The sequence below is a fragment of the Pteronotus mesoamericanus genome, unplaced genomic scaffold, assembly GCF_021234165.1.
Source record: "Pteronotus mesoamericanus isolate MK-2021 breed Mesoamerican mustached bat unplaced genomic scaffold, CSHL_Meso_final scaffold_174, whole genome shotgun sequence".
Taxonomy (NCBI): Eukaryota; Metazoa; Chordata; class Mammalia; order Chiroptera; family Mormoopidae; genus Pteronotus; species Pteronotus mesoamericanus.
The window spans coordinates 3,374,938-3,519,116 of record NW_026555309.1 but is presented as its reverse complement, the minus strand read 5'-3'; the positions used below and the strand labels follow the sequence as shown (position 1 = coordinate 3,519,116).

At 37.7% G+C, this 144,179-nt stretch overlaps 1 protein-coding gene and 2 pseudogenes across 1 annotated transcript; 2 read left to right on the top strand and 1 right to left on the bottom strand.

The window, feature by feature from the left end:
• Positions 1–32,111: 32,111 nt before the first annotated feature.
• RAB2A (RAB2A, member RAS oncogene family) lies at positions 32,112–117,413 on the bottom strand. The gene is made up of 8 exons (XM_054590163.1): positions 117,105–117,413; positions 88,133–88,204; positions 76,519–76,586; positions 65,088–65,170; positions 64,584–64,676; positions 57,535–57,646; positions 34,604–34,672; positions 32,112–32,376 (listed from the first exon to the last, which is right to left on the bottom strand). The coding sequence occupies exons 1-8, from the start codon at positions 117,148–117,150 to the stop codon at positions 32,281–32,283; spliced, it is 639 nt and encodes a 212-aa protein (XP_054446138.1). The 5' UTR covers positions 117,151–117,413; the 3' UTR covers positions 32,112–32,280.
• LOC129084470 (uncharacterized) lies at positions 114,868–115,038 on the top strand (annotated as a pseudogene).
• A 7,250-nt stretch (positions 117,414–124,663) lies between the features above and the next one.
• LOC129084121 (39S ribosomal protein L17, mitochondrial-like) lies at positions 124,664–126,430 on the top strand (annotated as a pseudogene).
• The last annotated feature ends 17,749 nt before the right edge of the window (positions 126,431–144,179 follow it).

The following is a 144,179-nucleotide window of genomic DNA, read 5'->3' as shown; positions in this document are numbered from 1 at the left end:
ACTAAAGAAACAAACTTTCCCCTCCCTTCTCTTAAAAGTTTTATATTTCTTACTAAATTCTACTCTCTTCTACCAAAATGCAACAAAGTCAACAGGCTGGTTGTACAGTAATGAGAAAACCAACAAGGATCTCCTTCAGAGTGAGGCTGAAGGGAAACAATTTGTAGTAGTTAAGATTTATTCCCCTATCCTACCCTCTAAATATTACATCTCTCAACAAAGAATTCTTGTTTAACTTTATTGAAAAGTGTGTAGCAGGGTGGTGTTTAGAAATAGCACAGATCTAAAGGTCCATAGGTTAGTATTGCTAGCTGTGAGTGAACACAAGGAACATGAGAATTTCAATTTGTTACAATGATATCTCACATAGAAAAAAAGAAAGAAAAGAATATTAGGATTTTTTAAAAAGTATTAGAGCAATTTCTTAACATTGATGATTGCTATCCTTTAAGTTAATAATAAATGAGGAGCCAGAGCTCTGAGCTTCCACTCCTTCCCTCAGTCATTATTGGAGCTCTAGTTTCAGCTCAGTTTTGAAGTTTCAGAGTCTGAGTTTTAAATGAACATTTCTGCCCATTTGCATTGAACAGCCAGGCACTGTTCCAGAATTTCACTTCATAAACCACACGTGCTATTTCTGCTAAAAGGTATTTTTAGTAATCGTGACAAAAACATCATTGGTTTGAGTAAAACTAATTATATCATGCTTTCTTAAAAAATATGTTACTCATAGAGAAACTTGTAACTAGGAGAGGAGGGATTCAACACTGAAAAATAAAGCAATATAAAATGAATCTAATATTAGTAGGTACCTAAGGCTACTCATTATTTTTGCTTTCCTTTGACCATCACTGAATATTCTAAAAGGGTTGTTGGGCTTCGTCCAGTATATTGCCAGGACCATCCTGGGAACTGGAAACAGTGGCGAGCAGGATGCAGCTCCTGCTGCGGAGGCGTGGGATGTAGCTAACACTCCCAGGATGACAGGCGACCTCAGTGTAGGGCTGTGGGTGCACTGCATGGCAGGGACGCTATGGCGCCCCTAATACTCACTTTGGGTAAATAAGCGAGGGAAGAGAAGACAGCCACCTCCGATGAAAGGAGGAAGCATGGGAGTGTTGCAGAAGCTAGAGAAGATTGGGCACGTTTAGAGAAACGAAAACGCTTCAGGTAAATTGAAACTAGGGGAGGGATGGGAGGAGTGGCCGGTGCTAGATATCCAGCTGAGGACAAGATGTAAACGAAAACATTAGGGGGGCCTTATAAACCAAATTTAAGGAGATAGGATTTTATCCTGAGGGAAACAGAGATGCCCTAAGATTTAAACGGGAACATCAAGACCGGATTTATTTTAACATAATCTGGTTGAAAGGTCGAGACGGGAGAGGAGCAAAGCCCGACGTCGAGAGGCTACTGAGCAGGTAACTGCGGTAACCCAGGTGGAAGACGCTGGTGGCCTGCTCTGGAGAAGTTAGAGCGTGGCAGGGACGACAACCAGACGACAAGATGTAGGGAAATAAAACTGATCCTGGGCTTGATGATGACTGGAGGATGAACTGAGGTGCTGGTGACCGAGCTGAGTAATGCAGCTGCTAAGATGGGAAACACTGGAAATTTGGAGGGAAAAATCTCTGGAGCTCCGTTTAGTACACATCAATAATGAGATTTCTTGTGACACCCAAATTAAATATGCCCAGACCTCAGGACAGGTTGGTCTGCAAGCAGAGTGGCGCTCTGCGAGTGAATGAGATGATCCAGGAAGGCACAGAGAAGGTGGTCTGGACAGCTCCCCAGGGGACCCCACCCCCACCGGATGGCGGGACGATGCTTGTATGCCACTTTTCTTCAAATGCACACCAAATCACACAGCATGCTTCCAGATAGGCAGGGGAGTTCAATGCTCTAATCCTGCAGGTGGGGTAAATGAGACCTTGGGATAGGGGGCTTGTTCATGATCACCTGGTGGTGAATCTTGACCTCCAGTCCATCTAGTTAGAACCCCTGCTGCACTTTACTCAATAACTCAATGCATCCGATTGCTGACATATATTCTCAGATATTTGGTAGTCTAGGTCACAGAAATGGATTTTTAAAAATGTGTTGTGTCCCTTTTCCCCAACCCCTAAGAAACATTTTAAGTGATCTCAACTTTCAATTTTAATAAATCTCACCAGAAATTAAAGATACGTATCCACTGTTCTAAAAACAAACAAAAAACTCGGACAGAGGAATATTTTAGAATATATCTATACCAGTAAGTACTCAAGTTCTCTTCAAGTTCTCTGTGCTGCATAAACTAATCCTGACAGATTCTGGCTTTAGGCTTGTGAGCGCTGCACGTCCATCTCCGGTTTTCCAATCTAGAGGACTTGCCTACTGAGCCCCCCTGCGCAGTCCCTCCGGCTCTCCGCCTACCCCCAGCCGGCAGCACCACCTGCTCCCGGCGCCTCCTCCTCCTCCCGCCGGCTCGCCCGCACGGGTTCTCACGCGCGGCCCGCGCCCCTCCCCGCCGCTCCAGCCCCTTTCACTTCGTGGAGCTTCAGCGTTGGTGCCCGCCTGGTCCGCGCTGATCTCTTCAGTCCCCGGGGCACTCCCGCTTCTCCCCGCCCGCCTCCGGGCGCCGAGCCCCCCACGAAGTTCTCCCTCCCACACCGCCCCCTGTGAGGACTTAGGAGGCGGTCCTGGGCTAGTCGGCGCTGATTGGCTGCCTCCTCGGCGCCCCGCCCCTGTGCACGCGCAGGAGGTGGTGCGGACGCGTCGGGCACGCGCTGCGCGGCCCCGCGGACGGAGCGTCCGTGACCCGCGTGCGAGCCTCGGTGTCCCGGTCGGGGTGTTCGGAAGGTGGGGGCGGGCGGTGGCGGCGGGGCGCAGCGGGCTGGAAGCTCCCGTGGCGCCGGAGGTCCCCTCTGCCCGCGGTGGCGCTCCCTAGCCGCGGCCAGCCGGGCGTCCCACGGGGACTGGGAGCTACCCGAGGGGCCGTCGTCGACGCCAGCCCGGTAGCCCGGATGTCTCTGCCCTCCGCGGCGAGGCCGCCGACGCGATTGTAGGCCCCGGGAGGAGGCTTGTCTTAAAGGGACAGCGCCTTGTTGAAGCCGGAGGGGGCGGTGCGTCCTGCCCTTGTACGCGACCCCTGCCCCAAGGGGACGCCACGGCGCCCGCCGCCGCTAGCCCCCTCCTCCAGGTGGGGCGCGATTGGAGCGCTGGGCGCCCGGCTTGGGGATGCCACAGATGGCTGCCTCGAGGCCAGGTTTTTCTCTGGCCGCGCCGTGGCCGGTGGCGCCGCACGGGGCCGGGAGGCGCCGGCCTGTGATTGGCCGAGGCCACCGTGAATGCAGGACATTGTCTGGTCGCCGCAGTCTCTGTCCTTGCCCGCCGCCCTCCCTTGGATCAAAATGGGTGCGGAGCAAGGGCACTGGAAGGCCCTGGTCCCCACTGTCCCGGGAGTCCCCTCGATAGTGGGAAAACATAACTTAAAAGACTATGGATTTTAAGAATGGCATAAAGGTGCTGTTTGAAAACAAAACCCTTATCAACAAGGAAATTAAATAATTGTGTTTGACATAAAGGTTTCCTTCCTTTAAGATTAAAAATATTAAGGTAATTGAAAAAGGTTAACTGTTACAAAATAGCTTAGTTTTGTCTTCATGATTTCTTTAATTGGGGTCTACGATAATTCATCTGAATATCCTTTTAAGAATTTTTAAAAATACATGTATTTCATATATACTTCACATGTATTTCACATAAATATATGAAATAACCTTGTTCCGGACAGTACAGTCTGTTTGGGTCTGTTTCCTCATGTGTAAGAAGACGACGCTGGACTGGTAGTTTTCCAAGTTTGCTTCCTTTGTTAAAATAAATATGATTCTAGACTTAAAATCCTGACGTATCTTATGTATTGGATCATATCGCAAGACCTTGGGATAGATGAGACCTTTCAAAAGAGCCCTTGAAGACATCATAGTTCTCCTCAGACTGCCTTTGAAAATATGTGGGAGTTATTTAAGCAGAGTTGTAATCTTTTAACGTGTAATTTTGAAGTAAAGGAAAATGAGAGCAATAGAGAAATGCACGGAGATCAATCAGTTATTCGTCAATGTGAAGAGCAAGGTTTTCTTTCATCTTAAAAAGTTTTCAGGGTAATGGAATATTGTAATAAAGAATAATAACCATCTTTCCTATTTTGTTCCTAGTATCAAAGGAGTAGAAAAATGGCAAAAGAAATAAAAGATATACAGAAATACAAATGAAATAAAAGATAAATAAATAGAAAATGTTTGAAGACTTGAATAAAATTAAGTTGGTATTTGCTTTTAAAAAAATGAATGGGAAAAATTATTGTAGAATTAAGAACAGGCTCATGTTGATATAGAGAATATTTTATAGCTTCAGTTACATGCCCTCTTCAATATTAAAAAAAAAAAAATCAGTGATTTCATTTAACTGAGCAATCAACAAGAATTAGAGACTTGGAAATGACAAATAAAAGAAGGAAGGAAAGCATCCAGAAAAAAAGATAAGTTTAATGGACATGATTCATTGTGGGAGACATGACCTCATTCCTTATTAGAGGGATTTCCACTAAACCAAATTTAATGTTAAATAAATTTATTTTACAGACTTTCCTCACAATTACACTAATTTGATTTGTTTTTCTCTTGGTATTGTAAAGAGATACAAGAAAAAAAATTTAAATATTGTTTTAGCTTCCTCAGATAATTGTTCCCAGGCTCCTCACCCTTATCCATCATAATAAAGGATTAAAAAAGCAGAAATCAAGCATAAAGATTAGCACTCTCCAGAAGTGAAATGTGGGTAGTTGTGTGGATGTCTGTGAGTGAAGCAAATTTAGTTTAGTTTGATTATTTAAAATTTTAACATTTATATTGTTGGTTTGTATGATTAAATTGATTTTACTTAAAAAGTGATTGAATAAATGATTAAAACTTAAAGATTAAGCTGAAATTAAGATGTTTGCAGTAAACACAAGCAGCAGGTAATATGATGTAGTCTGTAAGGTATGAAATGTCTTGCTGAATAAGTTTGAGACTTTCAGCAAGTTTTTTCCTTAGGATTTTTGCTTTCGTAGTTGATATATAACTATAGATTAATCTATATAGAATGATAATATTTATGGAACCCTTGGTATATGTCAGACACCATTGTAAGTATCTCCTTTGATCCTCATAAGAATCCTGGGAGCAAGTAAAATTATTATCCCCATTTTAGAAATGGAAACTGTAGCTCTAGAGGTTAGCTGGCTTGCCCAAGGTCAGATGGCTGGTGGGTACAGAGCTGGGAATAGGGCCCAAAATCCTGCCTGACTCTGCTCAAAGCCATGTGGCTATGTGTTCTCAAACACTCACTAAACAGACAATGATATGGTTATGATTATTCATCCATGTTTGATCAGACCTTTTCAACAGTTATGTATTTGAATATTTTCGTATTAGCCCTTTCACTCATTTATATTTCAGGTGACCATGTGGATACAAGATCGCCATCTGAATTTTTTTTTTTTTTTGGCTACAGAAAATCAAGCATCTCCATCATTTTTTAGAAGAGAAATGCCTCTCAAGTTTGCATGTTATGTCCTCTTTTAAACAGACTTGAACATGGACAGAAGCGAAGAGCCGAGTTCTCTCACCCTCTGCTTTTCTCTTTTTACCTCTTTTTCTTTTCTTCTTTCAGATGTATTTCTTTCATAGGACCTAGTAATACCTATTGGCCATATTTACTGCATCTAATTGGTCTCAGGACCAGAAGAGGTATTAGTGTCCTCATTCAATTATTGGCTGAATGCTTACAAGTCGCCTAGTCCTTTAGAAGGTAGAGAGAGAGGAGGAGCCAAGAATGCAAGACAGGCATTTTGGGGATTCAGTGGCAGTAAAAGTGAGGCAAAGGGCTGTGCTTTTAAGGATTTTTTTGTTGCTGCTCCTCCCACTTACGCTGGTGTCTTTCTTTCAGCATTGGTCCCACAGTTAGTGGCCATGAGAGTGGTCATCTGTAGCTCTGCCAAAGATGGAGAAAAGAAGGCAGGCCGTCTCAAATCAGTCCCTGTCCTTGCTTGTTGACAGTGCCTGTACCAGGAGGGTTAAGAAATTAGAAATAAAATTATTCTGAAGGGGATCATATGTGACTCGTTAATCCATGTGATTTCTGATGCTCATTGTCACTGAAAATTGAGTTGGCTAAGTCTGTTTAACTTTTGTGATTAAGGATCAGCATTAGGATTTGATGTTTTGGAGGCCCAGAGGGTAAAAGGACTGTACTCAGCCATCCTCCTACTCCCACCCACACAGTCAGCTAACACTTAGTGCTTTGTTCCTGGCCAACAAGCAGTTCACCATCTCCTGTGAAACACTGGCAGGGAAGCCACACAGCTGTAAGGAGGATAGGACAACATCTGGCAAGCCCAACCCACCGAGTCTCACTGCCCTCAGTGACAGGCAAAGCTGTAATCAGTCTCTTAACACCCAAGGTGCCCAGAGAGCAGGCCCCACCACAGAGAACCACCTGGCTTCTCCTTAGCTAGTGGATGCCTTTTCCTTTTATTTTTACAAGTTTCCATAATTAAGCTCTTACCATCTCACATTCCTCAAATCCAAATATTAAAGGATCTTATAAATGTGTAAATATATTTTCAATCTCATAACAAGCACCTACTCATTTATCTTTGTACCAGGACTTCTTAGCACTCAGTGCTTAGCACCCTCTCTCCCTGGGCTCCCCCGCAAACCGGATTCTGGAAAGGCCATCTTCTCTCTTCAACCTCTCAGCTTCACAGTGCTGATGGCTTCCCGCGGTGGCTGGGATGCCTTACCTCGCTAATTTCCTGTCACTCTGACCACACTCTTTTTTTTAATCCTCTCCCAAGGATATTTTCCCATTGCTTTTAGAGAGAAGGGAAGGAGGAGAGAGAGATGGAGAAGAAACATCAGTGTGAGAGGGGAATATTGATGGGTTGCCTTCTGTGCACTCCCTGACCGGGGACTGAATCCACAACCTGGGTCTATGGGACATGCTCCAACCAGCTGAGCCACATGGGCCAGGGCACTCCCCACACTTAAAAAAAAAAAAAAAAGATTGTGTTTTATTTTTTTTTTGAAAGTGGGAAAGGGAGGGAGAAAGAGGGAAAGAAAAATCAGTTGGCTGCCTCTCACACGCACCTCACCCTGGGCCCCGGCCCACAACTCAGTTGTATGCTCTGACTGGGAAACAAATAGGAGTAGAACCTGCAACCTTTCGCTTTGTGGGTGGTGCCCAACCAACTGAGCTACACCAGTCAGGGCTGCTGAACTTCCTAAAAGTCTTTTCAAAAAGTTCCAGTGAATGTGCCTTGCCTTTCCTTCTCTGATTGTGCCTGCCTCATACTACATTATGATGTGGCTCCTATCCACACCTCCTGATTAAGCTGTGGCCTTTCCCTTCTGCATTCTTTTTCTCTCATATGGCGAACCCCTCTTACCCCTATACTTTAACCCTGGAGTATGCTGTTCTTTCTGTCAAGAATATTCTATGAGGACTTCCTTGGGCTCCTTCCACATTGAATTTGAAGTTCCTTCAGATCAAAGATCATGTCTTACTCATGAAAGAGCTAATGCAAAAATATTTAAATGCATAACTGTCAAAAAGATCTGGCCAAAAGTAGATTAATAGTCATATCCATATAAAAAAGTAAATAGGGTTGGTGAGCGAGAACACGTAACCGCATGGCTTCAGGCAGAGTCAGGCAGGACCTTGGTGCTTAGGACAGTGCCCAACACACGGAAGAATGTCATGAAACAATAGCTAAGTAATTTGAAAATGTTTTGTTTTTTCTATTGGTTCTTTTCCTAGATCAACTTTCTAGATTTTCAAAATGAAATCATTTCAAAATTGAAGTTTCACTTATTTCAATCTTGTCAGTATTTACAACAAGAAAATTATATCCTTTCATTGATATTTACATGATAACATGTTTTTACCACACTGCGTACAACAGACTCTCAAAAGTTGAGTAAACTAATATTTCTGACTCAAGTGGTTAAAACTTAAGGTAATTTGATTTCTTTATTAGTGATAAAGCTTTGTGTGTGTGTGTTTGATATGTGTAGCAAATAATAATTCTCTGTTATTTGTTTTTAAAAGATTACTTACCTTCCATCAGATTTGCCTGAAGAAAAGTAATTCTATGCTCTACTCTACCACATACAACTAGTTTTAACTGAGAAGTACCATTTTATGGTCTTTAGCCTGTAAATATAAAATAAAGACAATAATGTAACAGCCGTATTTTTCTTCGAGGCAACTCCTCCGTCTGTGTTTTTGGCAGTTGGAAAAGGGGGGTTGGGGGGACAAGCTTCTCTGTGCCTCCCTGGTGTTTCTCGAGCTCTAGCAGAAACGTTTTCTGTAATTGGTTTTCCACATTTGCCAAGAGTCTGTTTCCTCTTAACATTCAACATGTTTAACAGAAGTCTTGTAATAGTTCCAAAAATAATAAAACCGGTCCCAAGCATAAAAATGATACATACACGGCACATTGGTTTTTTTGTCGTGGCTTTGGTTTTGTTAAGTTCTTTCAAATAATTTTTAGTGTCAAATTATGTGGTAGAAATAAAAAGATTTTCTTCGCAGTAATAAAGCCTGCTGAAGAAATGCAGGCAATGACTTGTGCAGACGGTAAGTGAGAACAGTCTGCACAGAGGCCAGCCCAGGGCGGTGTGGCCATCTTGTAGTCCAGGACTTCCCCTGAGTGATAAGTGGGAGGTTTGGTTAACTTCAATGCTGTATCCACAGAAGGACAAAAGCTTATTCAAGGTATATACTTCTGATAGCGTATCTATGAGACTGTTCTTAATCTGATAAAACCCACTTCTGACATGTCAAACATTAACATGAAAAGGCAATGCTAGTTTATATTTTATCTGACACCTCCATCACTCCTAAAGCTCTGGTCACAGTGTCCCAACCATCAGTTTCTCTGCTTTAATAATTTTATGTTTGACAAGTGAAAGCATTCAGACTTTCTTTTAAATTATTACTTAATTTAAATGTTAAAATTTTTACTGTTACAATTATGATGTGTAAAGCATTTTTTCTTTAAATGATCTTTTTATTTTTCAATTACAGTTGACATAGAATATATTAGTTTCAGGTATACAATCCAGTGATTAAACATTGAATAACTTATCAAGTGATCGCCTCAATAAGTCTAGCACCCATCTGACACCATACATAGTGATATGGACCATATTCCCTATGCTGTATTTTATACATCTCCATGATTATTCTGTAACTAACAATTTGTACTTCTTAATCCCTTCACCTTTTTCACCCATTCCCCCAAGTCCCCACCCATCTTAAAGAAGACCCTTTAACATTTCTCGTAATACTGATTTGGTGGTAATGAACTCTTTTAGCTTGTTCTTGTCTGAGGAAATCTGTAACTGTCATTCTGTATACTAAATGATAACTTTGCTGGGTAGAGTAATCTTGGTTACAGGTCCTTGCTTTTCATCACTTTGAATATTTCTTGCCAATCCTTTCTGGCCTGCAAGGTTTCTGTTGAGAAATCAGCTGACAGTTTTATGGAAGCTCCCTTAAGGAAGCAGATAACTGCTTTCTTCTTGCTGCTTCTGAGATTCTCTCTTTGTTTTTAACCTTTGGTATTTTACTTATGATGTGTCTTGGTGTGAGTCTCTATGCATCCATCTTGTTTGGGACTCTCTGTGCTTCCTGGACTTGTATGTCTATTTCCTTCACCCTGTTAGGGAAGTTTTTTGTCATTTTTTAATACAGGTTTTCAAATTCTTGCTCTCTTTTTTCTCCTTCTGGCACCCCCATGATACAAATGTTGGTACACTTGAAGTTGTCCCAGAGGTTCCTTGTAATATCCTCATTTTTTGAATTCCTTTTACTGTTCTGATTGGTTGTTTTCTGCCTCTTTGTCTTCCAAATGTATGACCTGATTCTCTGCTTCATCTACTCCACTATCGATTCCCTGTAATATATTCTTCATTTTAGTCAGTGTAGTCTTCATTTCTTTTTACAAAATTTTTAAGAATTTATTGATTTGAGAGAGTGAGAGAGAGATTTGTTGTTCTACTTATTTATGCATTCATTGGTTGATTGTTGTAAGTACCCTGACTGGAGATCAAACCCACAACCTTATGTGTCAGGACAATGCTTTAAACAACTGAGCAACTTGGCCAGGGTGTATTCTTCATTTCTGATTGGTTCTTTTTTATGTTTCCTATCTCTTTGTTGAAGTTCCCACTAAGTTCATTGAGCATCCTTATAACCAGTGTTTTGAACTCTGCATCTCGTAGATTGCTTGTCTCCATTTTGTTTAGTTCTTTTTAAAGAGTTTTGTTCTGCTGTTTCCTTTGGGACATGTTTCTTTGTCTTCTCATCTTGGCTGCCTCCCTGTATTTGTTTCTATGTATTAGGTAGAGCTGCTATGTCTCTGGGCTTGGTAGAGGGGCCTTATATAGTAGGTGTCCTGTCATGTCTAATGACTCAGCCACACTGATCACCCAAGCAGGGCACTTCAGGTGCAACCCCGTATGGGCCATGTACACCCTCCTATTATAATTGAGCCTTTATTGCTGTTGGCATCTCCATGGGAGGGATTTACTCCCAGGCCAATTGGCTGCAAGCACTGTGGAGGATCTGCTGTGCAGAGAACAACCTCATAGAGTAGCATTTACTTAAGTGGGGCTTTGGTGCCTGCTGAGTCTGCCCTTTGATTGTGTCCCTTTTGGAGAAGGTTGGTGGTGCTTCAATGTGGTCTGAAGCTGTCCCTCAGGTGTACTGGCTCTGGGGTCCCTCAGGAGGTGTAGACCAAGGTCAGGCACCATATGTGTCCTGCCCGGGGCTACCTGGCATAAGTTACAAAGTGATCTGCAGATGGCTGCTGCTTTTGCTGGGCTCAGAGGTGCCCAGGAGAGGCCAAGCTGTGAACCAAGGCCAGTGGTCACTAATGCCAGGCCTGAGGCCACTTAGTGACATGTACTGGGCAAGTCAAGGCCAGATGCTGTTTGTTTGAGGGATTTTAAGAAAATTTGTAGCATGAGCCACAACAGGCCATTTGTATGGAAAAGCCACTGGAAACAGCCTGGGTGGGCCTGCAAATAGGTGGAGCAAGGTCTCAAGGGAATCACCAGGGCGGGGCTAACTGTGTGAGCCAGGTTGATGGAGTCTCAGATATGGCACCCACCTGTGGTCTCTGTGCACGGAGGGCTCAGCAAGCGAACAATGGCCTCTGCCAGCACTTCTGTCTGGGAGACAGCTGCCCCTCCTGCCCTTGCCCAGATGCCAGACATCTCAGTTCCTCCCCATATGTCCCCGGTGCTTTTTGAGCTGCTGCCCCAGCACTGGAGCTCAGAAGGAGTGAGTCCAAGTAAGTCCCTGTGTGGGCCCTTTCAGAGGAACTGCCTGGGACTACAGAAGCCTCCATCTCACTCAGCCTCAATCCCTGCTGGTTTTTATAGCCAGAAGTTGGAGACTTCTCTTCCTGACACTGGAACCTGGGCTTGAAGGCCTGGTGTGTGACTGGGACCCCTCGCTCCTCAGGAGGGACCTCCAAAGCCAAGATATCCCTCCCAATTTTTTTTAAAGATTTGATTTATTTATTTTTAGAGAGAGGGGAAGGGAGGTAGAAAGAGAGGGAGAGAAACATCAATGTGTGGTTGCCTCTTGTGCATCCCACACTGGGGACCCGGCGTGCAACCCAGGAATGTGCTCTGACTGGAAGTCAAACTGGCACCCTTTGGTTTGCAGGCCAGCACTCAATCCACTGAGCTACACCAGCCAGGGCTCCATCCCGATTTTTTATCAGCCACACATTAGTGCAGGACCTGCCCATTCCGCATCTCCACCCCTCTACCAGCCTCCATGTGCCTTCTCCTGCATATCCTTAGTTGTTGGACTTCTGTTCAGCTACATTTCAGGCAGTTCAGAATGATGGTTGTTCTGCAGTTCAGATGTAATTTTGATGAGGTTGTGGGAAGATTCAAGCACAGCATTTATCTACATGACCATCTTGACTGGAACCGCTAAAGGATCTTTAAGTGTTCATGGCATCTGGACTTAGGAAGTGCTTTACAATCCCAAAGAGCAATCAGAGGCACTGAGGTAACCATGGAGCTGATAACAAAGTCTCTATGATTTCATGCAAGGCATTTTAACCTTTTCTCTGTCATTAAATTGGAATCCAAAAGATAAGTCCTTGGCAATAGAAATAAGTAACTGTGACGAAGCAATGCTGTGCCTGGCATCGTTGCTGGAGTGGGCATTCTGAGCCGGCAGGACCCTCTCCCCTGATTCACTCTCCCTTTCGGGAAACCTGTTTCGTCCTACCCCAGGCCAGCACTTGCTGTCTTCTAAAAAGCTCCCTGTACAACCTGGATGGGCTCTGAACTAAAAGCCTTGCTGCTCCAGCCCTAGCCAGGTTGGTTGGAGCATTATCCTGTGCACCAAAAGGTTGCAGGTTCAATCCCCAGTCAGGGCGCATACCTAGGTCGTGGGCTCCATCCCCAGTTAGGGTGCGTATTGGAGGCAACCGATCAATGTTTCTCTCTCACAAAGATGTTTCTCTCTCTCTCTTTTCCTTCCTCTCTCTCTCAAATTCAATGAATATATCCTTGAGTGAGGATTAAAAAAATAAAAATAAGAAAATAAAAGCCTTGCTGCTCCAAAGCTATCGGAGGTCAGGCAGCATCCATAGGACCAAAGACTCGGTTGGAAATGCAGAAGCTCAGGTTGTCCCCTGAGCCTTTGGAATCTGAATCTGTACTTAACTAGGTCCACAGGGGACTGTGGGCTTCCCATGGTGTGAGAAGCCTGGCGTAGGCCACACGTCGGTAAGGATGAACCCAGAGCACCCACAGCCGCTGAAGTGGGACCCCCGCTACATTGCGTCTGTCATTTTAGCGTGTGTTTTCGGGGAGTGGAAAGACTTGGAGGGGGGGCTAAAAATGTTTATCTCACAGAGCTCCATCAATACATATAGTTCAATTTGTATTCTCCCTTAAGGTAAAAAACAAAAAACATTGGTGAATGAGATTGTCACTCAGTGGGTAAATGTTGCATTTAAAACAATCATTTCTTAGGGCTGCTGTACAAAGAACTACAGTCTGGGAAACAACAGAAATTTATTCCCTTGTTCTGGAGGCTGGAAGTCTGGACTCCAGGTGTAGACAGGGCCACGCTCCCTCTGAGACTCGGGGGAGAGCTGTTCCCTCCTCTTCCTGGCTGCTGGGGTTGCCGGCAGTCCTGGGTCTGCAGCTGCTGCACTCTAGCCTCCGTCTTGGCTGGCACATGGCTCTCTCCCTGGGTGCCTGCCTCTTCACATGCTGTTTTTTTCTTCTTGTGGGGAAACCAGTCATATTGGATTAAGTCCCCTCTCCCCCAACTCCAGTATGACCTCACCTGCAACAATGTTACTTCCAAATAAGGTCACATTCTGTTAGACCCCAGGATCCGGAGATGAGGAAGACATGGCCTCCGGAGGAAGTCTGGGTCAGGGGAAGCAGGCAGGGCAGCAGGAAGGTCTCGCAGGGGGTCTCTCCCACCAGACTATGGGCTACCCCCTACTATCGTTTTGATTCTGTGGCCCTGGAATCTGTATTTGTAACAATCCCCAGGTGCTACTGATGCAGACACAGCCTTAGTCGCAACCCACCTCCATGGGCATCAGGAGCCCTTGGAAGCCCCCATTGCTCGCAGCCTTCACCCATACCCTGCCTGGACCCCACGTGTGCTTGCAGTCAGACAATGTGGTGAGTGGGAGAACCTAGTCTTGGAGAAAGTCACTAGGAGTTTGTTGTTAGAGCACTGTAGCAGGTGGCAGGGCCCTTAACGATGTCATGATGGAGATATTTTTATTTGTGAAGTTCACACACTAAGCTCAAGCATTTGAAACTAGAGATGGTTTATTCACTCTCAAATATTTTATTGCCCAGTGTGTGCAAGACACTGTACTGAGTGCTTTGGGATCTGGGGGCTTTGCTGTTAGGAAAAAAAAAAAACACCTCAAATTAAAGAAATTTAGGAAGTTAATATAAGACTACAATTTTTAAATTTTTATTTTGCCTATTATGGACATTAAAAAATTGACATCATAAAAGCAAAGACTTAAATTATTTTATTTTAAATTTGTATTTATTTTTGAATGGGGAATACCAAAGCATTTGAAGGATGACAGTGACAAGTAAATGTCCCTCCCACAGAGGCAACCACTATTCTTGAGAATAGCCATTTAACACTGAAGAAATAGGACATAATATTAGAGAAAAAGAGAGCTTTTTCCCCAAAAAGGAACAGTTGGGAAAACAATGTGTGCACATGTTTTTCCCTCCTTTATTCATCCATTTCTATTTTACAAGTACTGTTTATACTCCTTATATGAATAAGGTATTGTTCTAAGTTCAGGAGATACATCAGAGAACAAAACAGTGAAAATACCATTCCTTGCCCTCTTGAACTTCACGTTCTTATGGGAAGTAAATCTGAAAATGGGACCTAGAAGCCCAGGTCAATGGATTGGGAAACGCCAACAGAAGCTAACGGCAGAGGACGCCTCAGCGGGCCAACTGTTTCCTGGGTGTGTTCCAGGCACGTGGCCGGCAAAGCTGGGCAGGGGGATAGAAAGAGCCGCCTGCCTTGCCCAGGACTGGCCAGAGGCTAGGCTAGTAAAACTATTTTTTTAATTCTTGATGTTTTATTGTTTGTACTAGTACAGATGTCCCATTTCGCCCCTTTAGCACCCCTCCTCCACCTGGCCTGCCCCCCACTTCCATAAGTCAATCCCCTCACCAATGTCCATGTATCCTTCATGTATGTTCTTTGACTGATCCCTTCACCTTCTTTCAGTCAATATGCCCCCCTCCTCTCTTACAGCTCTCAGTCTATTTCATGGTCCCCTGCCTCTGGTTCTATTTTGCTCATTCATTTATTTTATTCATTAGATTCCTCTTATAAGTGACATCATATGATAAATCTTTCACTGTCTGGCTTATTTCACCTAGCATAATAGTCTCCAGTTCCATCCATGCTGTTGCAAAAGGTGGTAAAACTAATTGAAGCTTTTCATTTTTGGGTCTGAATGGGACTTGAGAAGCCGAGTCTGACTGTAGAATTTGGTCCAGGTGTGAGTAAAAATGCAAGAGAGATGAGATGGGTTGGGGTGTGGGGGGACATATTAAGAAGCAGAGAGGAGAATAAATTTTCACTTTTTGATAAGGTTACTGTTCATACAAAAGCCCCAGAAAAATCTGTCTACCATTTTCCTGCCTTTCTTCTTCCTTCTTCAAGTATCTGGGCCTCTGAGCCTGAGTGGCAATGGGTTATGATAAATTCCTGGAGGTCTGCCATGGACCACCAATCAGGAGCTCTGGTGGGAAGCATGAACGTCACTTTTTTTACACTTTTTTCTTTTATTTAAACATTTTTTAAAGATTTTATTTGTTTCTAGAGAGAAGGGAAGGGAGGTAGAAAAAGAGGGAAACATCAATGTGTGGTTGTCTCTCGCACGGCGCCCCCTACTGGGGACCTGGCCGGTAACACAGGCACATGTTCTGACTGGGAATCGAATTGACGACCCTTCTGTTCACAGGCTGGCACTCAATCCACTGAGTCACACCAGCCAGGGCTCACCTTTTTATTAATAGACTTTTTAGAAAACAGCTTTATGTTTATAGAAGTTTCCATATACACCTCCAGCCACCCCTAGTTCCTCTATTATTAATATCTTGCATATGTGGTAATTTTTTTCAACTGATGAATGCATATTTGATACATTATTATTAAGTCCATAGTTTATATTAGGGTTTGCTCTTTGTGTTATACATTCTTTAAGTTTTGATAAATGTACAATTGGTACCCACCATGATAGTGTCAGAAAAATTTCACTGCCTTAAAATTCCTCTGCTCTCTGCCTATTCATCCCTTCCTACTCTGAACTCCAGATCATTTTACTGTCTCCATAATTTTTTCACTTTCTAGAGTGTCATATACTTAGAAACATTCAGCAGGTAGCTTTTCAGATTGCCTTCTTTCACTTAGCAATCTGCTCTGAAGTTTCCTCCGTGTCTTTTTGTGTTTAATAGCTCATTTTTTTTATAACACTGAATAGTATTCCATTGTATGGATGTACCACAGTTTGTGCTTGTATGTATTAAAGGACATCTTTGTTGCATCTAAGTTTTGGCAATTATGAATAAAGCTACTATAAACATTCATGGGCAGGTTTTCATGGGGACATGAGTTTTTAACTCTTCTGGATAAACAAATACCAAGAAGTGTGATTGGTGGAGCCTATGGTAACCATATGCTTAACTTGTACACTTTTCTTGAAGGAACTCCTTTTATGTAAAATGTTGAATGCAGAAAAAAATGCAACATAACGCTTTACCTTAAAATTTACTGTGTGTTCTTTCTTTCTTGATAGGAGTTTGTCAGTTTAGGAATCTGTATTTGCCATTGCAACACAACTAAAAACTGTAATGTCCAGCACAAAGTTTTGGGCATTTGGCTTCTTAAAAAATAGACTTTTTAAAAATTTAGATTCTTTTTTTAGAAGCAATTTTAGGTTCACAGCAAAACTGAGGTTGCTATATACCCTATGCCCTCACGTTGGTTTTGTAATGTTATCATGTATGAAATGATAGATAGATAGTTTCACATAGATCTATGTGTTCATTAAAATGTGCATTTAAAAAAACCCCACAACTTTAAATGCAGAAGTCATAGATGCTCACAGAAACAAGGACAAGCAACACAGATCCATCTAGAGCAAACACTCCCTTCTTCGGCCTCCTTCCCCGCCCTGGTCAACGCTCAGTTCGTGTGCAAACTACGGACATAATGTTTTCAGGCTTTGTACACTGACGCAGGTTTTTCTTTTAAAATTATTTTACAAAAATGGGATTATACCATAGATATTATTCTGCAGCATAATTTTTTTAAAAATGTATTATGAACCTTTCAGCTTAATGCTTAAAAAAAACTTATTCTTTTAAAATGGCAACATAGTATTCCATAATCTATAAATTCCCCTAGAATGGGAATTTAAGAGCTTTTTCCATTACAAATCATGTTTAAGTAAACATTCTGCATATTTATCTTTATGCATTTGTGCTAATATTTCTGTAGGATAGAATAATAAGTATGGAATTGGGATCATTGGGTCATGTTATATATACACACACGTATTCATATATAAAATTCCCCCTCTTTAAATTTTATTGCATTTTATGAACAAAGTAAATCTTTAATCCTGGATGTTATTAACCATTTTTATTTGTTGCTAATTCAACAGTCAAAAATTGGTATCTCTTTGTCCAACTTACCTTGATCTTGGACATTTTTTTTTTTAAGATTTTATTTATTTATTTTTAGAGAGAGGGGAAGGGAAGGAGAAAGAGAGGGAGAGAAACAGCGATGTGTGGTTGCCCCTCATGTGCCCCCTGCTGGGGACCTGACCCACAACCCAGCCATTTGCCCTGGCAGGGAATCGAACTGGTGATCCTTTAGTTTGCAGGCTGGCACTCAATCCACTAAGGTACACCAGCCAGGGCTGCTCTTGGACATCTTTTAATATGTTCAAAAATCACTTGTGTCTTCTTTTGTGAATTATCTGTTCATGTCCTTTGCCTGTTTTTTTCTTTTAAAATATTTTTATTTATATGAATAATATATTAATGTAATATTTTTATTAAAAATTCAAACATTAAAAAAGTGTATAGAATTAAAAGTAAAAATTCTCCATCCAGAAATTAGTTATCATAGTAAAAAATCTGGGATGTATTTCTTCATACAATTTGCTGTGTGCGAGACATACATATAATATATATATATGTATACACATGATCATAATAGATGCATTATTCTGCATCACACTTTTTTACTTAATATATCTTATATGTATAGATTTATATATTGTCTAAATTGTTTTACCAATAAAATGTCATATTTATAGAGAGAGCACCAATTTTCTTAAACCCTTGTTTAGTATTCAGTGAAATTTTTTCTCTTTCCATTTAATGAAGATATATGTACTGCTTACTGTGTATAATGTCCTCTTCTAGTGCTTCGTAAGTATTAGCCCATCTCAGCATCATGGCAACCCCATGGAACAGGTATTACTGTATTCCCATTTTATCAGGAAACTGAGCTATAAAAAGGTTAATTGCTTAAGATCATACTGCCAGTCAGTTGCAGAATAGATTTAAAGTTTATTTTAAAATACCCATATTGGTAGAGCTCAGTTCTTTCTAATTTTTTGCTGCTTTGGGTAACACTCCAATGGACAACCCAGGGACATGGCAAGGAGCCTGAGGAAGGGAGGGACTGAGAAAGTCAGAAGGAAGTATGAGAAGGAGTGGGAAGAAAGAGGGCTGAGAGCACTAGTGTGGGTGTAGAGGCATCTACAGAAAGAACGTACCTTCTAGCATCTCTAAGCTGGGAGGATTGGACCATGGAGTAAATCAAGTGCAATTTGCCTGAGAGCAATGTTAAAAAAAGTCTACAAGAGCCAGCCTGCTGGGTAGGATGGCATGTGGAAAACTTAATTATTAAGCCACAAGTGAGAATTCTGATAATGATTATTTTTCTATGACTTGGTTGCTAAATATGAAAGAATATCACACTTTATTATCAAATAAAATGATATGATTTACTATATTTACTTGGCAAACACTCAGTATTTGCTGAATGTTCATTCACATTGAATTGAATCAAATGAATACTGAATGAATAGTTGTTTATTTTGACATTTTACATTAAAAGAAGAGAAAGGCTATTTTTAAGCTGTGAACTAAGAGATGTAGAGAAGAGAGAATAAAACTTTAAAATAGATGAGAAGTGATAAAAATTAGTAGAAATTATAAAATGCCTTAGATTTGGTCAAACAAAAAGCAAAATGGGAAGAAATTTCCTCCTTAAAATTTACTAAATTTGAAAGTGTTAATGTAATATTAATTTTAGATTTTGAAAACACTGAGCTCTTTAAGGCTTGTTTTCTGGGACTTCCGGTCAAGCTGGTGGCATAGGTAAACACAGCTGACCTCTTGCACAACCACGTCAAAATTACAACTAAAATATAGAACAACCATCACCCAGAACCTTTAGAAATTGACTTAAATGGAAGACTGACAACTATACAATTAAAGAAACCATGTCCACCCAGACTGGTAGGAGGGACAGAGACATGGAATGGGCTGGTCTCACATCCACATGTGGTGGATAAAAATTTGGGAGGGATATTTCATGAGCTAGAAGTCCCAGCCCCACAACAGGTCCCCCAGCCCAGTGTTCCAGTGCTAGGAAGAGAAGTACTCATAACATCTGTCTGCAAAACCAGTGGGGATTGAGTCAATGGAAGGAACTTCTGGAGTCCCAAGCAGTTCCTCTTAAAAGAACCCCCACACAGACTTAATAAAACTCACTCTCTCTGAGCTCCAGCACTAGGGTAGCACTTTGAAAGGCACCAATGGCATACAGGGAGAAAGTAAAGTATCTGGCATCAAGGTGAGACCTCGGGGACAGACTTCTCCCAGATAGAAAGGTGGGGCATTGTCCTTTTCCTGAACCCTCCACCCACAGAGCTGCAGAGCCAACAGGCTGGTGCCAAATCTGAGGCTTCAACTTGGCTAACACTGTTTGCCCCACCCTGGAGATCGCCAGAGACTCTGCTCCATCCGATTTATTGGCCCACTCAAGCTGCTTTTCCATATGAATGGCTGGTCTTGGCTCATGCTTCACAACTTCCTAAAGCCTCTCAAACAATCAACAGCCAGCCTTAGTGAGCCCCCACCTCCCTATCTTCTTGCTAAGGGACCCCAGAACCGGCACTAGCAGCAACTAACTAGATTCACAGCTTGGCTTCTCCTGGGGATCTTCAAGACCAGCTCAAGTAGCAGCCATCTCAGAGTGCTGTATAGCTCAGGCAGGTGGCCCCAGGCAAAACCCAGGTAGGGGCTGACTTGGCCTGCACCTACTGGGAAACCCCAGGGCTTGTGCATGCAGTGGGCATCTCCAGATCATGTCAGAGCACCACAATCCTGCCCCTGCACAGGTGGTCCTCCACAGAGGGTGAAGGTAGGTGGTCAGTGGTCACAGCCAGTCTTTACAGCTGACTGGCCTGGATTAATCCTTCCCATTGACCTGGAAAGAGTAATCAAGGTTCAACTACAAGAGGAGGGTGTACTCAGACCACACAAAGGGCACACCTTGAATACCCAGCTTGGGTGATATGGGAGGCTGTGTCACTGGACCCTACAAGACACCCACTGCATTAGGCTATGCTGCAAAGACAGAGAGTCATAGCAGTTCTACCTAATACATAGAAACAAACATAGGGGGGCTGCCAAAATGAAGAGACAAAGAAACATGGTTCAGATGAAAGAACAGATCAAAAATCCAGAAAAAGAACTAAACAAAGTGAAGATAAGCAATTATCAGATGCAGGGTTCAAAACACTGGTTATGAAGATGCTCAAGAAACTAGTGAAGCACTCAACAGAATAAAATAGATAGTCAGAAACAAAAGATACACTAATTAAAATAAGGAACATTTTATAGAGAAATGACAGTAGAGTGGATGAAGCCAAGAGTCAAATTAAGGATTTGGAACATAAGGAAGCAAAAAACAACCAATCAGAGCAACAAGAAGAAAAAAAATCTAAAAAAACAAGGATAGTGTAAGCAGCCTCTGGGACAACTTCAAGTTATCCAACACTTGCATCATAGGGATGCCAGAAGGAGAAAGAGTAAGAATTTGGAAATCTCTTTGAAAAAATAATGAAGAAAAACTGCCCTAATTTGATGAAGGAAATAAATATGCAAGTCCAGCAAGCACAGAGAGTCCCAAACAAAATGGATGCAAGAAGGCCCACTCCAAGACACATCATAATTAAAAGGCTAAAGGTTAAAGATAAAGAGAGAATCTTAAAAGCAGCAAGAGAAAAGCAGTCAGTTACCTACTGGAGAGTTCCCATAAGACTGTCAGCCGATTTCTCAAAAGAAACTTTGCAAGCTAGAAGAGATTGGCAAGAAATATTCAAAGTCATGGAAATCAGGGACCTACGGCCAAGGTTGCTCTACCCAGCAAAGCTATCATTTAGAATTGAAGGGCAGATAAAGAGCTTCCCAGACAAGAAAAAACTAAAGGAGTTCATCATCACCAAATCATTATTATATGAAATGTTAAAGAGACATATATAAGAAAAAGAAGATTACAACTATGAACAATAAAATGGCTACAAATACATATCTATCAACAACTGAATCTAAAAAAACAAACTAAGCAAAGAATAACAGAGAGAAAATAATGGATACTGAGAGCGTTTTGATGGTTGCCAAATGGGAGAGGAGTATGCAGGAATGAGGGAAGAGGTCAGTGGATTAAGAAGAACAAATGGTAGTTATAGAATAGCCATGGGGGTGTAAAATACAATATAGGAAACGGAGTTGCCAAAGAACCTGTGCATGACCCACCGACATGAGAATGGTATGGGGATTGCCTGAGGGAGTAGGGGTGCTCGGTGGAGGGGGCAAAGGGGAAAAATTGGGACAACTTTAATAGCATAATCAATAAAATATAATTAAAAAATAAAACTTGGGTTCTGGAATGAATGTCACTATCTTAAAAGCCTTGTTGCACAGAACGACAAATATTGTTCCTCTATCAGTTCCTAGATGAGAACAGTTAATTAATATCCTAACAACATCAATTTTTTCCAAGTTAAACTATACTCATACATCGAACACAATTAAAAATCATATAGAATTTTGGGGGTTCTTGAGAGATGGTGCTAATGTAGAAATCTGTGACACAATAAAAATGTTACAGACTGGTCCAAACATGCTTATAAAATTTTTGTCTGAAATTAAAGCATTTAAATTTAATGAGAAAAAAAGGTAAACCACTTAATAAATGACACTGAAATAAAAGATTTTTGGGGGGATCCATGAAGTTTCTCAAATGTACTTTTAAAATAAAAATTCCCATTGTTGGTAATAGAGGACCCAAAACAGAACATTTTCAAGGTCCAATTGGAATAGAAATTGGAGATGAACTTATAGATGGGGTGGGCAAACTTAGGTTTACATTTGGAATATATGGAATATAATAAAATAATAAATAATTCAAGAATGAACTCTGTTTCTTGTACTCACAACTGTATACCTACATTTGCCCACACCATATATATAATTATTAATAATGTTGATACTTTATGAATGAGTAATTCCATTTCTAAGAATGTACCCTAAAGAAATAATTGTTGATGTGCCCAAAGATTTAGCTTATAAGGATGATAACAATGTTGATTATTGTGTCTAAATTATTTATAAACTTAGTCAACAAAGGGGTATAATTAGATAAACTACAGCTCATACACACAATGAAATACTATACAGCCATTAAGATCAAGTAGGAAACATGTACTGAGTACTCACTACGTGCCAAGCAGATTTCTAAGAACTTCCCATGTAATAGCATGTCTCACCCTCCCAGCCACTGTACGAGGTAGGGCAATTATTACTTTCATTTTCAATCCCTTGCTAGTAAGTGGTAGAGCCAGTATTTGAACTAGACAGCGGGAGCCCTTGAGCTCATATTCCTAATCCTTATGATCAAGGAGATTAGGTCACAATATTGGAAGATTTATATAACGAAGTAAAAAAAAATCCTTTTTTGTAAAAGCATGAATGTATACGTAATCATAGAAAGAAACTGGTACAAATTCACAAAGAGGACAGGTAGGAGAAGAGATAACAGCATACAAGAAATACCAGCAAGTTCTGACTGGTGTGGTTCAGTAGGTTGAGCACTGTTCTGCAAATGGAAAGGTTGCCAGTTCAATTCCTGATCAGGGCACATGCCTGGGTTGCAGGCCAGGTCCCCTGCTGGGTACATGCGAGAGGCAACCGATCAATGTTTCTCTCACACACTATGTTTCTCTCCTTTCCTCTCGCCCTCCTTTTCCCCTCCCTAAAAATAAATAAAATATTAAAAAAAAAAAGGCAAACAATGTTTTGACTTAACAGTGGAATGTCTATGAACAGTGAGCCACAGTCACCAGAGCAGGTGAACTGGAGGTATGGTACTGGCCTCCACATCACCTCTCAACACTGCACAGCTCGGGGGGGGCCAACCTCCATCCCTCCTCGCCCAGGAACTGGAGGTTGGCTGGGGAAGCCAGGCACCAGAGGGCGATGAGAAGCATGGCTGACAATTCTGAGGAGTAGATTGTGAGGTGGCGATGAGGACAAGGGATGGTTGTTTTTATTGTTAGCCTTCTAATGCTATTTAGCTCTTTCAAAACTATATACTTACATTAATACATTTTATAAGACATTGAAGGAATATTTTTTTATTTAAATGTAGAAAAATCAGAACTAGGTTGGTGACAAGTACTAATAGATAATCAGATTGATACATACACACTAGCTCATAGCAGCAGTAGTCACAATAGTCAAAAGATGGAAACAGACCAATCAATGTCCATTGTGACCAAATGTATGTGCAAATTGTGGCGTATACTTGCAATGGAATATTATTCAATCATAAAGAGGAATGAAGTACTGATACACACTACCATGAGCACACACCTCAAAAACATGATAAATGAAAAAAGCTGGACACAAAAGGACACAGGTTGTATGATTTCGCTTACCTGAAATGTCCAGACTAGGTAGATCCACAGAGACAGAACACAGATTAGTGGTCACCAGAGGCTGGGTGAAGAGAGCAATGGGTCGGGGGTCCCTGCTGAATAGGCACAGCGTCTTCTTTGGGGGTGATGAAATGTTTTGAAACTGGAGGGGGTGGTTGCATAGATTGTGAATGAACTAAATGCTACTGAATTGTTCTCTATTTTTTTAAAGATTTTATTTATTTTTATATATTTATATTTTTATGATTTAATCCTTATTGTATTTTTTCCACTACCAATTGTTCACTTTAACATGGTTAATTTTATGTTATGTAAATTTCTCCTCAGTTTAAAATAAAGAAAAAAAGATTCCAGTAGAGAAAGGAATGGCAAGAATTGGGAACCTCACTAGTACCACACGTTGTTTTCAGAATTTTGATACGCAGCGAGCAATGCTGCCCAAAGGGGCGGCACATGGCCCTCAGACCAGGCAACACCATGGAGATACACACGTGTCAGCCCCACAGAGTTGTGAAGGTTCCAGTGGCCAAGGGCTGGGTTCCAACTGATCTTCATGAAGTTGTGAGATATTCAAAACTAGGAAGGGGATTATTTCACATGCTGAGCTTCTCTCTAGATTTAGTAGACACAGATGAAGAAAATCAGGAACATTGGGGAAGCATTCTTTTTTATTTACACTTAGATTGTTTAGGTCATATGTGATGTTCCTCTAACCCCAGTTTCATAAAAACACACGGGGCCGATTGAAGAGCTGAGCTCTTCCCTTTCTTACTCTCTTAAATCCATAATCCATAACCACTTCTGTTATGGGGGGAATTGTCCCCTCCCAGATCTGTATGTTGAAGTCCTAAACCCCAGAACTGCAAACTGTGATCTTATTTGAAGATAGAAGCTTTACAAAGGTAATCCAGTTAATAGGAGACCATTAGAGTGGGCCCTAAGGCAATATGGCTGGTGTCCTTATGAATAGGGGAAATTTGGATACAAAGACACTCACAAAGGGAACATGCTGTGAAGAGACACAGGGACCAGACAGCCATCAACAAGCCAAGTCAGATCCTTCCCTAAAAGCCCTCAGAAAGGACCAACCCTTCTCGCACCTTGATTTTAGGCTTCTGGGCACCAAAACAATGAGACAATACATTTCTGTTACTTACGCCCCTGGGTTTATAACACTTTGTTATGACAGCCCAGCGGCTGGTCACATGGAATCAACGCATGGTCCTTTGAGATCGTAAGTTTCCATAGGATAGTTCCTAGGAATAAATAACTTTGTGGCCACAGCCCCTGACAGAACCATTGATCGTTTGATTACAGTCCTTAATCCACTTAAACCACTATGATTAAGTCCTTAATAAATGCTTTGATAATACTAATTGCAAAGTGGATGTTGAAATCAGTGCTTTAACACAAATCCCCACCTGCTTGAGGGAAATAAAGTGTGGAGAACTTGTACCCGGCCCGCTCTGAACCCATGCCCAGGCACTTCTGAAAAGACACAAGGGAGGGCCGACTTTGTGGCGATTTACCACGTTCCCGTCAATGTGCCTCCTGTGCCCTCCTGGGGACTAGAATGTGGCTATTTTAATGCAAAATTAATTGTCAACTAAAAGACTGCCTGGGCTTTCTCCCTAGTGATTACTTCACCCTCCAGCTAGTCGCCTTCACTCTCCGCCTTTTGCTCCGCACGTTAGCAATATTCAAATTATCATAAACGATTTCAGTATCTCAAACCCAAAACACAACCCCTTTTGGTCAGCTTGCCCCCTGCTTTTTAATTGTTTTTACTTACCGATTTCCACAACAGGAAGGACACCATTCTTAGCTTTTATTACATCATCACTTTCATTGTCATCATTGAAGATCACACTTTGTATACATTTGACACGTGCTTCAATTTTAAACTGAATTCTTGGAATGAAATTAAAAATTCCATCTTTAATGTCATGTCTAGGAAACCCTATGTGTTGTATCTATTGCTCATGGAATCTCAAGGTAGAAAGACTTCATATTCTGAATAGCATCCTGAGGTATAAATTAAATTATTCTGAGGCAGAAAGATGTAAAAATCGTATTACATCTAGAGATTAGTTTTGCTTCTCTCAGCACGCGCTAGCCTTACAGGTCCCAAGCAGTGAGGCAGATGTTACCCTCCCTTAAACCCACGGCTTCAATCTGACCTTTCACTGAAGGTACAGACAACCTATCAAAAAATGTCTTCATTCATAGGATATAAGGGATGTATTCATTTTCTAGGGTGATGGTAACAAAGTGCCACCAACTGGGTGGCTTAAAACAAGAGAAACTTAGTTCTTTCAGTTCTGGAGGCTAGAAGTTCAAACTCAAGATGTCAGTGGGGCCTGTACTCCCTCTGAAACCTGTAAGGGAATCTTTCCTTGACTCATTCTACCTTCTGGTGGTTTGCTGGCAACTTTTGGTGTTCCTTGTTTTGAGGCTGCATTGTGTCAACCTCTGACCTTGTTGTCACATGGCCTCACTGTGTCTGTCTTAACATGGCTGTCATCTTAAAAGGACACCAGTAGGACTTCATCTTAACCAATTACACCTGCAACAATCCTATTTCCAAACATAGACAAATTCTGAAGTACTGGGTGTTAGGACATCAGCATATTTTTTGGGGGGAGAGGCAAAATTCAGACCATAATAAGGGGACAAGGTAAATTTCACATATTTGTTTTGTTTTGTATTAATTTTAGAGAGAGGGAGAAAGAGAAACATCGATTTATTGTACTTGTGTGTGCATTCGTTGGTTGAGATTTGTGTGCGCCCTAGCCAGGGATCGAACCTACAACCTTGTTGTATTGAGACAACGTTCTAACCAACTATGCTATACAGCCATGGCGGCAACACATTTATGTTTTGAGGACAACTCATAAAGTAGAATTTTTGTTTAATGGAAACAAAATTGTATTAAAAGAGAATGCATAAAACATATGCATATATTGGAAAGCAAATACCCATGTAACCCCCCACTGTTCCTGTCAGAGAAGCCTTGTGTGCCTCCCCTTCATTAAAACCCCCTTCCAGGGCCCATCCAGCACTCCACGATGCATTTAGTTGTCATGCCTCCTGGTCTCCTCCAATGTGTGACAGTTCTTATTTTTTTTATAACCTTGATATTTTTGAAGAGCACTGGCCACTTTGCAGGATGTACCTCAATTTGGGTTTGTCTGAGGTTTCCTAATGATTAGTTGAGGCTATATATTTTAGCACGAATGCCACAGAATTGTGCCTTTTTCAGTACATCCCATCAGTTGATACATGATGTCCTCACATCTTGTAATGAAAGTGGTGTCATTTATTAACCTTCAAGTCAGCGCTTTTCTGTTTGTATCTTGTGGAGATACAGTGAGACTGCACATATTTTGTTTCTTGACATGTTTTGCACACTACATTTAGCATTCACTAATGACTCAACAATTCTTGTGTTTGGTAATTTTCTCATACATCATGACTTCTGTCTCTACTAATTGGTGTTCTCCTATAAGGAAAAGCTGGCTCGACTCCCCTTATTTGTATCATGGATATTTTATCCCACAGTTCATAATCCATTACTAACTTGTTATTTTTTCAAATTGTCCCAAATTTGGCCTTGAGAAGCAACAAGTTGGCTCCTATGTCCTTTGACATATGCCTCCTCCTCTCATTTTACAATACTTCACTTTTTTGGCATCATAGATGTTTCAGGCTCATTTTCTAGTTTCTCTGCCCCAGCCCTATAGTCAACCATCCCTCCAAGGAGCCCTAATTCCTTTTATAAGAGACTGGTATTTTAGAAATCAGTATCTGAGTACTAGGTAGGCTCATTGCTACTGGGGTGTCTCTGCTTTTAGACCCTATCTATATGTGTACTCACAAACTCATCTATTTGTATTTCCCCACCCATCTGTATATATAAAAACCTCAGGTTCCTAACATCTCCAATTCCAACCCAACACCACGGGGTTCATTTGTGCCTTTCCCAACTTTTATTTGTAAGTCGTTTCTCAGTGAGGATCTCAGCTTTCATTACCCGCAATATATTTATTTGCTCAATCTTAATAGGAAACGGTATTTTTAGAAGGGCTAACCCAGTCCCCCTTTACTAACTATACTATTTGTCTATAGTTCATTTTATCTTTAGCCTTATAGTCAAAATCCTGTTTTCCAAAGTTGCTGGTTGTATGCTGGTTTTCTTTGCTGCTCTGTCAGTGTGGTAATTCACTTATTGTTAACACAGGTAAGTTTATTGATTAGTTTGTAGTTCATGTCGAGTTCCCTGCACATTATAGCTGGAGTATGTGAAACATTACTATGGTTCTGAGTCAGAGCTAAACAAAAATGTACACCTGAGAGATGTATCACTCGTCCCAAATACCCACCCCATTCCTGATCACTTTCCACTCTGTACCCACTCTCTGTAGGTAACCCGTATCATTAGTTTCTGTTGTTTCTTTGCAGAGATGAGCAGTTAGATGTACATTTTCTTACACTGCCTTATTACACGAAAGATGGTAAACTGTAGACTCTCTTGTACTTTACATTTCTCACAACAGTATATCCTACAAATCCTGACAGTTCATAGAACTTCCTCATACTTTTTACAGCGGTGAAGGATTCCACTGTGTGAATTTACCAGTTTATAAGGAGAGTGCTCCTAACATTTAGTTCATTATTTTGCAATTACAACCAACACTGCAATGAGCAGTCTTGTGCATATGTGCTTTTGCAATGTTGGCGGTATCATTGGGGTATTTTCCTACAAGTGGGATTGCTGACATGACAGGTGAAAGTGCATTTTGGTTTTATTAGGTACTGCTACATTTTTATTCAGAAAGGCAATACTAATTTGTATTTCCATTAGCGAAATATGAGTGTTTCACTAACAATGTGCTGCCATACTTTTATTAAATTTCTTCTACTCTCATAGGTGAGAAATAGTATGTTTTAATTTGCATTTCTCCAAGTATGTTTGAATTTTAAAAATGTATTTCAGGGATATTTTTGTATTATTTTTTTGTGAATTGACCATCTTTTTCCATTTTTTTTCCTATTAGGTTTTTGGTCCTTTGTTCTTCAGTTTTTAAGAGTTGGGCCCTGGATGGGGTGGCTCAGTGGATTGAGTGCGGTCTTGCACACCAGTCGCAGGTTGGATTCCCAGTCAGGGCACCAGGCCTAGATTGCGGGCCAAGTTCTCAGCAGGGGGCGCTTGAGAGGCAATCACACATTGACATTGCACTCCCTCCCTCCCTCCCCTCTAAAAATAAGTAAATAAAATCTTAATTAAAAAAAGTTGGCCTCATGATTTTGTAAAGCTAGTAAACACTGAATATATACACTGGCACTTTAAAAATTTCCCATAATGACTCCAACCAAGTACAGACCATTCTCTAGTATGTGCCTATGCAATATGAGATGCTGTTGTAAGTTAGATTCTATTTTCCTTTGAACACGAAGTACATATAAACTTTGAGAAACACAGGTAGATATGTTGGTTTGTCTATTTGTATAGTCAATTCTTGTTATGAAACAGGATTATCTTTTTTCATTATTATGGTTTTCTTCTTGTATTAAATAATGCAAGCTCATATAGTCAAACCTACCCTGTCAACCTTATTATTGAGTCCAGATGGGGCTTCACTACCTATGAGAGAATCAATGTTTAATATGTTCCAAAGCCAGACATAAATTATTTTTTGAGCAGTTAGACATATTTTGGTTATTATTTACATTCCTACCCTCTTGACTATTAGAAGTTAAATAGGGACATTTTTCCTGCTGATAGGCTATTATAAAATAAAAAACAATGTACCAAGATTAAGTTCCTATATACAGGGTGAGTCAAAAGTAGGTTTAATAATTACTTATTATTGTATTATTTGGAAAATAATACAGTAACAAAACTGTACACTTATAACTGTAAACCTACTTTAGCCCCACCCTGTATTACTGAATTATTTATCTAATTATATGCTACTCTTTCAAAAACCTGCTCTCCATTTAGTTGTCTCAAATTCAGAAGACAAACACCACTATCTTTAGGAAGATTACAACTTTGGAATGTTACATGTTGAGGCATTGAAAGTTATATTTATTTTTTTTAGTGACTGAGTTTTTAGCTCTTAAAACATCCGTATGATGCTACAAAAATTAATCAAAGATTAAAGATTCAATTACAGTATTAAAGATTCAATTACAAGTGCCACTGTTATAGCAATACATTATTTGTGATAGGAATAATAAAATGAGCAAGAGTAGAAAGCAGACAACATTGCTTTGTAAACTGACATAAGTAGATGAGGTATGTACAGAAAGTGGTAATAAACTAGAGAAGTCCACGAACGACTCACCCCCTGCTCCCCAGGCTTGAGGAGAGGCAAGTGAAGGTGGTTGTGGTAGGAGCTGTATGAGGACTCCAGCTTTTCTTAGGATATTATAGTACATGTACTGGTTTGTCTCTTTTTTAAAACATTAGTTGCCTTTCTTATACTTGATTTATAAAAGAATTAGGCTAGACAGCATGGAAAAGAAACACATTAAACTTCTGGAAAAGCTAACAGCAGTTTAAAAACAATATCCAAAGAATCATCCTCTTCTTGGTGTAACAAATTGACAGAACAAATCTTAAGTTGCCTTAACTTTTTTCTATTCATCACTAAAGAGAGTGAATGGTAAGATCAATGGTTTTAGGATGATCACTTTAACGAAAAAAGTTTATAATAAAAACACTCAAGAAACTCCATTTCCTTTCACCTTTCCCTCTGCACTCCAGGCACAAGGTAAAACAAAACCAAGAGAGGTGACTTGGCACAAGAGTCATGTTAAAGCTTTAAAAGAGCAATGCTAAACATTCAGGGAGGACCTATATACAAAGTTGAAGTCATGAATAAATTGAAAGCATTTCACCCTTAGGATTTCTTCATAAAGCTTTTTTATGGTTTGAATGTGCTTTTGTGCTGGTTGAGAAGTAGAAAATATTGTTTACATCAACAATAACGAAAATACTTTGAATATTGTGAAGAGTTTCATCACATTTTAAAAAAGGGCATTGTCCTGGTTGGTGTGGCTGAGTGGATTGAGCGCTGGTCCCCAGCAGACCAAAACGTTTCTGGTTGGATTCCTAGTCAGGGCACAAGCCTGGGAGGCAGGCCAGGTCCTGGCTGAGGATTCGCGAGGGGCAACTGATTTTGATGTTTCTCTTGCTCATCAATGTTTCTCTCTCTCTTTCTCCCTCCTTTCCCCTCTCTCTAAAATTAATTAAATACAATCTTTAGAAAAATAAAAATAAAAAAGGGCATTAAACATTCTGACCCTTTTAAAAAAATGCTTAGACATATGTAAAAGGTGTAGATGGACTAAAAAAATACACTTAAAAAATGATGTGCTCATAATAAAGAACAATTTTATACATAGGATTTTATTTTGCACTGCTATAACAATTTCATTATAGACCAAGAAAGGAAAAGAAAAAAAAAGATAAAACCACCACACTGAGTAAGTTACTAAAGCTTTTCTACTTTTTAACAGGATCTTCCATTATGTAGATTTATTGTCATATCCCCTTCAAAACAGACAAGATGCTTACCATATTTTAAATATCGTAGGCTACTACTGAAAGGAAAATTTTACACAGTCACTGTACATCAAGGTTGAAAAACTGTCCTGCATGAAAAATATACTTAGAAATCATGTGAATAAAAAAAAAGTGTTTAAGGAAAAATTAAAGTCCTCATAATTTGCCATTTAAATGTGGACATTCATTCTTCTTGGAGTCGCTTAGGTGTCTGGAGTTCTTGCTTCTGCCCATTTCATTCATTATACTGTGTTGTTACCCAACAGTGTTCATTAAGGCAAACAAATACTTTTCTGAAGAGGTCTTAAAGAAATTGTGGACAAATAGCAAACTTTTGGCATCAAAACAGGTTAACACATATATAGCCTTTATAATGTACATTAAGCATATTTTTCTTGGACTAGTGACAAGAAAAGATGAACATGCTTGCTAACAATGTCAAAAAGTTTAAAATTCAGTGTCCAAGCAATTTCTAACAATGCTTCGGTAGCTTTAAGCTCTAAACAGTTTAGAGTTTATGCAAATGCATTAATGAATTCAAGCTTGGCAAAGTACACCCAAGCAGGTTATTAAACTATATATACAGAAAGTAAATGATAAATACAGAATTAAAAGAATCCTTCTGTTTTTCCCTATAGCCTTGAAAACTGACAAACCTTTTGAGGACAGTTCCAATGTTAAACATTAGGTAACCACAGATGTTGGGAAACCTAACTACACAAACCGATTTAAAATACTCAAGATGACTTTGTAGTGTTTAATATAATTCAGTTCATAGGTAAGGGCACAAGACAACATTTAACAAAAATAATCACATCAATTGACCTAGAAATCAAATGCAAATAGATATGAATACAGTCTCCAAAATCTGTCTTCTTAAGTGAACATTAACCATTTATTCAAAGTTATACAAGAATTTGAAAGATTAAAGTCTTCTGTGACATAAAGCCATTTAGAATAGTTTCATGTCTCAGCTGAGCAGGAGAGGGTGAAAGAAATAGTGAGTAGGCCCCGTTCGGGCAGCGAGACAGTAAAAACAGACTCAACAGCAGCCTCCCCCGGCCTGCTGCCCTCCCTGATTGCCCGCGTGTGTGGCGTTAGTAGCAGCGTGCTGAGGGCCGATTTTAATGCCATTTGCCTGGAACAGAAGACAAAAAGATAATAAATGTAACTGGATCCAATAAAAATCCATTTAATTCTTAATGATACAATTTTACCAACAACTCAGAAAAATATTAAGGAGAGTTCTCCAACAATTTCAAAAATCTCTTTTAGGGAATCTTTCTTCTATTTAGAAGCAATATTGTGGAAATATTTCTGAAAATAATTATCATACCAGGTCCTGGATAAACAGAAACTAGAGAGGTGCTGCTTTTCAGGGAATTTTCACAATGGAGAAAATGTTTAAAACAATTATTGCAAGTCATCTTTAAAGGATAAAAGTATGTAAAGCCTATGCTGCCCTAATACAATGTCAAACCTTTTCTCTAGACAGCATTTCTCTTCCATGTTGAATCAGCTGTACAGGCTAAGGGCATACGAGTGTTCTGTGTCATCAATAATTTCTATGATCCCCAAAGACATGGCAGCTTGCCAAGAACCCACACACAGAGCAGTTCTTTCATTCATCAAACTCACACTTATGTCTTAACCCTCACTCCCTCAAGTGGATTTTACCTAAAAATACAACACTTTGAGAAAAGTAATACAGTAGCTTCAGAAATTAAGCTCTTAAGGAAACTTTACGTCACAGTAAATCTCAGATTTATAGTGCTTGGCAGTTGTTCTGCAACAGTAGTAGCCTTGGGGTTTCTGGCACTAGCTCAGTATTGACAGCAGCTGATGTGGTTTCTTTTCGCTCTTTTGACTCCTCTTTAATAAAAAGCATGCCCTATGGCTCATTGGTTTTGCCCCCTCTGGGCTGGTAGCAACTTCTTGAGGAATCAAGGAGTCAGACTTGGCATTAGGCCAAATAAATCGCACGGCCTGTTGGCTCCTGACAGCACATTACAATCAAAGCTGCACCAGGCACAGTACAGCAGTCAGCTACTATATGAAACCAGACAGAAACAATGAATGTGCGCTTTTACATAGCGGCTCAATTACTGTTCAATTTATATGGCATTAGTCTCTGAATGGTGTCGCCTTTAAATTAACTCAAGATCTACTGCCATATAAGCCTAGAAGATAGGATTTAGAAACCATAATACTCCAAATTAAAACAAATGAGAAAACAAGTACTTCCTGGAAAACTTAGGCAAACTGTTGTTTAGTTTTAGCAAAGACTATTGAGGCAAATAATAAAGAGCCTCATTTATGTACTGGCCAAGAGACACATATGCCATGGCTTCCCTAACACAATGCTTTCCTAACAGCGATGGCAGGGGGTTGTGGGGGGGGAATAAGAGTTTTTCTTTTGGAAGCCACGAGTCTTAATATAGAACAGAAAAAATGTTTATGTAACAGTAAATAATATGCTATACCCATCCACACAGTAAAAATGATGACCACTGGTAAACACTCTGACTTACATGCTTCAAAGCTTTACATTTTATCTTAATCATGTTGATCAAAACAGGCTCAAAATAATTTTACAAAAACAAAAAACCGTAAGAAAACCAAACCAGTGCCAACTGTCAATTACATATATTAATTGAGTTTCCTGAAAATATGCTATGCTATACTGGGAGTAATTTCCAAATTGGGTATTTCCCACTTTCATACCAGACAACAGGGAGCATCTTGCATTAGTGACATAGTACATGCATTTACACAACTAGAAAATTATTCCCCAAAGCAGATGATACCATATGGACATGTGGATGAAAATGGATTTCCTTCTCTTTGGAGGGTTTATATTATTTTGCTTTGCTTACAATAAATGGATAGGGTCACTTACTTTAATTTTTTTGCACAGAGAAAGTGATGCTCTACTAGGACATAAACATTTAACTATTACAGAACATCCAACAAATTTTCAGATAGACGATTAGAAACTAATGTGTTAACTGAAACCACATATCCATTTTAGGAATTAAAAAATATAAAATCATGAATCCATGTAGTAATTAAAATTCATGTATATGACTATCTAACACTATGCTGTACACCTGAAACTAATACAAAATAATACTATATGAAAATTGTACTTGAAAAAAAAAAAAAAAAAAAAAAAAAGCTTAAGTCCTAGATGAGCAACTCAGCTGGTTGGAGCATCATCCCAATATGCCAAGGTTGCAAGTTCAATTCCCCATCAGGGCACATACAAGAATTAACCAATGAATGCATAAATGAGTGGAACAACAAACTGATAATGAAAAAAGTAGAAAAAATAAATATTAGTCAATATTTTTATATGTCTATACCTCATTATTAATGTCAAAGACTCCTTCTTGGATTTTTTCATAAATTTCTTTTGCTGTATTAATAAATGCCTGAAATATAAGGTAGAGAAATCGATGCAAGTTATTTAAAACCACAATAGTAAAACATTATATAAAAGCTCTATAGAATATCATAAAGTTAAACATAAGAAAAATCAACTGGTATAATATACCACAGTAACAGAATAAAGGACAAAAACCACATAATCATTTCAATACATGCAGAAGATGCATTTGACAACATCCAACCACCTTTCATGATAAAAACACTCAGCAAAGTAGAAAGGGACCTTCCTCAACCTGATAAATAGCATCTACGAAAAACCCACAATTAACACCATACCCAGTGGTGAAGACTGAAAGCTTTCCCCCTAAGATCAAGAACAGAGTAAGAACGTATGTGAATGTTCATTGGTATTATTAGCATAAATAGCCAAAAAGTAAAAACACCACAAATGTTCATCAACTGATGAATGAAAACTGAAATGTGGTATAGCCATAAATGGATTTTATTCAGCCATTAAAAAAAAAAAAAGGTACTGATTCATGCTAAATATGGATAAACCTTAAAAACATTATGTCATGTAAAAGAAGCCAGGCATGGAGTACCACATATAGTATGATTCCATTTATATGAAATGTTTGCAGAGGTCAATTCATAGAGAGAAAAAGTAGATTACTTGTTGTCAGGGGTTAAGAGAAGGAGGTGGGGGTTGTACAATAACTGCTTACAGGTATGGGGTTTCTGCTTGGCATGATAAAAATACTCTGGAACTAGTGGTAATGGTTGCATAACTTTGTGAATATACTAAAACCCACTGACTTGTACTCTTTAAAAGGGTAAATTTTATGGTATGTGAATTACATTTCAAAAGAAAAATGTATGACAGGGTGGGGGATACCATAATGTAAGAACAGAACACATGAGAAAAACATGTCAACTAGATATATAACTGCATTAACTTTCATGTTGAAACTAGCTTACTTTTGGTGGTTACTGTTCCACAAAAAATCCTTCTTGCCAGGACAATGCATTCTTTAATATACAGTTTCAGAGGGAAAAAAATCAAAAGGATGCTTATGATAAGGAGATAAAATGGCAGCTCAACGTCTACGCCATGTTGAATAAAGTTTCACCCTTTTCCCCATACAGCACACTACTAAACTGACAAAAAAAATTAGTGGTAGGGTAGGCTTTCCAAGTCAAGATGGAGGCATAGGTAGATACACTTTGCCTCCTCGGCCAACCAAATGAAGGACAACAAATTTAAAAACAAAAAACAACCAGAACTGCCAGAAAATCAAACTGTATGGCAGTCTGACAGCCAAGGAATTAAAGAAGAAACATTCATCCAGACTGGTAAGAGAGGCAGAGACAGGCAGCTGGGGTGGAGAGGACGCAAGGCAAGGTGGCAGCTGGAGGACTGGGCAGGTTAGGTGGCGGCTTGCGGTCCCACACTTGCATGTGGATAAACTGGGAAAAACAACTGATGAGAGAGACAGTCAGGGAAACCCAGGGCTCTAGCATGAAAGCCTCAAAACCTCTGGCTGTAAGAAACTGTGGGGATTGCAGCAGTATCACAGGAATGTTTGTTAGAGAGACCTCCGGGGTCCTAAAACCCACCCACCCTCAGCACCAGAAAGGCCCAGTTTGCTTGTGGGTAGGGAGGAAAGTGACCGAAAGCTGAGCGAGAACTGAGCAAGTGGCATTGTTCCCTTTCTGACCCCTCCCCCACGTACAGCACCACAATGCAGTTGATGTAGGTGCCCTGCCCTGCTGAATACCTAAGGCTCCACCCCTTACAATGTCACAGGTGTGCTGAGATAAAGAAACATTGCCCAAATGAAAGAACAGATCAAAACTCCAAAAAAAAAAAACAACCCAAAACTGAACTAAGTGATGAAGAGACAGCCAACCTATCAGATGCACAGTTCAAAACACTGGTAATCAGGATGCTCAAAGAAAATGTTTAGTATGGTCGCAAAATAAAGGAAAAAGTGAAGGCTACAAAAAGTGAAATTAAGAAAAATATACAGGGAACCCACAGTGAAGAGAAGGAAACCAGGACTCAAATCAGCTATTTGAATGAGAAAGAAGAAATAAATATTCAAACAGAACAGAATGAAGAAACAAGAATCCAGAAAAATGAGGAGAGGCTTAGGAACCGCTGGGACAAGTTTAAATGCTCCAACATCCAAATCATAGGGGTGTCAGAAGAAGAGGAAGAGCAAGAAATCGAACACTTATTTGAAAAAATAAAGAAAGAGAACTTCCACAATCTGGCAAAGGAAATAGACTTCCAGGAAGCCCAAGAAGCTCAGAGAGTCCCAAAGAAGTTGGACCCAAGGAAGCACACACCAAGGCACATCATAATTACATTACCCAAGATTAAGGATTAGGAGAGGAGCTTAAAAGCAGCAAGAGAAAAGGAGATAGTTACCTACAAAGGAGTTCCCATAAGACTATCAGCTGATTTCTCAAAAGAAACCTTACAGGCCAGAGGGGGGCTGGCAAGAAGTATTCAAAGTCATGAAAGGCAAGGGACCTACATCCAAGATTACTCTACCCAGCAAAGCTGTCATTTAGAATGGAAGGGCAGATAAAGTGCTTCCCAGATAAGGTCAAGTTAAAGGAGTTCATCATTACCAAGCTCTTATTATATGAAATATTAAAGGGACTTATTTAAGAAAAAGAAGAAAATCAAAACTATGAACAGTAAAATAACAACAAACTCACAACTATCAACAACTGAACCTAAAACAGAAACAAAAACAAACTAAGCAAACAACTAGAACAGGAACCGAGTAACAGCAATGGAGATCACATGGAGGGTTATCAGCAGGGAAGAGGAGGAGGGAGAACGGGGGAAAAGGTACCGGGAATAAGAAGCATAAATGGTAGGTACAAAATAGACAGGGGGATGTTATAAATAGTATAGGAAATGGAGAAGCCGAAGAACTTTTATGTACGACTCATGGACATGAACTAAGCTGGGAGAAGGGGGCGCGGAATGCTGGTGGGATGGGGGGGTGCAGGGCAGAAGGGAATAAAGGGGAGGAAAAAATGTGACAACTGTAATAGAATAATTAATAAAATATACTGAAAAAATTAAAGAAAATTAGTTAGAATATTGTAACCAAATTAAGTCTCTAAATAACAAAATTAATCCACATTCTATAGTTATACAAAATATTAAAATATTTTACATAAACATTGCCAATTCTATGGAAGGTGTTTTTAAATTAACAGATATGAGATCACAATAGTATTAATAAGTCAGGTCCTCTAATTAACAGTCTATGAAAATTCAAAAAGAAATCTACTTGTAACTACCACTGATACAGACTTAATTCAAAATTTGAAAAGTAAACAGGATTCATGGAGAGGAACAAATCATACCATTCGTCTTTTCTACACTGGAAATATTTGACTGCTGAACTTGCCACCAGAGCTTTTGTTTCCTAATTAACAGGACTGATATGTTTTCACCTTTAAAGGCCTTACAGCTCCCCAGAGTAATCAATCTACTGCAGCTCAATTACTGCACCAAGAACACACCAGTCAGTGAAGGAGACGTGAATGACTGCAGCAGGAGCACAGAGACATGAATATGCATAAACTCTAAGTGGCTGATCGAATCATCAGAGAGGGTCATGAGAATCTGCAGCAAAATAATGAGAAGAATTAATCACTGCAGATTCACAAGGCACTTTGGAAGTGAGTGCACTTTTCATGTGTGCACTGGAGTTAAAGCAAAGGAAAAACTGGTTTTTAGCCAGCTATGAATTGATTTACATTCCTCAAAACTGAAGTTATCCTGATAAATAAGAAAAAATTTAACTTCATTTTCAATAACATGTAAATTATGGTGACGGCCTTAGAATCTAGGCTAACGAAATATTGAAGTCAACATGTTCTAAGTTCAGAAGGTTGGAATTTTTTATAGGGGCACCCACATGTGTATATTTCACTATACTATTAGAACTACAAGTCATGAGTTATAACTTCATATAAAAAATTTATGTTTTAAAAGCCATAACTAAATATGCTAATTTATGTAAATAAATTGACTTTTTGCTAATTCATTGCTAATCACATTAAAAACTGGTTTAGGAAAGCTATGGTACATAAAATTTTCCATGTCACAACTAATTTTATTACCTAAATTAATAATTATAGAAGATACTATATAAATGGATTGTTTTATCTATATCATAGCAAAAAAATTTATTATGAAGTAATTAATTAATGATCAATTTTAATGAATCCTCAGAGTTTAAAATCCAATGGGACAAATGTAGACATTAGTATACCTGTTAAAAAAGTGTGTGGCTATGAATTGAAATTATCTAGTTCCCAAATATGATAAACATTAAGGCTTATTAGAGGTCAAATGAAATTTCTAAGAGCCTTTGGTGTCACAATTATCTATCCACTAAAGCTGCAAAGCATCTCAAGAGCTCAGAAAGACAAGAGATACCTATCTGTTGCAGTAATTGGCCAAAATTTCTTTAATTTCTTATATCACTTTAGTCACTAAAAATCAAACCCCACATGTATTTTTCAAGGAAGAGATAAAACATTCTAAAATACCTCTAGAACACAGGGGAAAAAATGAGGAAATTAGTAACAGTATGTTAACTAAATAGACAACTACAAAGGCTTTACATTAAAAGCACATGCTTTAATAACAGTCTTCAAATTCCTCCCAATTTTAGACAATTTTAAACAGTTTTACTTTTTTTTATTTCCCAGGATACAGAAGCAAATTGGGGGGGGGGGGCGGTTGTTAAAGAAAGGGAGCAGGCAGGAGGGGTGTGTCTGTCATGGTAAGTGGGGACGAGCATGTGCAGCACTCGGAGAAGAGGCCCTGTGGGAACTTGCACAGGGCAGTAGCAGACTTGCACAGAGAGCTCCCGATGGCTGAGTGCAAGTGTTACAGACAATGATCCAAGTCATACAGGAGAGAAGCTCAGTATTTGCCATTCAACATAATAAATATAAAATATGTTTTTAGAAATGTTTATCATTATTCTTATAAGGGTTAATGTTCATGAGGGTAAGATTAAAAATCTATCTGGAACACTTCTTTAAAATAAAAAACCGAGCACGCTGATAGCATACCAACAGAAAAATTTTAACATTAGTTAATGCAATACTTTTAAAACATGACATCCTATAGATCATCACAGGTTTTGTGACACATAAATCAGAACTCTAAAAACATTATATTCATATTATACTTCACACTTCACATATAATCAATCCAAATATTAATAAGCTATAAAAGAAAGTATTTGCTGAGAAAATAATGTCAAAGGACTGCACTATCAGCACTGTGAAACAAACAATATTTAGGCAGATCCAAAGTGTAAATAGATTTCCTTGCAGCCAACTTAATTTGGTGAGCCTCTTGCTTTCCCATGCCGTTCCCCACTCCAGTATTAAGAGCCTGATTCTTTCTCTTCATTTTACCACTATCTCTCCCTCTTTGCCTTACTTTGATTAATTGCCATGTTCAGTCCTTTACCTTCATTAGCTATTAATTAATTGCCTTCCACCTTAGACACTAATCTTTCAACCTTTGGCAGTAGTTATCCAAATGGTCCTGGTAATATCTAAACTTAAGTAAAATTTTGGGGACTTTTATAGCACAAATTAAACAACAAAAACTATAAATGCATTATGATTCAAATACATAGTCAGCAAACACACAAGCTTATCTATGTCCTACCTATATCATTATCACTTACCCAAGGGCACCTATTAAATTGTACCTAGGTACTATGGAAGATCCAGGAAGAGGATATAGTTCCCACTAAATTGTTGAAATAAACAATTTATTTGGGAGCATCTAAGCACAAGGGCTTAAATCGCTGTTGAAAATGCAGAAAAAATAAACATTTCGCACTGACTGGCAGGGAGACCACGTGCAGGGCACAACTAAGGCAGCTCTGGCTGTAGGCCATGGACAATGTGCTAAGAGGGTCTTCACAACTGATGAGACAGACTAGGGGCAAACATTTTTATTTTTATTATGGTTTAGCAGTTTTTAAGGCAAAATACTGAAAACAAATTCTCTCTACAACAGAGTAACATTTAAATTATTTCCTTATGAAACCTGCTGCCACCTGGTGGAAAGATAAAAATTACAGTGTCTATAAGGCAAGAATTAAAAATAAAGCTTTCTTAGTTTTATTTAAACATCTCGAACAGATGCTAGGGACAAATTACCCTGTAAAGTAAGTGACTTTTTAGTTTTCTCCTAGAACTGGGGAACATGAAATAACTAGAATGCTGTTTAAGTTTCTTGTCAATTACTAAAAATGCTAAGAATATTACAGCTGTCCATTTGCTGAAGCAATAATAATCAATATTTACTAAGTACTTACTATGGGTCAGTCACTATTCTAAATGATTTACATAGGTATTCATTATTTCTGAGAAAAAATTAAAAATCAATATAAAAATAAGTAAATTTTAACTTTATTTCATGTGCTTTCAAGAAAATGTTTTTGGAATGAAGCTATACCTCTAAGATTAGCAGAATAGATAAGGATAGGGCTCTAGAACCAGACTGTCTAAGTTCAAACTTCAGTGCCACACTTACTGTATGTGTTGCTTTGGACATACTGCTTGACTTCCTTGTATACTGAGGATAATAATGATGCCTACTTCACAGAATTTTGGGAAGATGAACATAACACATTCATGAATGTAACACAATGAAAACAGTGCCTGCCATGTAGTATTGGATACATGTTAAGTTTCATCATCATGAATATTTGAGTGCAGTGACATGTGAGGAACAAAAGAAGAGGGTACAGGTGCTAAATGTGAATGTGAGAAACAGTGATCAATGCTCTTCAGTGAATCAAAATTAAGTTTTTTGAGAATATTCCTTTTATCCTCACCTGAGGACATGCTTATTGATTTTAGAGAGAGGGGAAGGGAGGAAGGGAGAGAGAAACATCAATGGGAGAGACAAACATCGATCAGCTGCCTCTCATATGAACTGACTGGGGGACAGAACCCGCAAGCTACCCATGTGCCCTGACGGGGAATCAAACCCATGACCTTTTGGTTTGCAGGATGTTGCTTCACCAAGTTGAGCCACACAGGCCAGGGCTAAAATTAGTTCTTGATTAAATAAAACTAAACATTAAAAAAGTAAATTAGCAACACATACTGTGTTCAGCAAGCCCTAAAGAATAAAACATATTGAGATCAGACTTAAACATGCAAAAACATAGGAAAGTCTTGGGAAAAAACATTAGACTAGAATTCAAGACTGGGTAGTTTAAATACAAAACTCCTTCAAATTCTGTGACTTTAAAATGTTCTGATTTTATCTGATTTAGCTTCAGTAAGAGGACTCATACGTATATCACCCAATACAGTAGCTTTCAAATTGCATTTCATGGAAATTCTATAAGGGCCACCTCTTGCGGGGTGAGGTAGAAAGCAGAGAGCGCCTAGCGAAAGGCAAACCATCTTCTCTTCCCCCCCACCCCAATTTCCTAAAGCACCTCCCAATTCCAAAGCAGAGCTGGCTCTGCTCTTCTTTGTCTCATACCAAGTTCCCTGTGTTCCATTAAAAGAAAGGGCCATTGATAAATCTACACATTTGAAAAGCACACTTTCTCCCTGGCTGGGTGTAGCTTATTTGGTTAGAATGTTGTCCTGATATGTCAAGGTTGTAGGTTCGATCCCCGGTCAGGGCACATACAAGACTCAATCAATGAATAGATTAGTAAGTGGAACAACAAATTGATGTTTCTTTCTTTCACTGTCTCTTAAAGAATTAAAAAATTTAAAAAAAAGAAAAGGAAATATAAAAATCATCTCACATTCTTCAAAAAACTTCTAGTTAGAAATTATTTTGGACTTTTAGGGTTATTTTGAGAAGTACTTATTATTTGTGATTATTTTCATCCTGTGTGTTCATTTTTCTCTTTACAAAAATTAACATCACCAGTGAATGCTTATTAAGAAGGAAAGGAGGTGGCCTAAACAAATCTTGATCAATTTTACCAGGGGAATAAATGGAGGAAGCAGCCAGAACAATTAGATTAGGAAGGTCTGACAGATAATAGTACTTAAGAATTTCCTGCTCCTATTTTTGGTCAGTGATAACACACTGATATGTTTAATTCCTTAGTAATTTAGTTCTTTCATTCAATGAGCATTTACTGAGTATGTGATTTGTACTAGGCACCAAGTACACTCAGGTAAATATAAGTATTTTTAACCTCAAAAATATGGTACAGGATAGATATAAATCCAAAACTGAAACACAGCACAGAAACGTCCACAATAGCTGTTTAGAGGGATAATGTGGTATGACTACTTGAGGGTAATATATTATCGAGAAAGCCCCATGAGTGAAGGTCTGAAAAATAATAAAGCTCCCACTCATTTATTAGGAAAACTAAGGGGCTAAAGGGCATCCTGGGCAAAGAGGTACATTTCATGTTCAGTTACTCTGAAAGAGGGACACAGACAGCCAGATGGGATGAAGTCAGAGAGGTGGCTCACTAGGCAGACATCAAGGAATCCTGAAAAGGTAGGAAGCAGGTGGGGGACAAAATCAGAGGATAGTTTTAGACAAGGAAACAAAGTTGGCAAGAGACCAGCAAGGGGTCTAGAATAATAATCCAGGTAAGAAATAAAGGCCTGACAGATCAAAGCAGTGGCAACAAGTATGGAAAACAAAGATCAAACTTGGTATCTACTTTGGAGAAATTAGCAGGATTTATTAAATAGGGTAAGAATGGTAAGGTGTTTAAGGATTCCACTTTCGGCTTCAGTGACTGAGATGGAAGACTATGCTGTGAACTGAAATAAATAAAAAAGGAAGAAAATCTAGTTTCAAGGATGGAATGAAGAGTTTATTTTAATTCTGATGCTAATGACATATACACGTGGGAAAGTCTTGGTAGTTGGTGATCTATGTAATTGTGCACCTATGAATATAGACTACAGATAAATGTGCGAATATGTGTGTGATGTGCAACATTATCAGCATGATTTTCCTCAGTAAAGTTTAGCTATTCTGGTTTAAAAGAGGAGGAGGTGCAAGTAACTTTCTACGTTTGCTCTGGATGATCCTTATAAGTCCCTGGGGTGATGGCTAAATAAGGATGGAGAAGCTGACACTGGTCAGCAAAATCTTCCAACTGTCCTCAAGTCTGATTAAGGTCAGATCAGATTTCCAGTGAAAAGTCCTGTGGTACTCTTAACCCTGACAACACAGCCCAAGGCAAGTAAGATGTGTTCTCAATGCAAATTAAGCCTGCAGATTTTCAAGTAGTGAAACAGGACTCTAGTCTTAGCAAGGGGCCTTGAAATTGGTCTTTTTAGTAAAGTCTTATCAAGTCACCTTGTTTTCCTTAGACATAGAAACCCCCCTATCTGATGTCAGTTCAGATGACTTGGCAGGTTCCTGCAATCTGTCTTAGGGTGAGCTGGCAGGATTTTCATTTTGGCTCTATCTTTAGTACTTTAAACAGGTAGGCTAGGAATTTCCAGCCCTGATTTTTTTAATAGTTTTAAGATATTTTCAACTACTAGACTTTTGCCTCAACTTCTGATGTTTATATATTTTTCTGGTTTCACAAAAATTTTCAATCTTAAGTAAAATTGATGAGTGTAGGGAAAAAACCCCACCAAATGGCTAAGAGATTGTGAAGAATATTTGACCAAGTGACAAAATGTTTGGGAAATGGCAAATTTAACTATCAATCACGTTGCACTTACCTTTAGAGTCCTAGAGGAAATATATTTTAAATTTTGGCAATGTACAAATCCAAGGGAATAAAATGTTCACTTACAGGAAAAATACACAGAGAAAAAACAGGTAAAGAATTACCTCTCTAAAAAGAATTACCTGAAGTAAATTACCTATTTACTTAAAAAATGAAGTAAATAAATCATTTTTGGGGTATAATTTTTTGCTGCAGTTATCTATTCCTGGGTCTAAAAAAACCTTTCCAACCACAAAGACCCCACACAAGTACTTGAGGAAGCTCCTGATCAAAGGAGAAGCCAATCATTGGGGTTTCCAAAAATTTCACAGGTTTTTATAAAGCTTAGGGCAAAATTCCACCTACACGTTAACAAGGAGGAGCAAAGCATAACCTGATTGAAGACTGAGGAAAGAGGAGCAAAACTAAACTAAATAAATGAACCATCCAAACATTTGTTATCTACTATGTGGGGGAAAAACTCTGCTAGGTGTTGGGGATACAGAGATGAAAAGATGATCTGTTTTCAAGGAATTCTGTCCTTACGGTGAGCCAACCAGAAAAACAAATGTCATCACAGAGTGCTGAGATAAATTCATGCCCAGGGCGATACAGGAATACAGAGAAAAGAGCATATAAATTCTGGTTATGTGTGTTTGTGTGTGTGGTGGAGGGTGGCAGAGGTAGGCAGGGAGGTGGTGCCATATGTCATTCCAAGAGGAGGCATCAGACTTGACTATCCTTGAAGGATTGAGTAGGAAGGAAGAGAATTTCAAGTACCCAGAACACTTTCTGTGGAGGGTACAGCTGATGGCCCTTAGTTTAATACAGAGAGCACATTGTGGGGAATTGGCAGATAAAGAGACTTGTATTCTAAGCAAAGGAGTTTGATTCTGAAGCTGTGGAGAAACATATGATTTAATGAAATTGGAGCATGACATTCAATGTTCATTTTTAGAGAGAACTCACAGGCAACAGTATAGAGGGTTGAAAAATAAAGAGAGGGAATCCCAATTAGGAGGCAATTGTGGAAGAGGACAATTTGGAGAGATATAGGTAGAAACAATAAAAGTAGAAAGTGATATGTGTTGACTGAATAAATGGCTGTAAAGGGGTCGAAGAAAGGGAATGCTCAATAATGCAGGGCGCATCGAAGATATGCAGACCAGAAAAAGGCTATCAGTTCAGTCTGCATGTGGTAAACCAGGGGAATCTAAAGATCGCTCATACAGAGATGTCCAGGCAGCAGTGGTCAATGTGGAGCTGAATACACAACCTACGAAGGGTATCTGAAGTCATGGATTTAGGTGACATTTCAACATGCAAGAGAGAGCTGAAAAGGGGTCTGGGGAGGCTAGAGAGGCACAAAGAGAAGAAAATGGTATCATGGAGCTAAGGAAAAAGGAAGTTTATAAAACAGTAGTCAAAAGTGTCAAATATCCCCAAGAGACTGCTTCAGTAAGAACAGAAAAGCATTCGTTAAGTGAGGCAATCAGGAGGTTCCGGGTGACCAGGGCCATGGTAGAGGAAGTCACCAAGGTGAGATAAAGAATGATGACATGGATATAGAGCTTACTACAAGCTACAAGAGAACATATCCAGAACTGGGAACAATAGATTTTTATTTTTAAGATAGTTGAATGTGATTATGTAATTATATGCTGAGAGTCAAGAACCGGTAGAAAAGGAGAGGATGAAGATGATTAGAAGGTTTGAAGAAATAATGTCTCTAAGAAGATAGAAAGGACCGGCCAGATTCTTCACAGTGCTATATACTCCTTAGAGAGAACCAATGAGCAGCAGCATCAACATCGCTTGAGGGCTGGTTCCAAACCACAGACTCAGGCCACACCTCAGGCCTACTGAATCATAATCTGCATTTTAACAGGATTCCTAGGTGATCTGAATACACATTCATGTTTGAGAACTGCTCTAAAAACAACCTTTTGGAAAAAAATTTTCATGATCTATTCTGAGCCTAAAAACAAAGTAGTCTCCACATCTTCCACAGCAACCTATATCTTACCATGAAGAGAATAAGCAAAACAGAAGAAACACCAATCCCTCAAATGTTATGTGTTCCCCACCCCTAATTCCATTTTGGGGGGAAATGTCTAAATCATATTTGGAAATCTCTGGGTTACACAAACATCAACAAGTTTCTTAACAGTGGGTTCTCAAAAACTAATATACTATTATAAATTGTTTTTAAAAAAAGGGGGGGAATATTGTACGACTCCTCCTAAACTTGTTTGCCTATGCAGAAGTGATTATTTTAATTAATGCTCCTCAAAGCAGAGACTAGCCTTCTGTACTGCTATTCTCCACTACATAAAAAGGAACGGATGGGGAACTGAAACCCCTGGGTTTGAATCCTCTAGGGAAAATGGGAATAACTTATATAAAAGAACTTCCACAATGCACCATACAAATATACAATAGTATTATCATTTCATCTACTTGACATGTTTTAATCATTAGAAAATACTTTTTTAAAAAATATTTTATTTACTTATTTTTAGAGAGGGGGAGAGAGGGAGAGAAACATCGTGTGGTTGCCTCTCGCATGTCCCCTACTGGGGACCTGGCCTGCAACCCAGGCTGGGAATTGAACTGGTGACCCTTTGGTCCGCAGGCTGGCACTCAATCCATCAAGCCACACAAGGTAGAGCAATACTTCTGAAAGAAATTTTCCACTTATGAGACACTCTTCTAAATGCTGATACCACACGTGTATAATACAGATCACTGGGTTCCAGTGACAGGAGCTCCTCATACCAACTCCTCAGTCTGTCACAGGACAGATCATAGGACAGATCTTCCTGAATCCTGCAGAGTAGGACTAAACAAAGTTGTGGTTCTGGAATGAACTGCCAGTGGTTAGCAGCTGAGGAACTGTGAACCTGATGGGGAGCCAGGACAGTTACCAGGCAGTTGTGATATCTTGGTGTCTTTAATGACCTTCAACTTGTACATGAAAATGGAAGTCAGAATTAATAAAAAAAAATAAGCTCTGGCTGGGTAGCTCAGTTGGTTAGTGTGTCACCCCAATATGCCAAGGTTTTGGGTTCAATCCCCAGTCAGGGCACATATAAGAATTAATCAATGAATACATAAATAAGTGGAATAACCGATGTCTCCCCCCTCTCTCCCTTCATCTGTCTCTCTAAATATCAATAAATAAAACTTGAAAATAAAATTACTGGTGGTCACACAGTTGATTCTTATTAGCTTTTCAGCAAAATATTTAGTAAAACTGAGGTCAAAATAATTTTTTGTCAACTAGAGCCTAAACCTCGTTTTTCCACTTGTAAATGCTCTGTACATTCAGCATAAATATAACTTTGAATAAATGACAGGCAACTAAACATAGGATTTTCCCCCCTACATACTATGTACTATGTGCATAGCATCCAAATATTATGTTTAAAAAATTAGTAACGGGAACTGAAATTGTAAAGAATGAGTTCTGATCTTCTATTACTATGAAAATACCATGTAGACAAGAATATTTTGGTTGAAATTGGCTTTTTAATTTCATTGACATTTAGAAGATGAACTCTAGGGTGTACTTCTACTATCACATTATGGATATATTTCCTCAGTGAGTTACAAAAATGGATAAATGATAATAGCACACTTGGAGCCATCCCAAGTTGTATAAAAATGATTAAAATGCACTTCATAGAAAAAATTGAATTCCCTTATTGTAACTTGTAATTTGGAAATTACAACTTACAGTTTGAAAACAAATAAACTTAAACATAACACTTATGTACCATATCAGTTTGCTAATATAGAGATTTTATATGCATAGAGTTCTATTGGTGTATATAATAAATGTAGTGTGCGTGCGTGTAGTATTAATGTTATATAATTTTATAAACATAAAAGTTTGTCTATCTACTAAATAGATCTAGTCTCAGAAATTCTTACCACTGTAAGTAATATCTAGTTTAAGCAGACTAGGGTTATCATTTTGTCTTTTTTATACTCCAGAATTTTTTTTAAAAAAGTATTTGGAAGTAGAGTTTTGGGTGCCATTTTTATTTTAAGACCCCTGTTAAAAATCAGCAGCATAGCCCTGGCCAGGTGGCTCTGTTTGGGTGGAGAGTCATCCCATATACAAAAAAGGTTGTGTGTTCAGTCCCAGGTGAGGGCGCATACTGGAGGCAACTGATCAATGCTTCTCTTTCCCCTCCCCTCTCTCTAAAAATCAATTAAAAAATATCCTCAGGTGAGAATTAAAAAAAAAAAAAAAAATCAGCATCATAAATTCAGAGGCTACAGTTAAAGGAAAATATAAAGTTCAATACATTCTAACCAGAGCAGTGCTGAATGATGGTATGATGGGTACCTGAAGTGAAATGGAGAAGCTTACTAGGAATTTAATAAATTTGGATCCAGGTGGCAACATCACCAGGAAGACACTGAAACAGTTGAGGATACTCACTGCAGAATTCACAAGTCAGAGAAAGCCCATAAAATATAAGTGGTATCAAATCATAACAGTACTCTGCAGTCTTCACTCTCTCCCCCAGGTTGTCATTGAAATGAAGCACTTTAAAGATCAAAATCATATACCATCCCATCTACAACTAAATGAATAAAGAGGATTCATGTACTATGCTGGGTTGTTAGAGCTTCACTTCAATGATTTTAATGTATCTTATATATATAGCTCGATGTTTCTCAATCTTGATACTAGTGACATTCTGGGTCAGATCACTCTTTGTTGTGGAAAGCTATCCTGTATATTTTTCTCTAACACCATTCTGACCCTTCTCCCCATCAACAGATCCTTCCTGGATTAAGTCATTAAGATGACTAAATCAGGAGATCCACAGAATAAAAGTAAACCTATTTTTAGCAACAACTGAATTAATGCTGGGAAAAACGGTGTTACTGCATGCTGCAAATTATCCAGTCTCTTACAGGGAAATACAAGAGTTAAACTTCATGGTCTCTATTTGCATTTTGGCAACCGGATCTTGGTTAAAATATAAAAACAGACTACAGCACAACAGCAAAAGGAAATGGGTCTAGTTATAAACAGAAAGGGATCATCAATGTATCAGTTTAACCTTAATGAATAATCATGTAGTTTTAAATTTCTAAAAAGAACCCTTAGTCAGATGGTCCATAATCAGTATTTGTATACTGATTTTTTTACAAATACTGATATTTGTATACTGATTTTATACAAATACTGGTATTTGTATACTGATTTTATACAAATACTGGTATTTGTATAAATCATTCTATCTTTTAACATAATTATTTTTAAATCATTTACATTTAAACATGGCATTTAAGAGGTTTTTTTTTTTTTTTTTTAAAATACAGGGGTTGGCCAACTTCTTTTCTGCACACAAGAGCCAAGGATTGGCTACAGATTGATAATTCTCAATAGATTATACAAAATGAGGACAACGACTCTGTGAGCTGTCCAAACACCAACCACCACTCTCACTAGATGAGTAAGATAAGTCATTAGGATTCCTTCCTTACTCTTTAAACTCCTCCCATGACTAGCAATCCTACAGGAGGGATGTCCTCTAAGTTCAAGCAGTAAGCTGAGGATAAATTCCTGTCTGGCACAATTCCTGTTTGAGTTTCTACCCACTGTGCAAATTGCTTCTCCCACGGAGGATGGCATAATTACGCAAATACAAGTCCTTAGAAAGCAAACGCATGAGGTATAGCACTTAGAACAAATTTCCATAAAATTAATTCCTATTTTCTGCAACACCAAATCTAAATCACTAACTAATCAAGAATCTATGAATCCTGTAAAACTAACATTTATCTCTTGTATTTCATTATGATTCCTCTTTTGATTTAATTCTAGCAGGCTAACTCTTGCTTAAATCCCAGAGGTAGTATGTTGTAAATTTATGAGCTATATAGTTTCCCATTGAGGCCTTGGTTTTCCTGCCACAAGAAACTGGTGTTGTGTGCCTGTCACAATGCCGATGCCTGATAAAGGTGGGCTTAGTTGTCCTTTTCCCTTCCTGAAGGAGACAGAGTATTTTTTATTAGTCTTCCCTGTTCTCCCCTCCCCTGCCAAAAGAAGCTAAGTACTTGTGTTCCATCATTAATTGCTGAATAAAATAAAAATGGTGCTATTTAGATGATGTCAGTAGTATTAAGGAAGTAGTATTGCTAAGTTTGTTAGGTATAATAATGGTATCGTGGTTATATTTTTTAAAAACTACTGCTACTGAAATATTTATAGGTAATATATTTCTGGAATTTGCGTAAAATAACAGGGAATATAGTAAAACAAAATTGTAAAAATGGTGGTAACTTTAAAGCTAGATGATACATATATACCTTTACTTTTTAAAATGGTAACACTATTTAAATTGATTTAAAATAGCAGTTCCTTCAATCTCATTGTGAGCTCACCAAAACGTTTTTATACATGTGACATACAAAAATAAACCAATGAATAAACATGTACTGTACAAATGCTCTTTACGTAGTCATGTACTTAATTGTTTTAAAGTCTCATAATGCATAGGAGTCATGAATTAACTCAGTCTTGTTTTTTTAAAAAAACACTGGTTTATTAAAGTGCAAAACATCTAATGTTTAGCCTATTTTTAAAGTTCTTCTCTTAGTTATTCTGCTAAATGTGAAACTCATCTTCCAACCAGGTCTTTCTAATTCCATACAGATTAGTTGTCTTTTTGAGTTTTGAGAAGTCTTTATTCTAGATACTAGTTGTTAGTTGGGTATTTGGTTTGCAAGTACTTGTTCCAATCTGTAGGCTGTCTTTCTATCCTCTTACTAGGACAATTCAAAAGTTTTTAACAGCTAATTTTCAATTTTTCATTTTTATGGATCATGCTTTCAGTTACAAGCAAGCTTAGTGCCAGATTCTAATTTTTCTCATTTGTTTCCTATAAGGTAAATAGTAGTTTTTGTATAAGGTGTGATAGGCTCTCTCTTTATCTATCTACCTATCTACCTATCTACCTACCTATCTACCTACCTATCTATCTATCTATCTATCCATCTATCTATCTATGCCTGTGGATATTCAATTGCTAGAGCACCATTTGTAGAAGCAGATATCCTCCATGAATTAACTGTTTTTGTACCTTTCATTAAAAATCAGTTGGGCATATTTGTATGGGTCTATTTATGGACTCCTTATTCTGTTCTACTGAAGTATTTATCCCTTCACTAGCTATCACATGCTCAATGACTACAGCTACATAAGACCTGAAATCAAAGAGAGTGATTCTTCTACTTAATTCTTCTTTTTCAAAGTTGTTTTAGCTATTCTAGTTCCTCAGTCTTCCCATATGTATTTTATATTACTATTGTGGGATATCTATAAAAACTTACTGGATTTTGTTTGCTAGGAGTTGGGTTAAATCTATATATCAATTCACAGCGAAGTGACATCTTTACTAGGTTTAGTATTCCAAGCAATGAATATAGTAGGTCTATCTGTTTATTTAGATCTTAATTTTTCATCAGCGTTTTGCAGTTATCAGCATACATGTCCTGTGCATGTTATTTTGAGATTTATACCTATGTATTTCATTTTCTTTCTCTGTGACTATAGATGGTGGTATATTTTAAATTTTGATATTCATTGCTAGTATACAGAAATAGATTTTTATGTGTAGGGTGGGGCAAAAGTAGGTTTACAGTTGTTCATATGGAAATACAAAAATTACTGTAAACCTACATTTGCCCCACCCTATATTCGTCTTGTATCCTGTAACCTTGCTGAACTCACGTTTCACCTTGTGCAAGCGTGTGTGGGAATTCCTAGGGATTTCCTACAGAGACAATCATATGATACACAAACAGAAACAGTTTTGTTTCTTTATTTCTAAATTGTGTACCTTTGTTTCCTTTACTTACTTTATTGCACTGGCTATGACCTCCACCAATATGTTAGGTAATGGTGAGAGCAGACATTCTTGCTTTGCTTCTGATCTAAAGGATAAAGCATTCAGCCTTTCACCATGAAGTATAATGTCAGCTATAGGTTTTTGCACATGCTCTTTAACAAACCGAGGAAGTCATCCTCAATTCCTTTTTTTTAAAAAATTTTTTGAGAGTTTTAAAATGTGTGGGTGTTGAATTTTGTCAAATGCTTTTTCTGCATTGACTGCTATTATGTGTTTTTTTTCCTATTTACCCTATTAAAACGGTGGATTATACTGTCTGGCTTTTGAAAACTGAACCAGCCTTGCATGCCTGGAACAAATTCCATTTGGCCATGATGCGTATGTTTTATGTACATGTATATTATTACATACATTGTTGAAATCCCATTTGCTGATATTTTGTTGAGAATTTCTGTTTGTTTATTAATAAGGACTATAGTCTGTACTTTTTGGGGTTTTTTTGTATTTTTTTTTTAGTTTTGGTATCAGAGTAAATTATTAGCTTCATAAAATAAATAAGGAAATGTTCCATCCTTCTACTTTCTGGAAAAGACAGTGTAAACTGGTGTTCATTCTTTCTTTAAATGTTTGGTAAAATTCTCCAATGAAATGATCTGGTCGTAAAGATTTCTTTTTGGGAAAATTTAAAATTATGAATTCAATTTCCTTGATAGTTTTAGGGCTACTCAAATAATCTATTTCACACTAGGTGGGTTGTGGTAGTTTGTGGTTTTTGTCTATTTCATCTAATGCATCATACTTATATATTACTCCTTTGATGTCTGCAGGATCTGCAGTTGTATCTTGTTTTGTTCCTAATACTGGTAATTTGTGCCTTCTCTGTCAGTTTTGACAAAAATTTGTCAATTTCACTGACCTTTAAAAGAACTAGCTTCCTTTCTTATTTTCTTTATTGTTTTCCTGTTTTCAATTCCACCAATATCTTCTCTTTATTATTTTCTTCCTTGTATTTGATTTGGGTCCTTTTTAATTCTTTTTAATCCTCACCTGAGGATATCCTTATTGACTTTAGATAGAGAGGAAGGAAGGGGGGGGGTGGCGGCGGGAGAAGGAAAGAAACACTGATGTGAGAGAGAAACATTAATCGGCTGCCTTCCATAAGCACCTCAACTGGAAATTGAACCTACAACCTTTTGGTGCAACCAACTGGGCCACGTAGTCGTGGCTTTTTTTTTTTTTAATTTTTATTTTATTTATTTGTGAGAGAGAAACATTAATTTGTTGTTCTACCCACGTATACATCCATTGGTTACTTCTTGTATGTGCCCTGACCAGGGACTGAACCCACAACTTGAGCTACAGGTTAAGGCCTTGCTTTGGGTTTTGATGTAGGAGCTAAAATTACTAATCTGAGACTTTTCCTCTTTCTAATGTATGTATTTAATGCTATAAATTTCCCTCTGCATTACCTGCTTCCCACAAATTTTGATATGTTTTATTTTCATTTACATATGGTTCGATGTATTTTGAGATTTCCCCTTTAACACATATTATTTAGTACTGTACTGTCTAGTCTAAGTTGCTGGATTTTTCCAATTATCTGTTACTGATAACTGGAACCAACTGAACTGAAGAAGAAACAGACAAGTCCATAGTCATAGAGACTGTCTAATTCCTAGTTTAATTCCACTGGTTCAATCTTTTTTTTTTTTGCCTCATATACCTTTCTGCTCTGTTTGGTTTATGGTATTTCCTAAATGTATACTGAGAACCACATCAGATATTATAGTTTTGCTTAGATTGTCAAACATAATTTATAAGACTCAAAAGTTTTACAAGTTTATCATAATTATCCATCCTTTTGGTTGCTAGTGTTCTTTCATTCAGAATTCTTTATTTTATTGTCTGATTGTTGTTATAACTTCCTTTAGCTATAGATCTGCTATTGGTGAATTCTTAGGGTTTTTTTTTTACCTGGTAATAATGTCTTGCTTTCCATTCATTCCTGAAAGGCATTTTTGCTGGTTCTAGGAACTCTGGGCTTAAAATTCTTTTGAGTTCTTAAAAAATGTGCTACTTCCTTCTGTCCTATGTGGCTTCTGATGACAAATCTGCCATCATTCGATGCACTAAGGTTTTGTTTCAAGATATTTACTTTGTTTTTAGCTTTCAGAGATTTGATTCTGAACAACAGTGCATCTTCGTATGGATTTGTTTGGGTTTACCCTGTTTGGATTTGGCTTAGCTTCTTCAATCTGTAGGTTTGTATCTTCTGCCACATTTTGGAAGTTTTCAGTCATCATTACTTCGAGTTCTCTCTCAGTGTCATCTTTCTTTTTCTAAAATTCTGATAACACAATGTGAGAGCTTTAGTTATTGTCCCACAGGTCTCTGAGGTACTGTTAATTTTTTTCCATCTATTTTCTCCCTATAACTTAGACTGAGTAGTTTCCACTGTTCCATCATCCAGTTCACTATTTTTTTCCTCTGTCCCCTTCATTTTGCTGATCTCATCCCTATCCACTGGTTCTTCTATTTACCTTGAATTTCTTTTGCTGAGATCATTTTTCATGTGTTTCAAGCATGTTCCTAATTGTTGAGGCATTTTTATAATGGTTGTCTATAAAAAAAAATCTTTGTCAGATAATTCTAACATCTGTCATCTTGCTGTTAGCATCCACTGAATGTTTTCTTTCATTCAGTTTGAGATCTTCCTGGTTCTAGGAATGAAGAGTGACTTTTTATAAAACCTTGACATTTTGCATACTGTTTTTCTAAGACTCGATCTTATTTAAACCTATGCTTTATCTGGCATCCTTTGACACTGTTCCCACTGGGAAATGATGAGCATAGAAAAACCTCATTATAGCCAACCTATTGTGAAAGCAGTGCTCTTTTTTTTTTTTTTTTTCCCTGTGATGTTTGTCTGCAATAGAAGTTATTTTTTAAATGTTTCTCTCTTGCTAGGCTGTAACTTGCTTAGTCCTCTGGCTACAGAGTAAGCTTTTCTACTCCTGCACCTGTTAGCCCTTCTAGATTGTCAGTTTCTCTAGCACCCAATCTGAGGTATATAAGGCAAAATAAAACCAAGGGAAGTCACTGCTGTGTCATTTCTCAGGCCCCGAGGTCTCTACCTGGTCACCATTCTTCCCTCCACCATTTGGAGTCTTCCTGCAATTGTTTTATATATTATGTTTGGAGTTTTGTACTTAGCAGGAATAGGTGGAAGTAAGTTTACTCCATCTTCCCAGAAGCAGAGGTCTTTGGTTATTTTCATGTTCGATAAGTTCCTAAATTATGTAAAGAAATTCAGGTCTGCCTTCACCTTTTTTGGATTGTAGAATGGTCTTCTACCTTCTTGAAATACTTCATCATGAAATATTTTTAGCTTTTAGGGAAAATCTCATGAACGACTATATTATGTAATAGCCTGTTCATGAATCCTTTAAAAAATTTAAAAATTATTTCTTAAATCCTTGGTTTCTAAAGCAAATTAATTTACATGATTAAATAAAATGCTATTCTTTCATGAGTATGGGGAATTCCTGCCTAGATCGGATTTAAACAATTATTTTTATTATCAATCATAGATACAGAAGGTTTGGAGTATGTGAGTATGTGCTGCTAAAACATTAATGGAATAACCAGGTTTCCACCATTATCTAAAAGTAGAATATTTCTATGAAATTTTTTCTTAGCTGAAATGGCATGGAATGAAGGGTACCCTGCTATACTTTCTGAAAATTCACCTTATGCCACTTGCTTTTACCAAAAACCTACATTAGTATGGTAAAAGCAAAGTGGTATACCACAAACTTTTGAAGGTAAGGGATACCTGTATTTCATTTAAGTGACAACAGTAGTTTGTTACTTGCATATAAACATCTACAGTTACTGGTTAAGTGTAAGAGAAAATGAACAAAAAGTCATGAGAGACAGAACCAGAGGTCGAGGATTACTTTCCAATAGTTGACGCCTTGTTATCTGACTTCATAGTATGGTACTTTATTAAAATGCAGACAATTTTGTCTGTATGGTTTACAAAATCAACAAGAAAAATCCACTGTTAACCAATAAGAGTATGTTTCAGATGTCTTGAAACCCAGCAACATGTTGGCCCTTATGGTTTCAAATACAACATTTGTAATAAAGGAGTCCCTCTCTGAAGCAGGCAGGTTTACATGTCTATTGCAAGTTGAGCAAAGAGACGGAAAAGTTTTCCCTCTGGGTTTTCTGTGTGAAGTGAAACATTACTCTTATATGTTATCACATTGAAATTATTGGCAATAACAGTAAAGCATTAGTTGGTGCCTATAGGAAACACAGTAAGGATAATCCCAGAGCATCTCATTGAGTATAGATAAGTAAATGTCTTACCTAAGAAAGAATTCTTCAGTGAATACCAAGGCTGTTCAACTACAATAGTCAATTTCTGGGTTTGAGGGTTGATTAGAAAGGCTCCAAGTATCATTCTTAACAAATAATTACTCACTGTTTACTATGTCAAAGGCATTGTGCTACGTGTTGCCTATGACCTCATCCCCTGCTATCCTTAGAATAATGAGATTCTTCCATCATTTGTTTTCTAGAATCCCTGTCTGCAGTTGCTCTTAAGATTCTTTACCCAGAAGGTGGAACTACAGCATTATTCTGGGAAAGCCACTTATTTTTCAGCCTCATTTCTGTTTGTTTGTCTTTAAAAAAAAATAGAGTGTAGTGGATTAGCTGTCTACTCATCTATGCACAATATATTAATACCATTTTCAAACATGTACAGTACAAAGAAGACAATGTTTACACAGAATTTCCAACAGTTCAAGTTGATTAATGGAAATAATTGAGACTGCAAATTTTATCTATTAAAGATGGCAGAATTCAAATGTTTTGTGTAATATTACATGACAATAATATAATACTGTACCTATTTAATCAGAAGTGGCTATAAATAAGCTACAAATGTTCAGTGTCTTGAAAGATTTCCAAACTTCATTAGTGTCCTTTTTCTCCCTCTCATGCAACATAAAAAAGATTTTAGGGAAAATGTATATAAAGATGTGTTAGAGCATTTTGGGTTCAAGAGAAGGTTCTGAATATAATGCAAGAGTCTGAAATAAGATGAACGTTAACAAGGCATTTCAAAGGAAAGAAATTTTCCTACTTTATGATATTCAAAGACCATCAGTAATTAAAAAGCTTACGGAAGATATACCACTAAATGAATATTAAAGCATATAAAACAATTCAACTAAGTAAAAAGATGATAGACATTTGAAAGGGTCTCTTATTTACCTCTTCTACATTTGAAGCAGTCTTAGCAGAAGTTTCCATGAAGATAAGTCCATGTTCTCGTGCAAAAGCTTCACCTTCTTCCTTTTTTACTTCTCTTCTAGATTCTAAATCACTAAGCATAGAACACAAGACCCATGTTATTAACCAACACAGGACAAACAGAGGTATCTGCAGATAATATACATAATATACCAAGAGATTCACAGTGGTACTGACCATTCTTTCAATTAATTTTTAACACATAATAGTCAATTGCACTACGCTGGGTATTATGAGGGTCAAAGTGTTTAGAATACACTGCTTAGTTTCAAAGAACTAACAGTCTAAAAGAAGATTTTGAATTATAGTCCTACAATGCCAACACTAGGAGAAACCTAAATGGAACAACTAGCCCAATACCCTGCCTTTGAGTATTGTGGATTCCCAAAGAAGGAACCATTTTTATTCAAAGTAATAATTTGAGAGAGCAGAACTACACTAGTTCCTTCATCCTTCAGCCAGACCGACTTTCTATGAACGTAATTAAAAAATAAGTCATACAATTCTCAAAAGCTAAAGGCGATTACTTAATAAAATCTCAAGTATTTAAAAAAAATAATCAGATTATTAATCCCAGTTGGTTTAATTCCCAGTTTAAAAAAACCCAAAAACTGTTAATAAAAAAAAGAAACAAAAATCTAAGAAATCTGGAACAAAAGCATGATATATTCATTTTTATATTGGAATTGTATTAGTAAGGTAGTGGGGGAGAGCAACAGACTCCTTTAAGTGTGTTTTATTGTAAAAATTTAAAAACTTTATTATTATAAAGTATTGTATGCACATAGGATGGAGAATAACAGCCATGTTTTTCATCTTGCCTTGACACATACTATTTTTTACAACTTTATCAATTTTTCTGCTGAGAAACAAGTTACACAGCTGAAATGCCGCCTGTATGCATGTCTCTTCCTAATCTCATTCATTCTCATGATGCTATTATATTTATTTATATTCATGTTTATTACCATAAAGAGTTTTTTTGCATGTCAAAAAAAATCAGATATAGCTGTCCTATAACTTGCTAATTTTAGTCAGTATTATGTTTTTCAGATTTACCTACATAAGGTATGTAAGGTCTAGTTTCTTCATTTTTTTTCTGCTGTATTATATTCTATTGAACAAATTCAGTAATTTTTCATTCTTCATCAAGTTATTTGCAATTTCATTTAATTCACTTGACAGATCTGGAGACTGAGGCACAAAAGGGTTAAGTAAAGCACCTAACTCACATTCTAGGATGAGCTGGTAGAGTGATTCCATCGAGACCACTGTGCTATACTGTATCATTAAAACATTTTAAATGATTACCTTTTCTGACAATTAACTATATTGAAGAACTTTTGTCAAATTAGGAAAAATGCAAAGGAATAATCTACCCATATTTCACTTTCCATAAGTAATTAACATTTTGGTGAATATAATTCTGTATCACTCATTTTGTTTTTCCCTACCTGAATCCATTGTAATGTGCTTTTTTTCATTTACTAAATCGTAGACCATTTTCCCATGTCATTTCTGCAGTCTTTTACAATATTATTTTTACTGAGTGCACAGTAAAGATTGGTAGTATTTTATGCAAATCTAAATATACAAATTAGGACTAACACAAACAAAACAAAGATGTTAAAGTCTCATCCACCTAATGTTAAGTAATATCAATGTTTCAACTTTATAAAATTCAGCAGGAATTTCTTAACTTCAAAGCTTGCTGATTGGATAAGCTATCAATTATTTTTACCAAGTTGCCATATTAGTAATTATCAGTCACTGTTGTTTCTGTGATTGAAGCTTCTGTGATTCTGGTGACTGTTTTGTAACCTTCACAGCAGTTATTCTTTAGAAATATTTTATGATTTATTAAATGTCATCTAAGCATTCATTCAATGGAACAAGTGCTGAAAACAGACTCTTAAAAATATGAAATGTTGGAAAGAAAGTTTGATATAAGATACTATAAAGGGAACAGTAAGTATATGCCATGCTGTTGATTTAGGTAGCTGTACTATAAAACATCAGTGGTAAGATCAGGACATAAAAAGCAGACAAACTAAGTTTGCAAATATTAAAGCATAAGTAGGCAAGGATAATTTATCCAACTATAATCTGAAGGCCTCCTGTGAGTAAAATTCCTTCTTGGATCTGGGGACAGACCACTCAACAAAATAGACAAAAATCCACCCCCTCCTCCCATCCAGACTCATGGTGCTTACATTCTAGTTGGAATTAAGAAGGCAGGGTGGAGGGGTGAATGACCCTGGCCAGTGTGGCTCAGTTGGTTGGAGTGTGGTCCCATAACCCAAAGGTTGCAGGTTTGATTCCTGGTCAGGGCACGTGCCTGGGTTGTGGGTTCCATCCCCAGTCTGGGCACCCTATCAATATTTCTCTCTCTTCCTTCCTCTCTCCAAAGGCAATAAAAGAATACCCTTGGGTGAGGATAAAAATATAGATAAAAAATAAAAAGTGTGTGTGTAGGGGGATGGGGAGACATGTTCCTGGAATTCAGACCCTTTATCCGACAATCATTCTTAAGGGAAAATTAGCTTTGAATTACATGAAGTCCTTAAGAAAATACCTTTCCCCTAACTCCCATTTTACACATATGGCATATTTTATTTAAATAATCTCTTATTTGGGGGATATTTAACATTATTCCCAGTTTTCCACTACCAGAACCTGATTATGTTTGCAACTTGAAATATTATCTTGGCAAAGAGGGTTAAGAACTTGGACATCTGAGAGATTGTTCAAGGAAAAGGATGTGACACTTTACTATTAATGATGTTTCTGTTATCATTCTCCTTTGGTCATTTCCTCAGTTTTCCAGGCATAAAATCATATTGTTGTCTTTGACTTTTCATCTCCATTAACCCTATTTAAATTGCTTTCATTACTTCAATCTTTCTTAAATAATTCTCTTACTATGCTCTACTTTTTGTTTAAGGTTTGTATGATAATCCTTTAAAATATTAAAAACTTTCATCATTGTAGATTTTGCTTCCTATTTCTTATATAACCAATTTAAAATGCCATAGTAAAAAAAATCTGTGTTATCTGTCACTCTGACTAGGTCAGCACCCTTCTCAAATCTCTTCACTGGCTCCCTAGTGCTTAATGCATCTAATTCAAAAATTGCTTATTCCCGGTTTCCATGTCTACCCCAATTCGCCTCATCTAATAATAATCACCTCATTTATCTCTGTTCATTCCTATTCACTCTTTGCATGTCATATATTCTTTTTTCCTTTTTTCTAGCTTCTTCCTCAAAATGATTTTCCATAGCTACTATACCCTTAATTATAAGGGCTACCCATCCACAGTCATTAAAAACACATCTTGCATATACTATACTTTGCTTTCCTTGTCACATTTGGACTATAAGCTCTACATAGGCAACAACCAAACTTAAGCCACCAGTAAGTTGCCACCCACTGTGTTTCAGACACAAGGAAAGCACTGGAGATAAAGATATGAAAATTCTCTTCCTTCTCCAAATATTCTATTATTTCACACATCACCATTGAATGATAGTATGAATACTTCCATATTATAAAGATTAAAACTTCCTTCCAATAGCCTTAATCTTAAATGGTTTAGTGAGGTAATTTAAATGAGGAAAAGGATAAGCAAGAAAGCCCATGAGTGAAAGCCAAGATAATACATACATACAAAGTAATCAAAAGTTAGCTTGTTATATCCAAGTATTGCTTAAGTATTTTCTCTTAACAGCAAACCTAGATTAGATTACTATTAAAACAATATTTTCTAAAATCAAATCTATACAGTACTGTTATTTACTATCTTACTTTTTAAAAACAGTTTAAGTGACATAAAAGAAACTATACATATGATATAAAGTTTGTTGAATTTGATAGACGTATACTTGGGAAACCACCAGCCTCTCTAATGTTTCCTCATACTTCACTGTAACACATCATTTCCTCCCTCTGTACCCCAAGCAATTAATGATCTGCTATTGGCCTCTATGGACTACTTTTAGTCTGCATTTTTTTAGTATCTTATATAAATGGGAACACATACTGTCTTTTCTGTTTTTCACTCAGCATAATCATTTTGAGATTCATCCACTTTGTTGTACATACCAATAGCTCACTCCTCTTTATTCCTGAGCGGTATTCATTGTATGGCTGTATCACAATTTAATTCATTTACTAGTAAATTAAAATGTGGGTTGTTTCCAGTTTGGGATCATTACAAATAGGTCTGCTATGAAAACTTGTGTATAATTTTTTATGTGGACAAAAGAACCACTTTTACCTTGGGTAAATACCTTGGAGTGAAATGGCTAGGTGGTATAGCAGATGCATGTTTACCTTCTAAAGGAATCACCCAATTGTTTTACAAAGTTTTATCATTTTATATTTCTACCATCTGTATGAGTGTCAGTTCCTCTACATTCTTGTTAATTTTTTTCAGTTCAGCCATTTCAGAAAGTGTGCAATGATATATCACTAAGGTTTTAATCTGTGTTTCATTTATGATTAATAGTGTTAAATGTTTTTCATGTGCTTACTTGCCATCTGTAAATATTTTTTAGTGAAGTGCTGGCTGAGATCTTTTGCTCATTTTTAAAAACTGGGATATTTTTAATTAATGAATTGCAAGAATTTTACATTTACTCTAGATTCCAATCTTTTCTTAGATATATATTCTGCACATATTTTCTCCTAGTCTGTAGCTTGTCTTTTCATTTTGGAATTGTTTGAAGAGCAGGACTTTTAAATTTTGTTGAAGTATAGTTAATTGATCACCCTCCCCACCCTTATGTTTTTTTCTGGGCTATTTAAGAAATGCTTGACAATACTGGAGACACTAAAATTTTGTTTTCTTCTAGAATTTTAAAAATACTTTTAGCTCTTACACATAGGTCTATGATGCACTTCCAGTTAATTTTCATTTATGGTGTGAGGTAAGGGTCAAGGTTCATTTTTTTTGCACAGGGGCTATTCAATTGTTCTAACACCATTTGATGAAAAGATTACCCTTTACTCTACTGAACTGCCTTGGCACCTTTGTCAAAAAATAAATTGACCATATATATATAGATGGATCTATTCCTGGACTTCTCACTCCATCCCACTGATTTATGTCTACGTATACCATTACCAGACTAAACTGATTATAGTGTATCTTGAAATCAGTGTTAGTGAAACCAACGAATCTTCCAATTTTGTATTTTTATATAAATTTTAAAATCAGCTTGTTGACTTCTACCCCCTAAAAAAAGTCTGATGAATTTTCATTGGGATTACAATGAATCTTTAGATCAGTTTGGGAGAACTGACATCATAAAAATATTTAGTTTTTCTATCCATGAACACAATCTCCTCTCCATTTATTTAGGGGTTTTTTTTGTGGTTTTTTTGGACTTAAGGACTCTAAAGATGAGAAAGTAGTCATCTTAGGAAGACCAAGGTATCTATAGCTTAGATTTGAGGAATCAAATAGTTGTGAAAATAAGTTTTAAAAAGTTGTTTAGTGATCACTTACTCTTATTGAGATATGACTGACCCATAATACTGTGTACAATTAAGGTGTACCACCTGTTGATTTGATACATTGATATAACACAGTACAATTACCAACACAGCATTAGCTAACACTTCCATCATGTCACACAGTTATTTCATTCTGTGCTAAGAACATTTAAGATCTAGTCTCTTGGCAAGTTTGAAGTATGTAATACAGTACTGGTAACCACAATCACAATGCTGTGCATTAGGTTTCCAGAACCCATTTACCTTCCTAATTGCAAGTTTGTATCCTTTGAGCAATGTCTCCCCAATCCATTTACTTTATTTACAATATTCTCTTATTATCCCTATAATATATGAAGGATCTATAATGATATCACTCCTTTATTCCTGACATTAGTCATGTATCTTATTTTTTCATGATCTGTACCTATTTTATTTATCTTCTCAAGATCTAACTTTTGGTTTCACTGGTTTTCTTATTACCTCTTTTTTTGCTAACCTTGGGTTTAATGTGCTCTTATCTTTCTAGTTTTAATCTTAAAGTGAAAGTTTAGGTTGTGATTTGAAACTTTTTCTTAATGAAAGTGTTCAGTGCTATAATCTCCCTCTAAGCACTGCTTTAACAGCATCCCACAAATTTTCAAAGATTGTAGAGATAAAAATTAACTTCCAGAAAACAGGTAATAATGCAAATAACTGTGGCCCATAGAAATATAGGCTGCATCCCACAAAATACAATTATCTATGGATATTGTTCAGTTTTGATATCCATTTGTAAATTCATTTCAGCATTCCTTATTTGACTTTAAATGTTGTATTCTGAGTTCTCCTTTAAAGCAGCTGTAATATCTTACTGGTTCCCTTGTTAATTAATGAGATAAAGAAAAGCTCTGACACATGTCCATTATCATATGAGAGTCATGATTTTACCTTTCTAAAAACATTACCTTTTAGCACTATTTTATAAACCTAAATAACGAATGGTGTCTAGCATTTTAGAAATACTAATTTCATTTATTACCACTGTCATTTTCTACTAAAATTAGTGGTAACTTTCCCACACTCTTGCAAATTTATTGAAACTATGGGGAAGAACACGTTTTCTCATGTACTATCTTTTTAAGCATAGAGCAAGAGGACATTCACTGCAGATAATGCTCTGTAGAAATATAAAGTAAGATTAGAAAACAACATTAATATGACACTAATATAAAGCCTTAGAATAAATCAGTGGGCTTTATTTTAAATTACTAATCAGATAAAACTTTCAGGAATGAAAGTATACATTCCAACAAAAACTATTTAAAATAAGAATAGTAATTTCCAACAAAGTTTATTATCTATTTTAAAAACCAAATGAAACATCTTAGGATTTTCAAAATTTTATAATTTAAGAAACTAATTAACTTATACTTGGACAAATGTATAAGATAAACACTTTAATAGTTATCATATAAACAGCTATCCAGTCTTCATAATTAATGCAAAAAAGTTTTAAATTATTCTTTTTACCTTTTATTTCCAATAAGCATAATGACCATGTTGGAATTAGAATGCTGGCGGGCATCTTCTAACCAGGTTGTCAAGTGGTTGAATGTATCTCTCCTAAACATAAACGATAATCTCATTACTATTGTCAAAAGGATTTCCCATAGCAGTGTACAATAAACGGCATATAGTCTATTAAAGGTAACTATTTTCAGCCATATCCACTTATGTAATGAAAACAGATGTCAAGTACAGTATCTGGATTTAGAACCCACTGATTGCAATTCAACTTAGAAATTAACCATAATAACACTTTATTAAATCCCAATGTATAAATAATAATACCAAACTGATCAACTTGGGGGTACTTATTCATGAGAGAAAATAATTTTAATTCAAGATACACAAGTTTTAAAGGGAAATAGCCATGGCATAAAGGCAAAGCTGTATTTTTATTATTAGTAACCATATTTATTTAGAAAAATTCTCTGCATTGACCACTGAATTGAAAAATTTCTAAGTTCTCACCTTGTAATGTCATATACTAGTAAAGCCCCTGCTGCACCTCTGTAGTATGACCTTGTGATGGAACGAAAGGACTCTTGCCCTGCCTGTGAGGAAAGAAAAGGTTGAGAGTTTCCTTTAATAAACTATCCTCTTCTTTTCCTTATTATTCATATGTAGAATATGAGCAGGTAGGGAATTAGTGCATAAAGGAAAAGAAGTAAACCTAACTTCACCAATCTTAGGAAAAAGTCACATAATAACCACTATTCCTCAAGTCAACCAGACAACCAGATGCACATACAATCCCTCCCCCCACCTCCCTCCAACAACCCCCAAGACCTCTAAACCTTTTTTGGCAATCCCTGACAACCCAATTTACTGAATGGCTTCACAATACATGAATCATTATTAGAGCACAGAATGGACTCCTAGCAACTAAGCTCTGAAGACAAATTTGAAAGGAAGCAAATAACCCAGAGCCTCACATTTGAATTCAATAACCCACTCCCTGGGGCAGCTGTTGACACTAGAATAAATAAAGTCCATTGTAAATAAATGATGAATGACATCTTTACGCCCACCATCTGCTGGTGTAAAGGTTGTTGGAAGGCCAAGGATGCAGATTTTATCAGTTATATCATAAACTGCAGTGAGCTTTCAACAGTCATCAGATGGAATTCTTTGAGCAATCATTTTATTATGAAAAACAGAAAATGGTTCTGAATTTAATCTGTATAATTTTTCTCCACACTTAATCAATTTTCTCTGTATTTGATATATAATGCTGTCAAAAGGCAACAGGATGTAAAAGTCATCTTTATATCCACTTGTGAAAACAGACTTCAGAGATTATGCAAAATTAGTTAATTTCTCTTTTACTGATGGCACTAATGTTCTGTTTTTTTAAAGAAAGGCTTGTGAGGGATATGCCTATTGCCTTTAAGTTTGAAACTGAGATAGTTCGAAACAGTTCTTGTCAAAATACCTTTTTTAATTTTTAATCACTTCTTTTCTACCTTTGAGAAAACCGTGTAAATTAAGTAAACATAAAGCCAGTTTCATAATTTTTGGATTCAAAATCTACTAACTTTTTGAAACATATTTATGTTTGCATGTTCTGAATTCTGATCTCCCAATCCAAATATTAAGCCTTTCTTACTCTCGGAACGCACACAGACAGCTCGGGTTCTGTCCTGTTCTAACACCCAACACTATAATTCCTTGTTCTTCTTGGCCCTCCCATTGCACTCCCGCTTTCCCATGCTCCCATCCTCAGTGCCTAGCACTGGGTCTGGCAAAAAATAGGCAGAGAAAGCATGTTGAGTGAAAGAATAAATCCTGATATCTTAGTCATATGCACAAAATGGTAAGTACTGCATTCCACCTAAGTAAGTGGACATCAGTAAATCCTAGCATGCTAAGATTTAGTAAAAATAACTTCTATGTCAAAACTAAAGATTAGATCATCCCTTAGTTAACTGGTGAGCAATTCTGGCACTTAGAATAATGTCATGCTAAATTAGATACTAAGAAAGCCACATATAAAAAGGGTTGGAAAAATAGCCAACTCATTTCACATAGACTGAGGCTAGAACACTAGATGTTACTAGTTGGAAGCATGAAATTAATTAAAATTAGTTAATATAATTTATTGAGATGTATCTTTCAAATAAAGTATTTTCAAATTCAAGTTCAAAATGCAAGCATTATGGGAATTTCTCCCTTAACTGCTTAGCACGGGAAAACTAAGGATTCCATTTTTAAGAGATTTATTTCACTGTGAATTACATATACAAAGAAAAAAGTCTGTGGTAAATAACACACAAAAATAAATATTTTATTAGTTTATTAATTGAAGATACACAAGTTTTAAAGGGAAATAGCCACGGCATAAAGGCAAAGCTATATTTTTATTATTAGTAACCATATTTATTTAGTAAAATATTTTATTTTACTAAATATTTTAAAATATTTAAATAATAAAAATATTTTATTAGTAAAAGTCAGGTTTAGAGCTCTTGTATCTGCGACGCCTAAACATCAAACAAGGTAAAAGTCCTTTAAAACAATCTTGCTGGGACATTATGTGCACCACTAAAGGTCTAACACTTCAGTGTTTACAGCCTAAATAAGAAATAATAAAACGGAAAATTTAGGAAAAGGAGAAAAGCACCCATCTACGAGCATATACCATTCACATTCTTCCCAAATTATTTTACCAAGAACAAACATGTTGCAACGTGGAAATAATATATATAATGCATCACTTTATGCTGAATCCACTGAATCTGGATTTTGCTACCATTAATCAAACAGAACCCCAACCAAAAAAACACACACACACAAAACATATTCCAAGTGAGGACTATGAATGTAGCTATACATTTTAAAATCTCTAATTACATAATAAGCAAAGATCAGTGCTCAGAATAGTTACTAAATTCTTGAAACCTGATTTTCAGGAAAACATCCCATACTCTGGCCTCATGTTTGTGTGAATGGCATTGCAACCTTGAAATAATCTTGCTTAAAAAAGTGTTTTATTATGATTTATCCAATGATAAACAAACAACAGCAATAAAGCTAGCCCAATGGTTAATTATCTTGATCACATTAAAACAAAGTAATCTAGTTTTGAAAAAGCACTTTATAACTTGTCCAAACTCCGATGGACCTATATAGTTTTAAATAAAAAAGCAATGTCATCTTAGGAAATAGAGACATTATTTTTGATCCTGTGCACTATAGTCTCAGGCTAAAGAAATTTTAGAAGGCTAAATGGAAAAGGATATAGAATTCTTTGTAGTAAGGGATACCTAATAAAAGCTAAAAGTGTAAAGAAAAATGCATTTAATGAAATGAAGATGACTGGCTAAGCAAACAGCACCAGAAAAACCTGATAGCCAGAGTGGACAATGTAGCTGTTGATTTCTAAAAAACATCAGCAAATATACCCAAACATCAACCAAGTAAAATAGAGCAACTTGGTCTCAAGAGATAATGGGCAAGCTCCATTTTTAGTGATGCTTGAGATTAAAATCAGAGTCACAGAACATTCAAAAAAAGAAAAGCCCTATAGACCTTCATTTTTCATGTGAGGTTTGCTAAACCAAATAAACTTGACTCTTTGCCCCCTATCTTTAATATTTACTTCTAATTGCCAGATAAAGATTTCCCCAAATTGGCTTCCTCATGTGCCTGAGTCATTCTGTTGATAACAACTTTTGTAGTACCCAGGCTGGCAACTTAACTCTTTTTCTTCTCCTGTTACCTCCATAACATCTAACTTTACACACATTAAGCTACTGCCTAAAAAACCTCTAAATACCCTGAAGTTCTTAGGAATTAGTTCTCTATTTGTTTCTTCAGAATTTTATTTTCTTAGTAAGTCTTATTCATAGAGCTATTTTTTTGATCAGGTATCCTGCCTATAATCTGATTATTTCTGTTTTTATATCTGTTTACCTTTTTGACTAAAAAACCGTTTTCTCCTCTCTTCCACCTATCCATTTTCTATTCCCTTTGATAAACAGTTCAAGCTTCCTAAATCTCTCACAAAGCTAGTAAGCTTGTCCACCACAATCCACAGTTATCCTTTTTCCCTTTCAAATCCCAAGGCACTTTAATTGCCATGTGCAATACGCTCTTGTGTATAACGTGCACCCATGATTTTGGTCCAAACTTTCAGGGGAAAAAAAATCTTTCTTTTAAATTTTTTAATTCAATTATATATGTTTATATTTAGAAACAAAACCAATTATCATATTCCAGGGCATTATTTTGCATATGGATATCATTATTGCTCTCTAGAGCTACACTTTTAACACATAAGCATAATTAAAAATACCTCTATAGATACAGAATTAATGCCCATAAATAATGTGCATCCTTATTTTTCCCTCAAAAATTTCAAAAAGTGCGCTTTATACACAGCAAGATATGGTAGTTCTAATACTAGTGACTAGATAAAACGAACACACTGCTCAAATGCTTATCTTTTTTTTCTCTTTAGTTCTTGAGGGATAGCCTAACAGAACACTGAAGTGTATTTATAGCAGGCACTAAAATGTTATCTTGATTGATCCCCAAGAGCCAATAAAGTTAGAAAATTAATATCTGTGAGAATATTACAGTAATACCTCTAACTTCCATTGTTAGTCATTTATCTAATGATTACAGTTATCAAAACTGAGCCAAGAACCAAAAAAAAGGGATTTCTAAGTAGTCAAATAAGCTGTCATGTGCCCAAGCATGAAATGTCAGGTATTTCCCTAAAGAGAATCAACTTAAAAATTTAGACCAGTGAACGAAAAAGTGCTATCATTGAGAAAATTAAAAATGGCATGCACTGAAATCTACATGCAGGCATGACTTATGTTCTGGACAAGGGTGACATTATTGAGTGACTTTTGTCCAGACACTTACTAATGTGACTTTTAGGCTGTCTCCGGGTCTACAGCAAGGATGGAGAAAAAGCTCAACCTGGGCTGTAATTCTGGGCCATTTAAGAGGCTCCTATGGAGACTCAAGTAGATCTTAGAAAAGAAATGAGGGTTGTAAATAAGACTTAGAAGATGTGATTGCTGACTTCAGATTCTTTTAATGCTGCCATGTAAGAGAAAATAGACCCTAGGTGGAAAGTAAACATGAGTAGAATGAAATGTCTAGGATAGCTTCCTATCTCTGTGGTTGTTCAAGAAAAGGCTGAAGAAGAGCTGCCAAAGAAGGCAAACAGTTGGACCTCCAAAAGGCTCTCAAGTCCTGGGGGTGGGGGCATAGGAGCAGACAGGAGTGACAGAGCAGGACTGTTTCCCAGCGCTTGGTCCCAGGCCCTTTACCGAGCCCCACTGAATTCTAGTCATCCATCCTTACTGCTCTACTAACACATAAAAATGTTCACTTTTGGGGGTGAGGAGTTGGGTATAAACTGACATATTTACAAAGGACCCAGAAAAAAAAACCCCCTGTGATTTGCTGAAAAGATACTTAATTAACATCTATATTTTACAGGATTTTTCATAGTTTCACTCTTGAGTCTCAAAATACTTGTAAATCTAAAATAAAAATATTTCTAGGGAACTTCTCATATTTCTATGAGAAGACATATGGACTTAAAACATCCGTATTACAAATTCTGTGGGGGAATGACATTTATTTGGGTATGCTAGGAAGGTGACTGAAAAAGTGACAAAAAGCAAGACAAGAAAGGTTAGAAAAATAAAGTGGGTAAAGGCTAGATGAGGATCTAAGAGTGATAATGGACTTCTTATGCCCTTCTGCCATCATGCCATCAGTTAACAAATAGGAACTGGGTGCAACATGTTTCTTCACTGACTTACTGTGAAGGAGACAAAGAATATCACACAATTGACTTTTATTTTTTAAAGATTTTATTTATTTATTTTTGGGGGGGGGAGGGGGGGAGGGAGGGAGGGAGGGGGGGAGAGAGAGACATCAATGTGTGGTTGCCTCTCATGCGCCCCCTCCTGGAGATGGCCCAAAACCCAGGCATGTGCCTTAACTGGGAATCCTACCGGCGACCCTTTGGTTTGTAGGCCAGCACTCAATCCACTGAGCCACACCAGCCACGGCTTGACTTCTGAGAAAAGATAAAAAGTGACACAGGGCCAAGGGAAAGTGCTTTGAGGGAGGCACTAAAATATTGTTATTATTGCTTCCAGCAAGGCCTCCAGAGGGTATCTGCTGGTAGCAGGACTTACTATTTTCAAAAGAAAGCAAAGATGGTCAATGTGGATATTTTCAAGGAAAACTCCTTTTTATTTTTGTAAATGGGAATGGATAAACAATGGATGATAAATATACTAAGATATTGAGACTTACTTATTGGGGGAAAGAATAATTTCTTTAAGGCTCATTAAAATTAACCACAACACTGGCAAAATTTCCCCTAATGGACTCTAGAATAGTTTTATAAATGTCTTGGACCAGGAATAGACACAATCCTTGCTAAAACTGTAGCCTGTTACCCAATGTACAGACACACTACAAAACAATGCTATGAAAAACTGTTTCACTCAGATATAAACTCAGTGTAGAATCAACCTTAATGTGTGTTGCTTAATTTATATTAAAGGGGTTTGGAAATTAGGTATGAGAGTAAGAAAACCAATGATAATGAGAGGAAAGCCTATCAGGCAGAGAGACTCAGACAAACAAACAAAAAACAAAAAACCACCAACAACTTTCAAAAGTAGTAAGTTTACAGTCTTTTTCTGACCTTCCCTGAAATTCTGGAACAGGCCACTGGGTCCTAGCAACCACCATTTTAGAAGCATTGGAATTCTTTGAGGCCGGGGGAAGGGGTCACAGTGTCTTCAGAGGCATCACAGCTTCTCCCTTTTAGACACAGAGGAAAGAAAACTACCTGTTCTAGAAGTGTGAATAGCTCTTTTCCCTTCTTCCCTTTAATATTGCTCAGCGTATTATAGATTTCTTTTCAAAGATCACTGCAGTACAAAACAATTTACTCATATGCTAAGAAAAAAGAAAGGCTTCTATCAAAAGATGGGATGGCTGGTTAACCTACAAAAGAAATAACTGGGAAATGAATGACTTGGTCATGTTTCAAAAAGCCCAGAGGAAGGGAGGACAATTATTTAAGGAAACATCTTAAGGATAGAAGAACAATCGAACAAACTAGAATAAACCAATGGGGCAGTTCGTACCTAAAATACCACATGATTTCCATTACTATATAAATCTCACCTTCTGAAACTATGTATTTCAGTAAATGCTATCTCTTGCATATACCCCAAAATCCTACAAGCTACTTGGACAGAATGAGATGCTTTATTCATTCTACCAAACAGTGTCACTCAGTAAACTAAGAGGACAAGATACAAAGTTGAATAAGATGATTTTTCTTCATGATGCTTATTCTGAGGTTAGACATTTGAACAAAAAACTAAAATAACAACAGGATCAGAACTATAAGAAATACTCATAAACTATTACAGGGAGAATTAGCTATCACATAGGGATCAGAAAAGGCTCCATAAGAGTTGACATCTGAGCTGGTCTTAAGTGGACAGGTGAAAATAGTATTTCAAGCAAAGGTAGTATTTATGCAAAATACAAGGTGTGAAAAATGTATTAAAGAATATCAAGTAATTTGGTTCACACTACACTACTCTTAAAGATGTGTGTTACATTAAGTTTATTAGCTGAGAGAGCAACCTATTTTAGGTAAAACAATCAGTTCTCAAAAAACCTCTTTTAATGAGGAAGTATAAAACACTTCTTTTGACCAAAGATCATTAATTTTAAATCTCTAGGAAAGAAGGGATTTTGCATATTTTGTTTTTCTCTTTATGGTGCAATTTTGAAATCATGTTTCCTGAGAGAGTATAAATAAAAGAGGTTATGAGATGCTACAGGCTCAGGGAGGACATGTCTAAAAAATAGTGAAAGCATAAATCTTCACTGAGAAAGAGGTGATAAGCAAGCATAGAAACCCAGAGCCCAATGTATTGCTCTGGGACAAAGCAAGGCAGAGATTTAGTGTTTTCCGTTTCAGGGATGATGGCGTGATACACAAGGAGCATTAGGAAAGCTAGGTCTCACAACAGCCCTCAGCAACTCGCTTGTTCTTGGGAAGCCAGTCTCTAAGACAGTATTCTCCAAGGTTCCTTCCTTCATTAGCTATTATAGGTGACAGATGAGAAACAAAGATTGAGTAACTAGAGAAAAAAAAGACATGGGGTATATGATGATAAAAATTCCCCATATTTTATATTTACTAGTTCACATAATAAGAGAACTTTTTGGTTTTTCTCAACTGGAGTTTCAAGAAGTCCTAATTGCCTCAGAGTAGTTTTTCTGAAAGTATGACCCTAAGACTCCTGGACATCCCTGAGAATTTTTAAGGACCCATGAGGTCCTCCATTTCCCAACTATCTATCTGTTTGAAGTTGTACTTTATTCATATACTTCAACTAAACACATCTAAGACTCAATGCAGAAACATATATGAAAAGAAGACAGTAAAGAGATTTTTCAAAATGTAACAAAATGAAACACTTCTCACTAGAAAAATACAAGTTTTTTTTTGGGAGGGTAGAAAAACAGTTAATTTCCATAAAAACTGCATTTTTATCCTGACATATAATGAGTTTATTATGGTTATTTCTAAAATGAATTAATAATTGAATATTTAATAAGTGTCACAGTTTTAGTTTGTAATATGGTAAATATTGATAGTTATAAGCCACATAAATAAAAGTTCTTTGGTGTCCTCCTAATTTTTAACAGTATGAAGGGATTCTGAGACCAAAAAATTTGAGAACTGCTACCTTAAGACATCCATTGTATATAACAAACTTCTCTTTTATGCATCTAAAATGTTAGAATACAGAAAACAGTCACTCAATTCATGTTCTGTGGTTCACATGAGAGATTGCCATTACAAATTAAATAGCATGGCAGACGATATGATACTATATATAGAAAAACCCTTAAGATTCCATCAAAAAAAACTGCTAGAACTGATAAATTCAGTTAAGCAGCAGGATACAAAATAAAAACCCAGAAATCAGTTGCATTTTTATACACCAATAATCAACTATCACAATAGGAAACTAAGAAAACAATTCTATTTACAAACGCATAAAAAAAACCCACCCAGGAATAAATTTAACCAAGGAAGTAAAGACCTACACTTGGAAAATTATAAGACAATGAAGAAAGAAATTGAAGAAGATACAAATAAGTGGAAGTATATGCGTGTTCATGGATAGGAAGAATTAACATCATTAAAATGTCCATACTACCCAAAGCAATCTATACATTCGATTCAATTCCTATCAAGATTCCAATGCTGTATTTCACAGAATTAGAACAAATATTCCAAAAATTTATATGGAACCACAAAAGACCCTGAACAGTCACAGCAACCTTGAAAAAAGAAAAAAAAAAAAACAAAAAACCAAAGTTGGGGGAGTAACACTACCTGATATCAAACTATACTACAAGGCCATAGTAATCAAACAGCATGGTACTGGCATAAAAACAGACACGTACATCATTGGAACAGAATACAGAGACCAGAGATAAACCTACACCTTTATGGTCAATTAATATTTGAAAAGAAGGCAAAAATATACAGTAGGATAAAGACAGTCTATTCAATAATGGTGTTGAATAGATAAACAGATACATAAAAAATAATGAAACTAGACCACCTTCTTACACCAGACACAATACATTCAAAGTGATTTAAAGATTTTAATGTTAAACTCAAAACCATAAAAATCCTTGAAGAAAAAACATAGGGAGTAAAATCTTGGACATTTCTTATAGTAATACTTTTTCCTGATGTATAGCCTCATGCAAGGGAAACAACAAAAAAAAAATGAACAAATGGGGCTGTATCAAACTAAAAAGTTTTTGCACAGCAAAGGAAAACATGAACAAAATGAAAAGACAACCGACTGAATGAAAGAACATTATTTGCCAACGATACATCCGGTAGGGGATTAATATTCAAAATTTATCAAGAACTTAATAAAACAACACCAAACCACCCCCACCAAAGAAAAAAACCTAATTAAAAAAGAGGAAAGGATCTGAATAGACACTTCTCCAAAGAGGACATACAGATGGCCAACAGACATGAAAAGATGCTCAATGTCACTAATCATCAGATAAACACAAATTAAAACCACACTGAGATATCACCTCACACCTGTCATAATGGCTATCATCAATATATCAACAAACAACAAGTGTTGGCAAGGATGTGGAGAAATGGAAAGCCTCACGCACTGTTGGTGGGGAAGCAGATTGGTGCAGACAGTGTGGGAAGCAGTATGACGTTACCACGAACAATTAAAAATAAAACTGCCTTATGACCGAGCGATTCTACTCCTGGGAATATATCCAAAGAAACCCAAAACACTAATTTGAAAGAACTTAGGCACCCCTATGTTCGTTGAAGCATTATCTACAATAGCCAAGATGTGAAATCAGTCCAAGTGCCCATCAGTAGATGAGTGGATAAAAAAGCTGTGGTACATTTACACAATGGAAGACTACTTGGCCATAATAAAGAAGGAAATCTTACCTTTTGTGAGAGCATGGGCACACCTGGATAGTATTATGCTAAATGAAATAAGCCAGTCAGAGAAAGACAAGTACCAAATGATTTCACTCATATGTGAAATCTAATGAACAAAATAAACTAATTAACAAAATAGAAACAGACTCAGACACTGAGAAAAGACTGACAGCTGTCAGAGGGGAGAAGTTGGGAGGGATGGGTGAAAAAGGGATTAAGCAAAGAAAAAAAAAACCCTTAGACACAGACAATAGTATGGTGACTACCAGAACTGAAAGGGGTTAGGGAGGATGTAAAGGAGGATAAAGGGAGGATAAATGGTAAAGGAAGAAGACTTGACTTTGGGGTGGTGAACACAATACAATATACAGATGACGTATTATAGAACCGTATACTTGAAACCTATATACAATTTTAAAATAATTTTCTAAAAAAGATTTTATTTATTTGTTTTGAGAGAGAGGGGTGGGAGGGAGAAAGGGAGAGATACATCAATCTATTGCCAATTGCATGCCCTCAACTGGAGACCTGGCCTGCAACCCAGGCATGGGCTCTGATCCGAGAACTGAACTGGCAACCTTTAGGCTTGCAGGATGATGTCCAACCCACTGAGCTACACCAGTCAGGGCAAAGCCTGTGTAATTTTATTAACTGATGTCACCAATAAGTTTAATAAAAAGTTAAAAAATAATTATATAGCATGTAATAGGCACTCAGTGAACATAAATGATAGAATTAGGATTGAAAGCAAGGTTCCTTCAAACCATTGAGACTAAATCAAAATTTTGAAATAAATTAATAAACTGCCAGATCAAAACTCGGTAAGATATTGCCTTGGCTGGTGTGGCTCAGTGGACTGAGCGCCAGACTGCAAACCGAAGGTTCGCTGGTTCGATTCCCAGTCAGAGGACATGCCTGGGTTGTGGGCCAGGTTCCAGTAGGGGGTGCACAAGAGGTAACCACACATTGATGTTTCTCTTTCTCCTCCCTTCTCCTCTGTCTAAAAATAAATTAATAAAATCTTAAAAAAAAAGACTCTATAAGATATTGACATTCATATTTTACTTCACATATGTACTTTAGACATGATGCTTGTTTTTCTTAAAAACATAGTTTTATAGTATTTATGTTTAGACCACAGCCTGAGCATTCACTCAAATATGTTCACCCAACATCTAATAGCTGGCGTATATCTGTTGAAAACACTGTGTAAGAAAAACTAATCTTTTCTGGAGCCGTATTCCATCTCATGGTTGTAGGGGTATTAGTGTTTAACAAACCGTAACAGGCATAAAATAACATGAAAACAAAAACATACATTGTACTTTTATTTAAAAACTTTACTGAAGCCACACAATGTATTCTTGCTATACTTACCGTATCCCATATCTGAAGTTTTATTTGTTTCCCATCAATAGTTATCATTCGAGCACCGAACTCTACACCTGAATAGAGTAGAAAATGATTTGTTACACAATGTAGTGGAAATAGATTTAACATTTAAGGATTAAAAAAAAAAAAGATGTTTACTTCCAGGATACGCAGTATCAGCTGATAATATGGATAAAACCTGAACACGCATTACAGCTCCTACCCTTAATAAACATATAAGCTAGAGCAGAGGTCCCAATAAAACATAAGCTAAGGGCATAATTAAAACACTAAGATATTCGAGGCTAGCATAGTCAAGAAACCAAATGTGATCTTCATATTTCACAGGCTCAGTAACATAAAAACAAGTAGGAATGAGATTCAAGAACCATAATTATTAGTAACAAATGTTAAAATTTCCTTAAAACGATTAATGTCATATAAAAAAATCACTAAAAGGCAAAGATAAATTTCAACATCATAGTCTTGGTTCCTAGTATGGGCTATCAACTAGGAAAGAAATCTCCAAATCGGTCTATTAGAGACAACCACTTTTAAAACATATTTCCAGACACTGCTCCATGAATAAATAAACACACAGAAATGAGCATACAATTTTACATTAGTGGGGACATAAAAATGCTGTTGTGAAACCTGTTTTTCAGACAACAATATGTCATAAACATTATTCCATGGTAAATATCTTTGCCAGTAACAAATATATAAAACTATACCCTGAGTATTTATAAGACCTGCTTAATATTTGTGTATTATGTGTGTGTCTATCTACACACCTACTCTCTCTCTCTCTCTCCCCCCCCTCCCTCTCTCTCTCCCCCTCCCTCCCTCCCTCTCTCTCTCCCCCTCCCTCCCTCCCTCTCTCTCTTTACCAAGTTGGTACTCTATTGCTACAAATTTAGGTCATTCCCAAATTCACTAAGATATCTTCACCAACACATACTGAAATGAACTGTTAAACATTTTCAACTTTTGATTATGATTTTAGGCAAGTTGCAGGTCAAAGGGAATACAAAAGCTTTACACTTATAAGCTTACTACAAATACTTTGGCTTTCCCCCTTGCATTTATCATCTCTCTTGGAAATACTCATTCGATAATTAAAAAAAGAAGTAGAAAAAGGGGGGATAATTTCAGAAGAGCAAATAGCTGTGAAGAAGACTGAAAGATGTCTGTCACTTGTATCGCACCAAATCATTACTGCTTGGTGTGTGTTCTACCAGTATTTAGATCAGTTGGGGTGAAGAAAGACACACATGGTCTCCAGAAACCAGATGTCTTCCTGGCAGAAAAACAGCCTCTAGCTGCCCAGGTAAGGGCACAATGCCCAGTGTCAGAATTCCATGTCAGCATCTCCTATAATTTCCCCAACTGTGATTAGTGGGGTGAAATAGAAAGGTAATTTGTTCTCCCATGATAACTTGATGGAGTTTTTACTCTACATTTTAATAATTATTCCATCTTAGAGGCATACCCAATACCAAGAAACTAATATTTCTTAGACTAAAAGACCCAGGAGTCAGAGTGTATTAGAGTAACAATGCAAAAATGAAAAATTGTGCCATGTAAAACCATTACAGTATTTATAAATCTACCTACCTATCTGTATATACATATATATTCATTTACTAATATATATGTATATACATAGTCATATATATTCTAAGCCACAAGGTGAGAGGGTGCACAAAACAACCATATACGAGTCTACCATTAATGACATAAAAATGAGAGTAGTGAGGGGAAAAAAACAGTGGCTACGTATGGTACAAATGCTCTTTGAAATATCCAGTATTGTCCTAACCTGTGTGGCTCAGCTGGCTAAGTGTCATCCGACAAACCAAAAAGTCACAGGTTTGATTCCCGGTCAGGGCACATGCCTGATCTGTGGGCTCATTCCCACTGGGGTGTGTGAGTGATAGGCAACAGACTGATATTTCTCTCACACACTGATGTTTCTCACCCTCTTTGTACCCTGTCTCCCCACCTCTCTAAAAAAGTAAATAAATAAAATCTATTAAAAAAAAAAGATTCAGTATTTATTCATTTATCCTCACCTGAGGATATTTTTTTACTGCTTTTAGAGAGAGAGGAAGGGAGAGAGAAATATCAATGTAAAAGAGACATCGATCAGTTGCCTTGTATGCACCACAACCAGGGATCAAACCCCAAACCTGCTTATGTGCCCTGACTGGGAATAGAACCTGTGACCTTTCAGTATACAGCACAACACCCCAACCAACTGAGCCACACCAGGCAGGGCTGAAATACCCAGTATTTAAAAGGAATGTACAAAATGCAACTGATCAGCAAGATATTTAACAAAATAGAATCCTTTTCACAAATCAATTGTTTCTAGCCACAAATAGAGAGAGAAATCCTATTCTTTCTTCCATTGTCATGAACAGAGTTAATCACAATACAAAAAAATTTGCACTGCTCCCTGGAATTCAGAATTTCTTCAATCCAATGCACAATGTTAAATTTGACAAAAAACAACTACAAATTAGAAAGAGACCCTTGACTGTTACCAAGGGTGGACAGGCAGGGCAAGCAAGGGCAAGCAGTTGCTCCTTCTCTGGAACTGACATCTTGAGCCAAGGAATAAAGATATTAAAATTGATTGGCAACTATTCCATCCTAGCAGATGAAAAGCTAAGATCACCTCTACTGAAGGACTGCTGTTATGGTTCCTGTTTCCAGGGCTCTAGGACACTTTGAAGTCTCCACCATTCTGTGGGTTCCTCATAAAACTTCAGATAGTCTAATATATTCCCTTCTGCTTACTTAGCCATATTTGGATTTTGGTGGGGTGTGTGTATATGTATATATCTTTATTCAAAGTATGTAGACAGAGGTTGCTGAAGCTTAACGTGTTTGAACAAAGATTTCTGCCTTTAAAACTCTATCTAATTTTAAAGAAATGTTACATAGAAATCAGGATTGTAAAAGCAGGAAAATGTCAGAATAAAATTGATGTTTTAACTTATCAATATGGTTAGGATGGCGAATAAAAAAAACCTAATTAAAAGTATTATTATCCAGGAATGAGATAAAGAATGATGGTATGAAGGAAATACACATCTCAAAATGGAAAATGGACAAGCACTGCTGTTCACTGAAAAAAGTTGACTTCTGTTTTCCTATCCAGTGAAACAAAAACAGATAGTTTCAATTTCAGCTCCAGAAACATAATTCTTTCCCATTTACCTTCTCATTCTTAGCTGGGTACAGGGCAGGTTTTACCTTTCTATGTTATGTGACAAAAAAAATTACTAAAACCTAGAGTGTCCTGAAAATTTTAGAAACAAACAACTAAAAAAACAAAAACCTTATCTTTCTAATGGATTGTTAAAGATTTTAAACAATCCATTAATGGAATTAAAAGATTTTAAAATTTTCCCTTAAGTGTGCGTGCGTGTGCGTGCCTGAGAATTCTATTTAGAATCCTATTTTTAAATAGGATAAAACATCATCCCCTATGCCCTTGAGGATGATGTCTTCCCAGATACATTTTCAATTAACAGACAAGTTTGGCTGCCAGAGAAACTGTGGAACCAAAGGCGAGGTCTCATTTACCTGACATTGATTGTCAGGGAGTGACACTTATTTTTTTCCAAATGCTATTTGCTTCCAACCTTCCAGAACAAAATACTCAGAATGTAAATACACATTTTCTAACTATCTCTACATCATTATCATCCTTGCATAGCAAGCAAGTACTTGCATCGTCGCGTATTAACCACTTTGAACAGTTGACAATCAATATCTGCTAATTGTGTTACCCTGGGCATGTTATTAAAATCACTTTTGGGTCTTGCCCTGTCCAGGTAGCTCAGCTGGTTCAAGCATTGTCCCATGCACCAAAAGGCTGCAGGTTCAAACCCTGGAGGGGGCGCGCACAGGAGGCAACCAATTGATGTTTCTCTAACGGCGATGTTTCTCCCCCACCCCTTTCCCTCTCTCTAAAATCAATAAACATATTCTTCGGTGAGGATTAAAAGAAATAAAAAATAAACTTCCTTCTGTGTCTTAATTTTCATATCTATAAGGAGGTATTAATGGTACCCATCTCATGAGATTTTTTTTCAAGGTTAAAGTAATTATCGCATACAAAATGGAACGGTGACTGGCACACAATAAGTACTCAGTATGTATCAGCTATCAATTATTCCATATTTACACCAAAATTTCTAAACTACCACCCACATAACAAATGATGATAGCCCCTATGAGCAAGGGCACCTGTCAGAGCCAGTTGATTGTGGAGGTCCAGAGGCAGAATGTGGCTCCTTCCAGCCAGGTGGGGCTGCCAAAGCATAGAGCAGAACGGAGTACTAAACAAGCAGTCAGGCTGAGCCTGCCTTAGGCCAGCACAAGAACACTCGGATCTGTTGTTCCTGGAACCGACACTGCAGAGGTTCAAAACTGAGACTTAGGGAAGAAGGCTTTCCTAATTACAGAAAGAAAGAGGAACCTATATATAAGAAAAACTTCTTTAGTTTTCTCTGAAAAATAAACAACAAACACCATACTTTAAGGTAAAACACTAGAGGAATTCAAATTACACTAAGAAAAAGATTATAATGCCCTCAATTTGTAAGTTATTCTAGAGTGATTTTGGCCACAAACTATAACAGCAAAACAAAAAGTTACAAAAAATATTAGCTAAGAAAATATTGTGACTTCCAGGTAAGACCAAACCATCTACCTACAACATGAAAAATAATTAATTTAACAAAATTCATGATAAAAAATAATCCTATTCACCATAGCAACAAAATAGATAAATACCAAAACAAACTTAAGCACAAGACCTGTATGAAGAGAATTGTAAAACTTTACTGAAGAGCATTTAGAAAGTTGGAATAAATGAAAACATGTATTGTGTATAAGCAGATAATCTCAATACAATAGAAACATAAATTGTCTCCAAATTAACTTACAAAAATGATGAAATTGTTATCAAATTTTAAGTCACTAAAAACTTTGCAACTTGACAGACTAAAATTCACTTGGAAGAACAAATGCATAGAACAGTCAAAACAACTTAGAAGAGGAAAAATATCAATCACACATTAAATATACTACAAAGTTACTATAAATACCACACTGTAATAATCCTGCCTTATGAAATAGCAGAAGAACATAAACGGAATAGATATGAGCGTTTCCAAATAGGCTTGCTTACATACGGATATTTAGCATATGACAAAGGTGATTGTTCAAACAGGAAAAAGGAACAATGGCTTATAACTTATGGAGTGAGACCACAAGTTATGTGGGGATTAAAGAAAATCATATTACACGGCCATGTAACAGATGGAGTGCAATTTATAGTATCAGAGGAATATTTAAGAGAATATGCCTGTAGTTTTTACACTGAGGAGTCTTCTTCAGTAAGGTTTGAAAGTCATAAAGAAAAACATCAATGTATTTGACAAAAGAAAACCAGCAGAAGGCGCAAAGATATAAACAAGTAATTCAAAGAAAAGATGTAAAAGTGGTTTGTAAACACATAAAATAATGCTAAGCATTAAAAGAAAAAAAGGAACTGAAAAGTAAACAAACCATTTTCCCTCTCCAATTCAAACATTAAAAACATTATTAAGTACAGTATAGGGAAGGGTGAGGAGAAACAGGTACTTTAGTACAGGAGGGGAAGAAGTGCAAATCAGAACAGCTCTGTGTGTGTCTTCATGAATACACTTAAAATCTCGAGGTGAAACACAAAAACTCTTCACAGTGGTTGCTGGAAGGTCAAAGGCAAGTTATCCAGAAAATTTAACTTACTCTGGATGTTTATTATGTTTTCATAGTAATCATAAACCCTGTCAGGAAAATATATTTACATTTTAAAATTCAGGTACATAAACTTTGTGAGATTTAAATTAGGTAGGTCTGTTAATTTATCTTCTTACTTCTTGGCAGTGCTTATTCTAGGTAACTCAGGTTACCAGAAAATTGAATGCCAAATAAATGAGGTATCTTTTTTTAAAATAAAGATTTTATTTATTTATTTTTAGAGAGAGGGGAAGGGAAGGAGAAAGAGAGGGAGAAGCTGTCTCTCACACACCCCTAACTGGGAACCTGGCAGGTAAACCAGGCGTGTGCCCTGACCAGGAATCTGTGGGATGATGCCCAAACCCACTGAACCACACCAGTCAGGACAATGAGATGTCTTTTTTACTGACAGACTGTGGGGTGCCTAACAGAAATGATACGTCAATTCTACCACCTTTTCCCCAAAAGTGTACTTTCATTTCCAGCAGTCATTTCTTATAGGTTGACTGGTTTAAGGAAGTGGAGGAGATAAGTAGGAAGGGAGAATTAACATATAAACAGCCTAGCCTCTAGACCAGTGCTTGTCAAACTGCTCATTAGCAGGTAGTGAAATACATGTAGTGGGAGTTGGTAGGCTGTAGCTAGAATTATTTGTAAAACAACATAATTGAATAACATTAAAGAAATGCATGCATTAAACATTATAATGTTAAATGTTGCTTTATGAAGTACCCCTAACCCATGGAGCACTTAACGTAGCAAATTATTTATAGAGTCCTTGTATCTAACAAAATAGGTAACTCTGTTGTCCTAGACTTTATACTGGTGGCAAGGTTCACTTACTTGTATTTACTTGTATAAAACGTTAAGGGGAGGTGGGCTCTTTCTGGAACGTGCCCACACTTTTCTTCCCTCTCAGGAGTGAACCGCCTAAATTCTAAGATTCCTCACAAGATTTGCAACTAGGAGAGCAACGTGCAGCAGCAACTTTGCCTGGGGCTTAGCCCCCTGAACCTGCCTCCAAAGGCCCCCTTTTTTCTGACTTTGCGGTGAGCTGACAAGCAGCCCTGCCTTGGCTCTCTCCTGTTGCTTCTTCTCTCCTAAGCCCTTCTTTTGTTTCACTGTCCCCAGTTTTCATAAATGTACTCTCAAAAAAAAAAAAAAAAAAAAAAAAGGTTAAGGAAAACAAATATAAATCTAGGCAAGGGGAAAAGTATGAATGTATGTACATGTACACCTATGAAGATCTGGGAGGAAAAAAATCAGGAGCTATTTGGGACATCTTAAGTTCGAGATGCCTATTAGATATCTAAGAGAGGAGATGCTGGATAAGCAGCTGAATATGTGTATATGGAGGAAAGAGGCCTACCTGGAATGGGTTCAAGAATAACTGAAAAAGAATCTGAGATAGAAAATATGGTCCATTTTTTCTGAGGACTTTTGCTAAAAGGAGAAAGGACTGAAAACTGGGAAGAGAAAAATAACCATCGGAAAAGGGAAAAATTAATGACAGCTGGAAGGAAAAATTTGCTGAAGCAGTGTTCTTGAGCAGGCCTTGCTAGCAACGTAAGAGTTTGTCCACAGTAGCAAGGAGAAGGGAAGAGTTAATGGGCACAATGTAGGTAGGTGGGTCTATGTGGTGGCCGAAACCTGTGAAAATGCTCTTCTACTTGTCTCATTTTATGAGTAAAATAGTAACCAAGGTTATCATCTGACAGTGAAGATAGAAAAGATGCTGCATGCTTAAAGAACAAGAAGGTATAGTTATACAGAAAAGTAGAGAATGATTGGACTGGAAACAAAGTGTAATTGCCCAGCAGTTAGAAGTCAGTGTCTAAGAAATTAAATTAATATGACAGTAGTTAGCATGGCTCTGTGTTTTTCTCCATGCAGGCAAGAAGTATAAATAGTTTAATTTAACCCATGGATTAGCCACAAAAGTATGATGAAGCAGCACAAGAGGGTGGGAGACTGTATGCAAGAATGATTATGACAATTACAGGGGTTAGAATTAAAACTGGGTAAGGAGGGAAGTAATGCGAGACGGGCAGGAGTGAAAAGATTGTAGGATCAATAAATTATAGGTCTGATGGGGTCAATAAATTGTTAGTGTTAGGAATTAGAGGGTGTTGGTTGAAAGGAAGGAAAGAATATAGTCAAAAAGCCAGGTGCATGAAACTGAAATTCCAGAGTGATTGTAGATATTGGTAATGACAAAGTCCTGGGTGTGACTATGAGAGTAAACAGTTGAGATACTTTTGGAAGTAAGATCACAGGAGGAGAGAAAGGAAAGGAACTGAGTGGCCTGGATGTCTGTGCAGATGTACTCACTTGTGTGTACAAGGTCAACACCATAAAACATATTTCTAGCTGGGCAATCAATATGTAAAAGCAATTGCTTTAATGTTTCGCAAACTGTAACATTCACATAAATCACCTGGAGAAGCTGTTCAAATGCAGAATCCAATTCAGTAGATTATTTTTCTTAAATTTTTATTAATTTTGAGAGAGAGAGAGAAGAAGGGAAAAGGGAGGGGAGAGTGAGCTATTTATCAATTTATTGTTCCATTTACATATGCATTCATTGGTTGATTCTTGTTGTGAGCCCTGACCAGGGATTGAACCTACAACCTTGGCATACTAGGATGATGCTCCAACCAACTGAGCTACCAGGGTAGGGCCACAGTAGACTCTTTAACAAGCTCCCACATGATACTGATGCTGCTGGTCCAGTGCAACAGCCCTTAAATAGCCTTTGGGCAGCAACGCTCTAGTCTGGACTGTCAATGTCATTGTATTAAGGAAGCTATTTATAAACTGCTTCTTTGATTTACATCAGAACAATTCTCACTGAGATGGTAGTTAAAGGGTAAGCAATATCTCAACCTTTCCCCACCTTTATGGTCTTGTATTTCCTCTTTTCTATCATTTAATACTTCTTAGTCAAGACCTAGCCTCAATTTTTCACCTTTCTCTATTCATCAGGCAAAGACAAGTAAGCAGCAGAATCAAGATACTGCCTGTATCTACTTGGGCAAACATTCCAAAGTTCATTTAAAAAAATGTGCTAATGACCTGCTAAATTGTTTTTATGTCTGAAAAATATATTGTAATGGGTGTCATAAGGTATAGCAATCAGGATCCAACCAGAAAAACAGAAACCATACTTAAATATTATATTTAAAACAAGGAGAACTGAATGTAGGGAGCTGATTACAGTAAAGAAAGAGCTGAGATGCCCAAAGAAGAGACGATAAAGCAACTCAGAGATGAGCAACTTCAGGAAGCTGCTACTATCCCTAGGCTGGGAGGACAAAGAGGGAAAATCAGAGTTTCCAGAACCTAGAAGCCAGACCATCAATGCTCAGGAATGGGCTTGGACTAGAGCCATGGAGGACATACAGCTAACCCATGCGGAGAGAGAAGACCCCTGGCTTCTCTGATTTTAGCCTTCTATCTCGGGTGCCTCCCGTCAGCAAACCCAGAGGGGAGTCAGCTGGTACAGTTACATGAGTTGGTTTTCCAAACAACTGTTTTTGGTCTACTCCCTTATCTCTTCTTCACAAGTATAGCCTGTGCCAATTTCTGACAGCAGGTTCAGGCCCATCATCTCCATCAGGTGTGCCATAACAATTCAAAAATATAAATAAAAAATGCAGTGAAAAGGAAGTCACTTTTGTTTATTTTCCTATACTAAAACCAGCTGTTTGGCTAGTTGTCTCAGGACTGAGTCACACTTAAGAGATGGCTACCAAGGTTCAGACTTATTGAACAAGAGCAGATTATACACAGAAATGAGCTTACCAAAGATGAACTACATCATGAGTACCAGAAATAGTAATACTGTTTTCCCCATCATTATTGTAAATACTTAAAACTATCAAAATAAAAATGGAAAAAAATGGGATTTGAATATTCTTACTGACAGTCACTACCACTACTGAGAGAGATTTCAATATATCCATAAAGTACATGCAGGTGGCTGAAACCTATTAACTGATCTAGTAATTTCATTCATAAAATCTTTGATTTAGTATTTAAAAAAACACAAGAGCCCTGGCTGGTGTGGTTCAGTGGACTGAGCGCAGTGGCCTGCAAACTGAAAGTCACCAGTTCAATTCCCTGTACCGGCACATGCCTGGATTGAGGGCCAGGGCCCCAGCTGAGGGGATGCAAGAGGCAACCTACTGATGTTTCTCTCCCTCTATTTCTCCCTCCCTTCCGTTCTCTCTGAAGATAAATAAATAAAATCTTAAAAAAAATCCCCTCATTGTTACTGTTATCATGTTAATTGTTGACTCTTAACTATCCTTGAGAGCATTCAGAGCTTCTAGAAACAGTAAAGGCAGTGATCAGTCAATGAGGAAATGAATCCATGAATTCATGAATTCATGCATTCATTCATTCATTCACTCACTCAAAAAGTCTTTACTGAAGGTTAACCATGTACTGCTCTGGGGACTTGAAGAAACAAGTGTATGGAAAACTTCTGTTTCCTTTCTCACAGTCTAATACAGGTGGAGAAATTAAACAGATTGAATGACCAAATCTTCCACCTATGTGAAAGAAGTATGTTTCTAACATTTAAAAACAAAATAGACAAGATATGAGAGTCAACTTGCATGTAATAGTGAATATATATAGAAAATAAGCAGTCACTGGCTGAAAAGATACATCAAACTATCAGCTGTAAAGTCTAACTAGATTACCAAATAATTTATTTTTTCATAGTTGATTAATTTCAACGTGTTAATGGGCAGCAGCTATAGAAGAGTAATCCAGCTTGATTTTTTTTTTTTAATCCTTACCTGAGAATGTTTTTTTAATTAATTTTAGAGAGACAGAAGGGAGGGGGAGAGAGAAAATGATAGAGAAACACTAATGTGAGAACCAACAAGCAGTTGCCTCCCACACTCACCATGGCCAAGAATGGGGATGGTACCCACAATCTACGAACGAGCCCTGACCTGGGATTGAACATGCAACCTTTTGGTGTATGGGACAACACTCCAACCTAAGAAGCCACCAGCCAGGGTTCTGGCTAGATTCTTTAGCTTTCAGGGTATACATAGAATTTTTTTAAACAAATAAAGACCCGGAAACAGTGTGCTTATTTAAAGTTTTTAGTTTTTTACATTTTAATTTTATACTTTTGCATATCAATGAGTAATATCAATAATAATAACAGCTAGTATTTGTTGACAACTCCTTACCAGTAACTGTCTCATTTATTCTTCACAACTGAGGAAACTAAAAAATGCTTGATAGTCATTTTTTCTCCATTAAGTAATTATAGGTAAGCCTAAGGCACTTAACATGTTGCCAGGCACTGTTCCAATGCTTCATATTTGTTAACTCATTTACTGCTCAAAATAACTTTGTGAGATTGACACTACTATTATTCTCATTTTACAAATAAAGAAACTGATGGAGTGGTAAAGTGGCTTGCCCAGCTAGTTAATGGCAGAGTCTTAATCTGAACTCTGCTCTTATCCCTATGCTATATTGACTCTCATTTGTTTCATTATTAAATATAATAAAAAATATTAATGTCTTGCTGCATTCCAATCACTTTTACAAAGTTTACAATACTTTTACTATATTTTTTTTAAAGTGATGGAGACTGACCTTTGCACAGAAACAAAGAGCTTTCACTGATTTTTTTGACGTTACTAATACGATGAACCCCCCTAAGTACATTTCATTTGGTTTGCAGGCTGGTGCTCAATCCACTAAGCCACACCAGCCAGGGCTAGGCACATTCCATTTCGACTACCCAAAACTTTAGATTGCTTCTCATCTCTTTTATAAAACTTACCAATAGTAAGGTCATGCACTGGCTGAAACCTCTTGTCTGTAAACTGTAGCAATAAGCATGATTTACCAACACCTGAAAGTTAAAAAAAATAAATAAATAAGATACAAAACTCACAGAAATTAAGAAACACTTCACAAAAGCACATGGAAAACACAAAGCCAGGGTTTCCAGTGCTATGAACAATCTACCATGATTTCTCAGTGCTCTAATTTCTTGAGAAATTAAGACTGATAATTTAGATGGAAGGTATTTACCAAGCCAGAACACCCATTTCTTGTCCTTTTTTATTCATTCAACATTTCAATCTGAAAGATAAAAGTGGCAGTAACTCCTAGAAGGTAACTGAGGCCCTCCCAGTAGCCTCTACTACAGTACTTACCACATACATTTCCTTTTTGTGTAGTGAAAAATATTTAAAACAATTTCCTCCCTTTGTAGTTTATCTTTTTTTCCTAAAAATACACACACATAAATAAGCTAGCAGTGTTTGGATCTAGTCTTCTGGGAAAAGCTGCTTGCTGTATCTTCTGACTATTACATCTCAGGATCAACTTTAATTGGAATTGCATTCCTTCACTCTACCACTAAATTTCACCTCATTAAGGTTATGAATAATTTCCACATTCCTAGAATACAGGCCTACTTTCTATATTTGCCCTACTTGCCCTCTTATGAGAATTGTATATTGAACATCAACACCATCTTCCTACTTGTTTTCAGGCACTTATATTCACACTAGGTCTGCTTACTTGATAGCATTCTGAACTTCTAGAAAACAGTAGAGGCAGTGATCATTCAAAGAATGAATGAATGAATGAATGAATGAATGAATTCATTCACTCAAAAAGTCTTTACTGAATGTTAACCATGCACTGCACTGGGGACTTGAAGAAACAAGTGTATGGAAAACTTATGTTTCCTTTCTCCGTCTAATACAGGTAGAGAAATTAAGTAGATTGCCCAAATCATCTATATGAACTGTAATCTGAAATAGTTACAATAATCTCCATCTGAAACAAGAAAATAGTGTTATTAAGATGAGTAACAGAAGAGACTTACTTAGACCGAAGGACTGGAGAAGTGACACTTAGTTTAAACTGGGTAATGACTTCTGGATTATAAACTCATGAGAGAAGGACAATGTTGTCACTTGCTGTCTTGTGGGAGAGATAAGACAATTTTGCTGAATGTTTGGCCCTTGTGTCAAATGTTATAAAGATTGTCAAAATGCCCAATAACAAATCAAAGAAATGTCCTATATACAGATGGTTGTCTTTTAGGAAACACTTTATTTGTTCAAAGATTTTTGAATGATTTAAAATTTTAGTTAACCAAAAATAAACTGGAATTTCAAAACATTTGACCTTAGTTTTCTTCTCTTCCTTTTAGCCATGATTTTTAAAAAAATTATTACAAAATACACAAAGTCTAACTCATTTAGTAGATTTATAACTCCTTTGAATATCTTTGAATAGCTTTTCAGGTCTAGGATAGAAAGGAAATATATTTTTTAAAGTGTGAAAGTACACAATAGGTGAATAACTGAGATATAAATCTTTGGTTCTTTTTAAAATAGATTTTATTTTTAAGAGCAGTTTAAGTTCACAGCCAAAGCCCAGCAAAAAGTACAGCAGCAAGTTCCCATATCTGCCCTGCCCAACATGAGCACAGCACCTCTTCTACTATCAACATCCTGCACCAAAGTAGTAAAAATTGTTTTGTTACAATCAATGAACCTACACTGACATATCATCATTATTCAAGGTCCTTATATTAGTGTTCATTCTATGGGTTTTGACAAATGTATAATGTACCCATCATTAGAGTATATAAAATACATTCACTGTCCTAAAAATCCCCTACACTCCACCTATTATCGCTGCCTCATCCCTTACCCCTAGCAACCAACAGACTTTTTACCATCTCCATGGTTTTGTCTTTTCCGGAATGCCATGTAATAGCTAGAATCATACAGTGTGTGGCCTTTTCAGTCTGGCTTCTTTCACGTAGTAATATGTATTTAAGATTCCTCTGTGTCTTTTCTTCATTTCTATTTTTAACACCCCCAATTTTTCCATATGGTATAGAAAAAAATATAATTAGAAATCACAGATTTTATTGCTAAAGAACCTCAAGAATCATGTAACAGCCTTTTAAGTGATATAAGAGCCAGAAAACCCTTTCTCATCTCAAGAGAATAGGTATTGCTCTAGTAATACCAATACCACTCATTCTGACCAAATGCTGGTTAAATACAGAAAATGCTTATTCTCTGGTTCTTCACTTTCAAAAATCCACATTCTTTCTTCGGGTAATCAAAGTATCTTTGAATGCAGAGAATAATATATCCAAGTGCCACTGTGGTGTTCCCCAAGTCTCCTTAATTTCATTACGGACCATTTATTAGAGTCAGTTATATTTACAGATAGCTTATCTTATTCAGTATTTGCTGACTTCTATTTGAATTCTGGATAAACCTGTTTCCAAATACTTGGGGTGTCTGACTCACAATTACCAATGCTTTTCCAAATTGCCAAACTGAATTAGCTAGCCTTTTCTCAGTCCTCATCTTATTTGATCCAAAAATATGATCTACTTGTGCCACAAACCATAGTTTTTCTACCTACAACCTCCTTGAGAATAATCTCTTTTGGCTTTATCAGGCTGTAACTATCTCCTTGGTTTCTTAATTCTGTGACAATTGCTCAGGAAAGCCTTCGTTCATGAAAGCCTTAAACACTGGAGGTTTTTGCCACCATCCAATCTTTGGTTATCTTTTCACCTGAGAGAACTAATTGAGCTCTAGAGCCTCAACTTAATTCTACAAATTAGTCAGTGATTATCAAATCCATCTCTCCAGCCACCATTTTAACTTCACTCGCATTATTTCCAATTGCCTACTCAACATGTCCACTTTAATTCCTTTAGGCCCAAAACTCAAAATTCCAAAACCTAATCCATTCCTTTTCATTCTCCTGCTACTATCCTCCCAACCAACAACTCAGAACAAACTCAGCCTCTCCTTCATATATTCTTATCTCTGGAATTGCCTTCCCATGGATCATACCAACAAAAAACACAAAATCACCTTTAATTCCTCTTACTCCCTTATCATCAACTATATTATAATGCTTTATAGGTTCTCCCACCAGAATGGGACCCCCAACAGAATATGAGCTCCATTAAGATGGAAACTATACTCAAGAATGTATCTCTAGCACACAATTGACACACAAGTGTTATAAAGCCTCTTTCTGTTCTCCTTTCTACTTTACTACAAAAACTGTCTTAGCTGTCAAGTAAAAAAAAAAAAAAAAAAAAAAAGGAAGCGAGAAAAGCATTTGAGATGCTTCCTGGTCATTGCCATCAGCTTTCTAAAGGGCCAATCCTTATTTTATGATTAAGCATGCTAATATGAAACTTTAAGACAACTTTTACAGCACTTATGATTGTAATTACTGTATTAAGCTGTTTAAGTGCTCTATTATATGTATTAATATTAAAACAAATAAGCCACATCTCTGAATACTTAAGTTAAATGCAAGTTTAATTCAAAAGATTTAAGGAACATCAATGCAGCTCAGTAGCTAACCCCACAAAACTGATGCACAGATCTTTTGAGAACTTCTTACCATATCAGTAGTCACATATGCAGAAAAGAGACCTTTAACCAAAACACCAGGGCAAAAAACAAGTTTTATTCATTTTCAACGTAACCACATGTATCTCCAATACTTGCCAAACGTCAGTCTTTCTAGAAATATCTGTCTACTGTGTTCTGTTAGCAACTGGAATATATCAATAAACAATAAAGACAAAGTCCCCACCCTTGTGAAGTGAGGAGAAAGGGACAAGGAACAAGCCTTTAAAAAAAATGCGTGTGCATATTTCTGTGTATGTGTATATTCAGAGAGAGACAGAAACAGAGACAAAGAGGGTATGACATGTTAGTTGTAGAATGTTAAGGGTTATGGTCTGGAGAAAACACAGCAGAGTAAGGATATGGGACCTGGAACAACGGGGGAAATGAAAAGAGTGTGGTATTTAAAGGAGATAGATAGTCTCTCACCGACAAGGGGAGATCTGGGTAAAGATTGAAGGTGGTGAGGAAACAGGCAGATGGATTACTAAGAGGAGAGCACTCTAGGCTGAGGAAACAGCAAGAGGAAATGCTATAAGGTGATGTGTGCTAGAGAAACTGCAGTAAGGCCAATATGGGTAAAGCTTAGAAGGCAGGGAAGAGACTTATCAATAATAGCAGACCCTGCAGGACTTAAGTTTGTGTGTAATAAAATGAGAGATTCATTCACTGGAGGGTTCTGAGCAGACGCATAATATAATTTGACTTAAATTCTAACCTTACTCTGGCTGCTACAATGACAATAACCTGTAAGCAGAAGCAGATGAGAGAGGAAGCAAAGAGAATGACTGGTTAAGGCGGCTTTCTCAATCAAGCAAGAAGAAATGGTGTTTTGGACCAGGGCAGTCACAATGGAAGTGGTTCAAAGTTATTGAATTCTATATATATTTTTGAAGCAGAGCCAAGAGAATTTGTTGATAGTGTCAATGTGGATTTTGAGAGAAGTACGTAAGTATGGCTCCAGTATTTTTTGCCTGATCAAATGGAAAAATTCAATGAAATGGGGAAAGTTGTAGGTAGAGCAGGAAAGATCATTAGTTCCAGGTCAGTTATTTTCAGTTGAAGTATTTATTGGACATGCAAGTGGTAAAGTTGAGTAGGCAACTGGATATGAGTTTAGACTCCAGGAAAGATGTTCAGGCTGGAGACATAGTCATCAGCATAAGATGATATTTAAAACCACAAGAAGAGAGTAATTAGCAAAAAAAAAGACAAGACATGCGTGTTTTATAAAAGCATATGTTTTATAATTGCAGAATTAAACAAAAACAGAAGAAACATAAAAGTGGCCGTCCAAATCCATCTCTTACCACTGGAACCTGCCAGGCCTTCACACATGCTCTTCCCTCTCTCCCCATAGACAGATTCTTATGACTGGCTTCTCACTGCCACGGGCACCTCCCTGACCATTCTATGTAAAGTAGCTTCCACTCTAAGTCACCTTCTACCCATTAGAAGTTTTTGATGTTTACGAAAATATCCCCAAATAAGTATCAAGACTGTGAATGAACTGGCAGCACTGTATAATGGTGGTTAGACAACTACTTGGCTAAACATGAACAAACCATTGGCCTCTCTGTGTTTCCTTTCCTGTACAGAAACATTTTAGTTTGATGTGCTACTACTTCTTTATTTTGGCTTTTGTTGCCTTTGCTTTTGGTGTCAGATCCAAAAATAAATCAACGCCAAGAGCAATGTCAAAGAGTCTACTGCCTATGTTTTCTTCTAGGGAGTTTTATGATTTCAGGTCTTATATTCAAGACTAATTCATTTTCAGTTAGTTTTTGCATATGGTGTAAAATAGTGGTCCAGTCTCATTCTTTTGCATGTGGCTGGCCAGTTTTCCCAACACTAGTTACTTAAGAGATGTCCTTTCCCCAGTGTATATTCTTGGCTGCTCTGTCATGAATAAATGGACTATATAATCATAGGTTTATTTCTATGCTGTCTAATCTGTTTCAATTATCTTTGTTTCTATTTGTATGCTAATACCATACTGTTTGGATCACTACAACCTTCTAATATAGTTTAAACACAGGGTGCGCGATATCTCCAGCTTTGTTGTTCTTTATTAAGACTGCTTTGGCGATTCAACCACTCTTTAATTAATACAATTATTATACTTAATAATGCTGCTGTTAGAGTTCATACGATTAAGTCACCTTACCCTCTTCCTTTACTCAGGGTCCAAGTCACTGACCTCAGTAGGACGTAATGTTGTGATGAGAACTTAGTACCTAAATACCACATCAATGCCAAACAATTACAAATAACACTCATTAAAAATGTAGATTCCTAAAGTCTTACCCCAGAGATTCTGATTTAGTTTGTTTTTGGTTGGCCCAGGAATCTAATTAATAAATCCCTCAGTGATTTTTAGGTAATAACAGGTCCTTCTCCACAAGAAACACTGGCACAAGTGCTAGGTATTCTACTGCATTTTATTTTCCCAGTCTTTAACTTCCACAGATTTCAAGACAATTTTTAAAAGTTGGTGATGGTTCTGTTTTTAAAAAATCACAGCTTTAATTTAAAATATTAAATAAACAGCTTTAATTTAAAATATAAGATAGTGTCAACTGTAATTGAACAGTTAAAAGTTATTTTAAATAAATAAAATTGAACAAGCAAAGGTTAGAAAAGAAGGGCCAATTCCTAACCACTTAAGAAAAGTTTTGTCCAACTATCATCCTAAAATGGCTGCATATTGTCATCTACTACACAGACCTAAAAAATAATAAAATAAATAAACAGATAGCTAGCTAGCTAGCTAGCTAGAAAAAAGTAACAGAAGTTCCATGAACGAACAACTAAAAGCAATCCACTGAAGAACTATATGTTTTAAAGTCATACCAAAGAACCTAAAGACCCCACGGTGATATGGCAAGTTGGTTTAAATATTAGTAATGTATTTTGCAAACAGAGAAAATCTTATTCTTCTCTGTGCTAACATCCCAAATTGAAAAGCATGGGAAACACAAAAATAAAGTCTTCTCTTTTTAAATAAAAAAATAATAAACTCAACAAGCTTGAGTTTTTAACAGTGTTCAAATCAACCTGTATGATTTTATAACCTGTGACCATGGACCAGTTTCTATAATTTGTCCATTTCCACATCTGTAAAATAAGAAAAAGAAAACAGCATTTCTACTTCAAATAAGTATCACCAGGCTCCAATGCAAAAGTTCTAAATTTTGCAAATTCAGAAGTTTTAGTAAAACTTTTGAGGATTCTTCAAGATGAATACAGCTGAGGGACAAAATCTCCAACCAAACCCATATGACCTTGAGTTCAAATATTTAAATATATGTATTTCCTAAAATTAATTGAAGAAAATATTCATAACTTAAAATTGTCTTTTAAATAAAATAACTTCAGAGTTGTTTTTATGCTGTTAGTTTTCCACACATTATCCCCCTTACATCTAAGATAGCAATTCTCTCAATTACTTCAATTAGATACTGATCTGGCAGCCTACCAGAGGGGGTTGAAGGGTGGCCCAAGTCCTAACCCCCAGAACCTGTGCATGTGATCTTATTTGCAAAAAAGTATCTTTGCAGATGTAATTTAGGATTTCAAGATTGAACCCTAAATCCAATGACAGATGTCCTTAAAAGAGAAAGGCAGGAAGACACAAAGACAGATACACAGGCCATTTGAAGACAAAAGCAGAGAGACTGGAGTTATGCTGCCACAAGCCAAGGAACACCTGGAGCCAGGAGAAACTGGAAAAATCAAGGAAGGAATTCCCCTGGAGCCTTCAAAGGGAGCATGGGCTTCCCAGTATCTGGATTTTGACCTTCTGACCTCCAGAACTGTGTGATGAGAGAACAGGTTCTGGTTGTTTTTAAGTCCTGAAACAAGTTAGTGATAATTTGTTGCAAAGCCCTAGGAAACCAATATACTTATCTATAACAAGTCATCTTTCATTCCTTCTTTTCCTTAAACTTCTAAGTCGTTAGTTTCCCAGTCTTGCTGACTCTGTCTACAATTCCTAATGTAATCAGGAAAGTAACTCAAACACTAGAAATATTAATAGTGAGTGATAAAGAAGGAAACAATATAGGGCATATGAGAAATCTGCCACTGAAGGAAAGAGAAGAGATAGTCACTCAAAAAACACTGAGTATTTACTATATTCCAGGCACTGAGCTTAGTAGTAAAGAAATTAAATGAAGTTCCCAAAAGGATGTAGCTTAAAGAATGTAAGATATCTTTTCCCTGACACTAAAATGTATGAACCACGTATGCTAACAGGGCTTAAAGAGATGCTGAAGAATCAGTAAGATGAAAAGGAAATAGGAAGACAGGGAGAACCGGTCCTCCTTCCCTTGATGAAAACCATATAATATTTCTGTATCTTTGTTTCACAGTATTAAAGGACTAAAACATGTGCTCTGGGGAGAGACCAAAACCATGAACATGAGTAAAGGAGATAACCTTAGCTGAAAGTTTCTGATTCCCACTATTTCTTACACACTGAACCTTTGCATGTATTTATTTAGCATATTTTGTGTTCCTTCTCCAATACTCAGTGACTTTTTGTCCACTGAGCTAACAGCTACTTATCTTTAAAACTTAATTAAGTGCCATAACCTCTAGGAAGCTTCTACAATACACACCTACCTTTGCGAAGTGAGTTAGGTATTCTTCTGATTTTTAAATATGGAGACTTTTTGGCTGTGTGTGCATATAACATAACTAATATAATTGTGTGGTTTGAGAGATAAAAACAGTATTCTCTGCTGTAAATGTTGGAGGAGGAAGGAAAGAACACTGATGATCTGAGATGTTCTCACCAGGCTGGGTATGTCACGGTCTCTAGAAAAGCAAAGCTAAACCTGATCTCAGAACAAAAGAAAAGAAGTCAGACCTCATTAGAAGGTAAAATTCATTTTAAAAACAGACTTAGGAAGAGCTCCAACCACAGTATGTAATTGGCCACTATTTGCTGAGCAACTATGTAAACACAATAGTGAGCGGAAAAGCCTTAACTTAAGCAGTTTACGCCTTACCATGTATTCTTCAGAAAACCTCCTTGCTTTTACCTCTCCCAAAGTTTTGATTTTTTTCCCTGCATTTTTTAAATTTAAGTTTTTTAAAAATTAACTTTAGAGAAGGCGGCAGGGGGGCAGGGGGGATCGATCTGCTGTCCTACATATTTATGGATTCACTGGTTAATTCCTGTATGTTCAGTTTGGGGGACGATGCCCAACCAACCAAGTCACACTTGTCAGGACTCTGGTTACCAAAGTTTTAACCTCTATTTCCGTGACCCATTACTCTTTGTATGATGTCATCTTTCAACCCCACCTTCAATATCCAATCTTTTGCCCTTCCAGTGTTTTAACACTGACATGTATTCATTACTTTTATATTTAAAAAAAAAGAAAGAAAGAAAGAAAAAGAGCCTGTATATGAAGTGTGCACTCTCCTGAAATGGAAAGTGCCTCAAATTATGTTCATCTTTAATTTCTTCACTCCCTACAACATGCTTCCCTAAGCCCTATTAATTCTAGCTTTCACCAGTAACATCATCTTCACCTTCATACCACTTGCCTTAGATAGGGCCTTTTCTTTAAACCACTTCCCAGATCATTGTAATAACCATCTAACTATGCCCCAGCTTTCTAATCTGTGATACATATGACTGCATCAGGGAACAATGAGAAAAGGAAATAGAAGTAAAGGATTACATTTAACATCTAGTATGTCTCTGCTGCTGTACTACAATATGAATATATATGTGTATATGTATCAAGTATATACATATATCTTCTATTTTAATCATAACTAGAATTCTGTACTCTTTTCTTTAAAAACATCAATCTTTTCTGCAGTCTACAGAACAAAGTTCAAACTCTACCTTAACCTGTTACAACCTATTACCTACCTACACAGGTCCAACATGTGTAATGAATTTATCTTTCCAGCCTTATTTCCAATAACTGTCTAACACAGGGTATATACTACAATAAAACGGAATGATTTATAGTGAGGAAGGTACAAAGTATGGCACTTACAAGATGTGCAATAAGTGATAACTATCTTTTCTTATTTTGACAGTTTGATTATTTACCATTTCTAAGCTTTTTCTAGTACCTCAATTAGAGCCTATATCACATTCTACCAGCACTAGAGTACTAACCCCTTAAGGGCTTGGACATATCTAATTCACTTTTTAAATCTTTCACAGAAGTACCTAAACCTGTGTTTTATGTTTGGTAAACTTTTACTATTGTAGCTTTCTGCATTTCAAAGTACATCACCAATATAAGAGATAAATATACTGGATTTGACTTCGATCTTGTGTATAAATAACAGTGACAGAAAAAGTTGTTTCAGCTCTCTAGGCCTCATCTGCTTATTTGTATAATGGTAATTATACTACCTACCTTATTCATAAGGCTATTTTGAGGAATAAAAGAGTTAGCATGAGGAGAATAAAAGAGATACTATATTATCTGTTCCGTTTTTGTTCCCCAACGCCTAAAGGCAGGATGACACTTTATCCCACGGCTAAGGCCAGAATAATACATACTGTATTAAGCACTTATCACATTATGCTTTTATTATCAGTTTATACATCCACCTTCCTCTCTCAGGAGCAATAACATTCACCTTTTTGTACAACAGCCCCTCCTTACATGGGGGGATACATGCCAAGACCCCCAGTAGATGCCTGAAACTGTAGACAGTATTGAACCCTATTTATATTGTTTTTGCCTGTATGTAACTATGATAAAGTTTAATTTATAAATTAGGCACAGTAAGAGATTAGCAATAACTAATAATAAAAAAACATTGCAACACCATAATGAAATAAAGGATTATATGAATGTGATCACTCATTTCAGGGTACCCCTTGCTTAAATTTTCCTGTAGGCTCAATGCTTTCTGGTGCAATGCAATGCTGTCCTTTGGAACACATTTTCTGTTCGTGTCTTCTACCCATAAGCCTTTTCCATCTTAACTATGCACTTATGAACTGTACCCCTTACTTATGTAGTTTGAGGTATGAGAGTAAAACTAGCACAACTGTTTCATTCTTCACAATTTCACAGATAGAAGGTCCGCTCTTACCATAGATCTTAGCAACCTTAGCATACACTCTATTTTGAAATTAGGTTAAGAACTTTTGTGTTTTCACTTAAAGGAAGCAATGTATGCCTTCTTTTGGCATATCGGATCTGCCAGCATCACTACTCCTGCGCTTTGGGGCCATTAATAAACAAGGCGACTTGAACACAAGCGCTGAGATGCTGCCACACTGGATCTGATAACTCAGACTGACTAGCCGGTGACTGACTGGCAACAAGCATCTACAGCATGGAGGCGGTGGACAAAAGGGTGATCCCTGTCTGGGCAGGACAGAGTGGAACGGTGCTGAGATGTCATCACGCTACACAACTGGCACAAAATTTAAAACTATGAATTGTTTATTTCTGGAATTTTTCATTTAATATTTTTGGACCCTCAGCGATATTCTCTGCCATCTAGTGGGCCTTCAGCCATGCCCCTCCAAAAAGGTCTGGATGCCAAATTTGTTCCTTTCTTCCATGCTCTGCCTCAGTCTTACAGGTAGTAGCTATGCCTGCTATCTGCTGTTACTGTATTCTTTAATGTCCTCTTTACCTCTTAGCTAATTTTTCATTACTCTAATTCCATTATTATAATGATTCTTCTTTTAAAAGGTTTCTAGATTTTATTGATTTAGTTTCAGAAAGGGGGAAGGGAGTGAGAAAAATAGGGAGAGAAACATCAATGTGTGGTTGCCTCTCAAGCACGACCCCCCTCCCCGCCTCACAACCCAGGCATGTGCCCTGACTGGGAATCCAACAAGCGACCCTTTGGTTCGCAGGTCAGCACTCAATCTGCTGAGCCATACCAGCTAGGGAATTTTTTTGGTTTTTTTTAAGATTTTATGTATTTATTATCAGGGGAAGGGAGGGGGAGAGAGAGAGAGAGAGAAACATCGATGTACAAGAAGAGATACATTGATGGGTTGCCTGTCAAATGCCTCCGACCAGGGACCGGGTCCACAACTCAGGCATATGTCCTGACCAGGAATCAAACCGGTGATGTTTTGGTTTGTAGGCTGCCACTCAATCCACTGAGGCACACTGTCCAGAGCTAAATTTTAAAAAATTGGAAAGTAAAATGGAGAATCTGCTAATTTTCAGAGGAAATAAATGACAGACCATTAAAGCTAATAACAAGTTAGACAGCGGAATGCGGTAAAAATAGCATCATTTTCCTTTCTGTCCCAACTCCTGAGACCTTGCCCCACTAGATTTTGGTAATGATGAAGAATAACTGGAGTGTTTGAGAAAAATTAGAGTGAAGAAAACTAAAGTTAACCTAACTATCTTTCAGAATTTTATGCCACAGTTTCTTGGAATCACAGAATTCCTCTGAACAGTGATTTTTAAACAGCAGGCTATAACCAGTTAGGTCATGAAATCAACTAAGAGAATCACAACTCACATCGAAAAATGACTAAAAAAATAGCAAGTATTAGACTGTATGTGCTACATAAGGTCAGAATAGTACTGCTTGGAAACTTTTGTTTTAGAGCTACATATATACTTACACATCTGAACACTGGGTTGCAACATAGTATGTACCTATTGCTGTGGCTTATAAAAAAGACAAATTTGAAAATTACTTTCTAGTAGTTAATCCAACCACACATCCAATGAAAGAACTCATCTACAATTATTTTGCTAGTATTTATGGCAAAATAAATCCACTCAAGAATCTAAAAACACTTCTCTTTAAATTAACATTTACAAGGACAGGAATCAAGGGGGGAAATGATTGAATCATCCGCTGGCAATTTAATAAAAAAAGTACAACATAGGTATCATGAGCCATCCACCAGGTGACAATTCTATTACATAAACCTCTTTCTAAAAAGACTTTTCCATTAGGTAAAATTAGGATGACTTTTTACCCTGGTTTGTCAGGAGCAGGTTCAGTTACTTCTGTTGTTCTGATAAAGTATGGATCAGCTTGGAAAATATAAATTATATGGTTTCTCTAAAACATTGACTCTCAAAGTGGAGTTCTCAGACCAGAAGCATCACCGTTATCTGGAAACTTGCTAGAATGCAAATTTTCAGTCCCAGACTTACTGCATTGGAAACTTTGGGGTGGAGTCCTGAAATCTGTGTTTTATCAAACTCTCCAGGATATTGTGATGGGCACTGAAGTTTGAGAACCACTGCCCTAGATACAACCAACTAAAATGCTAGTTTCAGTGTTCAATGCTGTTTAGTTTTCTAGCTACAAATAATCTGAAGCCACTATATGCTTAGTACAACAGATAAATGACTGAAAAATACTGGAAGTATATTTTGCCACAGTACAGATTATGTTCAAAACATGATTACCTTATTTTGCCATATATAATGAGTACTTTTTGCCTAAATTTTTGAGGGAGGAAAAATAAGGATGCATATTATACATGGATAGTACTAATTCCGTATCTATACAAATGTTTTTAATTCTTTTGTTTACACTCATGCGTTAAAAGTGTAACTCTAGAGAGCATAACAATGCCCATATGCAAAATAATATGCTGAAATATGACGATCAGTTTTATTTCTAAATATAAGTAAGTAAATAATTGAATTAAAAATTTAAAATGATTTTTTTTCATGAAAGTTTGGGGCAATAATGTGGGTGTGCATTAACCATGGGAGCACATCATAAACAGCAAAATATGATTTCTTGGTTTTCATGATTATTTGGAATTCAACTGGTTTAAAATAGCTAGACTACATGCTATCTGCCAAATACTCAAATGACCCACTTCAATATGGATATGTACTTTTTATTGCATCTATGGAGTCCTATAATCATGTTTATGATAATGTACTCTTGCCTTATTTAAAATAGCGCCATGGTCTTTAACAATTTGAAAGTGAAAATATGTTCTCTCTTAATATGCAATCTTACCTGATCATAACAGTAAGTCTATGAAATCAATAAAGTGGGAATGATAACCTTATTGTAAAGATGAAGAAACTGAGGCTTAAGTGATATGTCTCAAGATAACAAAGAGGTAGAACTGAAACTCAAAATAGGGTTTTTTAATTCTAAATCATATTTTCCATTATACCACCCAAACTCCTGAATCTGTTCTTTTCAGATACATATTATTATTTGTAAACCAATACCTCTCCTAACTAAAAATAACATTCTTACTCTCTAGGCATTAGTAGCAATACTAAGGAGGAAGGAATATTCATAAGCTAAATGGCTCTGACAGGGCAGAAATTTAATGAAGAAAGGAGATTAAAAAAAAAAATGAATGCTATTTTTTTGACACTGACTTTATCCCAAACAATGTTCAAATTAATATTAATATTAAAACACTTTAATCTGACCATTTTCCTAATTCTTTCATAAACAAAGATTCCAAATAAAAAGTGCACATCTCAGAAATTCATTTGAAGGATGTAGCTTGAAGAGGTTATTTTTTTCAGAATGCTATGGAAGGAAGGTGTTTGAATGTAAAAGTACACTATAATCATACAAAAAATTTATTGTACATGATGTGTAAGCAGTAAGGTATGATACAAATGGGTATTAAAGTTAAAGTCTGTAAGCAAAAAGAACTATTTCATGCAGATGCCAGATTAAACTAGTAAGAGGCCAAGAAGTACATGTTGACAGTAAATCAAACTGTTAAATTCCCAAACACAGATGAGGCATCACTCAACACAATGTTGAAAGTAGCCTGTTGAATTTAAGTACATGAAATTATACCAAGTTCAAAATTAAATATTCTTTCTAATACTTTTCTTTCTTTTTTTTCAATTATTATACTTTATTGATTATGCTATTAGAGTTGTACTGATTTTTCCCCCTTTGTCCCCTCCACCCAGCACCCCCCATTCCCTCAGGCGATCCCCTACCATCATTTATGTCCATGAGTCAGGTGTGTAAGTTCTTTTGCTACTCCATTTCCTATGCTGTACTTTATATACATCCCCATGGCTATTCTGTAAAGACTTAATGGTACTTCTTAATCCCCTCACCTCCTCACCCATTCCTCCACATTTCCCTCCCATCTGACAACCATTAAAACACTCTCCTTATCCATGATTCTGTCTGTTCTTGTTTGCTTAATTTGTTTTTTATTTCAGTTGTTGATAGATACCTATTTTTTGCCATTTTTTTGTTCATAGGTTTTATCTTCTCTTTCTTAAATGAGTCCCTTTAACATTTCATATAATAGTGGTTTGGTGATGAAAAGCACCTTTAGTTTCTTCTTGTTTGGGAAGCTCTTTATCTGCGCTTCAAGTCTAGCCCCTGCTTATCCTGACTTTTCTGCCTTCTGTGGAGGATCAGCTGTGCAGGGGCAGGGTGGTGGTGCTCTCACGTGGTCTATCGCTGCCCACAGGGTGTGCTGGCACTGGGATTCCCAGGTAGTACGGATCAAGGTCAGGCCCCACTTGTGTTTTGCCAGGGGCCACCCTGTATGAGCCATAAAGCAATCTAAGATGGCTGCTAGTTGTGCTGGGCATGGAGATTCCCAGGAGAAGCCAAGTTGTGAATCTAGGCTGGCTGCTGCTAGTGCTCGGCTTGGGGCTCACTGAGGCCAGCTATTGCTTCTCTTAACAGGATTTAGGAAACTGTAAAGCATGAGCCAAGACCAGCCATTCATATGGAAAAGTAGCTTGGGTAGGCCAGTAAGTTGGGTGGAGCAGAGTCTCCGGGGATCTCCAAGGCACATCAAACAGTGTTAGCCAGGTTGATGGAATTTCAGAAACGGTACCAGCTTGTGTGGGGGAGGTTTAGAAATGGGACAACGGCCTCAGATCGCCTTGATGTCAGACACTTCCATTTCTCCCTGTATGCCACTAGTGCCTTTCATGCTGCCACCCCAGTGCTGAAGCTCAGAGGGAGTGCATCTGAGTAGGTGAGTCTGTGTGTGGGTTCTTCAAGAGGAACTGCTTGGGGCTCCAGCAGTTTCTTCCATTAACTCAAACCCAGCTCGTTTTCGCAGTCAGAAGTTAAGGGGACTTACTTTCTGGCACTGGAACCTTGGGCTGGGGCAGGGGAGAGGTGGGCGTGGCATGCAGCTGGGACTCCTTGCTCCTGATATGTCCCTCCTGAATTTTTATCCACCACATGTGGGTGTGGGACCAGACCAAAACGTGTCTGCACCTTTCCTACCTGTCTGGATGGATGTGGTTTCTTTAATTCTATAGTTGCCAGACTTTCATTCAACTCAACTTCTGACAGTTTTGAGTGATGATTATTCTGTATTTTAGTTGTAATTCTGATGTGGTTGTGTGAAAAGGAGACATGTCTGCCTATGCCGCCATCCTGATCACAAGTTTTCTCTAATTTTTTTTAGTAGAAGGTAATTTGGCAGCATTTTATCAAAATCTAAAATGTAAATCCTAGCTGAATCACAAATTTTACTTGTTACACAAATAAACAAGAATCCTTATCACAGTACTGTGTAATATCAGCAGGTGTGGTGAACAACTGTTGTTTCTGGCAATCTCACATCAGAGAACTCTTCTTTAAGCTCCCAAACTGCTAGGGCAAAGACATGTGACCTAGGCTGAGCCAATCAAATGCTCTTGTCCAGAATACAGAATCCTGAAGGAGTGCTCCACTATCAGAAACTATATCAATGCATACTGCATGGTGGCTACAGTGGAGATGAGAAACCACTGGCATGTGCCCAGTATCTTCCTCAGAAGGCTATACTGACAACAGGGATTTGGCTGTGGCTTGCCTTCCTTGTTTTTGCCATTTTCAAGCTCAATTATACTGCTTTCCTATCAATTCTGTGGAGCACCCAATCTCTCCAATAAAATCTTCTGCTTAAGTTGACCACAGTACGTTTCTGCTGTCTGGATCCACAAACCAGGACTAACTGAATCAGGAACTGATTAAACTATGGTTTAACTATGCAGGTGTTTAAAAACAATTAGATTTATATGTGATGATATGTTAAGACACCCAAGAATCACCCTTAAGTGAAATGAAAGGCATAGAACAGTACTAATTGTATAATCCTATTGGTGGGATTGGAACATACAGATGTACAAAGACTTATAAATGTACAGAAAATTTCTAGAAGGATAAACAAACCACTGTTTACCATATTTATGTAATGTAGCAGAGAATTTAATTTTCATTTTTACCATAAGCACTTAACACCTTCATATATGCACATATAAAGGATCTATTTTAGGATCAAACACTGTATAACCAATACTTTCATTGGCCTCATCCAACAACCTCCATAGTGATGTGGTATTTAAATAACTAACACAACTCACAGTGTAATCAAAAATAGTTACACTAAATGTTGGTGTGCTAAGAAAATTACAAGGAAGCCTGAAAGTAAGATAATGAATTGTGAAATAAAAGACCTTGGTTTCCTTTTTAAACTCCTAAAAGTTCCTCAAAGATACTATTCAGCGGAATTTTGTAACAAGACTTACTCATGACTAAGGCTGAAAATTCATATATTCACTGAACTCCAACATGATTTTTCTGTTTCTTGGGTAAATTCTCCAAGAATGGAAACATTAAGCCAGAAAGAACAGAGGAAAAATGCCAAGAAAGAAAAAAAGGTTAAATTGTGGAAAGGGCTCATTAATTGATGTCACAAAGTTAGTTAAAGGTAGAAATTTATCCCATTTAGAGACAGAGAATAAGGCTGCTTCTCAGAAGCTACCCAGAGGATAAAAACCAGAATCTCTATGCCACACAATGCTCTCTACAGTATGGTCCCAAGATTCCTTTAGTCTTAAGCCCCCCAAAATCCTGACAAAAACTCTATATTGCCACACTGTATAACAGTGCCGCTATGCACCAACCTTCTTGGTTTTCAAGAGTGCTAAGATGAAATAACCAGAAAGAACTTAACCTACAGCATGGGGAACAACCCCATGGGGTGGTGCACTAGGCAGGTATTACATACATTTTACAAACAGAAAACTTAGGGATTTAAATTAACTTGCAAAAATAAAAGTTAGTGGAAGGTATCTGCTTTCCATTATTCTTTCTACATTGTTCTATGAGAAAGAGGTGACACTATATATGCTTGGGAAACATGACCATCATACTGCTGCTTGTGTGAAGCATGTACCTGCCTCACCCAAAAGCCAATGGCAAATGGGCTTAGTTGTGATCCTTCCCATGTGACTGAACCAAGGTGATACCTGATAGAAATAAATTCAAATTTATCTATAATTAAACTCCTCTGGCAAAAGCCTCTCAGACTGAATTTTCTTTTTAAATATAACAACGGGCTATATAAAAAACACAGGCCTCAAAAAAAAAAGGTGATACAGTAGGGCTCAAAGAACAAGAATAAAAGTTAACTGATAACTACTCTGGAGAGTGATTTAGATTAGCTGGTAACACTAAAGATGTGTATACCTTCTACTACAATTCCATTTCAAAGAGTATCTCCAGAACTCTAGAACACGTGCTCAAGAAGGCAGGCACATGGGTAATCCATGCAATGCTGTCTTTTACAATAAAACAACCTACCCTAAAATTTCCTTAAGTAAAAAGAATGCAAAACTGTAGTATAGTAAGACAAAAGAATATAAAATTAAACCAATTAAGCAATTAATATCAACAAAAACTGAGCAAAACATATTCATACAGATAAATCCCTGAAAATGTTAAACAAAAAAGTTTCAGAGCAAGCACAATTCCATTACTATGAAGTTGAAAAAAATACACAAAATATTATACCTTGTTTGCAAATACATAGTAGTCATTTGCAAACTTTCATAGAAATAATAAACACCAAATGCAGGAGACAGTTACCTCCAGGCATAAAAAGATGTGAAAGGTAAAGGGGTATATAAGGCACTGTGACTGTATCTGTAATGTTTCCCAAACAAAACAAAACCAATTCCAAGAAAAAAGAACAGAAGGTAAAAAAGTACATGCTAGGCAAATATGAAGCAAAAGTTAATATTCAAAAGTAGTACCAAACACTTGAATACCAAAACTATACTACCAAATATATAAAAAGTGGAGGGTAACTTAATGACAATGGAATTACTGTCTTCAGCAAGATGTAAAGACTTGAGTTCAGCCCTGGCTGGGTAGCTCAACTGGTTACAGCATTGACCTGATATGCCAGAGTTGTGGGTTCAATTCCTGATCAGGGCACATACAAGAATCAACCAAAGAAGTAGAATAACAAGTTGACGTGTGTCTCTCTCTCTTCCTCGCTTGCTAAGAACAATAAAAACAAACAAACAAACAAAAGACCTGATTCCATATACACCTTACAAGTAAGTCCTCAAATTTACTGGGGGAAAAAATTCAATCTGACAGAACTATAAAAAAAAGTCCATTATCATAATAGGAGATGTTAATACCTCACTCCAAAACTCAAAAGACTATTAATATGGAAGACATGGCCCACACAAATAGCAAGTATAATCTAATGGAGATGTATGGCACTCTGCATGTACACAAGAATATATTTTTCAAGCATACATAGAACATGTATAAACACTGACCAAGTACTCAGCTGCAAAATTAGCCTCAAATACTGAAGAATCAATACACATACTCTGTTTTCTTACCTAAGTGAAATAAACTCAAATCAGTAATGAAAAGAGATTAGAAAAAGAAAAAAATTCTTAAAACCAAAAACACACATTCCTAATTATCTCAGGAGGTGAAAGAGAAGCTATGAGATGAAAACAAAGATTTCACGGTGGCCAGTTCCCCAAGACTTGCTTACAGCTTTTCTTGGATTCCCATAAGCACTCTTTAAATTCTTATCTAAACCTCTTTTCATGAGCTAGTTGGAGGTTTCTATTCCTTATGATAAAACAGGTCCTTCCTAGAACAAATTCCTAGAGACTTTTTTATATATATAATTATATATATATATTTATTTTTTTTTACTGTTGTTGGGTTTTTCTTTTTTTTAACCGTAGAGTCTTTCTAAACCATTAGTGGACGTGGATGATCATACAGACTAAATAAAGTAAGGCTGCAAAAAAGAAAAAAGGAGATACTGGTACTTGGAATAAAATTAATCTTGATAAACTACTTTGATTCTTGTTAAAACAATGCTGACAAACAACAGAACTTTCCATAAAACATCTAGGTGCAAACAAATATAGTGAATACAGGAAAACACCAACCTAAGCTAGGACATTAAATTAAAGTCAAGGATAGCAGATTCCTCCAAGTATCAGCAGGGCCCAAATGAGCAAGCTAAACTGGGGGGGAAGGGGGATTGGTGGGTGGGGGTGTGTGTGTTGGGGGAGATTAACATAGTAGGATGAGCAAGCTAAACTGGGTGGGAAGAGAGGGGGTGGGTGTGTGGGTGTGTGGGGGTGTGTGCGTGTTGGGGGAGATTAACATAGTAGGACACACAAAGGGCAAAAGAAATAATTTTTGCTATGAACAGCATCAGTAAACAGCACCAATCAGGTCTGGGTAAGTTTTTCAAATGCACATAGAGAAAATACAGAAACATTCAAAGGAGCAAGATTAAAAGTAAAAATCAAATATTAACCATTTATTTGTAACAGTGTTGCACGTATTACCTCATGCATTCATTCCATTTTATAGATGAGGACAACGAGACTGAGGAAGATTCAAAAGGTTGCTCAATCTCACATAGCTGCTAAGGAGCAGAGAAAGAACTTTATCCTTGTTTTACAGAGGATAGTTCTGTCCTATTTTGCATGAGTGGAGGTGGTTGGTTATCTGTTTTAGTAAAGGAACTGAGGGACTGTGTCCTCCCACAGCCACTCAACAGACAAAGCCAACAGAAGAGATCTGATACGGAACTTAAGGAAATCAAGAGATACGTATGATAGAAGGCAGAGCATAACTTTGGAGTTAGAAATACCTGGGCCAAAATTCCAGCTTGGTCAGTTACTAGCTGTGTGATGTGACAATTAGTCTCCTGTTCTTCATCTGTGAAATGTAGCCTTCCTCATGGATATTACTGTTCTGATTCAATGAGTCAAACCATTAGAAAAGGCCGTATATGTAGTGTAAATATACCAGCGGATTGCTTACATTCTTCACTACACTGCACTACATTAAAACCCACTATCAGTTATAATTAAGTACAATAAATGCACGTACTTTAAAAAAAAAAGGGCAATGAGTAGGATTTTGTTTGCATTGCTTAATGCTAAATATAGTACCCACTTCAAAAAGGTGTACACAACAGTTACTGTCAAAAATTAATGTTGCTTCTGACTTCAACATACTGCGCTTCTATCTTCTGTTTCTCCCTAGCCAGCTGTGGTAGGCAGAATAACATCCCCTCTCCCCAAACACACACAGACATACCCAACACACACCGCACTCATCCCCAGAACCTGGAAATACGCTAGCCTTCGAGGCAAAGGGAACTCTGCAGATATGATTAAGATTACAGACTCTGAGATATTATCCTAGATTATCCAGATAAACCCAATCTAATCAGAAGTCTTTAAAAGCAAAACACCTTTCCTGGCTTCAGTTAGAGATGGGGTGACTCAGGAAGTCAGGAAAATTGGATGTTAGAACGATTTGATCCCTTGTTGTTGGCTTTGAAGATGGAGAAAGGGGGTCATGGACCGAGGAATGTGGGTGTATGAGTGGGCTCTAGAAGGTGGGGACAGCCCTCAGATGACAGCCAGCAAGAAAATTGAGATCTCAGCCCTACAGCTGTAAGGAACTATATATCCTACCAACATCATGAATGAGCAAATACTCTCCACAAAGGAACCCAGTCCTACTAAAACCCTGACATTAGCCCTGTGAGGCATATGTCAGACTTTTGACATGTACATGAACTTAGGTAGAAATCTCTAAATTGTAAGATAACAAAATTAAGTTGTTTGAACTGCTAGGGGTATGGTAGTTAATTGCAGCAACACAAAACACACACAGCTTTTCTCTAATTTGCTTAAAAAAAAAAAAAGTAAGGCTGTAGAGTGTGCTTTCCCTCACACTCCAGCTTGCCTCCCCTCCCCCAGTTTGCCCAGGCCTTTCTCCCCTCTCAGGTGAGCATCTCCTAAATTGCAACCAGGGGAGCAATGAGGTGGGCAGAGGCAGCTCGTCCAGGGCTAATCGCCTGACCCTGCTTCCAAGGCTCCCCTTTCTCTGACTTTTCAGTGAGCTAAAAGCAGCCCTGCCTTGGCTCGTTTCTGTCACTTTTACTTCCCATTGGGGCAACAGGAGCCCTGTGGGCTCACTTTCCTATAACGTTTCAAGAAAGCCAAAGCAGCCCTGCCTTGGCTCTCTACTGTTGCTTCTTCTCTCCTTAGCCCTTCCTTGTTTCACTGTCCCCAACTTTCATAAACATACTCTCAAAAAAAAAAAACAAAACCATAAAATTTTTTAAATATTAGGATCCTTAATCCTTTTTGAGCAGGGGAAATTGGTCAATGCATGTGGCCTAACCAGCAGAGGCTACGAGAACACATTCATGGTTTTCTGAAGTACTAACTTTGTGTCAGGCATGGTCTCTTGCTTTCAAAAATATCACTGCAGCATGCATCAATCAATATTTACTTTCTTCCTTTTCTGCTCCGTTTTAACCAGAAACATAGTTAACTGTCAACTACACCTGAAAATGGGAATATTTTGAAGAGAAAAAGAGCTACATCATATCATAGCTAGTAAAAGTAAAAACTTGTAAGAATCGGAGGTAAGAGGACAGAAGAAATAAGTAAATAATTTGCCCCTAATGACATAGCTCAGTTTCATCATCTATAAAATGGTAGCTTCACATTATCTGTTGAAGGATTAAAAGATAAAAAGCTTTTGATATGGTGTATTAACTATAAAAAGTATACCAAATTCCTCATGAGAATCTACTACATAGACATAGTGCCAAAAGCTAATGTGATACAAAATTCTATATAAATTCAGTCTAGATATATCTTAACCATGACTTAAAGAAAATCCCAGAAAGCAGAAAATCCGGCAAAAAAGAATCAATTTTAGAAAAACAGTCAAGCAAAAAAGGGTCATAACTGACCAGCAGAGAAGAATGTCATAGTGCTGCTACTACTACTACTACTACTACTACTACTACTACTACTACTATTGCTACTGCTACTGCTACTGCTACTGCTACTGCTACTACTGCCACTGCTACAAACAATGCTTTTATAAAAGATAGATGTCCGGGATTCACTGCAGATCTGCTAAAACAGCATCTCTAAGGATGAGACAGACTTAAGTTATTTGAGCTGACAAACACTGCAGGAATTAAAGGGCGGGGGTGGGGGGGGGAGGTGATTATGCACATAGGACCACAGAGGGAATCGAGCGTGCATCTTTTTGCCAGGTGTCCTTCACTTACAAGTAAAGGATAAGAGCCAGAATGCACAGTATTTAAAATCTTGCAAATAAACAAAGCTGACAAAATCAAATGGGAAAGTTTCATGTAAAAAATGAAAAGTTAGAATGGGGGAAAAGGGAGGTCAGAATGTGGTTACATCTTTGTAGCAACAGACACAGCCTCACAGACTGAGGATGAGCGAAGAATAACAAAATGGAGCAAGAACAGCTGGACTAGAGCAAGAGGGAAAAACAGTTGAGCTGGCAAAATTAAGATTTGTTCAAATAAAACAACAAAATTACTGGTGACTGCAAGAGAAGAGCTGGCAAAATAAAATGGGAGTGGGGAGCAATGGGGACAATAAAAGAAAAAATTAACTTCATGTTGGAGCAGGAGCAGGAGCAGGAGCAGGAACGAAGTGGGGACAGAAAGGACAAGAGCACTTAGAAAGCAGAGGGGGCATTGTTTGAGATGACTAGGTTTGCTAGGAAAGTGAAGAAGGGGGAAAAATGAGAATACAGGGTCACGGCCTCAATGGTTTAATATAAAGTCTCAGGAGAAATATAGATATTAGGGGAATAGGTAGCAAATAAGCTGGCTAGGAGAGAAAGGAAACAACAGGGCTGGTCAAAAGTCTTGAAAGACTACAAATAACATGCATAAAGCAAAAAAGTAAAGTATAACAGAAGTATGCTGTCTAAATTTTAGATGATGTTAGAAGGTGTATCTCAGCCCTGGCCAGGTAGCTCAATTGGTTAGAGTATTGTCCCAATATGCCAAGGTTGAGGGTTCAATCCCTCGTCAGGGCACAAAAATCAAGCAATGAATGCATAAATAAGTGGAAAAACAAATCGATTTCTCTCTCCCTGTTCCACTCTCTCTCTAAAATCTGTAAATAATTTTAAAAGTATGTTTCAAATATGTTTTAGCTTTTTCATTTAATAAAAACCACTGCACACATTTAAAAACAGACAAACAATATAGTTTAGAAACACATAAGTGACAGACACTTCTATGAAGTAACAGGAGGATTAATACAGACTTCAAGCTAGCGGAAGCCTGGTAAAGAAGAAATATGTGATGAGGATCTGTATTTCTTCAGCATGGGTGTTTGATTTAGTACTATTCTTCAAAACTATTAAACTTTGAATACATATTATGTATCTAAAACACTTATATTTCATAAGTAAAAACACTTTAATGGAATTTTTCTACCTCTGAATTTCCCAGTTTTTCTTAAAAAATATATTTTTCAATTACAGTTGACATACAATATTATATTAGCTTCAGGTATGCAACATAGTGATTGGACATTTATATAACTTACCAAGTGTTCACCCCAATAAGTCTAGTACCCATCTGACACCATAGTTATTACAAGATTATGGACTATATTCCCTATGTTTTACTTTACATCCCCTATGACTGTGTTTATATATGACAATTTGTACATCTTAATCCCTTCCCCCTTTTCACCCATCCCACCAACCCCCCACTCCGATCTGGTAACCATCAATTTGTTGTCTGTATCTATGCTTGTTCATTTGTGTTTTAGATTCCACATATAAGTGTTTTAGATTCCACATATGGTATCTACCTTTCTCTGTCTGATTTATTTCACTTAGCATAATACTCTCTAGGTCTGTCCATGTTGTTGCCAGTTTGTTTTCTGAAGAATTAATTTGAGAACAAACTTCTCAAATCATAATTTCTGATTCTTTAAAAAAAACCCACAAACCCTAAGTGATCCTCAAGTTTCTTTAAGAAACTCAACTTTGAGCCTCCCACAGGAAAAGGGCTTCCTTCTGTTATAACTCTAACGCACTAGCAGGGGTGTCCGACCTGTGGCCCGTGGGCCACATGGGGCCTAGGATGGCTATGAATGTGGCCCAACACAAAAATCATAAATTTACTTAAAACCTTGTTTTGCTCATCAGTTTTTGTTAGTGTTCGTGTGTTTAATATGCGGCCCAGGACAACTCTTTTTCCGGTGTGATCCAGGGAAGCCAAAAGGTTGGACACCCCTGCAAGAATCCTTTAGGATTTTGCTCTTGCCCTCTCTGTGTGAGACTGATCCACTGACCTGCAAACAGGTACTTCCAACTACCTACCAGACATTTTCACTTGTCCACCTGGAAAATCCCTGCTCACCATTCCAATTTTAGTTCAAATATCACCTCCGGTAAAAACCTTGTAACATCTCCCCCACCAAGGACTCATCCACTTAGCTGTTAAAAATTTCTGACACTGAAAGACCTACCTTTACATTTAAAACAAAGTCAAAAGCTTTCCAGACAAGCAACAAAATAAATAAGTAAATATAAGATTATTTAGAATATATGTGGCGAACATGGTCAAAGGTATTAATACAAATTTGCAGTTATATGAAAAGTAAGTCCTGGGGATGTAAAGTACAGCATGAAGAGTATAGTATAGTTAATACTCTATTATATCGCTGAGAGTAAATTTTACAAAGTTCTCATCACAAGAAAAAATATTTTGTAAATATGTGTGGCAATAAATATTAACTAAACTTACTGTTGTAATCATTTTGCAATATATACATATATAGAATCATTATGTTGTTTACCTGAAACTAATAAAATACTATATGTCAATTATACCTCAATTAACAAAATGCGTTCAGATGCTACAATAATGTATAACCAGGCTGGTCTTGTTTATTATCTTACATAGCATTTTGTCCTCAAAAGAACAAAGAGTAAAGGAGACATATAAAATGCAATAAGGAGTGGTAGGGTTTGTTATCATCTTAAAAGAATAGATGAATAGGAGTTGGTCAGGTGAAAAAGTTCTGACCTAACCTTTCTTTTTTCTTTTTTTTTTTGCTGAGTTGGGGATGAGGAGTGCTCAGCAGGAAGGGGCATTTCAAGTAGAATACAATGGGTTTGTGCTTTTGTGTGCCTAGCTGAGTGGCAGGGAAGGGGAGGGAGGATTAGTGATGAGGTTAAAATTAAAACGGTAGGAAGATGCCAGAATTTTTGGAGCAACAATTATAGATCTATTACAATTTTTCTCTCCCTCTATACTTGATAAACATCTATGGTATTAGGCCAAACTTGTTAAAAACCAATTTCCACTTTATATCTAGATTTAAATGACTAAATGATTTTTCAGGAATAAGACAACCAGTGAAAAGTTTTAAAGCTGTATTTTAGCTGCCTTTCGTCAAACAGTGGGAAAACAAGTATTTCAATAGTATCATCATGATCTTGTGAAACGTTTCCAAACGCTCTTCTATGAAAGGAGGAGTTCTGAAAAGAAAAATGAGCATGGCACTTTCACATTTGTCCTCATTTATCTCACTACTGAGAGTAGAGATTGCTAATGACTGTTTTATAGGCTAGGGAAAGTGAGAAACAGGAAAAGCGGTGATTTCCTTCATTCTAAGATGTAGATTTTTCACATTAGGACTTTTTAAAAAATCAAGATAGATCTTACACTACTGATTTAATATTATCTTGGGTATACTTTGAATTAAGGAAACATGCTAAGCATTTTTGCCAGTCATTAATAAGAAAGCAGCAGAATGGGGCTAAAATAATTTTGCTGTGAAGTTATTAATGTATATTAATAGGAACATAGTGGCCTGTTTGGCTGTTCTTTCAGTAATTTAATTAAATGTATAGGGTCTATCTTCTACTAGGCTCTTCCTGAAATACAAAGCCACACAAAACACTTTGTGCCCTTAAGAAGTATATAAATCAAACACAAATGCCTACAAACAGTAACATTCTGGGATTAATACTAGAAAGATGATTCACTTCTCAGCTTTTTGGCTAAGATCACATATTAACTGACAGAACAGATAGCTATACTTGAGGATAACATAGTAAATGGACTTTTGAAACAGGGAGATGGGACAGGAGCTTGCTCCATCCACTCCACAAATCGACAAGGTGTTGTGCTTCCAGAAACAGTTTACCCCCTTGAGGGAAAAAATATCAGAAAGATGATACAAAATAAGATATATCCAGATAAGAGGTACTCACTTTCAGCCAGCATACCAGGAAAAGCCTGACTTATCATGAGAGCTTAGTATATGTTGACTCTGAAAGCATTATGGAAGGTCCAAGTTAGGCTTTGAAAGACTAATAGAATTTCACAGAGGAGACACTCCACAGAGGAGGGAGCAGCAGAGACCAGAATGAAGGCCACTGGGCCTCACTGGCAGAAGCAAGATAGAGAAAAATGAAAAGTAAATGGGGCTAAAACACAGAGTTCCTTCAAGGTCAAAAAAAAAAACAATGTGAGCAGAGGAATAGCCTCCTAACAGCCACGTTTCAGGAAGATTAATCTGACAGTACACTATGCAGGCTGAGCTGGTGTCGGAAGGAAGCACCGCCGTAGAGTCCAGTGTCAAGTATTCAGTGCCTGACCTCGTGATATCAGAAGCAATGGCATGAAAGGAGTGTTTCTTCTCAACTGCCTGAAGATTGTTTTTGAATGACGGCAAAACAGAGCACCAACATGTTTACATCTGTAGCCCCACTACTCCTAACACAATGCCTCACCCATAGTAGATGCTCAATAAATAAGCTGAAAGAAGTCAACTTGCAAAGGCTAATTTGAATCTTTAATTACTGTTAAATGTCCACGATCACTCTTCTCTCTCCTTTTCAAAACTACTCTTACTACAGTTAAAGTGAAGTCCACCTTCAGTCTTGGTTTTAAGCCTAAATCAAAATTTGCCAGTAGGATGTAGAACCCCACTTTCTTTTCCTTCAAAATATGCCACAGTATTTTTTTAAAGTATATAATCTTGCCAGGTGACATTTACAAATCACTGCTTTACTGGGGATTTTCTGTAGAAAATCATCCAGTTTTCCATACAGACATGCACCAAGAAACCTAGCTAAAAAAAAAAAAAATCTTATTTACAGCAGAAAGTTTTTCTTTTAGGCAGCAATCAACATGCTTCTAGCATTACTGATTGAGTCCACTATACTCCTAGTGCCACCAGAAGCTGTAGCTCACATTTCCCAAGTTGTGTAAAGGGTCCAAAGTTGTGCAGCAGTCATCGGCGAAATCAGGCTCTGGTGTATTAGTAGTTATAACACCTGAAGAAGCCTAAGTTTCATTATTAGATTCCAAATCATACCAAAATTACAGGTATTAAGAAATATTTTACGAGTTTGTGTACTTATCTGAGAAATACACTCGGATGTTATTTTAGGTAAGAATAACTGACTTTCTGCTTCAAACATGTATCAGGTCGCCTGAAAATTGGCAGTAGTGACCTGGATTTGATACATGGAAAAAAAATCAGTGTCCCCAACACCCAGACACACACGCACACACCCAGAGCACTTGTATTACTATCAAATGACCCCAGTTTACACGTGGCAAGTCTACAAAACTATTGCATGTGTTTTAATGACATCGAAAAGGATTCCGCAGCCGCCAAGTAATGGGATGTAATTTATTCTGACTTGGGAAATGAAAGTGTTAGGGGAAAAAATAATTTTTTTAAGGTTCTCCTCCTCTCCTCCTCAGCTGCTTGTCCCACACCAGAGAGCGCTTTGCCCAGATCTAGGCAGATGCCTGTAGGTCGGAGAAGGTGGGACTGTTCAGGAAACCCAAGATCCTCCTCCCATCCATCACCTTCTGCCTCCCCTTTTCTTCCTCGGGGGCGGCGAAAAGGCCCCAAAATGCAAGCCCTTGAGAGGGACTGCAATTATCTGAGCCGGGCCCTTAAGGCACTGGGCTGGGCGGCATCTCTTGTCATACATTTCCCACATCGACCACCGTAAAAGGGCTGCAAGAGCCCCAGCAGCAGGGCTGCTCGGGGCGGGGGACGCGGGCCGGGCCCGTCCAGGCCGCGGCTCTCACAGTGCCCACGTCACCAGCTCCAGCACTGCGGAAATGGAGCGGCGCGGCCCGCAGGGAGGCGCGGGGCGGCGTCGGCGGCGCGCTGCCCCGGCCAGCCGCCGTCTGCCCCTCAGCCGGGGCCTGTTGGCAGCCGACATTCGCCCGACCACATCAGGGGCCCTCACCTGTGTCCCCGATGATGATGTACTTGAAGAGATAAGCGTACGCCATGGCCGCGGCCGCTCCGTGCCAGGGCACACGGCTCCTCCTCCCGCTACTGCTCCTCCTCCTCCGCGCCCCTCAACCCGGCGCCGCTCGGCCTCCAAACACCAGGCCCCGCCCGCCGCAACCGCCGCGCGTCGCCGTCAGCAGCCGGGAGTGTGGAGCAAACAAGCCGGACAAACTGACACCGGCGTAGCTGTGGCAGACAAGCCCCCGACCGAGCTCAGCCGAACAATAACAGCCGCCGCTGCACCTCCGCCCCGCCTCCGCGCCGACCCGGAAGGGCTTAGGCCGCTAGCACTGCCAGAGTAAAGGGGAGGGACCCCTACGCCGGCTGCGTCCCACCTTCGGGCAGGAGCCCCGCCCCGCGCCGAGCCGGCCACGCCCGGTCCCCGGGCGTGGCAGGGCGCTGGTCGTTCTTTCACGTTCCTGCAGCCGACTCCGGCGGCCAGAAGTTGGTGGTGGGGAGAGTTCAGTTCCATCGCTGTAACGCGCACGGGTGCCGCGTCCTTCCGTCTTTCGGAAGGGGCTCGGGGCGCGTGGTGGGAAGGTCGCGTTCCGCGTAGGCCCATGAAAAGGTGTTTGAATGCAGGGCCCTCCCTGAGGTGGGTTGGTGTGCAGTGGTGTTTCTGAATTTGGGAAGTGGGACTCGACAGTGAAAATGCACGTGTTTATATTTAAGGGAATATGAAGTAAAAAATGTTATGCCTCTACAGTGGAATATTGTGCGGCCCTTAACTGAAACATCTAAAAAGCTTGACTTACATAAAGTGAAAACAAAGCACAAGACCCGGTGTATAAATGTATATTTATATTATATATTATTTACATATGATACAACAATCAAATAATTATAAATTCTATTTTATCACATCTATATAAATTTTTACCATTGTGTAAAAAGAAATGACAATAATACACTTAAGTGCCCATATGTGTATAGTCAATCTAAAAGGAAACACAAGAGTCACCAAGGGAAGGATGTGATTGAGGAAAGAGCCATGGTTCACTGAAATATACATGTGCTGTTTGAATTTTTTTTTGCAGCGTTCACGAATTACCTATTGAAAAATACACCTAAGGAACTAAACAAAGAACTTTTTGTTCATTGAACTAATGCTTAGTACTCATTGTTTCCCGCACCCCTAGCAATTTGCAACTAAAGGCAGACCCTGTTGTAAAGAAGCACCCATTTTAGAAGAAGGAATACAGGACAGAGTTAGTGTCAGGAAAGGTTACTCAACACTAGATGATGCCTGAACCAGGCATGTGAATTATAAGTAAGAATTTATCAAAAGGACAAAAGTTTAGGGAAAGGAACTGAAGTTTTAAGCCCAAGAAACTGTGCAAAGTTCATGGATCTGCTCAGGGAATTTAAAGTTGTGTAAAGGGGAGAAGTGACGGCCTGGTTCTGGTTGCCTAATGCTCTCTTCTCTTGGGATAGCTCATGTAATTCGATTAACACCTTCATGCTGGGCTGGCTGTGGTTGGTTGCTACATGATTTGAATGACCTTGTCAAGTGTGAATTCACAGGTTTTTTTCTGGAGTATTTGGAAGGTATTTTACTAAAGGTACAGGAATAGTGTGCAAGAATTTGACATGGACGTTACCTGGAATTGCATAATCCGGTTCACTCCTCTTTGGTTTGGGGGAGGGGAGGTCTCTGCTCAAGGCCTCCAGGTTCCAGAGCCCATTTGTCCCTCCTATTTTGGTGCCTTCTCTCAGTCTTTACTAGTGATAGACATCAAGAATGTCCCCTCCTTCCAGGAGAAACCCAATTTCCTACTATTCTCAGAGGTATGACCAAATAGCCCCAACAGGACAACTCTTATCAGGATATTACACAAAAACCTAACATCCTTACTAGTCAGGAAGATTCCATATCGTTAGAGGAGGTGAATAGCTGGAGAAGTCACTGGTGCCAGGTCACGCAGGGTTTTGTAGCCATGTAATTATGCACATAGAACTTGACCCAGTGGACACAAAGGAAACTGAAGAGAAAGATCAGAAATTGTAGAAGTGGACATAACATTATAGAGGCATTAGAGAGGCAATGTGGTATAAAGAAAAGAAATTAGGAAACCTGGTTTTTGATTGTGGCCCTGCCTCTAACTGATTGACAAATGATTTGGCTTAGAGCAGTGTGCCCTCTATAAGGTGAAGGAGTTAAGTGAAACCTAAGAGGGTTGTTTCAAGTCTGACATTCTTTAATTTGATGTCTGTCAACCTCCAGATTGAAAGCCAGCTGTAAAATAGCTAGTAATCCTTGTTCTGGCTGGTGTGGCTCAGTGGAGTGAGAGCTGGCCTGTGAATCAAAGGGCGCTGGTTTGATTCCCAGTCAGGGCACATGCCTGGGTTGTGGGCCAGGTCCCCAGTTGGGGGCGCGTGAGCTACAACCACACAATGATGTTTCTCTTCCTCTCTTTCTCCCTCCCTTCCCCCCTCTCTAAAAATAAATAAATAAAATAGCTAGTAATCCTCATGAAAATGTCAGGGCCACAAGAGTCAAACAATGTATATTGTTTTTACACAGAGCTGGGATGCATTACTTATTTGTGCACAGGAATTGTAATGTCACTTGCTGCAGAGCGCTGTAATCTCAAAAGAACAGGGACTCAATTTTCAAGTCTTTCCCTGAGTCTCTGTTTTCTTATCTTGAAAATTTGGATAATAATTGCCTCACAAAATCAATTTAACATCAAATGAGATAATATATATGAAGATACTTTGTAAATTATGAAAAACACATACTTAATACATAAAACATTTGGTGCTGCATGATTTTTTAAAATTACCTTGAGGGAGTAAAGACAATCACAATATAAATTCATGTTTTAAATCAGCTACATTCCTGTGTCTGTTTTATGTCTCTGTTTATTTTTTCCTATACGTGCTTTATAATATTTCTCTAAGCCTATATGCTGTCTTAAATCCTTTTTGAAGCAATACAGGGTAGAAATAAAAACCACAGAAACTTCATTTAAAACATCCCCAGAATTCGAAAACATTTTTCAAGAAAAATTCCTCAGGCAAAATGATAGAACTAAACCTCTCTTCCCTTAAGGGGTAGTAGGATACTTCCTGTGATTTTCCATTCATTTTGATTTTTAGCTGTTTCACCCCCTTGGGGATGAATTTCAATGACCTCATCTCTCAGTCTTACATCATGTATGGTGTGAAGGTCATAGCTGAAATTTAAAGATTGAGCAACTACATTCTCCAAGTTCTCCCTTATTCAAATTCTCCATGACATTTTGTAGTATAATATAATATTGGAATTTTGCATTTACTTCTCAGCCACACTTTTCACGTGTTTACATTTTCTATGGTTTTGATTACTCTGAGATGTGGGAAGAAAGATAGAGTGGATTGGGATGGAAAAAGAGGGGTCTGGAATACTGCAATCCATTGGTTCTTTCTTTGGTTTCCTTAGCCAGTTTTGAATGAACTTGGGGGCTATGGTCCTCCAGAAATGGTATGCAAAATGTATGTATTTGCATGCATATCATTTTATGGGAAAGAGTCTTGCATCAGTCCATAACCCAGAAATAATTAAGAACCACTGTGAAGTGCCCTCTTTAGCCCTGTCTAAATACCATGACAGAACTAATTTTCCAGCACATGCTAGTAAGCTCAGTACCAGTTTTGGAGGAAGATAGACCTAGTTTCAAATCCTGAATTTACCATCTATAGTCAAGTGATCTTGGATAAATTACTAAACTCTCTAAGACTTAGTTTTTTCGTGAGATGATATAAGTAAAGCATCTAGCACAGTGTCAGGCTCACAGTAGACATTAAATAAACTTTGAGGTCATTTCCCCCTTTCTTTTTGCTCTCCTTATTTTCCACTTGCAACCTGTCACTAAGAACTGCAGGAGTTAAATGGGGCCAATAAAGACCCTACCTTAAATGAGATTAAAATCTTTTTGTGCTGAGTCAGGAGTGGTTTTGGCCTAGCAAAGGCTACAAGAGAGGTACTGTGTTATTTTAGATCACAGAATTTTGTTCTGGGAAATGAGGGTAGATTTTATGGAAGGAGACTATTTAAGCTGAGCCTTTAAGGGCATTATCTTTCCTAATTAATGCTTTAACCTAGAGCATTCCAAATGCTTCAGCCCTCTCCATTGTACTTTGTTCACCTTATCCACCTGATCTGCCATTTCTAGTTGGGCAACCCACTTAGAATTCCCTGTTTTACTTTTCTGTGCATGACCTATTTTTGACCACTTGTCAGAGCTAGATATGACTGTTTTCTCTCTCTCATTCTGCTCATCCTTCACAAGCTTACTTAAAAGGTGAAAAGTGAATGATCTCTTATTCACATCCTCAGTCAGTGAGTATGTAGATGACTGAAGAAACTTTCTTTTATACGTAGGCTGTTTTCTTAACCAGTAGACTGATTATTAGTAATACAAAGGACCTATATGAGTGCCTGAACCAGAGAAACAGTGAATATTAGAATAATAATAGCTTGTTTTATAAAATAGTGGATTAAAAATATAACTACATAAAATATGAATTATTAATATAAAACTTAAAAGAGTTCAAAACCAGAGGTGTTCTTAAATTAACTACTTTTTAAAGTCCTTAACATTTGCATAATGCTTTGAGCAGAGAAAGTGGTCTGGAGAAAGGCCCAATATTGGATTCTGCAAGGCCTGAGTTATAGTCTCTTTACTGACACTACCTAGCTAACCTTTAGAAAATTATCTTCAAACTTTTTATCATACATTCAATAGAGATAATAACTCCAGTGGCTTATATAATAGAATTGTTGAAAGGTAGATATGAGAGCACTCTGAAAAATACATTATTACTAGGACAGGGTACATATACCAAATTGTGGGTGAATGATTTTCTGCACATGTATCTAAGTATATTAAAAGACCAACCGTATAACATCAGTAATATTTTATTTATGCATTGTGTGTGTATGTGTGTGTGTGAGAGAGAGAGCAGAGACTACACCATGCAATTGCTTCAAATCCCACTCTCCATTTATTGTTAATATGTTCTGTGTCTTGTTTTAATTGGTAGGCATTCCTTGTTTTGGAAAAGTTGGGATTGGAACATGAGTGGGGATGCATGAGGAGTATTCTTAAAATTGTGTTGAAGAGGGAACCATTTACAACTTCTGTTAAGTGCTTCAGTTTATTTTAATCTTTACTCCTACAGGTCTTTAAGTTTGGAGTTTTCTTTCTCTTTTTGAGGAAATGATAAGCTAGTTCTGCCCCATTGAGAGGTATGGACAGAGAAAACCTTCTGTCATTGTCTTGAATGTGAGAGGGAATCTTAGAAAATAAGTGGTGCAGGGAATCGTGAGGTCACATTTCAACTCTCTTCTGTCTTCTCTCACTCTTGTCTAATCTTTAGCTCCGCTTTTTCCAGTCTTATGAGAATTTTCAACATACGGCGTGAGACGGGAAAATGACCACCACACAATCACATTTTACTTCTAATGCAGAGAAAATAGGAATAAGTTTTCCCAAATTTTCTTATTTTTAAAAATAAAAGTTGTTATTGAAAGGATAAATCTGTTCTTCAGAAATTGAGATTAACATCTAAAGGCTCGCAATTAAAAATTTGCAAGGCTAATTTAGATTTGGTTCAAGACTTGTTGCCTACTTCTACTGCTCTTGAATTTCTCAATTTAAGGAATCTGGGGATCAATTCTCAAGAACTTTATCAAATAAAAAGATTATGAGAAAGTGTAGTACAACCTAAAACAGCAGTCAACATTTATTCTTACACAACTTTTGTACGTCAGAAATCGAGGAGCAGCTTATCTGGGTGATTCTGGCTTGGGGTCTCTCATGGGGTTGTAGTTAATCTTTCAGCCAGGGCTGCCACCATCTGAAGGCTTGACTGGGACTGGAGGGTCCACTTCCACAATGGCTCAGTCACATAGCTGTTGGCTTTTGTTCTTTAGCACATGGACCTCCCGTAGGATTGTTTGAGTATCCTCATGACATGGAAGCTGATTTCTCGCAGAGTGAGTGATATGAGAAAAAGCACAAGGCCAAAACCTCAGAAGTCCTTCATGATCTAGCCTCGGATTCAGGTATCACCACTTCTGTATCCTTTTGGTCCCGCAGACCTACTGTGGTAAAATGTAGGAAGGGACTACAAGTGCATTAACACCAGAGGCAAAGATCATTGGGAGGCCTCTTAGAAGCTGGTTACCACAACCTGAAGAGCTCAAGAAGTGAAAACAGGGGCCCAACCATCTGAAATCAGGTACATTTTGGGTCAATTCAGGTTCATTTAAACTGTCTATCTATAATATAATTTACTATAAATAGGTAACTCTATAACGAAGCAGTTTTGGTTTTATGTGCCTCTAAAAATATTTTAGATAAAGGACCTGAAAAATTATTATTTTACAGTTACAAAAGAAAAAGGAAACGTTTTTCAGTTTTTAAAAATTGTACTTCAAAGCAGTAGTTTTAAGGATAGAATATAATGACAGTGTAGCTGCTTAAAAGGATTTTTTGAAAGAGTTGTTTGTTTCCATCCTAAGTCTTTAAGGATTCTTGTGGTTCAATGGAGTAAACAACTTACTGCTACTTTTTCATTAATTTCTTTTGAATACTCTTAAGGGATCTCAATATTTTCCTAACTGAAAACTCTTACATCAATAGTTGATTATGCATTTTAAGTTTCAGGTTATAAGAAAATCTGCATTAAGTGGAGGTAGGGGAAGCATTGCCTTTAATTAAGCAAGTTTCAGGTACAAACAAGTAGAATTTTGACTATCATCTTATTCCCTAAAAGTAGTTTTCTCTGGTTCTATAGTTTAGTGATCTTTATTAGAAGAACCTTAAACTTACGTCATTTTTAGAATCTTATCTTGAAGTTTTCATTACTAGACTTAATGGAGAATATTTTTTACTCTTAGTAAATGGATATTTTAATTTTCTTGATACTGCATTTGATATAAATTATAATACAAAAACATCTGTTAGAACAAATTATTCAGCATTGTTATACTATACTTTTTGTTAATTTTTCCTTTAGAAAAATCAATTATAGGCAAAAAAAAACCCTCTTTAGAACTAGATCCTGCTTCCTCTCTTTGAATTGACTGAATGCATTTCTGGAAGGTTTTCCTTTCATTTCACTCCAAAAGACACTGAATCCAAACACCAAATGTGAGATTATCTAATCTGAACCCTGAGGTAAGCTATTTTGCTTATTTATGAAAGCACAGACAAAGGCTCTTGAATTACTATTTGAAACACAAAAACCGAATTATTTACATTTTCTTTCTTGGAGACAGGCAGAGATGAGGAAATAAATATACAATATGTTTTATTATGTGTGACCCACTTTTTTATTGACAGTGGAGTCACCATATAGGCATTCCTCAATATTAATTCACTTAAGAAAGTTTTGAAATCACTAAATCACTGTAGTAAACAGCTATTCAATTATTAACTTAATGTACCTATGTAAGAAAGAATTGAAGTACTATGCCAGGTACTATGCCAAGTGCTAAGGATAGGTTCAGAGAGATTTACCATGAAGCCGATGAAGCTTAAACTCGGTTCCTCACTTGAACGAATGCTTTCTAAGGTAAATATGTTCGTGTGTTCAATTTTCTTTTCTCTCTTTCCTTTTCCCTTTCCTTTCCTTCCCTTCCTTTCTTTCTTTCTTTCTTTTTTTTTTTTTTTTTTTGGTAAAATTTGCAAAAGTAAAATACAGGGTCCAGCAGAAGTAACACATGCTTGAAAGGTTGGTAGGATAATAATATGGGTGTAATAATTTATAAGTTTTAATTTGAACATGTCACCTAAAATGTCATATGAGGTGCTTGGGTGTGCTTTTGTTATGTTAAAGAATTACAGGCTTATGATTTTGTAATAAAAAGGGGATATTACTTGTGCCAGACCCTGTATTTAAACCTTAATCTATGAATGCTGTTCTTTCTCTCTGCTCAGGCTTCGTGTCACACTTCCCTTTGTGTTGGGAGGTGCTAGATTGTCCACATATTTTTTTTTTTTTTTTTTTTTTTTTTTTTTTTTTAGTACTGGTTAAGGAAGAGTTGAGTTGTGGACACATTTAGCTTCTTAAGAAACATGTATGCAACGTACTGCTGTCGGTTACTGCCACCATCTCCCATGGCTGCGTATCAGCAGCCTTGGGCTTGGCCCGAGTCCTGCATCCACCAGTTGCAGAACTTGCTTATGAGACTGTCACAAGCAAATGTTTCGTGATAGAGTCTTTCCTATAAGTCAGCCCTCAACTCCCACTCTGGTTGTTTGGCCCTGACCTCAAGGACCAAAAACACCAGGCCACCTATATGCTCACCAGCCCTGCAGGTGATGCAGGCACTAAGAAATAAGAGTAAGTCAACACAAGTGACTATGCCATTCACTCAGCTTTTATTAATGCATATTCAATCCATATCTATAATAACCTAATAATAATCACTGAGAAACAATCAGCAATAATATCACACAAGAGAATTAGAGGATCATGAACCGATATCCCAAGAGTCCAAATCAGGTCTGATCCCAGGCTGCCAGCTTCTTGCAAGGCAGAGTCAGAGGGAGGGATCACAGTAGAGCTCTCTCTCACAGGGCAGAATGTTCAGGACGTCTCAAGGTGACTTGTTCTCTGGGTGCATCATCCATGGTCTGAAGTCCTCTGCTTTTATGCTTTTTGGTTGCAAAGTCATGTTTTTTGCAGTCTCTTATAAACATGTTTTTCTCAGGTTCAATAAAGACATGTTGTTTTCCTCAGTCCTGATAGGCACATGTTGTTTACATCAACTCTGTTAGGCACATATTGTTTACCACACTGTAGTGTGCATGCTAAGGGGTAGTATCTCTTTGAGTCATTGCTCTACTGCACATGCTCTCAACATGGCTTCAGGTGCTCTCCACAGGAACTAGTGCAACATGAATGCATTGAAGTGTCATGAGCACACATGGACAAGATGAAGGACTAGGCTGAGAAGCTCACTGACTATGGGAAACTGGTTGACACCAGCAGACCAGCCATAGGAATGGCTGACTTCTGGTTTACAGAGAAAGACTTGATCCCAAAGCTGTTTCAAGTACTGGCCCTGGGGTACCAAGGTTCGAATGGGGGCTACACAAGAATGCTGCAGATCTGAAATCAGGGTAAGCAGGATCCGGCCATGAATGCAGCAATCTGCAAAAAAGGGAACTGCCTCCCACTGCTAGCAACCTTCCACTCCTAAACTAGCTACTGTAGGAGCTGCAGCAGGACCGGCGACCAAGCATCCACAGCTCCCACATACTTCAAACATCAGGAATTTAACTGGAGCCAGAGTGTGTGTTGCGTCCGTCAGTGCCCATCATCATAGGCCGCTGGATCTCTTAAGCTCTCAGAGAACTGGAGCTAGAGTTGTGAAATGGAAAGTCTTAATGGAGCCTACAACCTTCTGGGGAGCCAAGTAACCCTCTCTTTGCACAACAGATAAAATTCCTTGTATGAAAAAAGAAAAAGAAAGAAAAAGAAAAGAAATATTTACTCAGTCACTTGTGTGTGTAATTGAATTATTGCAAGTTGTCCAGTATAGGAAAGGCTTCCAGGAATACTGCAATTCCTATTGTGCTGACTCATACCACATTGTAATTTGTAGAGGTCATATCTCAATGTAAGCATATCCTACAGGATTAGTTTTCTATTGCTGTGTAACAAAACACCACAAACTTAGGAGCAGAAAACAATACCCATTTTTTATTTCACTAATCTGTCGGACAGAAGTCTGGCCTGGTGTGAATGGGTTCTCTACTTAGGGTCTCACAAGTCTAAAATCAAGGCATCAGCTTAGCTGCATTCTCATCTGGAGCTTGGGGCCCTTTTCCAGGCTCCTGTGGTGTGGCAGGATTCACCTTCTTGCAGCTGAAGGACTGAGGTTTCTATTTCCTTGCTGGCTGTTAGCCAGGACCTGCTTTCAGCAACTAGAAGCTGCCTGCATTTCTTGCCCCATGGCTGTGTCCATCTTCAAAGCCAACAATAGAGCATCTCCCTCATTTTTAATCCCTCGTGCTTTGAATCTCTTGGACCTGCAGGGCTCTATCCCTTTTTAAAACTTAATTGATTAGGTCTGGCCCACCCAGGACAATATCCCAATCTTGAAGTCAATTGATTTAGGACAGAACGTGCATCTGCAAAATTCCCATAAACATCTAAATTCGTATTTGATTAAACAACTGAGAGAAGTATATGCACACCGGGGAGTGAAGACCTGGGGGGTCACCTTAGATTTCTGCCTACCACACTAGATTTCTGTCGACCATCATGGAACATATGGAGGTTTGTGCAAGGAATAACTATTGAAGAACTTTGCAAATCAGGATATATATATCGTCCAAGACGTGGAAGAGAAATTCAAACATAAAGTGGAAATTTATTCAAAAAGTTGAGATATCTCTAAGAAGCCATTGTAACTGTAATGCTTCTGTTAAAACTAATGAGGAATTCCAGACTCCTAGTTTATTTATTAAAAACAGAGTTCATAAAAATTAACAAAATATGCAATAAAAATAATAAAAATGAAAGATAAATTAATAAAAAATTATTCTGCCCCAGAGAACTAAGTTATAACAAAAGGCTTTACACCAAAACCAATGGCTTATTGCAAGTAAGAAATACGTTTGAAAAGAAGTAATAGTCTATAGCCATACCACCCTGAACGCACCAGATCTCGTCTGAAACGAAGTAATAAGCAGGCTCACTGCCTGTCTTAGACTCAGAGGAGAGGCCCTGCCCTGATCTGTGCACTTTAGAGCCCCTTGTACATCACAAATACTGAAACAGAGATAGTTTTCATTTTTACTTCATAGGAGAGGTTCCTGGAAGTTTGATAACCACTGGAAATTATGGTATGGGTACAGGCGAGGTGGGGGCTGGCTTTAAGGCCGGAGGAAAAGATAATTTGTGGGGTTAGGAAAACTGTAACCCTGCCCCTGGAAGTAGTTGGTTGCCCCAAATTACCTAGGAGGGTGTCTCAGCAGATCAGGTTCCCCTAACACTTGCTTTTTTTTCTCCTGTTCTGCTGCTCGTTTTGAAAGTGAACTTCCAGAAAGGATGGGATTGCTCTGCAAGGAAAGAGGAGGAGTATGTGTCGCCCTGATTCTCTGAAGAACTTAACCATGTCACTCCCTTCTGGCTTCTGGGTGGGTCCAGGCACCACTGAAGATCCAGGCCAGCTCTTTGATGCAGTGTATATAGAAGGACTGGGAAGAACAATCAAGCAGATTCCTATTTTGCCTAATTAACAATGTAATGCAATTAATTGAGCCAGGAGAAGGCCAGGTGTATGGGAAAGAGGAGAGAGAATTAAAGATTCTGTTTTGGCAGGTGAATTAAGATGCTAATAGATACTCAAGGAGAGATGTCAAATGAGCAGTTGGACATTTGAGTTTGGAACCTAGGGGAGTGGTCTGAACTAGAGATAGAAATACCATAAGGCTGGTATTGTTCTTGGGGCCAAATGTTTTTTCAAGTACCTGATAGATGTTTGTGTTTCTTCTATTATAGGTTGTATGTTTGTATCCATTACCTGTTTATCTATTGAGTCTCTGACAATTGTTGTTAAAATTCCCTAGAAGTTTAATACAACTGAAAATATGTAACAGATTTCCCAAATCATCTAAACTTTGTAATAAATATGATACTGTTATTTTTAAGTATAAAATCTTTATAGAGAAAGAATCTAAGACTTAAAGAGGTTAAGTAATTTCTCATATCATGACAGCTAAGTGGCAGTGCTGGAAGCTGGATATATGGGTCTAATGAGAGCTCTGACCTCAATATACAAATTTAGAAGACATCAGCATGTAACACATAAGAAAAATGTATTTCTCCTCAAACAGGAAGTGATGGACACTTTATGTTCATGCAGGAGGAATATATTGGGTCTCCCAAGGGAACTCACAGGATGGCATAAATAGTAACTCAGGCTTAGAAACCTAACTTGTCTTTACAGCAAGAGTGAATCCATCTTTCAGGAATGGAGTTGCACTCACCTAGTTTATGAGTCTGATTTTTAAAAGTAGGTTGCAATAAGAAATCACTCTTCAAGAAACAGGAATATTAAAATCCATGCAATTTGCTTTTTCTTCTCCTGGACAAAAAGTAAAGTATATGGAAATATTTAATAACTTTAAGCTAAGACGACATAAAGCATTCACCTCACTTTTATGATAATCTTTCCAGGGAAGAAAATCTGTGACCCCTAATACCTTTTGTCATCTCATTGACTCTCATTTCACCAGTCTGACCACACTGTGCTGTCTGACTCTGAGCTGCGTGACATCCGTATGGTACGTGAAGGCATTTGTAACCCTGACCCAATGGCCTTAACCAAGCACCAAATACTATGATGAGTGAAAAACTCCCTTGAGTAGTATTTCAATAGAGAATGCCAATTTTCATCTCTGAGATTGTCCTTTTTCTGAGCTCTTAAGGCTGACCAACCCTCCTTCTAATAGATAGTTGCTTCTGATACCTTAACAAATTCAATCGAATTATCAAGTTCTGGCTGTGGGATCCAATCTGGACTTTAGGCCACTCCTATAACTTCATTTTGCAGTATATTAAGCCCTCTGTCTTGTTAATTACTGACTATATGACTTAGCTAAGCCATTGATTCTGTCTGCACTTCAGTTTCCCTTAATCTGTAAAATGGGAAAAATAATATTAAAGTCATAGAGTTACCATGCAGTACCATGAGGACATGTGACATTTTCAATGTTATGTTATCACCACATGTCATCATTGTTGAATTTTAAAATAAAGTTACAGGGTACAAATTTATTTCCAAGTCCTTAGGCAAACCTTGCTATAAAACCCAATGACTGTCAGTTACATGTTGTTTTGAAGTAACCCCCCCTCCCGCAATCCATATCTATGTGGTCATAGACCCCCAGGTTAAGAACCTATGCATCAGAGGGCAGCAGTACGGGCACCAAGAGAAGAATTTTTTTAATAGTTTTTTTTATCCTCACCTGAGGATATTTTCTTTTATTGCCTTTAGATAGAGAGGGAGAAAGAGGGTGAGAGAAAAAGAAATATCGATATGAGAAACATAGACTGGTTGCCATCTGGTATATGCCCCAACCAGGGACTGAGCCCACAACCTGGGTATGGGCCCTGACTGGGAATCAAACCTGCCACCATTTGGTTTACAGGATGATGCTCCAATCAACTGAGCTATACCAGCCAGGGCTTGCTTTTTTTTTTTTTTTCAGAGAGAGGAAGGGAGAGAGAGCAAGAAACATCGCCTTGTTCCACTTCTCCGTGCACTTGTTGGTTGATTCTTGTATGTGCCCTGACTGGGATCTAACCCACATCCTTGGCACGGCTCCAACCAACTGAGCTACCTGGCCAGGGCAAAAAAGAGAGAATTTTTGATGAAAGACTTGATTAACGCATTTAACAGAAAGATTAGAAATCATAAAGATGAAAATATTTATTGGATTTATCATTTAGGAGTTAATCAGTGAACAGTGCTAGTGCAGTTTCATTGGAGAAGTTGAGACATAAATCAGGTAACAGTAGTTTCTTACAGTGCAAAGAACTGGCCAGCCCAAAGTGCCAGTTGTGCCTCCTGCTAAGAAATACTGTTGCAGTCAAAGAGGACCACTCTCAACTCTCACTGGATTCATGAGGAGGTGTGGTATAATAAGAAATATATTTGGCCTTTATTCTGGTTTACAGCACAGAGCTCCTAAAACCCTTGGAAATTCATGAATGGTTGGAATGTCTTTCGTTATTCATAAAGAACCCCTTTTTTGGTCATACTTGAGTTTATGCTAATAAAGTGACTTCAGGTGGAGTCCCTACATAGCCTCAGGGTAGGATTGGTCACCAAAAGACCAGCATTGGAACTTTCAGGTCTACCAGCTAACCTCTAGGAAAGGAAAGGATTTCTGTAGATTAGACTCTATAAAAACTCTTAGACAATGAGAGATTTGTTGAACTTCTGGGTTGGCGAATGCATGGAGATGCTGGGAGGGTAGTGTGCCAGGAGAGTGCCACTCTTCCATCTGGCTGTTCCTGAGTAGTATCCTTTTATAACAAATGGGTAAATTAAGTCAATGTTTCCTCGTGAGCTTTGTGAGACAGTCTAACAAATTTTCAGATCTAAGGTGAGGGTCCTTGGAACTCCAATTTATAGCCTGTCAGTTAGCAAGCAGTACAGGTGGCTCCTTGTACTTGCAATTTGTTGTCTAAAGTGGGAGCAACGTGGTAGGACTAAGCCTTTAAGCCGTGGGATCTGATACGGTATCCAAGTAGATGGTGTCAGAATTGAGTTAAATTTGTAGGACACACAGTCGATGTCCACTGAGAACTGGAGAATTGCTTGGAGGTTTTAGAAAACACCCCAGGAGGACATGGATATCTGAACAGAAATTTGGAAGGAAGGAATAAGTGGGTACAGGAGAGGCAACCAACAACAGCTACTGTAGATATTATAGATCTTGGAAGTAGAGGGCCTGTTACTGAACAGAACTGGAGTTTGCCTGCCTGCCACCACCCATAGGCAAATTCTGGAGGCAGGGGTTTGGTGAGAAAAGGAAAGAGGTCTTTTATCAAAGGCTGCCCAGTCTGGGAGGGTGGCAGGCCCCTGCCTCAGAGCCCATCCCCTCCGGAAAACCGAGAGGAAAAGCCCACCACCCTCTGCCTGACCAGTCGAAGGCTGCACATAGAGTTCCTTTGCCCACTCAAAGTACCATCCTTCAGGAATTTCAGGCAGCTGCTGAGTCCTCCAGGCAGCTGAGCTTCTCTCCTGGCCACCATCGGGCCTCAGGTTCCCTCCTCTTTGAGAACTACTATTGGCTACGCAGCTCCCAGGGTCAGGAAGGTCCGGCAAGCCCCAACCTCCATGAACTCGTGGTGGGTCCAAGAGAGAACGCATGTCTCCCTTCCCTAAATTTATTTAAGATACCCCTGTGGACCGGGCCAGGTGCTCAAACTTCCTTGTGCTTCAGGAAGATCTGGCCCTCCCAACCAATCCCATCTTTTCTCAGATAAGACTGACAGGTCGTCGCCAGACCAAAAGGGAGTAGCCAATCATCCTCATCAGCCTTGCACAATGACTTCCTTCTGAGTCTTGCCCGGGGGTGGGGCAATTTGTGGTCAAGTGCTGCGACAGCTTGATTGTGCTGCGATAGCTTCTTCACGCTGCGATAGCTTCTTCATGCTGCGCTAGCTTGGCTACCCAGGCTAGCGAGGCTCTGCCCCTGCGGCCCCTCCCCTCGGCTCCCGCTTGCACTCCTGGCCTGGCCAGGTTACCAGTTTCAGGCTTGGAGTTTAAATCCTGGCTCTGCCACTTCGGAGCTGCGTGATCCTGAGCAAGTTAATGAATCTTTAAAGGCCTTATCTTGTTTAATAAATAATCACGGAATAATAATACCTACCTCATGAAATTATTTACAGGATTAATAAGACAATGTAAATGTCCTGGTCCATAGAAAGGGCTCAATGAGTGTTAGTTTTCTTTCATCCTACTGTTTCTTTTCTTTTTTTAATCCTCACTTGAGGATATGTTTGATTGCTTTGAGAGAGAGAGACATCGATGGGAGAGAGAAACATCAGTTGGTTGCCTCTCACATGCGCCCGGACTGGGGATTGAACCCACAACCATCTGGTGCACAGGGTGACCGTCCAACCAACTAAGCAAACCAGCTAGGGTCTGCTCGCTCTTGCATTAGTTTGCAGTATAGCCACCGGCTATATAGGATGTGAAGGGATCGGTACGTTGCTATTTCCAACAAATGTTTTTTGAGGTGCTATCTTCTAATGATAGCAAGAGCCATCATTTAATTAGGAACATTAGCCACCATTAGATTAGGAATATTACAGATGGTCCCAGCACAATGTGTTCATGTCGCAGATGGTTCATAATAGCAAGTCTGGAGTAATAAGCAAGAGTAGGCATATCAGTTTTAGCTTTGGGCTTTCATCTCCTTCTTAAATATACTATTGCCGTATAAAATAAAATATGTATGCACACATATGTTTGCCTTTCTATATGTTTCATAATTAGTTTAAAGTGCATAAGAAAATGACCTTCATTCTGGTTGTCAATACATTTTCTTCCCTTCAGACACAAGCTTTTGTGGGTACTACTCTCTGTCTGGAAGATAAGTCCTACTTTTTTTTCAGAGTCTGTGTAAATTATCAGTTTCTCTGAAAGGCTGCTTAATTTTCCAGCCTAGACATGACTTTTTGTTTTTGTTCTCGTAGCCCTGTGTTTTTATTATCTATCACTGTGTTATAAACCACTCCAAAATTCAGTTGTTTAAATACTGAGGGTATTATTTCCCATGATTTTTTTGGTTGATGAGGTGGCTCTGCTTCACATGGTCTTGACCAAGATGCTGGAAGGTCACAAGGCTGGCATATCATGTTGGCCACCTATTGGCAGCTCAACTGGTGTTGTTGGCTAGGGCCCTTGGTTATCCCCCAGAAGGACTGCATGGCTGGTGATCTTCTTCACAGAATAACTAGATTTAAGAAAGTGCATTTGAGGAGGTCTAGTGCCATTGTGCAAGTGTTGTTCATCACACATGCATGTGATGTTCCAACAGTCAAAACTGATTACGTGGCCAAACCAGTGTATGCATGAGGATTACACAAGGGGAAAATATCATGAGGCAGGTTCACTGGGGACCACCAAAGTCTACCACATCCAGTGAAACTTTCCTCCATAGTACTCATCATTGTTTGCAATTATATAGTGTATGTTTATTTTCTCTCAATAGACTCTAAGATCCATGAGAACAGAGATTTTTATGTTTTTTTTCTGCTAATCATTGTTGAATAGAACTTTAAATGCACTGTAAAGGTTTTGAAGAAGCCCAAGAGACTGAGAAATTCACAATAGGTGCCAAAAATTGTTAGTCGATCACCTACCTCCATGCTATTTTGGAGAGATTTACAGGTGTTCTGTGCTCCATTCCCCATTATGGCTGAGGGTAGGGGGCTTCTCTTTCACCTGAAGTCAACTAAGAAGTATTTTCAAAAATTATTTGGAGAACTTAAGATGTGACCCTTGGATTTTGATGTACCATCCCTGTTAACATTCCATTGTTTGCAGGCATCAGGGTTGTTCGTGGGCATCAGACTCTGCAAGTTAGGTAGGTTTTATTCAGATTTTGCAGATGAGAGAACTAAGTGAAGTTGAATTACCTGCCCAACATCACATAGCTAATAAGTAACAGAATTGTGTTTCCAGCCTAGACCTGTCTGTCTTCAAAATTCAAGACCATCCACTCAGGAAGATGTGGAGAAGACCCTTGTCTTCAGAGGCAGAGATGAAGACCAAGTTTGGGGTACAAGATATTTAATAGGGATCAACACCTATGAAAGGAAGGGAGAGGAAACGGTATTAGGCAGATGGAGAAGTTGTGCTGTGGTACAGGCCTCAGCTACCCTGCAGGAGTTGTGGAACAAATGTTGTCAGTTAGTGTGGTCCCCTTTGGGTGGAAGGATGGACCTTTTATCTCTGTCTCACTCAGGCTCAGGATGCATGTTATGCCAGTGTGATGTTTAACTTTGTGTCAACTTGACTGGGACACAGAGTGGCGAGATATTTGGTTCTGGTTGTGTCTGTGGAGGCGTTGCTGGATGAGATTAGCCTTTGAATTGGTAGAGTGAGTGAAACAGATTCCTCCGTCTGTCCCCCCATCCCAAAGTGGGTGGGCATCATCCCATCAGTTGAGGGACTGAATAGAACGAAAAGGTAGAGGGAGAATTCACTCTCTCTGCCTACATATATGAGCTGGGAAATTGTTCTTTCGCACTCGGACTGACCTTATATCATCAGCTTCCCAGGTTCTTAGGTCTTCTGATTAGAACTAAAACTTATATTGCTGGTTTTCTTGGGTCTCCAGCTTGCCCATGGAAGATCATGGGACTTCTCCACATGGCAATCTCCATAACCATGTGAGCCAATTCTTCGTTATCAATGAATCCCTCCCTCTTTCCCTTTCCTTCCCTTTCCCCCACCCCCACTCATGCTCTGGCTCTTTCTCTCTCTTCACTGTTCTCACAGTTCTACAGGTTCATTGGGCTCAGCAAATTGGTCCTCACCTGCGGTTTCCTATGCCAGTGCAGTAATATGGCAGCTGAGACCTGGGAAGATGGTCCCAGGGCTGGGATGACGGGAGCAGTTACGGCTGGTTGGATATCTATTTCTTACAGCTGTCTTGGGCTTTTTTACAACGTGGTAATCTCAGGGTAGTTGGGTTTCTTACACAGTGGCTGGCTTCTCCCTATGGAGCATTCCAAGGGACAGAAATTATTAGCTGCCTGTCTCTTAAGGTCTGTGCCTGAAAATGAGCATAGCATCACTGCCACTGTATTTTGTTGAACAAAACAGTCACAAGACCCACCCAGGGGAGAGGACACAGAACCCCATTTCTTGATTGAAGGAATATCAAATAATTGGCCATTTCTAATCTGTCTCATCTTTGTTTTGGCATTTGACACTATTCACTACAAATGATATCATGTTTCCTGGTTTTTCTTTGCTCTCTGACTATTCTTTTCTAGTCTCCTTCAATGGTACCTTCTTTGCTCCATTGCTTAAACATCCTCTTCCGTTTTCTCTCTTACCACTCATTTGCTCTCAAGAATCGTATCCACTCTTGTGACTTCAGTCACTGCCTTTAGGCTGATGCTTGACCAAGTCTCTAAAGATTACTGCTCTAATCTTCTGACTCCCATGGCCAAGGAACCTTTACAACACTTGTGGAAGGAGTATAAATGGGCTTTCTGTTCACCCACTCCTGGGCAGAACCACAAGTTTTTCCTAAAGGTGGCTGGGTCTTCCTTGTAGGGCTTTCCTGGGACTTTCCTGCTTCCATCCAACTGCACCACAGTGAGTGCAATCTCCAGAGCGGCGTCCAAATGGCAACCTAGGATGACCTAGGACATAGAACCCAAAAGTGTCCCAAAAGATGTGGGAAGGTTGATTAGCTGTGTGAACAGAAATGATTTATATGAACATTTAAAAATCTTTCACTGTAGGACCTGCGTTTAGTGATTTCCAGGTCACTCAGCTATAGGAAGCATATTCACAGTTTGTATGTTTTTATTAATTGCATTTTGTCACAATTGCACTTTCATAGTTAATAAATGAACAACTCAGTCAGCCAACTCATGATCCACAGTACTCATTCCTATAAAAACAATATCCAACCAGACCCGTTCTCACTGAGCATACGGACATGATATTCAATAGTAAAAATAAGCTGGTAGTGGTCCCTGAAAAAAATATGCTTAAAAGCAGATATAGATTTGCAGGAAGACCTTGTTTTAAAAACAAAAGAAATCAACTATGAACATTGTTTAAATAAATCCTAAAATTTTGTTATATTTATATGACAATTTTTGTTAATTTTGTTATATTTATACTTGAGTTCTGTGTTGGCAGACCATTTCTGTGTCAAACCACTTATTAACTTGAAGGGGCAAGGATTTATGTTGTAGAATGTCCCATCAATGTAGTTTCTTTTCCATACTTGGACTGACCTTAGTAATCAGTTCATAGTATTAGCATTTCAGTTTATGGATGTACCATAATTTGGCACCCTCAGTCTTATGGCATCTTTAATGAAAGTCAACATTTACAAGGCACTATGTTCCAGGATTAATGAGAGAGAGAGGAGTCACAGACAACTGTGAGACAGTATAGTTGGGTGACAGTGTCAAAGAGGTACAGACATGTTGCATAGTGCATGGGATTAACTGTTGCTTCACGATTAAGGAGAGAGGGATGGGAGAGCATTCCAGACAGAAGGAATAGAGTAGAAGCATGGAGCAGGAGTTCAGGCTGTGGTTGAGAATGATGAGTAAACTCTTGGTTAGAACACAGAATATATGTGGGTGGGTACCAAGGAAAATGAAAGCATTGTTCAGGGAGAAGTGAGTCATCAAGGCTTTTGAGCATAACTGAGTCTTGGGCCCAGCACTGTTTTATGACTGTGTCTCCCAGGGAGTATCGTGTCAGTGCTTGATTGCATGGGAGCCTTATTCTCCCTCTTCCCTGACAGAAAGTCTTATTTTAAAATAAAAAGCAAAACAAAACAAAAAACCCTTTCCTTGCGCCGAGTCTCTTTCTAATAACTCCCTCAATAGCCAAGCCCGTCAGAGTGTTACCGAACAGCAAATGGGGTCCTGCTGCCCACCGCCACCCTCCAGGCAAAATTCCAGAGGCAAAGGTTTGGTGATAAAGTGAAGGAATCTTTATTCAAAAGCTTCACAATTTTGGAATCTAAACTCTTTAACTCTCTAGTTACAGCTTTAATCACTTAAGCCTATCAATTAAGGCTAATAATACCTAAACTCTAGCATTTCCTCTGTTAGTTTTTAATTATCTCATTTCTATAGGATTAGTTTACAAACTAAAACAACATAAGATATGAATGCCTCACAATTGTGGAAGAATGGCAGGCTTCTGCCTCAGAGGTCGTCCCCTCTAGGACACCCAAAGAAGGATAACACTGCCACCCTCTGCCAGGCCAGCCAGATCCTAGGCTGCACCCAGAGTTCCTTCTCCCATCCAAAATACCATCCTTTGGGAAATGCAGGCAGCTGCAGCATGATCATTCATGCATCCTGGAAGGAGGGAGGGAGGGAGGAAGTGTCTCTGCCCCCTTTATATTTTAAATCTTCTGGCCCATAATTCCATGCACTCTGGAGGCATTCAGCTTCTCAGCCAATCCCAGCCTAGACTGTTTACCATCGCCTCAGGCAACCTCCTCCTACAGCCCCTCCCTACTCCTCTCCAGTGACCTGATCAGATCTCTTTGTATCAAGAGCCGGCTAGAATCCCTGCGTCTGGATCCCCCATTTCTTATATTTTCTTTAAAAACTTGCAACCCCACCACCATCAACAAAAATCCACTTAAAAAATTAAATGATATGTGTACTTATTAATGAAATTCTATAAATGAATATGCCCAAAAATATAAAATTAAAATCCACTCATGATGCAATGCCTCCAAAGCAACTATAGTTGAAATATTGGTATATATTCTTGTGTTCTTTCCTCTTTACATGTATTTATGTGTTATCTATTTTTACATAATATAATTGATCTATAAAGATGAATATAAATTATTTTATAATCTGTTTTTTTCCTTTAGTAATATTACATGGCACTCATTCCATGTTATTAAATGTTTTTCTACAATTTCATTTTTTCAGGCCAGATATATTGAGATATAATTTACATGCAGTAAAACTTACTCTTTTTTTAAGTGCTCAATTTCATGCTTTTGAAAAATATATACAGTCATATAAATGCTACAAAAACTGAGATATAGAACATTTCTATCATCTCCAAATTTTCTTCCACACTCCCAGTCCTTAGCAACTAAGGATCTGATTTCTATTCCTGTAGCGTAATGTTTTCCAGAATGTCATATAAATGGAATCATACAATATGTAGCCCTTTATGTGTATATATCTGGATTCTTTCACTTAAAATAGGTTTTTAAGATTCATTCCATTGTTGAAATGTATCAGTAGTGGTTTTTATTTACTGCTGAATTTATTCTATTTCCTTGTTGTTTTAATGTTAGCCATTCTAGGTGTTCAATGATTTCTCAATGATTTCAGTGGTTTTAATTTGCATATTCCTAATGACTAATGATGTTGAGCAACTTTTTGTGTGCTTGTTTGCCATTAACATATCTTCTTTGGTTAAGCATCTGTTTAAGTATTTTGTTCATTTTTTAATAGGATTTATTGATTTGTGAAAAGTCTTTATATTCTGGATACAAGTCATTTGTAAAATATATGTGTTGTGAATATTTTTTCCCAGTCTCTAACATACCTTTTCATTTTCTTGACAATGTCCTTCAAATAGCTGCAGATTTTAATTTTAAAGTCCAACTTATCTTTAAAATTCTAGATGTACTGCAAACTATTAATTCATACACCAACTGATGGACATTTTTAACTTAATCTTCACCCAAGAATATGTTTATTAATTTTTAGAGAGAGAGAGAGAGAGTGAAACATTGATGTGAGAGAGAAACATTGGTGTGTTGCCTCCTGAAGGCACCACAACAGAGGATCAGGGACCTGCAATTTCCCTTCTCTTTGGTAAATTCCTAGGAGTGAGGTTATTGAGTCATGTGGCAATTCTGTGTTTAACTTTATAAGAAGCTGCCAAACTATTTTCTAAGGTGGTACGCTACAAGTTTGCATTCCTAGCAGCAGGGTAGGACAGCTCTATCTGCTTGTCATGCTCAACAGTATTTAAAAAAAATGTAGTCATTTTAGTAGGTGAGAAGTGATACTCTGCACTTCCTTATGCCACCAATATCTCTTCTAAGATGAAATCCCTGTTCCAATCATTTGTCCATCTTGAGGGGATTGTTTCATTAAACACAGTTTTATTTTGATAACTATGTGAATACACCAAAACTGAAGAGATCCAGTTTTGGAGGGGACTAAAGATTATACAGTTTGGAGAGCCTTATTTGAGAAAAATAATATAAAATTATTTATACAAAACTATGAGAACCAACCACTGTATTGAAGGAGTCTATGCAAGTGAAGATTCCAAAGCTTAATTTTCATTATCTTCATAGTAATCTACTTTGGATAAAACATAATTGGTTTACTCAATACCTTATTATTGCACATTTCTTCTTTTTTTTTTTTGGTAATACCTTTAGACACCATATTCAGATAAATAGCTTATAGCTAAATCTTGCCATAGATATATATTCATTTACTTGGGATAATTTTTCTAGAAATAGAATAGTTCTGCCAAATGGTGTGATCATATTAAAGACTTTTGATATAAAAATTCATACTATTTATACTTCTTCTGAGAGTACATGAGCATTGCCTCGAGTCTCACCAATTATGGTTGTAATTTTTGCTTTTTTTAAAAAAATTATTGATTGATTTTAGAGAGAGAGAGGAGAGGAGAGAGAAGAGAAGAAAAGGTGAGAGAAACACTGATTTGTTGTTCTACTATTTATGCATTCATTGGTTGCTTCTCATAGGTGCCCTGACTAAGGATGGAACCCACAACCTTGCTGTATTGGGACAATACTCTAAGCAACTGAGCTATCTGGCAAGGGCTTGCTTTTGTTTTTAGATGATTTCTTTTCCATTTAATTTCATCAAATTTCTAACTTCACTGTGTCACTGAAACTGCTTGGCATATCACCAAATGCCTGTTTCCCAAATCCAGTGAATTCTTTTACTTTTCAATAGTGTGTCATTGAACACTACTGACCATTCTAGTCTTTTTGTTTTTCTTTGCTTTCATGGCACCATTTCTGAAACTCTCCTGACATCTCTGTGGTCACTCTCCTTGCTTTTCTCTGCCTTGGCCCTCTCTTGCATTGCCTGGCTCTTCAGCGTTGTGTCCGTTAGGCTGCTTTCTTTGACTCTCTTCCTTTTCCATTTGTTCCCTTCATACCTGTGATGGTTCATTTTATATGTCAACTCAGCTAGGCCACAGGACCCAGATATTTTGTCAAACACAATAATTCCAGATGTTTCTGTGAAGTTATTTTTTAGGTTTAAATCAGATTTTGGGTAAAACAGATTACCTTCATAATACGGATGGGCCTCATTTAATCAGTTGAAGGCCTTAATAGAAAAAAGATTGATCTCAAATGAAGAGGTAATTCTGCCAGCAGACTTCCTTTAGACTCAAGCTATATCACCAAGTCTTCCCAGAATCTCCATCCTGCCAGCCACCCTGTAGAATTTGGAATCACCAGCCTTTACAATCATATGTGCCAACTCCTTAAAATCTCTCTAATATACATATAACATATATATTATATATCTATTATATATGTCTATTACATATATATCTATTACATAGATATATAATATATCTCTATATTACATATATATGTAGGTAGATATAGATACGTAATGTATCTCTCTATTACATAGATATGTAATATATATCTCTATATTACATATAGAGAGAGAGAGAGAGAGAGAGAGAGGAAGGGAAAGATAGATAGATAGATAGATAGATAATCTATCCACCCCCTCTCCCCCAACATGTTTTACTGGTTCTATTTTCTCTGGACAACCTTGACTAATGCACTGTCATATATTAGTGGATTTCAAACTCCATTTGCATTAGAATCACTGAAGGAGTTTTGTTCATAATACAGAAGACCCAGTGAATCCCTTTCTTACAATACAGCTTCAGTAAGTCTGGAATTGGGCTTGGGAATATGCACTTTCATAGGCTCCTCAGATGATTCTCATTGTGTGTGGTGAGAGAATCAGACTTTGAGAAACACTGGTCTGCATATTCTTTCTGGATTATCTCATCAATTCTCCTATCTTTACCTATTATCTACAAGACGATTATTCCCAAATCTATAGCTCTAGGCAAGGACTTCCATGAATTCCAGATCTTTCTAACTGTCTGCTAAACATTTCATTCATCTACTTGTCCTGTAAGCAGCTGATCTCATCATTTTTCTGATCATTTTTAAATCCCCATTTCAGTGAATGACACAATGTTCATTCACTCAGAGGAGAAAACTGGGAGCCCTACTGAACCCCTTCTTCCCACTTCTCCACTTCTGTAGTATCTTTCATACCTCCTCTACCTTTTCACTCCACTGCCATTGCCATGGTCTGAACCACAGTACCATCTGGAGCTGGCAGTTGTAATTAACTATGCTTCCTGTCACTTGTCCCCCTCTCCTCCCAATCCAACCCCCACTTTGCCTGATCCATTTTCTAAAATGCAAATCCAGTAATGCTTAAACTCTTTAATTACTCTTCCTGGCCAAAGTATAAATCTAAATTCCCAGGATAAAATAAAGCCCTCCATGTCTAGTCCTGCTCTACTTTAATGTAATGCCTCCTTTCTCATACAGGCTTTAGCTGTACCCGGCTGTTTGTAGCTACTCAGACACATGAGACAGTTTTTGGCATAGTCATGATAGTGTTAAACTGATCTTTCTTCCTAGAATGTGTTCCCTGCTTTCCTCATGTAAAATGCCCATCCAGTGACCATTTATTCATCCTTCAAGGAATCAAGAATCATCTCTATTTCCAAGCCTTATGTGATGTTCCTAGTCTTTCTTCAATCATACTGAAATACTTCATTGTAGTTACTTATTTACATGTGTGGCCATAAATAAATGGTAAATAATTTCCTACTAGGTTGGGGATTAATTTTTCACTTTTATATCCTGAGTATTAAACAGAGCCTGGCATATAGTATGTATGTGTGCTTGTGCCTGTTGATTAAATAAATGAATTATTTATGGTGGAAAGAGCATTGTTCTGTATAAGGTCTGAGGATCTAATATATAACATGGTGACTGTGGTTGATAACACTATCTTGTGTAATTGAGTTTGCTGAGGGTGGAACTTAAATGTTCACACACACATATAAATAAGTGAGGTGATAGATGTGTTAATTAGATGAAAGGAATCCTTTTATAATGTATACCTATATCAAGTTATTACTATGTACACTTTAAATGTCTTACAATTTTCTTTGTCAATTATACTTTAATAAACTAGAGAAAAAGAAAAAAAAACCATTGTTCTAGGAGTTCAATTATATGAGTCTACTCCTAGTTTCACCTGGAGTTAGTTTATCTTGGACAAGTCATTAACCTCCTTGGAATTCAGGTAGCTTTGGGATTTGATGGAAAGGAAGTAATAAAAACAGCAAGTGATGACTGAATTGGCATGCAGATTATACTGTGACTGTCAATGAGCCCCTCCAAAAAGTATTTATTGTCAATATTTATTTTGTAGTACCAACAATTCATGTTGTGCTGATGTCAAAAGTTTTGGAGTCCTAAAATAACTGAAGCGAAGAGTAACTCACACTGTAAAAGTAATACCCATCTCCTTCCCACCAATCTGAAGTGTATGAAAGGAAAAACCCTGGGTAAACAGAAAGCAGCTATTAATGGAGCTGATGTGAGCCTCTATACAACACAATTTGGCAACTTGCACCCTATGCCCACCCCTCCAACAATACATGAAAATTAGGCTGCTCCATCATTGATGTTTAATCAGAAACCCTGGTTGGCTGTCGGATTTTCTGAATGTATCCTAGGCTTTGGTTGGGGTAGATCTGTTTGAGAAGAACTCTGTGCTCGAGCTTCCTTTCACTCAACCACTGGGGAAGAAGCATGAAAAAGTGGGATTCTCAACTAACCTTTATTTTAATTCCTTTTCCTTGTTGGAACTATTTCACTTTCCTCTTGAAGCTCAGATCAGAATGTCCTCCTTTCTTCCAGGGCCTTACTTTTAGGTTTAGATATTACCATAACAACAATGACAAAATAACAGCAGCAACAGTAATTTGTAGCAGCAGCTACCAGTTAAGTGGGCAGATACTGTTTCCTGGGCTCTGTGCTAACGGTTCGGCCTGCAGTTGTCTCATTTGATATCTGTGATAACCCTACATGATAGGTACTCTGTTGGCTCCATTTACAGATGAGTCAATAGGCTCAGACAGATTAAGAAACTTGCCTAAAGCCACATAGCTAGTTAGTGGCAGAACTCAGGTCTGCTTGACTGCCAATAACTCTTACCTACAGTCTTACCTACTTTTCCTGAATTACCCCCATTCTATAGCGTACACTCAAAAATCGATAGTGGTGAGTTTTTATTTCTTGAATTCGAATCTTTGACTTGATTAAGCAAAGTTATATGCACAATCATATACAATTATAAGAAAATTTATGACAACTTGAAAATATAAGTCCTTGGGTTTTTCTGACTACAAAAGAACCCCCCCCCAAAATTCCAAAAAACAAACCAACCAATATACCAACAAAACCTCTTACATTAGAAACTTTGTCCTAAACAAAATGCATTCTAAATATTGAAGCCACAGGTTCATGGTTTTATGAGTCATCTGATGAATCATTTTTCACTTCTAATGTGCAATCCATTTCCAAATGTCTTTTCAGTTAGAGGTTAATGCATGAACTCTGGAAGTCTTAAGAATTATTCACTGTATGTCTTACTTGCTCATCAGGTGAATATTTTCCCCTCCTCTTGTTCTGAC

Excerpts from the sequence above, each read along its gene's own strand:
- RAB2A (XM_054590163.1), bottom strand. The coding sequence starts at position 117,150 with ATGGCGTACGCTTATCTCTTCAAGTACATCATCATCGGGGACACAG. Across the intron at positions 76,587-88,132 it reads AGTGCATGACCTTACTATTG|GTGTAGAGTTCGGTGCTCGA; the intron begins GTAAGTTTTATA and ends TACTCTATTCAG. Across the intron at positions 57,647-64,583 it reads ATGCTTATTGGAAATAAAAG|TGATTTAGAATCTAGAAGAG; the intron begins GTAAAAAGAATA and ends TTCTATGCTTAG.